General features: G+C 40.7%; 3 protein-coding genes and 2 long non-coding RNA genes across 11 annotated transcripts in view; 4 read left to right on the top strand and 1 right to left on the bottom strand.

Moving 5' to 3' along the window:
* Nucleotides 1–98, top strand: part of LOC115585654 (uncharacterized) — a 1,774-nt gene extending 1,676 nt beyond the window's left edge. The window contains exon 3 of the long non-coding RNA XR_003984737.1: nt 43–98. This is a non-coding gene — a long non-coding RNA (uncharacterized LOC115585654). The remainder of the gene's footprint in view (nt 1–42) is intronic.
* Nucleotides 99–15,908: 15,810 nt separating this feature from the next.
* On the bottom strand, nt 15,909–22,559 carry LOC115584628 (uncharacterized). Of its 3 annotated transcripts, none has more exons than XR_003984575.1 (5): nt 22,282–22,559; nt 21,048–21,116; nt 20,817–20,929; nt 20,469–20,698; nt 15,909–16,899 (listed from the first exon to the last, which is right to left on the bottom strand). It is a non-coding gene; the product is annotated as an uncharacterized LOC115584628 (long non-coding RNA). The 3 variants fall into 3 exon arrangements; XR_003984576.1 differs by having other exon boundaries at nt 20,607–20,698; XR_003984574.1 differs by lacking the exon at nt 15,909–16,899 and having other exon boundaries at nt 20,233–20,698.
* Nucleotides 22,560–37,864: 15,305 nt separating this feature from the next.
* On the top strand, nt 37,865–56,598 carry rbbp8l (retinoblastoma binding protein 8-like). Of its 5 annotated transcripts, none has more exons than XM_030421890.1 (14): nt 37,865–37,988; nt 39,918–40,011; nt 40,135–40,177; nt 41,389–41,484; nt 47,019–47,131; nt 47,356–47,431; nt 47,963–48,144; nt 48,242–48,285; nt 49,038–49,117; nt 52,284–52,992; nt 53,097–53,193; nt 53,286–53,350; nt 53,509–53,650; nt 55,359–56,598. In XM_030421890.1, the coding sequence occupies exons 2-14, from the start codon at nt 39,951–39,953 to the stop codon at nt 55,418–55,420; spliced, it is 1,770 nt and encodes a 589-aa protein (XP_030277750.1). In that variant the 5' UTR covers nt 37,865–37,988; nt 39,918–39,950; the 3' UTR covers nt 55,421–56,598. The 5 variants fall into 5 exon arrangements, with proteins under 5 accessions (XP_030277750.1, XP_030277747.1, XP_030277748.1 ...); XM_030421887.1 differs by having other exon boundaries at nt 53,094–53,193; XM_030421888.1 differs by having other exon boundaries at nt 47,960–48,144.
* A 20,826-nt stretch (nt 56,599–77,424) lies between these two features.
* hck (HCK proto-oncogene, Src family tyrosine kinase) lies at nt 77,425–106,664 on the top strand. Its single transcript, XM_030423747.1, is given in 14 exon segments — nt 77,425–77,622; nt 85,105–85,244; nt 88,016–88,049; nt 88,769–88,851; nt 88,853–88,863; nt 88,989–89,084; nt 89,679–89,782; nt 92,495–92,644; nt 93,155–93,307; nt 93,390–93,572; nt 94,637–94,713; nt 102,126–102,279; nt 102,638–102,769; nt 104,399–106,664. Coding segments are annotated over 13 exon segments (1,512 nt in total). The 5' UTR covers nt 77,425–77,622; nt 85,105–85,112; the 3' UTR covers nt 104,602–106,664.
* A 311-nt stretch (nt 106,665–106,975) lies between these two features.
* On the top strand, nt 106,976–138,832 carry tm9sf4 (transmembrane 9 superfamily protein member 4). The gene is made up of 18 exons (XM_030422907.1): nt 106,976–107,053; nt 116,629–116,733; nt 117,652–117,751; nt 117,935–118,091; nt 120,463–120,607; nt 120,888–121,011; nt 121,190–121,311; nt 122,700–122,811; nt 124,659–124,729; nt 124,915–125,047; nt 125,419–125,500; nt 128,649–128,724; nt 130,240–130,323; nt 130,729–130,904; nt 131,038–131,101; nt 131,309–131,428; nt 134,993–135,082; nt 135,823–138,832. The coding sequence occupies exons 1-18, from the start codon at nt 107,036–107,038 to the stop codon at nt 135,970–135,972; spliced, it is 1,929 nt and encodes a 642-aa protein (XP_030278767.1). The 5' UTR covers nt 106,976–107,035; the 3' UTR covers nt 135,973–138,832.
* Nucleotides 138,833–144,179: the final 5,347 nt, after the last annotated feature.

Here is a 144,179-nt window from a genome sequence, read left to right as displayed (position 1 = left end):
TGGTATGTGTTCTAATGCTACTGTTCTCTTCTCTCCACAAAGGCCTCAGCTACATGATCCAGAGACGTGAGCAAGAAAAGAGAGAAGACAAGACCGTCTTGTTTACCACACATTTATTTTATTATAAACATGTAAAAAAATACAAAATAAAACTTTGTACATACTGCAAATTTGAAAAATACTGTAAACTTTGAAAATAAATATAAAAATATATAATGTACATAAATAGTTTATATTTTTGGATGAAAGTGGAATCTTTGGCTAAGAAATGTTTTTTTTTTTTAGGTATTGTGGTCACAGGGACACAAAACAGGAGAAAATATCAGTCAGGCACCCTAAACGGAGCTTCTTTGTAACCTGTGTAGTTTGCAAAGGGGTCCGGGAAGTTTAACCAGATACGAAGAACACAGCAGCTCGGTATCGGCCTTCAGTTCCCTCTTCTCTGATGCCCATCCTGCCAGATCGTAAATCGCCGGTAGGAAGCAAACCGAAACTCTCGGTTATCGCTGCCCACATCTTGGCTGTCCTCGAGAGCAAAGATGTTGTTCCACGTCATCCTAACCAGACGCAGTGTACCCTCATCCAGGCAGTACATCTCCATGTGTGCCACTCCTTCCAGAGTCAATTCCAAATCCTGAAACAAAAAACACTGAGAACAATACTAATAAGAATAACTTCAGTAATCCTCAAAGTGATGTTTTGATTTTATTTGATGTTATTTTTATTCTGATTCAACTTAGTATAATACCAGTTATGACATAATGACATTTGTGTTTTCCTTGTATTTACTTTGTTATGGTGCAGTGCTATTTATACCATTTATATTGTCTTATAATGGAAATGATTTCACAAATGATCTCACTGGCACTGGCACATAACACGTGGCTTGAGATATTGAATCATACTATTGCTGTTACATGATAATGACTGCACACTAATGTCAGCTTGTTAGCAAGCTTTATCCAATGTTATAAATATTAGCTATGTTGGTAATTACCACAGTCAGAAATTAGCTGCAGCCACAAGCAAATGCTTATCAAACACCATAACATTGTTAGCAGTCACATTAGCTTCAATCACAAAGCAATGGTTATTGCTAGCTTGTTATTCACCGTGGCTGGTGAAATTTGAACTTTAGTAACCATTTGGCCAGTATAAGGTAAGCGTACTTTACATTACAACTGTCGTTTTGCTGAATTGATGCGCTAATGTTGTCAAAGAAACATACTAAAGCTGCACTAAGATAAACACTTAGTTTACTTACTTCGTCTCTTGACATCATGCTGTTCGCTGATGTAGGCTACCAAGGTAGTTCCGCGGAGGTATGCGAGGAAGTCTTGCAGTAAATGGTCGCGTGAACAGTGAGTAAACAAATAACCGTGTCACAGCATCAGCTGCACTGCTGTGAAGAGTTCATGCGCGCTCCCGCGCCGGCTTGGCTGATGGCTGCAGTTACCCAAACGGCCGTCGTGTCGCTATTGAGTCTTATTTCGTGATCCTCCCCTAAGTTCCTTTAAGCAATCATGTGTTTGCGCACCTAATGGCTGTGTTTACTGACTGACTCATAGATGTGGTAATTTGACAGTCAGTGCTTTGGAATCGCAAGGAAGTGACATCATGATATACTTCTGTGTTTAATGTATACGAGTGTGTTTAGTGTTTTGCAAATCACTATGTGTACCGTTTGCAAAAAGTGTGAGGCTGACATTGTGCTTATAGTGGTGCACATCTGGGCCATGTTTTGCTTCTTGAGTTTAAGGTTTTGATAATTTTGTAATACTTTTGATTTTAGTGTTCATGCGATCAGAAAAAACTGTAAAAGACATAAAAATAAATGTATGATACATTGTCTCTCAACGGGAAGGCAGCGATTACGATGGGGTCGTTTTCGAAAAAACTGTTGAAGCCATGTGGCTTGCAACCACCTAGGGATGTAGTGGTATGAAAATTTCACACCACGGTAATAGCGACCAAAATTATCACGGTTTTCGGTATCCCGCTGTGTTTTTAAAATGTCTTCAATATGTTGAAAAAACACTGATACATGATGTATTATATATTAGAATAACCTAAATCCAAAACCTTTACAAAACACTGCAAAATAAACGTATAAAAGACGTATTAAAGCTGTGCAACATTAATAATAATCACAGTAAAAATGTATTAAAATAAATGCAAAATAAACATTAGATATAGAAAAAAAAATTGTATCAAAAAAATTTCCCGAGTTAAACTTTTGCATACAGTAGCTTTAACCTGATTGTAGAGGTTGTCAGTCATCTCAGTCAGTTTGCATTCACTAAATCAGTCCAACCAGTACGTGTTTGCCACAAATCCCCCTCACTGCAGCTCTGCATCAATATTTGGGGAATTATTAGGTCGACCATAAAAAGTGAAATCTACTATTAGGTATAATACGATACGATATACTTTATTGTCCCGTTCAGGGAAATTTGTCTTGGACTCAACAGCTGCGCCATAAATGCCTTGACAGCCACAATGACAACAAACAATACATCATCAGCCATCCCACTTCGTTCAGTTATAAGTGAACTTCTTTCAGTTATACCACTATCTGTTCAGTTAACATTAGTGACAACAACAAATTAGACAGAGAAAACTCGACATACAGACAAGGTTAGCTTACCTTGCATTCACTGAACAGTTGAGGGTGATGGTTGCGTAAATTGGATGTGTTGCCGCCCCTCGCCACAACTTTCGTCTTGCAGCTCCTGCAGATAGGGCTGCCATCCTTGACCAGCTGTCCTTGAGCATCTTTCTATAAAAGCACGGAATCTCTGTCTGTCTGTGTGTGTGTGTTTCTGTTAGTCAAATATCTCTGCGGATCAGGATCACACTGACCTGAGACTTTCAACATGGCTGCTGCGTGGTTCAGTGGTGTGCATCTAAGCATTTGCTTGGACTGCAATGATACTGTGACTAAATTATTTCATAAATGCTTTTCAAATTCCACCGAGCATTGTCTACCGGAGCCACCACAGTCACGTGCGCACCAGAGCCAATCACTGCGCACCGTGGCCACGTGCGCACCAGAGCTAGCTAGCTGCTAGCCGCTAGCTACACGGCCCACATCCCGAGGCGACGGACCGGACGCATCGGCACGTCCAAAACCGGACTTAGGGTAAATAATGTCCGCCACGCTTTTTCGCGAACATTGCCGTCACGTTTGCTTTGTGTCTGGTGCAGGAAGAAACGGTAAAAACGAGCTTTTGTCACTAAAGTGTCCAAGCAGCAAGTTTGGTTGTTGAGGAACAGGAAGTTGTGGGAGGGACGGAGGCGGATGATTGACAGGCCGAACGACGGTCGGTGTATAGACAGCGATTTTAAGAGTTGAGAGATTTGTGACATTTAGCGTGTTTGGAGTGTGTAGTTAGTGTGTTATGTAGTGTTTGGTGTAGTGTGTTTAGTGTGTAGTAGAGTCGGTTTTTTGTTTAATGAGTCAGAACAATGAGAAGATGCTGAATGTGGAGCAGGCAGTGCAGCTCTTTATTCAGCTGGAAGGAGCTCAGGCAGACCTGAGCATTGCCTGCATTTAAATGTAAATAGCTACATATAACTTCGTAAATGTTTAAAATGTATGCACAAATTTAGCAAACAACAATTTATATTTGCATTACAAGTAAAAATGGTTTGTTAAACTTATTTGTGGTTTTCACAGTAAAAAAATCTAACTTTTTCTACTCGGATATAATGTTTTTTTTTTTGTGATTTTAGGTCCATTGTGTTAATACAGTATGTCAAAATGAAAAAATAACTGTACAGTCACACATGTGAGGTTGTGCTGAAAATAATAACACCAAGTAAATATTTTTTAAGGTGAAATATAATGGCAAACTCAAAAATAGTCAAAAACAGCCAATTATACCCTGGAATATCGGATTTCACAACAAACCTAAATATCCCTGACGTCCCACCTTCAAACACAGCCTCATTTGGCCATCCATGAAAAAGCTACTTAACCTCCCACTTTTTTATAGGAATACATTTTTCTTACGGGCACTGCACTAGTTCTTATAATACCAGAATATGCCCAGACTGCAGATTTGGTTCTCGCTACTATCACATCCTCTCTCCGCCATGTCTTCTTCACTACAAGCGCACGTTGCATGCTGCGCCTGCATACGGAGATTTGGATAAAGTATCTTGTGAGTTTTCCACACTGTGGTTATCAACAGCGGCGGTTACCATGGTAATTAAACTTTAAACAGTAACCTTCACCATCTGGAATTTTACCGTGGTTTAACGTGAAACTGGTAACCGTTGTATCCATACAACCACCATTGGCTGTATAACCCCCCAAAGCTGGCAAAAGGGGCAGCATCTGTGAAGAGTCGAATGTTATGTGGGTTAGACAGGGGGCTTTCGTAGGAGAAGGTGATGCCATTCCAGTCTACAAAAAGGTGTTTCCGGAGACATGTTTCAGCTTTTGAGGAGCTGTTGAGGGAGACTTTGACAACAGGGATCCAGTGACAGCAAAAGTCAGGAAAGTACGACCAACCTTGAAGTATTATGTGCATGGCAAAGTTCCTGACCTAGAAAGTTGTTGTTTGTGTAGCAGCGGTACACACAGTGGTAGTGGTGATCAGCTGATCAACATGGATCCACATGTGTGGCAGATGAAATTTGAAGAAGCAGTGAAGGTGTGACTGTGCATCTCCTGGTCGAGGCACTCCCAGTAGGTGTCCTGAGTAATTTGTTGAAGCCATGCTGCTGCATTCATTCCTTCCTCACACAGTTGCACCAACCCCCAAATTGCTGTCCATGGTCAGGCCAGCATCCGTCATCAGTGTGAATATATGTGTGAATGGCTGACTGAAAAACAATAAATTGTATCCCTGGATAAATGTGCTATATACATACAACTGTTAATATACACCTGTGTGTGTATGTGTATATGTGTGTGTGTGTTCAATAGTCAATGTCACTTTATACACTGACTATAAAGTTTGATAGATGTCACACACTGTCCCATTCTGTTTAGCATCTCTTCTCCTCCATCTTGCTGGGGTTTGAAATATTTATCCTACATTTCTGCTTGTTTGACGTTCCAGGTTTATTCATCACTCTGGGTGGCCTGGACCGCACTGCCAGCTCCTGCTTTCTGGCACAGCAATAAAGACGACACTACATTATACTTAGTCACACTAATATGAACAGCGTCATCAGTGCTTGTTCCAGTTCAGCAAGACAGTGGTGACATTTGTATTTTACTTGATCAAGTAAATAAACTGGGATGATATGTGAGTCTAAGAGATCCACTACCTTCACTCTACGAGTTTACCTACATAAATGTTAGTGTTTAATTGTGCTCCTAAATGCAGGCATACTGGCTTGCCTCGCCTTTCTTTTCTCTCCTCATTTCTGTTTCGCTCTCATTTATTTACTCTCTACTAGCAGCAATATCTTCAGTATGTTTTACATAGTTGACCAAAAACGATTTTTTTTCACACAATTAAATGAATAATATCAGGAGGTGGGCCACGCATAGAGAAAGTTTGTTAATTATGTAGCTGATCAGAACGAACATGCACTTAACAACCAACAATCAGGTGCACCTACAAGTTTGTACAAATCAACTGCATAAGTAGACCTACATTAAATAAAAGTCGCATCACATTTAGTGCCTTGACAGGAGGGCTGTAATGCCAGAGAGCACGACTGTGGCTCTCTGTCTGCAGAGCAAGTATGGCTGACAGTAGACGGAAGAGCAAGGGTAGATTGTCTGCTAGTTAAACAATCACAGATGGCATAGTTCTCTGAATGGTAAATTCATTTATCATACAATTACCATGGTTCTTTGAAACTGATTCAAAAATAAAAATATGAATTGCTCCAATGTATATAAATATATGTGGGTGGCCCACCAAAGTAAAATACATGTTTGGTACACTATGCAATACCAATTCTGTAAGTAATGCTCACTATATTAAGCAAAGGCATGGTGTGGAGGGGTGTGTAGCAAATCAGATTACTTTTCTTCAGTGAATTGTCTTTCTCCAAAATTAACCAATTTGTTTAAGTGGCCTATTCATCACCATATTTGAGCCACGTGACACATCATCTGCTTCCCACCACTGTTAAGTTTTGTTAATGTTTTGTCACATTTTACACAAATTTCTAAAAAAATAACATGATACATTTACAGTCATTTTCTACAATTCAATTTATGACAATTTCTTCATTCTGCCACATAGTTGTTACTTAGACAACCATCTTTTGTTTTGCTGAGTTCTTCTGGCAGAATACCTGGGGCATGAAGTATACCGAAGTACTTAAGTATGGCATACTGGTGAATGGCAAGCAGTGGCGCCGCCAACCGGAATCCTGTACGCACTGTGCGTATTTTTGAAGGGGAAAAAAATTTAAACAATTTGTATTCTGTGTAATTTCTCTCTCCCTCTGCTTAGCGGGAAAGTGGGGACTTGGGATCACTTTTTCATAGCCTACATCCCTCTCTGCACAGAGATGCATTTATTTATAGGAGCAGCAGAGGCTAGTGAGCACCATACATATGTCTTACAAATCCCGACCACGTTTGCAAAGTTTGGATGAAAACAAATGCTGCAGGTCTGCAGTGCACTGTCCAGGTGCTGAACCGGGGCTGGATTGGAAGGTTCGGCGGGCTAGATATTTAAATTATGCAAATCAGCGGGTGACACCAAACAACGTCTGCCCAAGTAAGTCAGAGCTTTTCTTTCTCTCACACAATGACCTGGAGAGACGCAGCCGCATCTGAGAGGACGATCGTCATAGCATGTGTTGCCCCTTCTCCACTACACAATACAGCTCGGCTCTACTCGACTCAGTTTAGGTGCTTTTCCATCACAACTGAGTTCTTCATAGTTCCTCCTCAGCGGGGGCGACGTCGTCATATCATGGCGGCTACAGTCGCGTCATATCGCGTCTGCACCTCGATTACGGACCACAGCGTGGTTTTCCACACAGCAGCCATTTAACTTGTATCAGAATAACCACAGTCTCACAGATCATGTGGGCGCTGCAATCTGTTATTTCACTGATACTGAAAACATTGGATTTTGTCTTAAAAAAGTATTTTTCCATATGTTGTATTTGCCGTTTCTGTGCGTACTTTGAAATTGAATCCTGGCAGCGCCACTGATGGCAAGCATATGACAGATATCCATACATACGGCTGTTCCTGTGCACCTTTCCCTTATACATGCCGGTTAACATGAAACTGAGCGTAGCTGCACATGCCCACCTTGTCTCCTCCCATTAGTGATGATGCAACTGACTATAAATACGCTGTCACATTTTGTCCAAATAACAATGGCTAATTGCGCCGGAATACAAACAAAAAAGAAGAACTTAACTGAGTGTGATATCGAGGTGCTTATCTCTGTGGTGGAGGCCAGAAAAAAACAATTTAGTAGTTTGTCCTCCGGAATCAGTGACAAGCGCAAAGTGACTGTACTGACTGGCCCAAGCCTTTTGGGGGCCCTAAGCAGAATTTGATGTGGGGCCCCCCCTCCCACCACCGCGGCAGGCACGTGCACACATAAGGCCCAAGGGGTGCTTGAGCCCCTGCCCTTTTTGCCTTGTATTATAAAGTGCCCTTTTTGTGTGTTTTTTTAACTTCAGCAACATTAGAAACAGGGTCCCAGTACATATTTCGAGGCATCAAACATTTGATATTATTGCCAGATTTGTCGGAATAGATAAACAAATCTCACCACCCGAGAAGCCTTCCTTGTTGTGGGGAAGCCCTGTGAGTCGATTACCGAGTGCAGTAGAGTTCCGCAGCTCAATGATGATCATTATTACGGGACTCTACTGCACTCGGTAATAGAGTTCTGAGCATTATTTGTGGCTTTTTGATGGCGGTTTTATATTTGGACCCATTTACTGCAATGTATTGTTGACGTGCGGTCGTTTCTGAGGATGCTAAAACTACGTTAGCTAGCGGTCTGCAAACGTTATCTCTCGACAGGGAGTCTAACACAGTTTCACGGTGTGTTAGACCATGGATTAAACTTACACCGGAATATCCCTTTTACATAATGTGGCAACACGAGGGTTATTACTACATTATACACCAAATACCAACAACGCCACCTTGGGTTAGAGCCCAAGTAGCCATACTAAAGGTCAATTATTATAAAGAAAAAGGAGAACCCCCCACGCAAACAGCAAAAAGTGACGTGTAAACAAAGAAAATCTTGAAAAGGGCTCACACAGCATACAGGGGTGAGGGGACCACCACCACCCAGGAGAACCACCACCACCACTGTTGGCCTTCAGAACTAAGGGGAGAGGAGAAACACGATTAAAAGGGCTCAAAATTAAAGAACAAGCAATCTTTTATAATGCTACCAACAAGTAGCATGATCAATGACCAATGATCAATTAATAAACTGAAAAGTGTTAAATTGGATTAATAAATCAACCAGACAAAAGAAACAAGAGTCTCTGGCCAGAGATATCAACTCAACAATTAATCAGTTTTAGCTCAAATTGATCAAATTAACAACAGAAATTCAACCCTTAGACAGAAAATAAATAAGTAAACAATTAAACCAAACCTTGTCAGATTGCATTTAAAACACAGACGTACACACAGACCTAGCAGTCTTAACGAGTGGCTGAGAGTTCTGGCAAACTCGTTGCATCGAGCACGAGTGACAGCCACACACACACACCCACAAAGCAGCACCACACGTAGCAGCAGGAAGCAGGCTGACCACAAGCAGCCGACCGGACCAGAACCAGGCCGTCGGAGCAGTAGCAGCAGAAGCAGCTGAACAGCGGCGAAGCAGCAGGACAGCGGCAGACAGCGGCGAAGCAGCGGTAGCGGCGGTCAAGTAGCCGTGATTTGATCAGCTGTGCTCGCACTTAGCATTTGCGTTAGCTTTAGCGTTACAGTTCCAGTTATAAGTCCGGGTGCATTGGCATCCCTTCCAAAGAGGGAGAGGGGTGAAGAAATCAAACGCAGCAGGGAAGACAGCCACCACCCAGCACACAACCAGCAGACTGTTAGAGGGAGAGGAGCGGAAGAGGAGTTTAGCACCTGGCTACAGCAATAAACGGCAGAAGCAAGTCATCACTCACCAATGCTCTGGTTGCAGGAGTAAACAGCCCCCGACCGATTGGCTCGACCACCGGATCTATTAGAACGACGGTTTTAATTAAATGAAACACGGACGAATATACACAAAACAGCGCGGCAATGTGCGCTTACCTGAGCTCAGATGCTAGCAGCACATACAACGACCCAGAAGTGGGCGGGCCGAAGAGGCAGGAAGCGAGAGGTCAGGAGGAGGGACACGGCCTACTTTTATCCCCTTGGTAAGCGCAGTGATTGGCTAATAAGCCAGAGGGGCCGTGGTGCAGCAAAACTAAGTTTAATAAGGCAGTGGTGTCTCATACCACTACAATCACTTCCTTGTGGGGGCTAACAAGTCGCCTTCCACTTGTTCAGCGTGCTTAAAGGTTGAATATGTAATATGCTTATTAAAATTATTTCAAAAATAATACATCCACGGGGCGTTTAGAGGGGCGCAGATTAAAAGTAATGCGTTTCCTTGTAAAATTATATTTAGTCAGAAATAAATAATTTAAGAAATTTTGACAGGTTTGACAATGACTTCCTGTTTACATCGTACCAGCCAAATAGCGGCCGGCATTGCGGGTTGCCAACATCGCAACCTCGGCAATGCTCAGCAAAGCTCGGCACAGCTAGGCTGACACTGGGTAAAATGGCGGAGTCTGCAAGCTCTTCAGAGCCCCGGCGAACGGTGTGTTATCTGTCCCAGCAGCTGAGTGACCAGAGAAGAGCAAAAACCAGAGTAAATATTGGTGAAGCATACGCTCGATGGACTCAGGTAAAGGATTTCCACGGCATCAAAACACACGTGGAAATGGTGAACTTTCTCGGTAAGCTAACTCGCTTGCTAACTTAGCTAACGTTACCTGTCGGTCAAACTCCTCTGCTATACTTATTTTCATTATATCACGTTGATCCTAGATATGAGAATACTGATCGTGACCCATCGACCTCCACACCCAGTAAATGGAGGAAAGGGAGGCGGCTCAATCCTCCTGCCCTGTCCAGTATTGCTGGTTCACTTTCACCATTGCGGTCAGTGGCTATAATAAAGAATATTCTAGCTAGCTATCTGTATTTACATAGCAACAAACCTGGCAACCCGACCGCTGGAATTACTTTTTTGTTGTCGCGACTACGATCTTGAGACACTAGATGGCGACATTCAACTCATATTCCATATTTCACCTTTAAATATGAGTTATATTCCAGAAAAGCGCCCATTTGTGCTTGTTAAGCTAACTGCTTGTTAATGAGAGTTAAGAATAATCTGACAGCTGTCTGTGTTGGCTGTTTATCTTGCCACAAATCTTAAACTTCTTCCAGATATTGAGTTTACTGTGACTTTGCTGTTGTAAACATTGCTGTCCTACTAACAGTCATAGTGGTCATTTCTTGGGTTTGTCACATTTTTAGATGTGTAGCCTGTATTTCTAGTTTGCACTTGCCCTCCAATAAATAGCCTTATAATAAACCAGTGTTTTATTGCTTTTTAAGAACCACAGCTGAATTGCATTTTTTCCTCAGTATTATGATAATGTGAATAAACTCATGTTGACAATAATTTGTTGACACAAATGAAATGGCAGTTACATATCACTCACAGCTACACAGGATACACAGTTAAGAGCTTAGCTTTCTATAAGTACTTTGTTTATTAATTTTACATTTAGAGTTGTCACGATACCAAAATGAGTAACCACGATACTATACCAGACAAAGTATCATGGTTCCAGGTATTATCGCGATACTGCAGCCTTTTTTTTATTATCTTTATTTTTATGAACTGCAATGTATTTGTACAAGTTATAAATACTTATTAATTACTTATAATGTTGTTTGGTGCATGATAAACACAATACTAGTGAAGCAGGAATTAGACTGAAACAAATATTGTCATGAATAACATTTATTAAAAACTTAAAATAAAATAATAAAAAAAGGTATGGTCTTGGCCATGGGTTGCTTCCCTTTTGGGTTGGATGGCTCTCTCTAAAATAAGGAGTGGGAAAGACATAACATGAATTAGCCTAATGGTCCTAATGTTTTTAGTTCATAACTGGGTCAACAAGAGCACATGAACAAAAGCATATAAGCAATAAAAAACAAGTAAATGAAGTTAGAATTTATATGGTTGAAATCATATAATCATTCAGTTTCCTTTGCACATTATTTATGTTTAACTAATATAAATAATCAACTTAGGATAACAAATCCACTGTCTTTTTAAAAAATCTATTTGACAATAATGCTTAATAACATAACAACATAATAAACCATAGAGGACAAAATACAATAAACAGGAACTGATTCCCTGTGAAAACTATATTTGTATGCATTTTCTAGGTGCTTTATACTTTGACATCCTTTAACTCTTCATTCCTCAGCCTGTACACGGAGCATATAGACTAATATTAGCCAATGAGAAAATAAACAGGGTATACTAACCTGGTATTCGACATATAAATCTGGGTGACGACCCTGCAGGTGTTTTATGAGGTTGGATGTGTTCCCTCCTTTGGCTCCTACAGCTTGGTGGCAGCGCCTGCACAGTGGACGGCCATCGTCTATTGCTTTACCATCTGTGCCTTGTTTAAAGCTAAAATAGTTCCAGATGTGACTTTTGGAGTTTGTTTTTTTGAACAATATTAGTGGTGCCACTGACGACGACGCAGGCACTCACCACTCGGGCCGGTGCTTCTACCATGGTGAGTGTGTTGTCTCGTGTTATTGACTTTAAGCCGTGCGCGCGTCTGGGCGAGAGAGAACTTTAGCTTGTTGTTTGTTTTTGAAGCGAATTTCTATCGAAGCGAAGCTGTCTTCATGGAGTTAAAGTTTTTTGCCGATGACAGACGCTGTTTTGGGGCAGAAAAGTGACAAAGACTTGGTAGGACAGGCTAGAGGACAGGTGCTTCTCCACATACAACTATGCTATTTTTGTTTAATGTAAGTTGCCAAAGACAGTTACAGTCACTACATTACTTTTGTTTGGTCATGTAATGTTGCTTTGTGTGACATTTCTCTTTATTTAGTTGAGTGAGGGACGTATGCTGTTATCAGACTGTCCAATCGACACACCCTCGATACGCTCAGCCAGCTCATCCATTCACACTGGTTCAGTTCACCAATACTGCCCCTCTGATACTACCTCCAGAGGTGGGTCTGCGCCGGAGCGAAATTTCACTCCTCGCGGCTTCCAAGAAATTCACACAGAGACAGAGGCGGAGAATTGGCGCAGGATCCCCGCATCCAAACGGCAGTGTGAATGGGGCTTCTGTTTATCACATCCAAACAGGCCTGCATTTAGCTAATGTTTGCTTGGCCAGGATTGGGTTTATCCATCTGCTGTTCCTGTGGAATAGGTACACCAATTTTGTTTGCCAGCATGCTACATGCCTGCACACCTTATGTAGAGTATACAGCAACACCAGTGCTGTCCAAGCAGCGCCAGTTACCTTCCAGCTGCCCTATAGTCTGTTCTACTACGGACTGAGTGCAAGCGTGGACATTGTACCGCCGCTCTTGCTCCATCTGAGGATTGGTGAGCCCGTTGAGGAGCCAAGTTTTAAGAGGATAACTATGGTCACCTAAGGGGTTATAATAATACCCAAATGATACTAAAAACTTACCATTAATACTGTACTTTATCTCTATCATGAATAAGATGAGATTTATTCTTGTGAACAGTCATTGTACACTGAACAAAAATATAAACGCAACACTTTGCTCCCCTTTTTTGCTCCCATTTTTCATGAGCTGAACTCAAAGATCTAAGATCCATTTCTCTCAAATATTGTTCACAAATCTGTCTAAATCTGTGTTAGTGAGCACTTCTCTTTTGCCAAGTTAATCCATCCCAGCTCACCTTAGGCTGGTCACAATAAAAGGCCACTCTGAAATGTGCAGTTTTGCTTTATTGGGGGGGTCTGGGGGGTCAGAAAACCAGTCAGTATCTGGTGTGAGCATCATTTGCCTCATATTTCCTTCACATTTGTCAGCTAATTAATTTCCTTTGATTCCTATATGTGCTGGTATCCATACAAGTATTATATTTAGTCCCATCATTTGAATTCTGTATAATGTCTGACTTGTTATTCTTCAAGCTGATTAATGAAGAACTGGAATCAGAGCATATTACTGCTCTCAGTCTCATCTCTTCAACCCATTGTAATGCTAACACAATTGCCATCATCTCTCCAGTATACACTGACAATCCATCACTGATTCCTTTGCAAATTTTAATGCTGAAATCTGGAACTATAAATGGAATACCAATTTTGTTAGCTGAGTTCTTTGAAGCATCTGTATAAATTTGAACACAACTATAATTATTATTTCTTATATATGTCTTTATTACTTGTGGGTGTAAAACAAATTCCTTATCTTTGTTCTTTTTGTCAAGCAATGTGAGATCTACATTAGGATCATGAAGTATCCATGGATGTATTACTGATTGGTACCATTGGACAAATATTTATTTCATTTACTTCTAGTTATTTTGCTTTCTGCTCAATTATCCATCCAACATTTTTTGCTTCTCTTCTCTCCTTTTCCCAACATTGTTTCAGTATATCTTGTGTTGGATGATCTTCATTATGTCCTTTTAAATTAACCCAGTAATTTAATGATAGCTATGTTGTCCTTAATATGTGGCATTTCTCCCATTTCCACTTGTTGTGCTGATGTTAGGGTTGTTCTAATAGCATCTGAGCATTGTCTTAAAGCCTGATATTGAATATTGTCTAACTCTTCAGAGATGTGTTTGCTGCAGATCCAAACGCTACACAACCATAATCTAATACTGATCTGATTAATCCTATATAAATCATTTTCAGTGATGTTCTCTCAGCTCCCCATTCACTTCCTACCAGACATCTCATCACATTTAAAACTTTCTTACACTTGTCATTTATTTTCTGAATATGTACATTCCATGTAATTCTTTCATCAAGCCACAAACCTAAAAAATTTGATTGTTTCACTCTCTCCGAAAAATCCAAAAATTGCCCCATCATCCGCAAACAGAGAAAATCCCATCCCAATTCCCAAACTCAGACAAACATCATTTATCATAATAAAAAATAACAAAGGACTCACTATACTCCCTTGAGGCAATCCATTTTCAATAACAAATTTCCCTGAACAACACTTTCCTATTTTAACTTGAATAGATCTTCCCAATAAAAAATCTTTGATCTATCTATACATTGGTCCTTTAATACCTAATTTACTTAGGTTAATTAATAATCCTTCTTTCCACATCATATCATAAGCCTTCCCCTTATCAAAAAAGATGGCTACTACACTTTCCCTATAAATCTTTGCTTTCCTTACTTCATGTTCTAAACATAGAGCAGGGTCCATGGTATTTCTACCTCATCTGAATCCACTCTGATATTTTGATATTTAACCTTTGTTTTCTATGTAATATGTTAATCTTTCATTTATCATTCTTTCCATTATTTTGCATACATGTTGTTTAATCAATATGCCTATAACTCCCTGGGTTTTTACAATCTTTTCCTGGCTTACGTATCGGAACTACAACAGCCTCTTTCCAAATTTGTGGTCATTTTCCCTTCCCCCAAACTTTATTATATAGCTCAAGTAAAATGTCTTTAGATGATTCACTAAGAGGATTTAACATAATGTAATATATCTAATCTTTTCCTGGTGATGACATCTTTTCTTAAGAGCACGATTCAGTTCTGCCTTTGTGAATGATACATTTATTATATATATATATATATCTATATATCTATATATATCTATATCTATATATATATATATATATATATATATATTTCTTTTTTTCTACAAACAAGCGCAGACAAATTCAATATAAAGTGGCCAGAATATGAGTTTAGATGAATAATCATATAACCTGTCATTATTCACTTAAATATGATCATAAATGTGTCAGTTTCCCTTCACTTCACAGTGTATAGTAGAGAGCCCCTTCAGTGCGTCGTTATCCAATCCATTCCACTTGTTCATACAGAGAACGCCCACATCACTGAAAATCCAGTCCACGCTTTCCCTGAGACCTTGCTTGCACTCGGTACCTGCAGTGTGTGTACCTTGAAGCACACAGAGCGACTAGAACAGCATGAGGAGAAGAACGTGAATGAAGAAGAATGGATATGAGAAAGTTTTTCAAGAAAGTAAGTATTCACCACTGCTGGTAGTAACAATTAGTTAGCTCCAGCCCCCAGCTAACAGCAGAAAGTCCCATGGAATTAATGAACCAAGTGCTCCCTGTTTGACAAATAAAAACCTAGCTTGCACACTATAGACAATCTCTGCGCACGTCTCACCTTTGTTGTTTCGTGGTCCAAAGTAACATTCCAGCTCTAAAAGAATGCTGCTTCTTAGCTAGCTAGTTAGTCTGAAATGCATTGTGAAGGCCCTGGTTGTTTATAGAGTTAAGTGTGCACTCTTTTTACCATATACTATCTTTGGGGTGACTTCCTTCCGGAGCATCAGCAGTGTTTCTCACTTTACGCATGGATGCACACCGTGAAACAGGAACTGAGCTCATTCACGCATGTTATCATGAGTGGATAATAATGATAATGATAATAATAACAATAATAATAATAATAATAATAATAATCACTCCACCACCCCTATAGACATGTACGAGTCAGGGCAGAGGAGCACAGGGAGTGAGAGGGGAGAGACCTCTACTGGAAAGGTGAGTCTAAAGGATTTCACAGTATAGAGTAATTTGTGATGAGGACAGGAGGTCAAGGTGCACCATATAAGACTTATTTTGTCAGGGCCGGTGAGGCCGGGAAGGATTGTGGACCCAGAAGCAGACTTGGGAGCAGAATGATAGTTAGGATATTTATTAACAGTTCAAAAAGCACAGGCAGTACAGGCCAGGCACAGGCCGCAGGGAAAAAATCTAATAAGTCAAAAAATGCTGGCAAAAGTACAGGAAGGGCTCAGGCGAAAATCCGGGGTCAGACTTGGTCAATAAACAGGCAGGCAGTGTTAGGCACAGCAGAGGTACAGTCAGGGTTGAGGCAAAATCCAGGAGTCAAAAACAGGCAGAGGTCAGTACACGGGCAGGGAGGGAGAACACAGTCAGCAGTACAAAGGGCTTGGCAAGACTCACGTGGTTGAACAGAAACAGGTTGGCAATGGATAGGCAGACGGAGCAAAGGCATCCAAGATCGTCAGGCAAGGTCTTAGTCAAAAAGCAGGCTTAGGTTAGAAAGTTGAAAAAATCCACAAAATAGCAACACTTGGGCAGGAAACTCCTGGAAACAGACACGATAATCTGGTGAAGACTGTCAGTCCGGGTGTGTTTTTAAAGCCAAGGCTGACGAGGAGAGTAGGATCAGGTGTGGAGCAGCGGGCAGCTCAGAAAACACAGCGTGGATCACACAGGTCAGCCAGGTCACAGACTATGAGGGCGGGTCCTAGGCCGGAGCGTGACAGTACCCTCCGTCCCACGAACGCCACCTGGCGTCCCAGCCAGGATCTCCGGATGCTGTCGGTTGAAATCAGTGATCAGGCTGCGGTCCATTATGATTATTATCCATCTCCTGGGCTGGAGAGAATGATCTTGAAAGGGCCTCTGAGTTAGCATTTCTGGATCCCGGAGAAAAAAGTTAAACCGTGAAAAAAAAGAGACCACCTGGCTTGCCTTGCATTGAGACGTCTGGCGGTCCGGAGGTATTCGAGATTCTTGTGGTCTGTCCACAAAAGAAAAGGAGGATTAGCCCCCTCCAGCCAATGCCTTCACTCCTCCAAGGCCAGCTTGACTGCCAGCAGCTCCCGATTACCGATGCCATAGTTCCTTTCTGCTGGGGAGAGACGGTGGGAAAAATAAGAACAAGGGTGCAGTTTATTATCAGCAGGTGATCTCTGTGACAAAACAGCCCCTACTCCTGCCTCTGAGGCATCAACCTCAACCACAAATTGGAGGGAAGGGTCGGGGATGGTAAGTATGGGGGCAGAGGTGAACCTGCGCTTGAGGTCGGCAAAGGCTCTTTCTGCTTCCTCATTCCACTGGAAACGGGTCTTGGTAGAGGTGAGTGCAGTGAGGGGCCCAGCCATGGAACTATAATCCCTAATAAACCACCTGTAAAAATTAACAAACCCCAGGAACTGTTGAAGACCATGTCTGGAAGAAGGGGTGGGCCAGTCCGCCACCGCCTTCACTCCTCCAGTAAATAGGACGGATCATAGATACGACTTGGCAACGGGAGATATTCTAGTCCGCTCAGCGATGAGCCAGAAAGCTAACGCTATGCTAGCAAGTTTCAAAGTTGATAACATTGCTCACGGTTGACAAACAGTAAATATAATTTAACAGTATATTGAACAACAACACTAGCTAGCTATCCAGTCATGTCATTGTCCCCGAATCAATATCAAGATTTTCACGAACAAATGATCGGCCGTGTGTAACGTTACTGTGGCCGCAGCCTGAAGTAGAGAGTTGAACAGCCAACGGGATGTGAGATTATTAATGTATCAGTAAATTTAGAGGGGAAGTGAAATTTCTGCAGCTTGTGTGTTACAGTCGCCACCCTGTGGTGTTCAGAGGATAAGACACTGAAGGACTGACGGACTGAACTCAGTGCTGGAAATAAAATATTCAGATTTTATATGCCAGCTAGCGCATTGATTTACAGTGGTGAACAGTCAATTTGACTGGAACTACTTAGTAGGTGTCCATATATCAGGGGTTAATGGACACCCTGCAGCCAATCAGAATCGAGTATTCCCCCACGCCATGGTGTGTGTGTATATATATATATATATATGTATATATATATATATATATATATATATATATATATATATATATATGTGTGTTTACATGTGTATATATGTATATATATATGTGTATATATGTGTATATATATGAGGGGCCGTACAAGACATAATTCATTCTGGCCCTCTCACACACACACATTCTCCTCTCACATACATACATTCTCCTTTCACACATACACATTCTCCTTTATGCACATACATTCTCCTTTCACATACTTATATTTCCACTCTCACACACACATACATTCTCCTTGCACATACATATATTTTCACTCTCGCACACATACATTCTCCTTTCACATGCTTATATTTTCACTCTCGCACACACCTACATTCTCCTTGCACATACATATATTTTCACTATCGCACACATACATTCTCCTTGCACATACATGTATTTTCACTCTCACACACACACATTCTCCTTTTACGCACATATATTCTCCTCTCACACATATATACATTCTCCTTTTATGCACATACATTCTCCTTTCACGTACATATATTTTCACTCTCACACACATACATTCTCCTTTCAAACATATACATTCTCCTTTCACATACTTATATTTCCACTCTCACACACACATACATTCTCCTTGCACATACATATATTTTCACTCTTGCACACATACATTCTCCTTTCACATACTTATATTTTCACTCTCGCACACACCTACATTCTCCTTGCACATACATATATTTTCACTCTCGCACACATACATTCTCCTTTTACGCACATATATTCTCCTCTCACACGTATATACATTCTCCTTTTATGCACATACATTCTCCTTTCACGTACATATATTTTCACTCTCACACACATACATTCTCCTTTCAAACATATATATTCTCCTTTCACATACACATATTTTCACTCTCGCACACACATACATTCTCCTTTCTCAGGGACACAGGAAGTCCCTCCTTAAACAGGAAGTCACTCTCAAACCAGGGAATACATGTGCTTGCTTAGCTTATATTAGCCAGACACAGCAAAACTATGCAATGATGTTATTCAAACTCATCCTATTTTCCCAGTATTTTTTTTATTTTGGGAGTAAGTAGCAATGAAAATGACATAATTGTATTTTAATAATGTCTTACAATGTGTGGAATGATTGCATGGAGAAGCTACAGATTCTTTTGTTCATGGGAAGCTGTATAGAGAACTTTGTGATCACACTCAAACCTTATCTGGATTTCTCTCAATCTCTCAAAGATTTGTGGAAGATTCAAGAAATAGAGAAGCAATCAATACTTCACAGTCCTTACATGGATTTCTTAACTTTCGGCTGACTGCTTTTGAAACCAGACAAAGAACCAGGTCTCGCTTGTGCTTCTCAGCCAATCAGCGCGGTAGATATTTGACGCAACCGTTACCATGGTAACCGTGGTCAAGAACCATAGTGTGAACAACTCGCAAGAGCTTCTCTCAAAGTCTCACTACACAGGCGCAAAGTTCAACATGCATTTGTGGTTTGTTGTGTATTGAAGTCATGAAGTCATGATGGAGGGAGACCAGTTGCTTCCTTTGGGACATATTTTGGCTACTATACGAATGCCGAGGGACAGTTTAGTCGAAGTCATTCATCACGACTTTGGCTACTCTTGCTGCATTCATTTCAGCTCTGTTGACCGGAGCAGTATCTACTGGTGGCAGACGACACAATGACAGGCAGAAAGCCTGTTGTTTTGATAAGGTTTTGCCTGTGATACTATTTTAATATAAAATAAATCTATATTTAAATATTCATCTTTGTGAAATTGCTTCAGGTTATCAATATATCAGTGTTTTTTCAATATTTTGAAGAAATTTTAAAAATCCCAGTGTATACCAATAACCGTGATCATTTTGGTCACTATTACCATGGTATGAAATGTTCATACCGTTACATCCCTATCTATAATCAACCAAAACTTGTACCTGTGAATAATCTCATTCATCCAGGTCAGTTGATTTGTTTATATGTACTTGACATATATACAAATAAATCCACAAGCCTTTGATTCAGTTTCCTTCAGAAAACCAAAATTGTGTGACAACATTCTACAAAAGGATGAAAAATTAAAGGAAAACCCGAACATTTTGACCTGGCATCCTGTAGAACCTGGCCGGGCCACTATGAAACTATTTTGATGAAAGTAATGCAGTTAAAATTTCAAGTGGTTTCAAACTCTGAAAACACCACATTAAGATTTAAGTGTTTAAGGATATCAACCCTGATTTATGCTTTAAAATGTGTGTCAGATGTGCAGATTGTTTGATACCCTTTTCAAAATACCATACCGAATATTCAATACAATATATTGTGATCTGGCAACACAATAATAAGTTTGATATGTGATGCTTACAGAGTCATTATTTATTAAAGGGTTAATGGCAAAACTCTTTCCAGACTTTCTTTTCTCTAATGCCACAGTGCCCTTAGTGTTGAATTCAAAGAAGACAAAAACTTTCATTAAAAACAAATCACTTAATTCAATGCCAATGAGGATAAATTAGGTATAGATAAAAGTAGAAAACACTTTTATGTAAACTGTCCAGATCACGTCCTGAAATCAAGTTTCCTTTATACTGAACTGTGTCAGCTGATAATGGAGCTCTCAGGTCACACAGGTCATCCTGATGCATCTTCTGTGGATACTGATACTTCCTGATGCTGCTTGCCATTGTCTTGACAGCTTTTGCTTGACTGAAGCAACACGCGCCCAACAATACCTTCCTCCTCTGATGGTTTGTCATACTGCAAGGAGAGTCTGGCTGGGTCCAGGAAAACCTCAAATACAGCATCATCAGGTCAATTTGATGATCTGTAAAATATGGCAGAACCACTGTGAATTATTTTGAGCACTGAAAGTATTATTCCTGTTTTATTTGAACACGGTCGTGTTCTCTGTTTCTTTGAATATTGTCAGTAGTTGCACCTACCATGCTTGTATGCAGAATGACAGGATTACGCTGTTGAAGGCCTCAGTAGTGATGGCTGAGCATCTCCACATCACTTAAGACTGTCCGAGAGACAGGACTGACTGCCACTGAGCCTGAAAATAATATTACAGAGAGAGTTCAAACACTGAATTAGACTGTGTTAGTTTAAGCGAATAAACAGGCAACTAATAAATATATAGAGAGAAATAAAGGGATATTTGAGTAACTCACAACATGTTTATCAACTCTGTCAAAGATGTGGTGGTGTCTGCAGGGTCGGTCTTGTAGTGGTATGTTGGCCTGTGTGCAGAGCAGTTACAGTTTACTCCAAAATCACCTCAAATATATGCAACAGCAGCAAACATTTTGCAAAAAAATGATTACAAATCATTGTTTGCCAGTATGAAGGAAATGATTGATTAAATAGAGCATTTGCATTAGACTATGATCTGTGTTGTGACTGACACTCTCCTAGTGATGCTCTGGGTTGTTTATAATGCAATTCAGGACAACATGACAGCAACAGGGGAGACTTGGAGCTGTTGACAGTAGGGACAAGCAGAAAAATACACAGACCCCCCCATAATAAAATGTTTAGTTGGATCTGGCCTCTGCAGGGGTTTTTTTTTTAAAACAAGGTCTATTTTGATAATTTTTTCTGCACCCAAGCACCTCATTTACATCAGAGTAGATGTCTTAATCATTGTTGCTGCTTATGTCCATCATCAGCCATCTGATCATGACTTACCGGCTCCCTTGTACTCAACTCACTCCCTATTGCCATGGTCAGATGGCTGATGGAGGACAGAGGCAAATTTATGTTTAGCTAATTATATTGCCCTTTATTTACAATTCATTCTGATGTGCTGGAGATAAACAGAACATGATCTGAAATGAATCTAATTTGAGGCAAATTTATCTTTCTTCATCTGTCCAGTGTTCGAACAAACAGAAGCACATGGCTAATTATTATGCAGAATGACATCATAGAAGTTGCGATATTTAGCTTTATCAATAATCCACTGTCAAATGCAATACTGATATTCTGAGGGTAGTGATGGTTTCATGTCCTGCATTCATCATAAAAGCGTGCCTCAGGAGTTATCACTGTTAGACTAACAGACTGATAAAATGTAAAACCTTTTGACTAATAGTGGGAGAGACACAACGAGGCTAACGGCTTAGCTGTCTGTGATGCCATGCACAGTTACTTACGTTAGCTGCTAAAGTTTTATAACTTATACACCTCTACTGCTCATGTCATGTTCACGTAACTTAAAAGTCATACAGACATTTTACACACCACCTCATCCTCCTTTAGCTGTCCCTTAGTAAGGTTTTAAATACTTCATAGGTCCAGCGATGCTAAATTAGCCAGGTTAGCCGCGGACAGCGCTGATGCCAGGCTCAAAAGTCTAACATATAAAATAAACAGTAAAGCACCATAAGAAAGGGCAAAACTTACAGCTTCCAAGTTTGAAGTGAGCATCAATCAATCCTTGATCTTCATTAAACCTTCTTTGTACTGCCACAGGAAAGCAGTCTGCAGTAGTTTTCACACACATGTCAGAGTTTTCCAGATGTAGGGTTATTTCCATTTAAAATGAAGTGAATCCACTCAGCTCCTCTGTCCTCTGAGGCGGTGGGCTATTCAGCCAACAACAGAGACCTTTCAGTGATTAGTTGTCAGCTTCTACACAAGGCTGGTGAGGCCATCACACGCCAGAGAAAAAATGGCATCCCTTCACAAAAGTAGTTTTCAGGGAGTCCCACCCAGTCCCAGCCGAACAGCCAATCACAGCACTTTTCCACTAAACTACTTCCTTTTCCACTAAACTACTTCCTTTTCCACTATACTCTCTCTTACACACACCTATATTCTCCTCTCACAACCATATATTCTTTTCTCACACACACACATTCTTCTCTCACACAAATATATTCTTATCTCACACCCATATATTCTTCTCTTACACACACAAATCCTCTTTTACATTCATATATTTTCTTCAGATATATATGGACACATATTTTCCTATACATGAAAAAGAAAAAAAATATATGTATGAAGGGAGACCGTATGTGTGTGAAAGGAGAATGTATGTGCGTTAAAGGAAAATATATGTGCGTGAAAGAAGAATGTATGTGCGTGAAAGGAGAATGTATGTGCGTGAAAGGAGAATGTATGTGCGTGAAAGGAGAATGTATGTGCATGAAAAGAGAATGTAGGTGTGTGCGAGAGTTAAAATATATGTATGTGAAATGAGAATATATGTGCGTAAAAGGAGAATGTATATGTGTGAAAGGAGAATGTATGTGCATGAAAGGAGAATGTAGGTGTGTGCGAGAGTGAAAATATATGTATGTGAAATGAGAATATATGTGCGTAAAAGGAGAATGTATATGTGTGAAAGGAGAATGTATGTATGTGAAAGGAGAATGTATGTATGTGAGAGGAGAATGTGTGTGTGTGAGAGGGCCAGAATAAATTATGTCTTGTACGGCCCCTCATATCTATATGTATATATATATATATATATATATATATATATATATATATATGTATATATATGTATATATATATATATATATATATATATATATATATATATACATATACATATACATATATACATATGAATATATATATATATATATTTATTAGGGCCGGGACTTTAACGCGTTAATTAACATTAATTAATTACACAAAAAATAACGCGTTAAAAAAATAGCGTTCATGCAGTGTTGGGCAGTAACGTCGCTACAAGTAGCGGCGTTACTAGTTTAACTACATTTCTCAGTAGCGTGGTGGTAGCGTCGCTACTTTCTGAATGAAATAGCTTTTCAGTAGCTTAGCTCTTTTATTGACCAAGTAGCGCGGTAGCGTCTACACAAGCTACATTTTTATGAACACCTCTGAAGTTCAGCGCAGCGGAGCTCTCTGTTGCGGTCTGAAATGAAAGGATAAGTCGGTGATGCCACCGCCACACATGGCCGTGTATGTGGAGCCGACAGAAGCACTTCCGTATGACGTGACACCACGGACTAATCCTTGCATACAACGTCTCTGCTGCACGGGAATACAGACAGGTTAGCTTCAGTGAGTTACGTTACTTGATGGAAAGATGGCAGAGGGTGAGGAGGACGGAGACGAGTTGATCCCGAGGGATGCAAAAGACAAACTTGAATAATAAACAAATACAGTAACAGAGAAACATTACTCTGAATTGTTACTTTTGTAATTTTTAACCAGCACAGGGTACAGCAAAAATGCAATTTCTACAAAACCAAAGTATGGTGATTAGTCAAAATGATTAGCTTAAAATGTATGTAGATATAGCTACTACTACAGAGTGGGCTTGATAAAAATACCACTTTTGAAACTGCCAGTTATATGAGACACTGGTTGATGGATACAGTACTTTATTAATCTCAAAGGGAAATCAAAGTGTTACAGCCACTTGACATAAATCAAAATCCAAAAACAATGAGGTAGGTAAAAGAAACAAATACAATTAAAGGCTGAATTATATACAATAAATAAATAGACTAACTCAAATATCAAATATAAATTATAAAGCTGAAACTAGAAGACAAGAGAACCTTAACGAAAACTACAACTATAATATACTATTTGCTGTTTAATTATGTTAATATGCTACAGTGTAGGACACTGTCCATTAGTGTAAGTCAGGTGGATATTGCTGTGGTAGCAAGGTGAATGACTGTCCATGGATGTTATAATTAAGTGTGCATTTATAGTTGAATAATAAAATATACAAAATAGTGAAAGCACAAATTATTGTTTAATAAACAATTGAACGTAACATTTTGCCTGCTTATCTGTCTGATTGATAATTTTATTGATCACCGAGATAGCTTTGACTTGGAATGAAGTTGTTCCAATATAAAAAAAAATAGCTTTGATGTAGTAAAGCTACTTTTGCCATTTTGCTGTAGCTTAGCTTGCTACATTTCTCTGGGGAGTAGCTTTGGTGTAGTGAAGCTTCATTTAATGTAGAGTAACTTGTAGTTTAGCTCACTACTTTTTTCGAGTAGCTTGCCCAACACTGCGTTCATGACTTCAGACAACAACAATGAACGAAGAAGCAGATGAGACCGCTCTGGTTGGCCCCGTGGGTGGGAAATTTTGTTTTAAAAAGCGGACGGATGGCAGCGTAGACAAGAGCACGGTTGTGTGCAAATTATGCAAGAAGGAGTTTGCGTATCACCGCAGCATATCAAGCCTCAGATATCACCTAAATGCTCAGCAACTATTTATTATGTTGTTGTTGCAACTGGCACTTTATGTTGAACTGTTTATTGTTTTGGCCAAGGTTATTTACAGAGAGTTGGACTGAAATTGATTTGTTTAGATCAACTGTTGGTAAAGTCTGTTATGGCCTCTGAAGATAGATGTTTTCTAATAGTCAGGGTTTCCAATGTTCTGAATGTACTTGAAAGTATTGTGTTTTACTTAAAAAACAAAGTGTTATAGTTTACAGAAGGTCTACCTACCTATAGGCTACCTGAATCTCTGAAATGTATTCCTAAATAAGCTATTACTACACTTTATGGCAAAAATTGCACTGGTCTGTTGGTCTTGAAAGTAAAAAACCCAAACAATGTTTTGTTGCTTAAGCTTCTGTATTCAGTCATTATTCAATGGTATACTAAAATCCATGTGAAAAAAATTGCTTCTCACTGTTCTCAGGTCAAATATTTATATGCGATTAAAATGCGATTAATTTCGATCAATTAATTACAAAGCCTCTGATTAATTCGATTAATTTTTTTAATCGAGTCCCGGCCCTAATATATATATATATATATATATATATGTATATATATATATATATATATATATATATATATATATATATATATATATATATATGTATATATATATATATATATATATATATATATATATATATATATATATATATATATATATATGTACATATATATATATATATATAAATATATATATATATATATATATATATATATGCCAAATTAGCCTGACCCAATTATTTTCAAGAGTATGTTAATATAGTAGTAATATTTTTTCTGGGCTTATGTGCACAAAATGTAATCTGTGTGACTTCAAAATATTAGGGAGCAAACAATTATTGTGTTGTGAGCGAAAGTCATGGCATTAGCCTCTATGTTGATCAGTTATTAATTCAACTCATTGTGTTTCAATGTATCTTGAAAGGTCAGGCAGAAGGAGATGAAAAAAGATGAAAAAGATCAACAGGCAAGGTCAAGTCAGAGAGAGCAGAGGGGATCCAGAGATGGATCAAGAGGCAGCGGAAGATCAAGTTATCACCGAGAGAGAAGGAGGAAGGAAGAAATGAATAATTTCTCAGTCTTTGTTAGCTGTTTGTGAAATTTTGTGCTCACGCATTACGTTCGCTCACACCTTGTGCATCTCTTGGGGGCTAAGCCTCCCCTGTCCTTAAAACCTAGTGACACCCCTGTTGGCAGCTATGAACTTTAACAAAATTCTGTGCCAACATCTCTGCTTTTTCCTCATCTGTCACTGCAGCAGTTTCATTTTCAATTAAGACTGGATACCTATATTTTCTTTTAAGTCCATTAATCATTCCCCATATTTGACCCATTTCTGTTTCTCTTCCTACTGAATAACAAAATTTCCTCCAGTAATCCTTCTTTGCATTTTTGCTTTCAACCTTTTAAATTGAATAAGATTCTAGAAATTATTCGTTCTTTTTACCATTTTAAATGCTTTATTCCGAGATTGTATTGCATTGTCACATTCCTTCATCCATGGTGCAATTTTCTTTTTACTTCTACCTCCCTTCCTTTGAATTGTTTGTTTTACTGCCCCTAGAATGGCTTCACAAACAGAACGATTTAATTCATTAACATCTTGACTAACGTCAACTTTTTTCCATTTCGTTATCACTAATCTGCTTCCCAGTCAGCACTACTGAAAACCCATCTATCTACTCCTCCAGTATCATACTCTTCCCATCTCAAGCCTACTTCAGTTATTATAGGATAATGGTCACTTCCCATTGTTGTTTCTTTTACAATTTCCTAAGTACAAATACCTTCCACTGTTTCTAATACTAAAGTAAGATCCGTGGCAGATTCTGTACCACTTCTAACATCAATTCTCATACCATTTCCATTGAGGCATACTAGGTTTTAATTTCAATTAGCTCTTCAATCACCTCTCCATTCCCATCATTATAGCTATCCCATAATGTACTATGAGCATTAAAATCTCCACAACAAATAATTTTCCCATCTTAATCGACAGCTAGTTCCGCCAGTAATTCCAATGAAAACTTCTTGCAAGGATTGTAAAAGTTAACTATTTTGATAAACAATCTTTTGTCCAAACTTTAATCACTATCGTTTCCCACTCTTTTCTTTTCTTTAATACTCTATATTGCATTTCCTGTGTTACAATTATTATACAGCCTCCTCCAATTCCCTCCACCCTATCTCTGCATATACTATCATAGTCTTTAATTACAAAATCTAATACTGTTTTTAGCCAAGTTTCTTGAATGCATATAATTTTTGGTTAATTTCTGAGACCTTTAATAAATCCTTTATATTCCTGACCATTTGCTATTAAACTCCTCGTGTTCCATTGAAGAATAATCATTAAGTCTAAGTCTTGTCCCCAAGAACCCCTGGTTTCCCGACTTTCCCAAGTCTTCTGTTGATTTGTTCTCAGGATAAATCTTTCATATCCAAGAATTGTTCAGCTCCTTTTACAATCATCTTAATTTTCTCTGTTTTGTGTTTAACTTAATCTGTACAGTTGATTATATAGGAAACAAACAAAATCAACTCATCCACATCCTGTTCTGTAGTCCTGTTAGCTTGCCCTCTTTGACCTCCTCCTGATCTTGAAATTTGATTGATTTTGTCTATTCCATTCCCTTTTGTCCTTGCACTGTCTTTACTGCTTCAGCATAACTTATGTTGTTCACTGTTTTCAGTCATTGAATTTCCACTGCTCTTTTCCTGACTTCACAACCCCCATATGTCACATCATGTTAGCCACCACAATTAAAACACTTAGCCTGCACATTATCTCCACAATCCTCAAATCTATTATCCTCTATGCATTTAGCACCCCTTTGCTTTCCTTTGCAAGCCTATAGAAAGCTATATGCCCATGCCTCTGGCATTTGTAACACCAAAGTGGAGGAGGAACATAAGGCCTGACTGGGAAAATCATACATCCTATCTTTATTTTATCCTGAAGTATTGAGTCCTGGAACTCAAGAAGGACTGACAAACTTTCTATTCTCTCACCGTCCACAGTTCTTAACCATCTCTTTAGTCTCCTCACCTCACCTCCCTGAATACTTCTTTTGATTTTTCCAAATCCTCATCACTGGGAATGCCTGTTATCACTCCTCAAGAAACTTTGTTCTTACCCAGAACTCTTCTTTCAGTAACTACCTTTTTGCAAATACTTTCAATATGCAAAGCTTTATTTCTCTGTTGTTAATTTTTGCATTTTACTAACAAGTTTCCATCTCGAAGAATCTTAGCCATTTCTACTTCTCTTTTCTAGTATTTTCAGCTCCCTAGACAGCACTATTGGACTTAGATTATTCTGCTCATCTTCCTTCCTGAACTTAATTATTGTGTAACCCTCTTTTCTTGCCTGGTAGCGTATTCCAGTCTCTTCTGGCTGTGGATAAATAGCGGGCTACACTTTTCGTTTTCAGTCTTCTTTTAATGATCACCAAAACGGCAGAACAGTACAATATCTCTGACCTCATATGTCGAGGTTCACAACACAACCACCTTCTACCTCGATCCGCATGGCTGACCACTCCATCACTCACGTACCTGTACCCACCAAAACAAAAGCATGAGGGAACCAATCAACCCAAACACTGTACATGAAAACACACAAATGAAAGTGCGACAAAATGACAATGAAATATATAATGTATAACAGTAACATATTAATAATGTATTTTTCAGTAACTTAAGTCATACAAATAATATACATAATAAACATATATAAAATATATTAACATATAAAAATGACCCAAAATATAGTGTACAGTAATTACAGTTACAATTGTTTTAAATTCCTTCCTTTTCACCTTCCTGCAACCATCTGGTTATCCTCCCTGAACTATTTCCCTCTAAACTTCTTTTATTACTGGATGGTAGATGCTCTTGCATCCATACCTCGCCTCATATTTGTTTTACCTCCTCACCCTCTTCCTCTAACAATCGGAGACCAAACATCAAAATCCATATCATCGTCTTCATCTACTACCTGTGTAGCCATCCCGATCCAGTCACAAACCAGTTTATGTCAATCACGCCTGAAACAGACTTGAGTTGGCTCACTTGCTAGCCATTTCCTACAGGAATCAGCAGTCGGATTGCTCTGTCCAACTCAAACTCAAATTCAAAATGGGTTTAAAGATACAGCCACCACTAGGTGGAGACATTGCGTGCCAGGAGTGGGCAGCACACAACCCGCCTGGTAAAATGCATTAAACCACTACACATTGTCTTTATAAAAGAGTAAGATGACCTCTGAGATAGGTCGCAAATACACTTTAGGAGTGCCCTGCTTGACTACCTTAACTTCTACCTTGCGCACTCTATTATCCTGGCTGGGTACAGTCTTAACAACAAGTCAAGTGGGCCACACTTCTTCTGACCTGTGGATCCTTCAACAGTACGACATCTCCCACCTGCAGATTACGTCTGTCAGAGGCCACTTTTTTCTGGGTTGGAGTGTTGATAGGTATTCCTGTCTCTACTTCCTCCAGAATTTGTCTGCAAGACCTTGAACCCTTTGCCAGTGCTTGTTGGAGAGGTCATTAACATCACAGTCGCCTACAGTAACAGACAGTGTATCGATCTTCTGTGTCAACAACATTGACGGAGTAAGAACTGCAGGTGCTTTGCGGTAAGTTGATATTGGAACCAATGGTCTTGAGTTCATAATAGCAGTGACCTCTGTCATCAGAGTGGTAAGCACTTGTGTAGGATTGGATGTATTGATTTTGAGAGGAAGGGCATCCAGAATGCGTTGTTCAATGCCAATCAGCAGATAGGAGTTTAATCTACCTCATAACTGTCCTGACTGTTTACATTTTGCACATGCAAAAATTATTGTTGCAGCTTTTTTCTTTATCACATGCTGCCTTTGTAAAATTGCTTTATTTCATACATTTTTGTTGTATATATTTATTTTTACATTGTTGGCATTCTGTGAACAGCAAATGAAGCATTTCTTTGTACAGAGAAAAATGTTTCTCTACTGTGCATATGACATTAAACATTTTGAATCTTGAATCTTTGAATGGTCGCCTGCTTAACTTATAAACATATTTATATAAAACCACCCAACATGCTTCAGCCTTTATGTAAAATTCCTTCAGTGAAGAGTAATTTATTACAACCACTGATTTAGTGAGGTAGGCAAAGGTTTTGGGTCATCATGAATTAAGAGGCCTTCAGAATCCTCACCAGACCCATGATGATACTCCTTCTGCTTCAAGGTTCAATTGGGCCCTCTTATGGATAAAAATAAGTATTACACTAAAGCACATTAAATTCAAGACCAATTTATTGCAACTTTTTCTTAAGTAGAAGAGGTTCAGAACGCCGTGTTTGAGTTTTAATGGTTGGGTGTGAACCTAGTTGCAAGTAAGAGGGACAGAACAGGCCTGGGTGGCAGGCAACCCAGAGGCTGGGTTGAACCATAATGTGAAGCATCTCAGAGTCCTAACCCCCTGAGAGTCCGGCAGTGAAAAGGGAAGCCTGCTGGGGGCTGGAGACCAGCAGAGCAGTCGTGCTATGTCTTTAGGTACTGGCGCGCACATTTTACCCTTTAAGTTATTCCAAAAAAAATGAAAGGATGTTTTGCTGCCTTCATCCTTACCAGCTAATGTCTATGAGCCATAAACTCCAGGAAAAGTTATTCACAAAGATTACAGGCATCTTTTAAAGTGGAATATTTTCTTGCTTGCAGGGCTGTAGCCAGGACTGAATAAATACTGAGGCCATGCGTAGGCCTACTAGAAGGACCAGCATTAAAAAGAAATTAGAAAACCTTGTTATTAAAAACATCTTTAGTAGCACTCTGACCCAGAAGAGACTGACTTGTCTTGCATACAAGACTATTTCATTGCCCTGATATGATCCTTCTGTGGAAGCTCACTCTGCCAGTTAAAGACAAAAAAGGAATGGTGCCAGATATGGCTATTGGTATGCTATTAAGGGTATGGTCATTTATAACAATAATTATGATAGTAATATATGTACTCTATATAGTGCTTTTCAAGTCATGCGGGTTCAAACATTCAACCGGATTATGCAGACCTGAGCCGTGCTACAGTGCTCTAGCAGCATGACAGCTATGCATTTTACTCACAACAATACTTGATGTCTTAATCGATAATCACACCTTAAATACAGCACAACATATTTAACCATTCTGTTTTCTTTTCTTTTGTTTTTTTTTGCTCTCTTGCATGATGGATGCTTCAGTGATAATTGGATCTTCAAACTATTAACATGCATATGATTTTCAACTGCATTATGCAAACTGTGATCATTTAATTTCCTCTCTTGGTGAAAAAAAAGAGGTGACAGAGGGGTGGCAGCGCTACTCCACAACTGATGGCCAGCCAACCAGGAACCAGGGGCTGGAGTCACTTGTTATGTGTCAAGTTTGGGGTTTAAAAGTCCCATATCATAAAAAACACGTTTTATCTGCTCTCAACATATATAAGCTGGTCCTCCCTGAGCCTGCCAACTCCCAGAATGAGGAAATCCAGTGATTCGTGCATGGTCTCTGCAGCCCACCAACTGGTAACAAGGCGCTCCTACAGGCTGTTCAGATCATGCTCCTTTCGTTACGTAACGAAAGGAGTCATTATCATAGGCCGGCCTCCTCTGCGCAGTGATAGGAGATATCAGAGAGGGGGGCGTTCATCCCCGAGGTGAAGTTCGGTGTGTCCAGCAGAGAGACAGCAGTGTTTCACAACGTTGTCGCTCGGAGCTAGACACGCAATTACTCTGTTGTTGGTTGTATAAATCAACATAAGTGCCTATATTCTGTCCCAGCTACAGAACAACAGAAGAGACAGTGGTTGTGTTTAATTTTTAAGGACAACGTGCCGGCTGCGGTTCGTGTTAGCTTGTATGTGTGTGCTAACCACTTCACATCGGACTGCTTCAATAACGAGGGTCAGTACAACGCTGTCTTTGCCTCGACACTGACCCTCATAAAAGGATCAGTCTCAACCATACGGGACCCAGCAACTGCACCCAAGCCACTGATAATTGTCGCCGCGGTTTGATAGAGTTGCCGACGAGTATGGTGAAGTCAGCTGGAAACTTGGTAACTAGTTAGCTCCACTTCGGTCCGCTATGCAATGGCGTTTGAAGCGAGTGTGATGTTAATAATATTACGATGGAGCTTGGTTGTCACAGTAGAAAGTCTGGAAACATGTGCAGACTGGAGACAGAGACGATGCGAACAGTGTCCAAGAGTTTGGAGACTGTGTTTGAGACAAACACAGCTTTCGCTAGCTGTTAGCCATTAGCTACATGGTAGTAACTGTAACAACACATACGAACAAACTAACATTATTCAGCCACACTAACCATTCTGAAACGTCCTGCTCCAGCCACAGAGTCTGTTCTTCTTCAGTAGCATCTCCTTCTGGGTCAAACTGGTTCGGTTGAACGAAAAAATCTCCGTGAGCCATAGTGTTACATCCACCGTATACATTAGCGCATGCTACCGTTAGCATAAGGGGCTTCCTCTCCCTGAGAGTGACGTAGCAGGTAAGGCTCCCCAAGTAGGCGTTGACAGACGGAGCTCATTAGCATTTAAAGGTGCGGCACAGAAACAGAGTGCTCTGAATACAGCTCAGCAGAGCAACTTTTAGACAGCTGGAATGCGGGACCACGGATGTGTTTGGGGCAATACATATCGAATACAGAGTTGTTGGACCTCTGACAGCTGTGTGAAATTGATGAAAAACAGTATAATATGGGACCTTTAAAGGGGAAGACTATGGAAAATGGAAGTTGGACCTAAACGCAGTTACTCTCAGGAGGCAAGGATATGGGAAAAACAAAAAGTGTGCTTTATTTAAAGCCGAAATCCACATAAAAAAAACCCAGGAGAACAAAAAAACCAAGGAGCAAGAAATTCCAAGAACCAGGGATCAAAGTAACAAAGAAACAGCAAGACAAAGTGGCAAAATAAAACAGTTCAAAGTACAAAGAAAAAAATCAAAGTTCAGATCAAACATCGGAAAACCAGAAATCTAAAGGTGTGGTAACGAGGGGAAGGAGCACATGAGAAAACATGAAGGGAACAATACAACAGACAGAAGGAGACAGAGGGGAGAACATAGGAGAAACTTAAAGGACACAGAGGGGCATGGAAAATCAAAACAAAGACACAACAAGACATGATACAAAGACATGGAAATCAAAATACAAGACACATAACCATAATCTGAACATAACCAAAGGACAAGAAACTACAGTCATGACATTATGGTTAAATAGACAGGGAGTGATGTACTAATGGTACAAAGGTGTGGAGCAAGGGAGTCGGGAAACAGACAAAGGGAGGAAGTAGAAAGTCAGTAAGGACTGCCCTTGCTTATTCAGCTCATTTTAATTTAAGCGATTTATTGAAGAATAGAAAACAAGGTCAAGGAGTTGTATTGTCACTTTGATTATACATGTAAGTAGGGGCCACTTAAACAATGTTTTACTAAAAAAAATAGTTATTCATGATATAAATCTTAACACACTGACATTTACATTAATATTACATACATTAAAGATATATTATCTCTAAATTTGTAAAAACGACTAGACTTTTGCATTGTTGTGTACTTACATTATCCCAAATGTTTCCAACAGTGTTCAAACCGGAGAAATTAACAAGTTTACTCGGGGTTACACTGATCATTTGTGCCTGAGTCACATCAGAGATTTTTCATCAGCAGTGGTGGTTTAATTGTCTGTTCACTACAAGTGAAGCGAGTTTAACCACAAGACCATTTGTGTTTATGCGTGTTACTCATGCAGTCTTTGGGCTCTATCTTGCACTCAGCGCACTTGACTTTGTACACTGGCGCTTTTGTAATTCCTATTTTGCATTCGGCGCACATTGGAATTTTCCCTCCACAGACGCACGTCCTTCAATTAGGGAATGACTTTGCGCTCCCGGGGGCGGTTAAGCGAAAAGAGGAGGCGTGTTCCGGCGCAAACGTTCATTGGTGCTATTTTGCCGTTTTAGAAAACACTTGCGCCACAGACCAGGAAAAACCTAGTCTAAAGTCAGTGGCGCTAATTCAGATGCTATTTTAAGGGCGCATGCTTGGCCATAATGTAGCGTTTGCTTAATGTGCATACACTTTGCTTCTCTCATCTACATGGAAGCAGTTCCTGTTTTTGCAAACCATACAAAAAAAAAGTTGAAAAGATTTAAACAGAAGAACTCATTCTTTTTCTCTCTGATATGCGACGCGCCCGCCGTAGCCGTGAGGGTCCGGGAGTGGCAATGCGCGACGTGCTCCTAGTGGAGCGGGTGGACGAAGATGGAGTTGGGGGAGGAGGAGGAAGGGGCACAACAGGAGCAGGTGGTGCGTTTGGAGACTTGAGGCGATGCACCTGAGAGGCAGCAGCAACATCGCCACCCGGTCAAGACGGGCATTAATACCTTGCCGCATCCCGGACAGTGCGGTCCGGTCTGACAATGATGCTGCCACGGCGTGTAGTGGGTCTGGATCCTCTGCACCTTGGTGTTTGCGCTGCTCCCTCATCAGCTGGCCGTTGCGCACTGCTCGGCCCGTGCACACTGCTCCCGAGGCCCGGTGCGATGTCCTGGTGATGCCCGCCGTAGAAACAATTGTGGCAATTTCCTCCCACGCCCGTTTAACCAAAGATTATTTGGATGGATTTCTCTTATCCCCATACAACGCCACTTCTCGGTCTTTTACTGCCCTTGACGAGAACGTTGGTCTCCTCGGCTGTGAACCGCTCCTGGCGTGCGCCTGGCAAATTCGCCATTATAATAGCAATGCGCCATGGAACAAGCGCGCCTGCTTTTAAAGGGAGTGTGAGATGACGCTCTGATTGGTTTATTGTACGTTACGCCCCAACCACACCTATGAATAATGTAGCTACTTCAGACCAACCCATTTTAGATTTGCGCTGGGCGCAAGAGTCATTAATCCCGCCGGCAAAATAGCAACAGCGCCTGAGATCCGCCCATGGCTATTCCTAGCTTTCTTGCTGGACCACTTCTACTACTACTACTACATTTCTATGAAAAATACTTTTTTTCAGGTCATGTGGCAAGGGGTACTTCACAATGTCACAGGCATACATGAATGGGCCCTTGGCAGATGTCAGCATCCACCCCTAGCTTTGGCAAGTCACAAGAAAGACTGCATTATATCTGATTCTGCAGCATATGAGGCACTCCCACAGATTATTAACAGAAGTATGGGTAAGTACTATAAAAAGTAAAACAATTTTATATATTTTTTTCTTAGCATAGGACAGAATCAACTATAGAGTCGTTTCAAAACCAAATTCTGATGTACAAGAGGTTTGCCTTCTCTCTTCCAGTGTATGAGGCAAGGATCCTCCCCACTGCACTGGGCTGTAATAACAATCCCCAGCCAGTGCATGTCAACCAGAATGGTGAAGTTCTGTACGTTGTAAGTATGAAAACATATTTTACCGTTTGGAGGAGCCACCACCGACATGGAAATGCTTTGATAAAATCTCTTTCTACATGAATTCAAAAAAACGGTTGGTAAAATGTTGCTGTTGGATAAGTTTGAACTTGTTGTCTTTCAGACAAAAGAGAGTGTATCACTAGAAGTCAAAACGTTACTATGTCCATGTTACGGACCCTCTAATAGAAAGACTCGCAGAGAGGGTAACATATTTAAAAGGATGTTCAAACATCAAAATGAATGGTTGAACCAAAGTTTTATTGAAATCAAAGGAGCAACAATTAAACTGCCTACCAAAAAAAGGTTGGAGATCCCAGCTAAAAGCAACAAAAAGGGGAAATCACTGAGCCAGCCACGCAGTGGGCCGTTGCACCCAGCTATCCTCTCTAAACTATCAAAAAGGGAAAGAAGTTAATCTTACCCAAACTGAACCAAAGAAAACCGAAACCTGGACGACAAGTGATCTCCAAACTAAACTAACAAACAAAACAAAACCCCACCACTGAAAACATGTGGGGGGAAAAAGGCAACAGGGAGACAAAAGGAAAAATATTCCCATTCTGATGTGAGCTGGGCAGTGGCTCCAGAGAGAGTAAGACTTCCACTCAATCCTCCTTAAATGCTGTCTGGTAATTGCAAAACACTGGACAGGTGTGTCTTCCTGAAAGATAAAACACAGACAAAAGGAAGAGAGGGCGCCAGAGAGCAACAACGGGAGAGAGACAGAGAGAGAACAAGCTGAGGGAGAGAGAAAACAACAAAGTAAAAGTTGCAAAGTACACAGCTACATCCTTTAGCTGCAGCGTATTATCTTGTGTAAAAACTTGAGCTCTGCAGGGGGATTCCAAAAAGTCTCAGTCCAGATGACCCATGGGTTATTGGACGTCTTTCTGAAGTTGTGCCCCCACCAGAAGCTGAACTGGTCAAGACATAAATACACAGAGGACAGGTTTGTCAACCACCTACCTACAGTCCTATCTGGTCTGTCACAAGAAGCCACAGCATTTGATTATGGTTCATGCAGAGATATAGATTTCAGGGCTACCAATCATGCCCTGTAATGGTTATTCTACTCCTTCTCTGTGGCCACTGTAATTTCATTTCATTGAATTTCATCCACCTGATTTTTTTTTTCTGCAAGTATGACACACATGCTTATATTTCATAGATGTCTGCTTATGTATATTCATGTAATGAATTTACCTACTGGTTCACTTGTCATTTGTGTAGTTTTTAATTCTTGCTGAGACAGAAAATGGGAGCAAGAGAATTCCTCAGAGAAATTTATACAGTACATATGCCATCTTGTAGAACTGTTGTGTCTTTAGAGTTGGAATCCTGAAATACAAACTGACTAGTGTGTAAAAAGTTTTACTGTAATACAGTCCCTATTTGATGTATGCTGATTGACAGTAACAGTAAAATAAACATTGTAAGTATATGTATATATATTTATATATTTAAATATATATATATATATTCATGTGCGGCATAGCTGAAGACTTTTATGGGACATCATTTAGTGGCAGTTTGGAAATGAAGTTGCTACAGTAAGGATTCTAGTTCAGGAATCAGGAAACAGCATTTTTCATATTAATCATGAATCATGTCTACTTTAGAGACAACATACATGCCATTGCCATTGTCTGTTGTTTTCCCTCTCATAACATACAAGTACCAGAGTCATCACAGTCATCGGGTTAACCGCACCTTGTTGGCACTTTATGGTTCATTTCACACCTATGGCTGCCTTTTCTGTATGTATCTACAAAGACAGCATTCAACATATGTTTTCTTTTTTGCAAATGTGAATTATGGTCATGGTATTTATACACTTTATTTGTGTGATCACAAGATCTGTGTCAAACATCCGCACAGTAGGTTAAAGTTGCAGACATAGTCTGTCATATTATATATTATGTTGTCATAATTTGAGGGTTGTGAATTATGCTACTATTGTAAATTAATTTATGGATAGGACTGAATCAGGTTTGAAAAAAAATCATAATTTCAAATGTGTGTCTAACTACTGATTTCAATGCACCATTGCAGGTTTCAGCATTGGACATGTCTGTTTCCCAATCAGTTTTGTACCTCTATCCCCACAGGGCTTTATAGGGCCGGTTAAGCCAGTTATGTGGGATTTCAGCAGAACTGGAATATCAAGGGAGAACTTGCCCAGGCCTCAGTGTTTGTGTTCCTCAAGGGGACAACTGCTCCAACCGGTTTTCTAGGGAGAGATGAGAGAGGGGAGGGTGCGGGGCGTTCTCAATCGCCTCATTCTCTTCTCTTTCTCTCCATTATCACGCTTACTCTTCCTCTGTCTTTGTATAATTCAGTCCATCTCTGAAGTCTGAGCAAGCAAAAACGGTGCCCAACAGTGAATGGCTTAAGGAGTTCTCGGCTGCATGAGGTGAGTTACCATTGATTAAGCTCTGAGTTATGGCCCGAGGGTCAGAGTAGAGCAACTGGCAGGTGGGTAGTGTAAGTGCAGGTATGTGCTGCCTGATTTTTTTGGGTCAGTTATCAAAGTTTTCTCACTCAATGTTAATATAGAGCCATTAACAATATAGCACAAAGTCTATATAGCTAAACATAAAGCTGCTTGTCAGTAATAACATACATTTAATCAAGCAAGCACAATGTGCAAATGTATTCATTGACTTGTGTGTATGTAGGGTGGAGCTCATACACAGCTGTAACAGATGAAGGGCATGAATATAAAAACATCATTAGTCAGTCAATGTTATTTACATTAAAGATACATTTCTGTAGTTTTCACAGTTAAAATATCTTTCGACCAAATAGTTTGCTCTGATGGTAGCAAAGCAGCTTTGGCATAGCTTTCAATGGCATTTCTTATATGTTGGCTACACCATTTGTTCACAACAGCATCAGCTGATATTGTGTGACAGCAGTGAAAGAGGTCTTACTACCAAAACTTCCTCTCATAGGTCGAGTCTGGTTTCAATTACAGCAACAGCAAACCTCAGCTGGGTGGTGTTTGAGAAAGGCACATTAAAGCTGCCACAGTGAGATAGGCAGCCGGATTATCATAAACACAGCCTGTATCTCTCTATAGGAGTGTGGCATTTGGGACTACATATTTTCAAATGCTTGTGTGTGTGTGTGTGTGTGTGTGTGTGTATATGTGTGCACACGCGTGTTTGTTTGTGTGTGTGTGTGAGAGAGAGAAAGAGAGAGACAGAGAGAAAGAGAGAGAGAATAATGATTTGAAGACAGCAGAGCAGACAAATGACGGTAGACAGGTTTTTTCCTGCTCTGCTGAGGTGATCTGAACAGCCACTTGCCTGACGTATCCTGACATGTCGAGAAAGCCTGATCCACTTTGATCAAAATGCAATAGTTTCAATGCATGTATCAGTGTACACACACAGGGATCATGTGTACATGCATGAGCATAAGATTCAATAAAACAGAAGAGCAGAAGTGACACATTAAGGATTTGAGTTTGCAGGGTCAAACAGGTGACAAAAAAGTAATCTGTTTGCATTCTGACTTTCAATCAAGAAAACATTGTTTGTTGCTTTTGTATTAACTGTTACACAGTTTTGAACTGACACAATGTGATTGAAATACATTTGTGAAGTGTTCAAGTCCATGAAACACAAACTGCAGATGGAAGTCTCAGACCTGGTGGGACCAGTCTAACAGGTTTCTATCATCCTTGATATAACAACAAAATTTGCTCCGACATTTGTGTAACAGGGACGGCTTATGGAAGTGCAGTGCCAGCAAAGTGCGTGACAATATGGTCCTCATACTACAACATCCAAGTCACTCTAACAGACTCATTATGTTCCCACTCCATTACTTGTTTTAAGTTTAAAGGGGCACAATGTAGTTTTGGAGAAGAAATTCAAACTCAGGATTTTATCATTTACAATATTAATGAAGGAATAATACAAACTCTGACATATTTCTCTTGTCCATAACTGAGTGAACGAGCTGTTCTCAGAGGAAAATAAGGTCCCAGGACACTGTTTGAGGGTGGAGGGTGGTAGGGCCTGCCAAACGTAAATAAAGTGAAACAGTATGAAATTGGGTTGTCCTTTAAGGTCAGTTTGTTTATTCAGTTTATTTGGGCATAAACAAACCTGTCAATAAAGATCTATCTCTTCTCATTAAAACTTCTTCTCTAAAACTACATGCATTTTGATATTTTGCACAAGTGTTGGATTTAGAGTATATAAAGGGTATGCATGGTCAAGTCTGGTCAAGTCTAATACATCTAAAGAGAAAAAAATCAATTAAAAACATTAATTCCAATTTAATTCTATCCATGAAAATATGGAAAACCTGTCTCTCTGTTGTTGTGCAGACTGACTCAAGGTCAAAGGAGAACACCATCGCAATGGAGTGTTTCAACAGCCTGCTCCTTAAGCTCAGGGAGGCCCATGAACGAGAAGTGGAGGGTAAGTGGATATCATGTGAGCGAGAGAGAGAGAGAGAGAGAATTTGGGATAAAGCTGTAATGCCAGGGGTATCTTGTAAAATCATCTTAACCAGGCTTGTTTTGGGGGGTTTTTGCCTTCCAGGTTGGCAGGTGAAGATCCAAGAGCTTTCCAACAAAAAGGGCTGGTGAGTAGTATTTTGACCTCCCAAAGGTCTCTAGATGATCATGTCAGCAGAGTTGACAACATGTTCGAGTTCAGCATACATTAGTTTAGCCCTTGTGGACCAGGTAGGTAGGCATGCTGGTCCTGCACGGATTAGATAAAATAAAAGAGTCTTTGAGTCAATTTCAAATGCTGTAGAAATTATTTCATGCCCCTTTATGACATTCCAACTGGTTCATTACCTGTTTAGCCCACTATGATGAAAAATCTTTGTCCCTGTGTCCTAATTTTCCGACCTCAATTTCATGCCATTCCAGATAACTCTGTTTTTTGAGCACAACAGGTGCAAACTACTTGTACTGATTTGAACCTGACTGATGTTTCTGTAGTTGACACTGATAATTGTACCTGACTGTTTAAACAGTACAGTTAATCAAGTAATCAATCAATCCATTAAATGGATATATTTATTTTTCCTGAGAATTTAGCTAGCAGTGAGGTAAAAGGTTATAAAACAACCGGACTCCAACAAAGTGATGCTTTGAACAAAATGCTTACATGATGGTTATGCTATTAGTTTTGCAGGTGCTGTATATGGTCATAAATGAAAGTGTTGGACAAATTAAATTATTGACCTATTCATGGTACCTGAGGAAAAGTTGGAGGAACTTATAATTAATTATATTATATTTATTCTATTCAGTAATATTTGTAGTTGTAGTTGCTTTTCATATTAAGGTTTAGCTTAATAAAGTAAATTACACAACAGTATACAAAGCAGTTAAACTTTGCTCAAAGTCAACCAAATACAATATTAAAGCACAGCTTACCTGCATATGCAATAATATAGTAATATAACAGGGACCTGTTTGCATAATAAATTCTTATTTATCATCTTATTTTTTATGAATTGTTAATACTTGTTCTATAAAAATTGTGTCCTTGATACTTACATGAATGATCTGATTACATCTTCCATCGCTGGAAAAGAGGTCATAGTGAAAGCTGAAATGTGACTGCAGTGACAGTTTTGCTTTGTTGAAAGGAAATACAAATATATGTGATTCTCCAGCCACACTGTCTGTATAATATCTTACTGATCATTCGAAGAAAGACTGAAAAGCCAGATGTTGTCATTACGTTTATTTGTGTGTGTGTGTGTGTGTGTGTGTGTGTGTGCGTGTGTGCGTGTGCCTGTGTGTGTGTTTGGCCCGTGTGTATGCATGTAAACAGTGATACAAAGCGAATGGAGGAACTGTTCACCAAAAACCAGCAGATGAAAGAGCAGCAGCGATTACTCACTGAGAATATCAAGACACTGGAAAACAGGTACAGATATTACAATCCAGATTTGTTTTGCCATTTGGATTACATCATGTGAATGTAGAATGTATACATGCGTTACTTTAGTTAACAGTATAGTAAAAGGGTCAAACCCACAACGAAAATGCCATTTGGTATCACCAACTTAGGCCCAAGGCAAGGAACGGTAAGACTTTAAAGACAATTTGCATCATAAAAGGCAATTACAGGCGATGGTAAATGAGGGTAACTTCACCAATTTTACACATTAAAGTGTGTTCACGGGTCTTGGGGAGTAATATTGCGTCGTGATGTCACTCAGTAGTATGTTGTGTTCCGAGTAAAGTAGCCACCAGGTTCTGGTTCTGCTGCATCAGTTTTGATCTTTTTTTCTTTTTTTTTCATTCAACACATGATAGGAAGAACATGTTTCAACATGCATCTTTTCATAACTAATCTGACTGTGTTATGAAATAACATCATTAATGATCATGGTCATAGTACATGCATCTGAAGAGTAAATATCAAAGAGCATATCCTATATATCCCAAGAAATTAAAAATTAGTGTAGCCAAACATTCTTTGTGGCTGGGAGAGAAAAAAAAGGGAAAATCCAGAACAAGTGCAACAGAACTCAAAATAAAAGAATAAATACTCACAATGAAGGAGGGAAAAAAAAGAATTAGCTTGTATTACAGGTGACCATTTGTCAACACACCTGTCTAATAACAAATGTAGTCTTGCTGTGGTATTCTCAATTATTAATTAAACATTTTTAACCCTATCCCTCATTTGAGTCATGTTGGGGGGCTGCGGCTTCAAAACAGAAAACTGATCTCCATTTTTTGTGATTAGAAGTAGAATTCTCAGTAATAAATGTAAGTCTCTGTCATATTCTCAGACAGTATAACCAGTATAAATAGTGCTGAATTCAGATCAAGTTAAATGTCCATAACCTGATTAATCTCCCTTTGGACATTCTTCCAGAAGTCCTGGAGCTTTGGGCAGTCCCAACATAAATGCACAAGGTCCCCTATTAGTCCCCATCCCCTCCAACATAGTTCAGATGTATTGCTGCACTTTGCAGTAGTAGAAGAACATGCTTTCTTTGTCAGGCTGTTGGTTAGTTTGTGTCCTGCTTTAAATGTTTCATCCGTTATTATTATATTGTTTCCAGCTCTCATTTTTCTTTCATAACCACATTTTTATCTATTGATTCATATTTGTAGTGCTTTATACATTTTTAATAACCCACCTTTATGTCCCTACCTCTTTAAAATCAGTTTGACTTGTTGATCAAATTCCTGTTTAAGGTGTTCAAATAATTTGCCCATTGAATACTTGTGCAATAAAGTAAATATTAGCCCTTTTTTAGAGCAGGTGATGACAAGTGGCTGGGTAGAGTGGTCTCACCAGGTTACTGGGATTAAGCTGGTAGCACTGGTAGACTGGAGAGGGTGACGGTGTGGAAGGCTGAGCAGGTGGTTGCTGGTGAAATCTGCACATAATGTAGAGACAAAAACAGTGTTAAATAAAGGCATCCAAAAATGAGCTCATGAGAAGTCAAAAACAGAGATCCATAACACGAGAGTAAGTCACAAAGAGAGTATAATGGGGAGTCACTGGTAGATGCATGAACAACCCGGCACCCTTTATGTTTTTATTGATGGTTCAGTACTGCTATACGAATAGAAGTGGACTCAGGCAATCTCCTTGTTCAACAACCATTAACTCTGATCGTTGATTTCGGGTTTTTAATTCATTATTTTAACCCAATCCATTAAAATTGTATAAAACCCAAAAACCAGTGCCAATGAATGGTATAGGAAGCTCCATTTTACCCAGTCAAATGCCTCTCTGGCATCTAAACTGAGCATCATGGTCGGCTGGGAATTATTTTTAGTGCGTGATATAAGATACAGTGTCCTCCTGATACTGTAAGCACCATGTATCTCAGGGTTTAAAAATGTTTGATCTGGTTTCATCAATTAGGTTTTACATTTCTGCATCCTACATGCCAATATGATTGAGTCATTACAGAGCAAGCTAATAGGTCTGTATCCTTCACATGAAGTTGGATCTTTACCCACCTTACAACAAAACAGAGATGATGGAGATAGAGCAGTGTTAAAGACTTTAGATAATACTGATGTGATATCTTCAGCAAATCATTTATAAAAACCCTCCCGGGAATCCATCTGGGGGTTTTACTATTTCTTAAAAGTATTCTTCTAAAGAATCTGAATCATTATAAATATATTATAATATTCTGCAAAGGTTCCCATTATCTCTGTTGGCTTACCTTGATTCATTTGGAGTAAGGATGTCTTCCATCCACCCATCCATTTTCATCTGCTTATCTGGGGCCAGGTCGCGGGGGCAGCTGCCTGAGCAGGGACACCCAGATTTCCCTCTACCCGGACACTGCCTCCAGCTTTTCTGGGAGGATCCCAAGGCGTTCCCAGGCCAGCTGAGTGACATAGTCACTCCAGCGTGGCCTGGGTCTTCCTGGATGTCTTCTTTTTAAAATTATCTTATCTTATCTTATGTTATTTATATTATATATATTTCTGTTTTAACCATCACATAATATCTTTGATAGATAAAACATAGAGCTCCTTCTTCTTTATATCTTAAAAGTTAATCTAATCTATGTCTAATTTTTATCATTTCAAGGAATGTGGACTTGTCTGATGTTCTTTTATGTTCTCACTCCATTTCTCTTAATTTAATCTCCAGCACTCTTTGTTCTCTAGCGGAGCTTCTTATATCCTGGATATTATTGCTATTATTTTCCTTCTTGTAACTGCTTTTTTCCCCTTCCTATAAAATTGATGGACAAAATTTGCCATTATCAGTTTAGTTGAAAGTATTTCTCTAAATGTTGTTTTAGTTCCTTTAGCACACTCTCATCTGATGGGTGGCCACATTCAGTCTCCCTCATTCCAAAAAAAGACTTGTTGCCCATAGATAAAGTAAGTGTGATTGGGGCGTTATCACTTCAGTTCAAACTTTGTGTATATGTTGTTGAAACACACAAAAAACCTGTCCTTCAATACGTGCTGTCTGTATTTGAGTAAAAAGTCAAATCGTTCCCTGTAGTGCTATTGTTTCTCCATGGACCAGTAAGACCTAACTCTCTAATAACATGATTTAATACTTGATACTTAAGGTTGCCTCCTATTCTACCCTTTTACTGTCTCTGTGGTCCAGCTGCCTTGCGTCCTCATCCTCTGAAATCTTCCATCTCATTCTCCTCAATGTAAATCCCCATGTCCTCCAGCGTAGGCGCAGCCTCCATAAGTGTGGCAACTGTCTTAGTCCCTGATTCCAGAAACACTTTCAGCTGTGCGAGATATGGGGACTTTTGCATTCTTCTCCTTTAGTTATTTAACTACGTAACTCAGCTGCTTCTTATTTTTTTGTATCTCGGTCAAATAGTCTTGATTAAAGTAGATGGTCGGTCCCTCATATGTAGTCCCTCAGCCTGTTTCCATGCTTGCTGTATAACATTCTTTCACCTCATGGTCTAGGAAGCTTACCATAATTGCTCAAAGGCAGGGCATCCTCTAATTTGGTTTGGCAATCAGTGAGCTCTTCCAATGTGGTTGTCCATGTCCTCTGGAATTTACAGTGAGGGATTAAATCAAACACAGTGGTGGTGGGTTTTTTTAGATTCCTCAGGATAGCTGTATATCCATATGTTGTATACCTCAACTTTAATTCCAAGTCCTCAAACTTTGCAGCTAACTTTGCCTCTTGGTGAGGTAGAAAGGTGACCGATCTTTACAGCTGCACTGTCACTGTCATATTACCAAGTCCTGTTTACAGTCGACAGGCATTGTTAGGTTTAACACTGAATAAAACAATCACAAACAGACACGGACTCAGAGTTTGTCTTTCTTTGCAAAGGGGAAGCACGGAGGTCAGCACTGTGAGTCTGACCATCAGCGTTCCAACGAGTTCTTCCCCATGCACATTTTTTATTGTCATACATTTGGGCGTGATCGCATAAGATTGGCTCTTACAAGATAACTAGTTGCAGAGTGTTGCTATGCAAGATTCAGGCACATATACATTTCTGTGGTTAATGAGGTGTAACGTAACGCTCCCACCTTCTTTGTTTCAGGCATGTTCTGTGCTTTGCATGACATACATACATAGACAGTTGTTATTCACACATAAACAGTATAGCTTCACCCTGTGGTTGAACAGCAAGACGCTGTTCCTCATAGTATTTGTCCACTCAGGTGACCTTGTAGCTTTGTGCTGACAGAGCAAGAATGTTGATTAAATACAAAAGCTATGCGAGAAACTGATAATATCTTGGTTACATTTTTCCAACATTTCCCTCCTGTTTATCAGTTTTGAACTAGCTTTTTTCAGACATTTACTACCTGTTATTCACAGTTTCAGTAAGGTCATCATTGTGCTTTGGTTCAAACAACACTTTCAGACATTCCAACTGAAGGATGAAACTGGCATCATCCCTAGTATCGCTCTCTTCACTGTGTCATGTTCGCATTGTCCTTCTTGCAAGGTTTCCACTTTCTCTCCATCTCATTTTTCGAAAGATCATTGTCGAGTTGTCTACTTTTAACTGGTCTAGTTCTAAGAGCTACGTTTTTGGCTTGTCTCCTCCAACATGGCACCACAGGATGGCGTTTGTTTTCAGACATATGGAGTGCAATGCTGGACCAATGGAACGCTTTTTCCAGTGCTTGCATTACCTAAAATGCAATTTGAGTGACATCAATGGAGTCCATTTACCAGATTACATGCAGTTTCCTCTGGAGCCACAAAAGGCTTTATACTACTTTTTTCACATATTTAGCAGTACTACCCAAGACCTGTAAACACACTTTAAAGTGATATTGGTGGAGTTACCTTTTGTCAAAGGTACAAATTAAGAAGAGTCATCAAGTCAGTAAACTGACTCAGCTTGTCTAGTGCAGTGGTTCTCAAACATTTTCAATGACGGATCCCTATCTGGCACAAATTAGACAGACCCAAATCGCATGAGAATTGTTTGATGTTTTATTACAGAAAGCTAATGAAACCCCTGAACAGAGTAGTTGTACATCACCAAATCACACTGGTGAAAATATGCTTCGCCTTTGTAGAGTTAGGGGAGTCTCTACTGCAGGGAAGTTGTTCTTCAAAGTTTCCCTCCCACATATCAGGCACTCTTGTGATGACTTTCAAAGTACCATTTTTGTGACCGCACAGAATGAGTCTGCGACAAACCAGTTAAGAATGCTTAATAATTAATCTATACCAGACCAAGTAACACTTGCTCAGCAAAACTCCTCTGGGTTCTGAATTGAAAATCACAAGATTCAATTTCAATTTGCAATTTGGGGATAAAAGCTTGAGTCTACTAAACTGAGCAATAGTGCAATTTATTAATTACAAATTCAACATTAATTTATAAAGAATCCTGTCATTTGTTCTCTCAAATGTTACTCAGTCTCCATGTCACAGACAGTTAAATGTGTTTCAAATGTGGTCTACTTACCAGGTATGTTTTTGATGTTCTGTGGTTTCTGCTGCTTGTGTAGGCTGAGGGCGGGGCTGTGTGACAGATGTACAGTAACTCAGGAGGTAGCCAAGAGAAGACAGCAGGAATTTGACACTTCGCAGATCCAGAGTCTCCAACACATTTCCCTACTGGGTATTCTGTTTATGTCTTTCCTTCTCATGAGTGATCGCATCAGCAACCTGTTTTTCATCCATCACTTGTCTCGTATATAAATATTTTTCATTGCCTTTCTGAAATTTGCCATTCACCTCCCTCAAAACTTCTTTTATCATTCTTTTCAATGTTGTTCCTATCCTTCCTTTCTTTCCAACTTTGTCATATAGAGCTCTGATTATGACTTGTGGTCTGTGTTGTAGTGGCAGAAATGAACAACCTGAAAAAAGAGAACAACACACTTAGAGATGAAATTGGACATTTAAGAGCGGCACTTGAGTGAGTATATGGTGTTCGATTAGAAAGTATTAGCATGAGTCCACTTATAGCAGAGGCTTTGAACACATTTAGTTTTTTCATTTTTATGGATCATTTTGTCATCACTCAAGCTGAAGCAGTGATCAATGCAGTGTTTATGATCATTTTACAATTAACAATTTTACATTTAGCAGATGCTTTTGTCCAAAACGACTTACATACATTCATACATACATTCATACACTGGTGGCTCCCATGCATGGTGCCAACCAGCACATTAGGAGCAGTTTTGGGATTAGTTTTGACATGCAGACCAGGGGAATCAAACCAGCGATCTTCCAATAACAAGAAGCTGGCTCTACCGCTGATCCACAGCAGCCCCTATTTTGATACCAAAATATAAATACCCTATATGTCAACATATTTTGCTTGACTGACCAATAGCATAACAATTACCATATAAAAGGGATCTCAGTGAAATATCCCAGGAGAAGATAGTGGTTCAACTGAATGCAATTTCTCACACTGTGTCTATGTGTATGTGTGTAGCAGAGGTCACAGCGACCACTCCTGCAACAGCAGCACCACCACAGAGGTCAAACCAAACAGCTCTCCTGACATTTCACCCCCCTCTGGACCTGTGGCTCTGCTCACCATGGCAGCTGGCAGGGCCGGCAACCAGCCAGCAGATGGTGATGTTGCAGTCAAAACTGAGGAAGACCAAGCAACTGAAGGTGAGGATGAAGAGGAGCTTGAAGTAAAAAAGTTTTGTTTGTTAATCAGCGTGCTGTCTATCTATGAGTTCATGTTTTCGTTTTTTTGATTAAACAGAAACTGACCACAGACAATGGAGAGGCATGATCAGAAGTCACATTGTAAGTTTCTAAATCAATGTCTAAAGATCCAGTGTGTAAGAGTTATCCATTGTCAGAAATAGAACATAATGTTCCTTATTATCATAGTGTATAATAACCTGAAATTAAGAATCACTGTGTTTTTGTTGCTTAGAATGAGCCTTTTTATATCTACAGCAGGAGAGGATCCTCTTCACTACCACTTTGTTTCTACAGTAGCCAGGAACGAACAAACCAAACACTGGTTCTAGGGAGCTGTTATTGGCCATGGTTGGGTAGGGTGAAATGAGGAAAGGTTATTTGGTTGCAATCCGCAAACACACTGCTGGATGTCACTTAATCCTAGACACTGGACCATTAAATGTGTAATGTTTTTTAACTTTAATGACATTTTAAAGTTAAAAACGGATTTGTGAATGGTTCGCATAATAAATAGGCCTACTGTGTAATTCACCAGTGTTTTATTTGGATGGCCATTATATGGGTGCAGTTGATGTTTAGAGGCCCTTACAACTAACTAAAGTAACTGGCAAGTTATTCAAGAAGTATTTTTGTGATATTTGTAGCAAGTATCGTATAAATGTAGTTATCTGTTGCTCTTGACTGTAGCTTTACTAGATACCTAGTGTATACATGTGAGAGTGGTATCAATCTTCTCATCTAAATCTGGGAAAGAAATATGTCAAACTATTATTTTGATTTATGTAATAATGTGATAGCTGCAAGTGTGTGTTTTTTTTTCATTTAATTGCTGCCCTTCTCCAAACTCACAGGACTCATACAAGCCTCTTTCTACTTTCACATCACCATCCTGGAAGACAGAACATAATGTATCCTGTATTGGAGAGAGGAGGTGAGACAGAGGGACTTAGTGCCAATGTACCAATATTTGAGAGTATGTACTGTAGGTAATGAGTGCATGAAACAGCTCAGTGATTGGGTGCGCAAAGATTTAAACAAATAATTGTTTTTGGAGGCAGCACTCAGCTCTGAACTAGGCTTGGGGAATATATACAGTATATATTGTTAAAGATGTAATTAGAGACTATATACAGTATGAGATGTTGGATATCGTTGTATCGTGATAAAGCATAAGTGTTGTCTATTACCGGTTTTAAAGACTGCACTACAGTTAAGTGATGTCATTTGAATTTACCAGACTTGTTATAAAACTTGTCTTTACCCACTTAGCCATATTATCCACATTCCTCATGATTATTGATCAACAATCTCATTGTGTTAGTATTTTGTTAAAGTATCAAAGTATTTGGTAAAAAATAATAGTACTTGATTTAATTTAGAAAGATGGTAATGAATTAGGTCCAGAATTTATGTATATATATATATATGTATATGTATATATATATATATATATATATATATATATATATATATATATAGATATATAGATATATATGATCATTTTGCGGGACACTCTCTCGTGGCGTACCCATTTGCTGATAACTCATTCCCGCATGTTTATCTCAGGTTCCTCGCTAGCCCTCTTCTTTCCTCCACCAGGCAGCCTGGCCCTTTTGCTGTCCTTGGACAGGCGCTGAACCTCAGTTTTATTTTTTTGCCAATCTCTCACTCTCTTGGGGTTGACAGAGAAACGTCTAGTGGCTGCTTCTCCAGAGTTTTCCTCTGCATGTTTTACAACAGAAAATTTGAATTTCAAGTCATACTTTTTATTTTTTTGCTGCACCGGAACCATGGAGATCATTAATGTGATATCGACTGACAGAAAGCAGCACAATACATGAAAAAAGCGAAGAAGAAAAATGTGCAGTGTCTTCTTCCTTGATTTTTTAAAAATAAATTAAATAGACTCGGCATTTATTTGGAACTGGCAGTTATTTATCAAAATATACACCCGTCCCCGACGTTTAAAGGGGACCCTGTGGTTAATTGAAACCTGGCTATATATATATATATATATATATATATATATATATATATACATATATATATATATATATATATATATATATATATATATATATATATATATATATATATATATACATATATATATATATATATATATATATATATATATATATACATATACATATATATATATATATATACATATATATACATATATATGAGCGGGAGGAGGGCGCTCTGCATCAACTGGGCACGACCAGCAAGTGGTACTTCCTGATAACCCAAACTAAGGAGCAGACTTAGGGTCATACCATGTGTGTGTTAATGGCGTTGGTCCTCTCCAGTCATATCCTCCTTGATTTGGCTGCTTCATAGACAGCGATACAAATAGATATTTTAATGTCTACGAACAATTGTGTGTCCTCATGCTGGCCCTCATTTATCAAACGTACGACCATTTCCACGCAAACTTCGGCATTTATCAATCTGAACGTGAGCGGGAGCTACGATCAAATCTCACGTCAGGTCTGAGATCGTGTACGCAAATTTGAGTCTGTGGATTTGCGGTGCAGCACAGCAAAATATGGCTGAGTCTGAAAATAACAAACCTCAGCTGTCATTAAGCATAAGCAGTCACATATTTAGATCAGATCAAAACGGGTTCTTAAAAGGAATAAAACAAAAACATTTTTTTTTAAAAGCCCACGTTCTTACTGAAAGGCTACCACTTTTTTGTAATATAAAATATGATAGGCTACGTGACAACTAATTAATGGAATACCTAATAACCCTGCTACAGAGCAGGAACGCAGACACAGTGCGCACACACGCACACGGGTCACAGTGGAGCTGCTTCGGGTTGCTGAAGGGCAGGTGGCTCTGGTCTGGGAGCAGCACCGGGGCCAGAGGGCACGCGCTCTGGGGAGGAGACCTGGCCGACATGATGCTGGTGCCTGGCTGTGAAGCATTTAAAAATACAACAAAAATGTATACCCATGAAACATGTGTAAGCCTAATTATGTGTAAGAAATGTGAACAGTCAGAGTTTGATAGATTTTACAATGCAGTAGTCTGGAGTCCGTTCCTCTGGCAACGCTGTTGACTGCCTCCGTTATTCTCTTCCATACAGCGTTTTTATGACCTCCTTTAATTCCATTTTTCAGACTGCCAAAAAGCAAATCTTTGTTTTGCTCCACCTCGGATGTCAGGATGCCGAGCTCCATCTCGAAAAAGTTTATTTTCTTGCCAGTGTTTCCTCTCTCCATGTTTGACCTCAGTGGGCGAGGCCTCCGAACCAGGAATATTTAAGGGCGTAACATGTTAATGACGATCGAATTCAGCCGCCTCATTTATCAAGACCCGCTCATTCGTACGCTGAGATTGGTCAGATACGAATGTTTCATAAATCACACGTGTGTCCCGTCGTACGACCAATTCTGCGCTCAGATCTGCGCCCGTTTTCACGCAAGATTGATAAATGAGGGCCACTGTGTGGTGTCCTACAGGGACCAGTCATTGGACTCATTCCCCTCTCATTGTACATACTTCATCTGGGTCATATATTCAACCGCTTTCAAGATGTGTTGTGTCACTGCTATGCTGATGACACACAGATCTACTTCTCTGCTGTACCCTATGACCTGAATCAAGCATCCTTCCTCCATGATTACTTGCCAACCATCTACTATTAATTTGCTGACAATATTGCAACCGTGTTGACAGTTTACTGTTCTGTTTCATTCAACTATCAAATTACCATAAATGACTTCAACCATTACGTTACTAACCTCTCACAGATCAATTTTTCTTACCAGCCACGACAGAATCAGCTGGTAATGTTTTCACTTTGTGCGACTCTCTACATGTGTTATTATGGCAAAATGACACCTATTGTAGGGGGAACTAACACAGAAGCAATTTTGAGTATTTGCCAGGTGAACATATACATATATAAATATTTGACATGTAAATAAAATAAAATCTTTACATTTAGTGTCTTTCCTTAAAGCAATATATTCACCAAAATCAGCCTCTTAATTTATTTTGATCAACTAAATGTGATCCATGCGGATGTCATTGTAGGAACACTTGAATATTTCGCTGACTGGCCTCTGTTTCTTCTATATTAGGGCTCAGAATGTCGAAGGAATGAACCAGCAATCCTCCATCCTGCCTCAAGCTCTGCTTCTGAAGAACTCTTCATTATTAACCAGCGGAGAACTGAACCCTAGCAGGCATGTGCTCCGCTCTCCTGTCCCCTCGCGTCCTCAACCAATCAAGACCAGCCCTGTTACTCTCCCATGGCCCTCTGCTCCTGGGACTGGCCTAGTGTTGCAACCTTCTCCTAAAACAGCCATGTCACGCCTCCCCAATCTTATCTCAACTGGGCAACATGGCAGCCTTCGAAGACAGGGTTTTGGGTCTTTCTGGCACAAGCAGAGTACCCCTAAGCCAAATGCCATAGAGCCAACTGTATTGTTTAGGTTGAGGAGTCTGTCAGAACATGAGGAGAGTCAAGCTAAGCACCAGGAGGAAAAGGAAATCCCACCGTCCAAGGCTGAGAGGGTCTCTGTGGAGGGGCTTAGTGAGGTGTGCGAGGGGCCTCTGGATTTATCAGATGGAGGAAAGTCAAAATCTGACCAATCACAAAGAGATTACTCGCCCATAGCATTACAAGGTGTAGAGAGAGTAAACAACAGCCCTAACGTGGATGTGAAGACAAATGCGTCTCTTCATGCACCAGTATCATCACCTCATCATGTTGTCGCTCCTTCATCCTCGTCTACACTGCCTGTCAAACAACAACAAGAAGAGCCTACCACTGACCATAAGCACAAGGTAATTTTAGGCCTATTAGCAACAAAATTTAAAGGCAAAGACATGGGCATGATGGTAAAGAAGGGACCACCAAGATTTATGGTATGATGGTTTTGTCACAGCAGGTAATCAAAGATGAGGAGCAGAGAGCGGAGGTGAATGGAAAAACAGACCAAAGCAATGGGAAGAAGGTGCCTGTCCTCACTATATCTTTACGTCCAGGTAGAGAACCTATTCATGTGTGTCTGTGTTGGCATTCAAATCTTTACTCTGCATGGGTGAATAATAAGAGTTCTATCATGTTTCTGTAAAAGTGATAATGCTAGAGACTCTGAATTCTGCCCTGGAAAAGCAAGAATCCTTATCCTCAAATGACAAGGTAAGGTGATTCAAGCCAGTTTGGCTGTTTTAGTATATATTTATTTATTTGATTTCATCATTTTCATATGAAAATATGCGTTGTTTCTAGTTTATTATCACTTGAAATATTAATGTCCTTCTCTTCTGAACTCATGTGCTTCCTCTCCGTCATAACAGTCATCCTCTCCAGCAGTTGAAACGGAAAGCAGCACAGAAGAGCAGGACGAGGAGAGTGTGTCCGGACAAGAAAGCAACCAGGGCCGCAAGAGGAAGAGATCATCTGTGGAGACAGAAACCGACAGAGACTCGGACACAGACAGTATGCATCACTTCACATTTCTATTCTTTTTTTCCTTTCTTTGTCTTTCTAGAGCTTCTTGATATCAAAGAACATTTGTTCCCCACACCCCTTACAACAAAGCCAGCTAAGATTGTGTTGCAGTATTCAAAGAGTATCAGCTAGAGCAAAGTGAAAAAACACATTCCCACATCTATCCTGCACTCTGTTTTTTTTTAATCGCCTTCAGATGAGTCTTGAGGCTGAGACTGTCCCTTAATACTTAATACTCCAACTTTGCCCCATCCAGCTTCAACAGACAATAGCCACATTGGCCATGGGCCAGCTAATGCTAAGTTCAACAGGTTAAGCTAAAAAATTAACAGTAACCTACAGCTATGTTAAAATGTACAGCTTTGTGGTCTGAACTCAGTAGCGATCCATCCTTGAGCTTGAATTTTAAACAGCCTATTTGTAATTTCCAGCCACCTTCCCTTAAATGAATGGGGGGCTGTATATATTTATTTACCTATATATATACCATTTCTCTGGGTTAGGCTGCTCTCCAGCAGGTTAGGATGTTTCATTTCTTTATTATCAACACAAAACGCTTTTTAGGTTTGCCATTTTTTACAATGCTACAAAATATCAGTTCAAAAAAATTACACTCTTTTTTTAGATGAAGGAATTTGATAAAAAATTATGGCAAAATACTTCAACAGTCAACCCTTAGATATAGTATACAAAAAATACAATAAAAATAAGAGGGATTACTATAACTAAATACTATAGCAAGTGTGTGTGTTTTACACTCACAAAGCTGTACAGTTTTGTGATCATGGGATGCGCAAAAGTTCACATTGTAGAGAGTATGAGTCATGGGATGATGGTCAAAGATGTCAGCTGATGTCATGTATAGAGTTAGACATCACTGGGGGGCCTTGTTGATGAGACCAGGCGCAGATGAGAAGAAAGGGCAAGTTGGTAATTCATCACTGGAGGTGGCTGGACTGGTATTCTAGTCCTAAAAAGACAGAAATGTGGCAGGGCAGGGCAATATCAGACACATGTTTAAAGTACTGCCAGTGTGCAGCCTACTCTGTTACTATTAAGTATATATATTAATATATTATGACTTAACGCCTGCTCTTGATGAGGTGTAAGAATTTTGACTAGTCTTGGTGAGAAGAATGCTAAAGCCCAGATAGAGTTATAGTATTTTTTTCCGACTTTATCATCAAGTTACATATATAAATGAAAAACTCAAGGCTCATTAGTAATACGGATGCCTCACATCAGCCAAAGCAATTTAAGGGGATAAGGGTTGTAACTTGAATGAACAGTATTTTAACCTAGCACACAACCGAACTCTCGAACATGGACATTTTTTTTTACCATCCATCCTTTATAGCCTGAATGTGGCATTTATACTTAGCTTACAGACATGAGAGATGTATCATTCCTGCCATCTAACTCTTGTCAAGAAAGCAAGTAAAAACTTTTCAAAGAATGTGAAAACTCTGTTTGAAAACTATTCCTTTCGATGGCTTAAAATCAATGCAATCAAATAGACCATGTTTTAGAAATTCCTTCCACTTAGCTAATCTCAGTCTAAATTATTGCCCCTCTATCAACTTCCTTCTATTCAGTCTTCATCAATACATGTATAAAAGTTGCCATCATAAAAGTCTTAATTTTTCCTGGTCACCACCACCAACATTTAGAACAATTTAATTTATTTTCTTCACAGACATCCAGCAGGAAAGGAAGATCAAGATCACGCTCAGAACTGAGGAGAAGAGTCCGAGCTAAATACCAGGATAACGCATTCATTTGGTGATCTCACTTAAAGCTGCATTAACTGGTTATTTGAGTGCTTGGGGATAGCACAATGAGCTGTAAACACAACTCTCATGTGTTAGCACTTGACAAAGGTGTTAAAAAACAAAGGCCAACCAATTAGCAAACAATGAAGCATCTTCACAAACAGCAGACACAGTACAAGATTAGCATTTGAAGTTGTGTTTGCATCCACTTGACAAACATAAATCCAATTTTCAATCTCATTATAGCTCTGTTTTGATCCTCACCAACTGCTTGGAAAAGTGGCTAACTTTGTCTGTCTACTGTTCGTTGATGGGTAGGTAGCATATAAACTTGGTTTACCTGAGCTTTTTTAATTAAAAACAGCTGCCTGCTGAATGTGATTTGCTACAATAAAGTTGTGCCCCCTTTAAAACAAAACAATGAGATGATAGATATTAAACCTGTACATAGAACTCAGGACAACTGTTCTTTCTGAAACAATAAAATTAGCCGATAAATATCCTTTTTCCTTATCTTAGACAATGAACCAAAGTAGCACCTTCTTATGTCTAAAACTGAATTCTTCCCTACCAATATTCATCGTACACTGTAAGAGTTTCATGTAACATACACTAGGCTATTCACTTATTTCGCCTTCCTGGCATTGCTGTCACTTCTATTTTTGTCACAGAGCAAACCCAAGCAACCCCCCCCGCCACACACACACACACACACACACACACACACACACACACACACACACACACACACACACACACCCCACCCCCTTCTTTCACCCTGTCTAAAGTGACTAACAAAGAAAAAATAGGAGAGAAAAACAAGTTCCTGTTCCTCTTTTTCACTTTCAGAATGCACCAATTTTGCAAGTATTAACTTTCCACTCAAAGCTGTGAAGGCTTGTGGTAAACTGGGTGGATGTAGGCAATAAGAATTCAGTGACAGAGTCATTTAAATGTGTTATACTTGTGTGATACAGCACTGTAAAGTCATTAAGTCCATTTCTTGTAATTATATGAAATATTCTTTGATGTAGATTTTTTCAGTTTCCATCATATTTCTCTTATGCCATTAGAATGCAATAAGCACAGTAGTGGGTAAAATGTTAGTGGCCAAAAAGCCTTTCCCTACCATTCACATCTCTCTGTTAATAAAATGTGATTGACTGTGCCACTAAATGTGTACTGTGTGTGATTCCTTTTACAGTATACTTATCTGTCAAGCTAATGTTTGAGTTGTTGTGTGATCTGAAAAGATATTTGTATTTTTTAGAGTGATGTAAGGCTACTACAGCTAGACTGTAGGAATGCACTTCTTCTGATGCTGAAATGCATCTCTTTTCCTCACAAACTTTATTTGTATATCACCTTCCATACAAGATTGCAATGAAGAAATGACATGCATAAGTAAAAATAGAAAAAAAATGAAAAAAGACAGTGTGAACATGAAAAAAAGAGACAGAATGCCATAACTTACGTTACCCTATTGTCCACCCACAGTTCAAATCATGGGAGCGATGTTGCAACTATCACCATAAGCTGCAGACTCTCGATAATGCTTGGTCTCTGCATCAATGCTGAATCTTCCATGTCCGCATCGTGATGCATCTTATAATCAATACATTTCTATACCAGTATTATTATGACTACAAGAAGTCATTGCTACATTATAAGATGAGTACTCATGAGCCAGACCACACCCATCATTGAACTCTGTCACTTTGATCTAAACTTTCATGACTGCATAAAAACGTATGTGGGCCAGGGGCATTAAGTGTGGGGGGCCACCCCCATAAACTAAATGAGATTAAGAGGTTTTGAACAAGTTGGTACGAGGGCAAGGCAAGTTTTTGTATGGAATATTCCACGGGTTCATTGGTAGCAGCTGCAGGGTTCGTACACATTTTTCAAGGTCAAATTCAAGCACTTTTCAAGCACTTTTAAGGGTCATTAACAAAATTTTCCAGCACCTTATCGCTGGGGTAAAATACATATCTACAGGAATATATATACTCATGATTATTTTTTTCACTTTTTATCAAAATTATGTACATTGTATTATGCTGTAAACATCTAAAATGATGTTTCATAATAGCAAAAACTTTAGAAATGTAAGGAGAACACAAAGTTTTATCCAAAAAAGGGAGGCCACTTTGCGTTCTCCAGGCACACTTGCAGAGAGACCTGAGAGCACCCTGTAATTTTCTTTTTTGACACAAACTTTTATAAGCTTTTCGCTTATTCCTCGAAGTTTATTAATACTGAACATGTCATCAGTCCAAATTGCATCAAATTCACCTTCTCCTCAGCCATCCCTCTCTATTGCAACCAGGCTGCATGTGTGATGATACACACACACTGATTTTATTTCTCCTTGTGATAAGAAAACTATCCAGTCTGATCCCAATGTTGCCAAGACACAGAGTTATAATGTCAAGCACTTTCAAGCACTTAAACTAAAATCCAAGCACTTTTCAGACCTTGAAAACACAACATTGACAACGTTCAAGGATTTCAAGCACCCGTACGAACCCTGCAGCTGATAGTATCATGATTGGGTATGAAAGAGGCATCCTCAAAAGGCTTGGCCATTCATGAGCAAGGATGTACAGTGCTACACCACTTTGTGAAAAGAACAATTGTATGAAAGATATTGCTACATGGGCTCAGGAACACTTTGTTAAAGTGTTTTCAGTAAACAGTTGATTTACAATTGTTGCATTCTGTTTATTGACGGTTTACACAGCATCCCAACTTTTTCGGAATCTGAGGTGTAGTTTCTACATGAAACAGCTTTTATATTTTGTATCATACATCTCTGACACACAGGGTGAATAATCCTCATTATGTGATGAGTGTTCTGGGAAAAACATTTGACATCGCGAATGGGACTTGGCAGGGCATTATACAAAACAGTTGTGGCTCAGAGGTAGAGCCAGCGTCTTGTTTTATTGTTCTGGTTGGTCATACTAAATTTGATTGTTTTTGTAATGTAATTGATTTATCTCCACCCACAGGAAGTGATGAAAAGTAATCCGTTAAGGTGCACGGCCCGCCTGCATAAACAGAGCTATTGAGGCTAATGTCTCCATTTAAGTGTATAGACATGTCATACATTATAAGAAAGCTTAAACTCTCATGATTCTATTCATGAAAACGATTTCAAGATAAAACCTCATTAGCATGGCCCTGTTGTGTCCCTTTAAAACACAGGAAGAAAAGTTCCATAAGAGTCCAAAGAAGTGGGGTGGGTGTGTCAGACATGGACTTTTAAAGAGGACTCAGAATGCAGAGTAGAGACAGTTAAGGCAGGCTTTTATTCTGAAATTCTTAAACCTCTCAGACAGACTGACATAATAACAGGCTGTTGAAAATACCTATCTATTCTAGACAAACGAAAAACTACTGAAGAATAAAAAACACACTCCAAACACGGAGGGAAAAAACCTTAAGGCTGAGAGCAAAAGACTAACAGAAAATCACTACACAGGAGGCAAGCAAATCGGTTATAAACTTAAACTGCGTTATGATGCTGAGCTGGGAAATTAACAACAAAAAGTAGCTCCAACGGAGGCAAGCAAAACGGCTATAAACTTAAACTGCAATACTGACTGGGTCAAGGCGAGGACTGCGGCGACTGGCTGGGGTGCACGGCTTAAACGAAACACTCTGGCACAAGACAAGGGGAGACGCAGACAATAAAACATATGAGGGTAATGGGGAACAGGTGGACATGATCAGGAATCAGGCAAGACAAATGTTGTGTCCCAATTCAGGGTCTGCACACTTCAAAGACCCGCCCTTTGCGGTCTCACCGAATGAGTCCTGCAGGCCGCGTCAACTTTTGTTAAATGGGACAGTCTACCCTTCACAGCATTTCCTGGTTGCGTCACCAGATGTTCCCGCCTCTACTCGTATGTCACTATTTATGCAACCCAGGTCCATGAAAGTGACAAGAAGAGTAAAATTGACTGTCAGATCTGTTTGAGCTCCAGGAATTCCTGATTTCCTTTTTAATCCTCCTGCTTGTGGAGGAATCTCTGGCTGAGAGGACCGGGAGAGGTAAACCTGTTAATGAACCCACAGTAATGTTATCAATATTATCATTATTAGCTAGCTAACAGTTTGGGGACATTAACATATAGATACATTACGTTAATGCTGACATATAAACTGCTGATCGCCACTTAGGGTTTTATTTAAATTTCAAAAGCATTGTTCCTATTTAAAATGTTTGGTAGATAGTTTTGTTTGTTGTAATGATTTATTATTATTATTATAATTATATTATGAAATGGCCTCTTTCTTAAAACATTCTTAATGACATTGCAGCTGTCGATGGAGTCAGAACTGCAGACCCAGTTGATGGAGGATGTGGTGGACAGAGGAGACTGGACCCCCAAACACTCTGAGTACCGACCCAGATGATGTCCTACTGACACCATCCAGCCCAGCAGCACTGCAGGGACTCCTGCTCAGCCTGTTACTGTACATCATCTCTAACTGTTTTAATATTGTTTTTAATAATAATTGTTTTTGTTAATAGTTAATAATAATCTGTAAATAGTTATTTATGCTGTAATTTTGTAAATAGTTGTAAATGTTAAGACCTTCATAATAAAATAAAACATTCAATCCCTTGTTGTCCCTGAAAAGTAGCACTTGATGCTGTTTACTGTCATAAATTATACTTAAGTTGTAAATACTGAATGGAATAGACAACGTGCAATATTTTTTTTCATGAATTATATAAAATGAACAATTATGAACAAATAATATAAAAAGAACTCATACATTAACTAAATAACAACAGCTATAATGTAAGGATTGTCCTCTGAGGCAGAGAAGAGCCTCTCCATCCTCTCTGCAGCCTTATGTCCTCCTTCATCCTCCTCCTCCTCTTCCTCCTCTCTGTTTGCTCCCTAAAACACAATGAAATGTAAAAGACGTTTTGTGTCATGTCAACAGACAAAAGGTTCTAATACAGCAATATATATATTTATATATATATATAATCATCATAAGGATAATCATAGCTCTTTATTCAAACGTTTAACTAGACTTTACAGTGTTACAGTCTGGAAATAAAGCAGGGATCACAGCCTGATCGAAATCTGTTCATCTTGGTCCATTTATGTAAAACGAGTGTCTAACATCTCCACAGTCACAATAAGATATAAGATACAAGTAAACCTCTGAACGTCTAACGTTTGAAAGTGAAGCTTTAAGTCTTTACTTCCAAAGGCATCAAGCTAAGCATTATCAACGTATTTTACCTTGAAGTTAAAATACCCGAGTATAGACCCAGTACTTACATTTAAATACGAGATCTGCGCCACTTGAGGTTATAATTTATTTCTTCTCTTCGAGTGCACAATGAATCTTGGGATATGTGAGACCACGAAGGGTAGTAGCGGTGCACACTTCAAAAACAGGTAAAAGGAGGGCGCATTTGTTGGGTGCATTATGAGAACACTTTTTGAATTGGGACACCCTTCACCATGGCGTAGTGACGTAATCCCACTTCAAATGCGCACTCGAAGTGTGCAGACCCTAAATTGGGACACAGCCAAACAGACTGGTGACACATGGGGAAGGGCAAGTGACCTGAAACAGAGAGTTACTTTTCAAAATAAAACAGGAAGTCACAAGACAAAAACCCAGAACGAGACAACCCTCACCACGGTGTGACAGGGTGGAGGTGACAAAATCTCAAGGTAACCAGAAGGCAGAGGCAAAGAGTGGAGCAAGTCCAAAGGTGACCAGAAGACAGGACTGAGGGGCAATGCAGGTCTGAATGGTAACTAGGAGGCAGGGATTTAGGGTACAGCAGGGCTGGGGGAGCGAACAGGAGGGGGGAACAAAGTGTGAAGCAGGTCAGGACGCCAGCGAGATGGCAGGGGTATTGGGTGTAGGCCCTAGGGTGGCCTGGCCAGAGGTTAGCGGAGGAGACAGAAGCCTTATGGAGGCTGGACAGTTGGCCGGCGGCAGAGGTAGACCTCCTCTGAAGGTCAGGTGAAGGCCAGCAACAGAATTCCCCCAGGAAGCCAGTGACATGGCTAGATATCCAGACCAGAGTCAGGCAGCTGGGGTGCAGCACCAGAGACCAGTGGCAAGAGAATGGAGCAAGGGACTGAAAACAGGGTGCCAGGGCTGAGGCATGACGCCTGTGGCAGCAGGACTTGAGGTGGGCAGCGGAGTCTCCGGGGCACTTGGCAGGCGGGGGTCAGGGCAGATGGGGCTCAACAACGGCACTGGGCAGCTGGGGCTTAAGTGCTAGGCAGCAGCGATGAGGAAGGGCTGGGCAGCTAGCTAGCTTGGGATCATCTCTAGCTCGAGGCTAGCAGGTCGGTTACAGGAAATCTGGGGCTGAGGCTTAGACTGAGAGCTGGGAACCTGGGGCAAAGGCCTTGGGGTGTTTAGGAAATACAGGTACAGAGCTTCTCAGCCAGGGCTTTTAGGCATTTTTTTTATGTGCCAATGACAGGCAGTGTCACGATCATATGGCTGCAGCATGTGTGTGCGTGTGGGTGTTGTGTTTTTGTGCTTGTGTGTGTTTTTTTTGTCTGCTTGCAGAGGTGCATTGGAGAGCTGGGCGGAGTTGCAGTCTCTGGAATAATCACACGCACCATCAGCAGATCAACAATCAGAGCCCGCTTAAAAACCTTGGTCATGCTGCCAGATGACTTCGTGAATCACACGTAGTATATGGCTCTGTCCCTGTGTTTCTTAGATAACTCTAGTGTTTCCTGTACTGCTACTACTTTCGCTCTATTTCCTGTGTCTTCCTTTGTACCCAACAACCCATCACTCCGCTCCAGTAAACCATTGCCCCAGCACCTCGGCAGCACTGCATCTGCCCTGCGCTTCTCCGAGCAACCCAACACTATGCGTCTCCCCAGCCTGGCTGCAGCGCTCCACCTGCCCTGTGCTCCGCCAAGTGGCTCGACCACACAGCGCTCCAGCTCCGCTACCAGCACACCGCCTGATCTGCGCCCCTTGGAGCAGATAACCACCACGCCACTCTCTAGCCGCTTCCAGCTCGCTTCCTCATCTGAGTGTTCATTGGTTTCAATAAAGAACCTTTACAACCTGCTCCAGCCTCGAGTCTGCTTTTGGGTCCTGCCGTATCACTGTTTTACTACTGAATTAAGCAGAGGTTGCAGAATTTAATCTGGATTACATGGACCACACGTAGACACGTCTTTCTGTTGCTGCGTGCAACTTTAATGTAAACAAACTTCCCCCGCCCTACCCATAATGCCTTTCCACATTCTTACAGGGTGTGTTACTCATGGATATGACATCCCTCCTTTTCTTAGAATTAAACTCTTCTTAGTTACAGAAAACATAACTCAGGATTATACTTTACATTATGCTTCACATTCCAGGAATTCTCATTTTAACTTCCTTCTGAGCGGCCAGAATTGTAACATAACTTATGAGAATATAGTAAGACAGTCTATTGGGTGTTCGCTTGACCCTTTGCGGCCTGGATGGCATGTCTGCCTTTTTCTGTGTGTCCACGTCATTTTTGGTTTGTGGACTCTGAGTGTCCGTAGTGTGTGTGTGTGTTCTTCTATCGCCTCGCTGATTCCTGTGTCATCCTCAGCTTCCTGTATTTCCCCCTTGTCTCAGAATGTCGCTTTATTCAGTCCCTTCCTTTCGTATTTCTTGACAAAAGTGGTGTTTCTTGCAAAGCATGCTCCTGTTGGCGATTCCACTAAGACCTTGTTTCCTGTCCTGCTGATGATCTTGTGTGGTGTTGCATTGAATGTGGTGGAAAATTTGTCAGTTTTGTCCTGTCTCAAGAGCACAGTGTCACCAACACTGACCTCTGATAGCTTTGCCTCTCTGCGGGTGTCTGCATACAGCTTGCTCTTTGCCTTTTGCTCTGTGTCACAATCACATACTTCTTGATCAGTGTGCATTTCAATCAGTTCAGGCAGCTTTCCTCTTACCTTTCGGTTGAAAAGCAACTCAGCAGGGCTTTTACCTGTTGTTGGATGGATGATGCTCCTGTAGACCGTCACATACTTTCTCAGTCCTTTTTTCCAATCAAGTCCATCTTATTGAACAATCCTGATCCTTTTCATAAGTGTAAACCTCTCCATTGGCCTGAGCGTATTTCGGTGTGTATTTGATGTGTGTGATGTCATTTTCCTCACAGAACAGAACTGAATTGTTCGGATCGGAACTGAGAACCATTGTCAGACTTGCACGTGACTGGCAATCTGTGTCTGCTGAAAACTGACTCCAGACTGTCTATGAGCTTCTCTGCTGTGGTGGTGGTCATGACATCGTAATCATAATACTGGCTGAAATAATCTACTACCACTAGAATGGAGTGATTGGACGGGAGAGGTCCCGGTAGGTCAACTGCAACGTCCAGCCAGGGTCCATCAGGTGGCGGTGTGGGTCTCAGTGGTTCAGGTGGGTCAGGTCTAGCAACTATCTGGCATCCGTGGCGGTCTTTGCAGTGTCTCTCGGCTGCTCTATCCATGCAAGGCCACCGCACTTTAGTCCTGAGAAAATCTTACATACTCATCAGCTCCATACCCATGTCCCGCCTGTTTCACCGTGTTTGGCAGGAGTCTTGATAGCAAGTCAGCAATATTGTTCTGCCCTCCTCCACATGTGTACTACTTTAAACTGGTACCGCTGCAGGCGAAGGACCAACCGCTCTATCTGTGCACATGGTTTGGAGCGGGGACCATATATCACCTCTAATGGTTTATCATCTGTGAATAGGTCAAACTGTTGCCCATACAGGTATGGATGTAGTCTCTCGCAGGCCCACACTAGACCTAGCGCCTCTCTCTCTGTCTGAGAGTATCTCTGTTCACAATCAGTTAGGCTACGGCTTACGTAGCACACAGGGACCTCAATTCCTTTCTGGTTTTGCGCTAGGATTGCGCCTAACTCCACAGGACTCGCATCTGCTGTTACCTGGGTTGATGCTTCTTTGTTGAAGTAAGCAAGTATGGTTGCTTTAGCGAGCTCTGCTTTAAGAGCACAGAATGCTTGCTTTTGCGCTGGCCCGAAGTTAAAAGGCGTGTCTTTTCTTGTCAGGTGCCTCAGTGGCTCTGATAGAGTTGCAAACTGCGGGATAAATCTGCTGCTGTATCCCATAAGCCCAAGGAAGCTACGCACCTCTGTGGCGGTCTCCGGCTCCCGTGCTTCTGCGTGCAACTTTAATGTAAACAAACTTCCCCCGCCCTACCCATAATGCCTTTCCACATTCTTACAGGGTGTGTTACTCATGGATATGACAGGTCCCACCAGAGTCTCAGTGTAACAGGCAGCCTCTTTCTGTTGAAATCATTAGACTAAGACTCTCTTTATTGTCATTCAAATTTCACCTTCCAGTGCAATCAGAACAAAATGTCATTGCAGATGGCCCAGCATAGTCCAGGATAAAAACAGCAACAGGTATTTACATAAAAATAAATAAAAAGTGTTAACATAAATACTATATAAAGTATACAGAAAGTTGCTGTAACTTAGGCATCCATTTCCAATGTGCCCAAATCATCACAGGTTTGATACATGCCAATATTCTGTTTCCTTCACAGCACAACGTAATGGTCACAGGAAGTTAACCTTTGTTTGTTCTTCATCATTTGATACACATTAACTTTTTTGTAGTGTGGTCTACCTTTGATATACTGTTTCATGATGGTTGAAGTTGTTGTTTGTTACCCCATAGTGGCTGGTTGATGCTGATTTTAAAAATACCATGGCAAGTAGCAGAAGGGAAGAGAATGCAGACTACAATGGTCAGTCAATGGCAGGCTTATATCTACAGTCTACGTCTGTTGAGTAAGACTATCAGATTAATGTCTTAAGTCTGAGCCCACCCTGCTACCAGCTACTATATATCTTCCATAGGTTCAGACAAAGACATCAGAAATGGCAAATGTTACAATTACTGAAAATTGGCCAAGTCTCTACATGTGGTGACATTTTCCTCATTTCACATTACTTTAAAAGAACAACAAAAACTTGAATGGCACTCAATAGAATAATCCAATATATGACTCAATAGTGTTTTATCAACCAGACCTAAATGTTTAACAATAATTTCACCAAGTCACCAGACCAAGATCTTCATCAGACTGTACTCACTCGTAGTTACCAGCCACCTAAATACAACTGTATTTTTACCAAGATCTATGCATTATTCCGTGAGAAATTGACTAAAATTATTTTTTAAATGTATTACAGAAAGAGAGAAAACATTCCTGGATCTGTCCCTTTATCAAGATCCACACAGAAAAGTGAATGGAGTCTATCTTGAATCATGTGTTTCAAGTCCATGGCTTACCTAAAGTTAAACTAATGGCCAGTTAGGCCAGTTTTCCTGGTTGGAGTATGTTCATAAGTCCCTGCCCCATGCATCTTCTGGTGTGTCACCCTTTCTTTCTTGTTTGCCAACCAACAGGGGCGTCACTAGGTTTTAAGGACAGGGGAGGCTTAGCCCCCAAGTGATGCGCAGGATGTGAGCGAACGTAACACGCGAGCAGAAAATTTCAGCTTACAAAGACTGAGAAATTATTTATTCCTTCCTTCCTCCTTCTCTCTCTGTGATAACTTGATCTTCTTCTGCCTCTTGATCCATCTCTGGATCCCCTCGCTCTCTCTGACTTGACCTTGCCTGTTGATCTTTTTCTCCCTCATCATCTCCTTCTGCCTGACCCTTCAAGATTCATTGAAACACAATGAGTTGAATTAATAACTGATCAACATAGAGGCTAATGCCATGACTTTCGCTCTCAACACAATAATCGGTTGCTCCCAAATATTTTGAAGTCGCACAGATTACATTTTAGGTACATAAGCCCTGAAAAATATTACTTAATTACTTGAATTAAAGTAATATTAAGATACTTTAAAGATACTTTAAGGTATATATATATATATTTATATATATATATATATATCTTATCTACATCTTGTCTTCTCCACTTTCTAATCATTACTCTCAGTAAAAGCTCAGTTAAATAAGTCTTATATGGTGCACCTTGACTGAAATGTTTCATATTTCATATTCATATTGAGTTCCATAAAATTCCAAGACTGTCTGCATCATAAATGACTCTATCCTGTGAAATCCTTTAGACTCACCTTTCCAGTAGAGGTCTCTCCCCTCTCACTACCTGTGCTCCTCTGTCCTCACTCCTACAGGTCAATAGGGGTTGTGGAGTGACTATTATTAGTGTATTATTATTATCATTATTATTATTATTATTATTACTACCCACTGATGATAATCATACGTGAATGAGCTCAGTTCCTGTTTCACGGTGTGCATCCATGCGTAAAGTGAGAAACACTGCTGATGCTCCGGAAGGAAGTCACCCCAAAGATAGTATATGGTAAAAAGAGTGCACACTTAACTCTATAAACAACCAGGGCCTTCACAATGCATTTCAGACTAACTAGCTAGCTAAGTAGCAGCATTCTTTTAGAGCTGGAATGTAACTTTGGACCACGAAACAACAAAGGTGAGACGTGCGCAGAGATTGTCTATAGTGTGCAAGCTAGGTTTTTATTTGTCAAACAGGGAGCACTTGGTTCATTAATTCCATGGGACTTTCTGCTGTTAGCTGGGGGCTGGAGCTAACTAATTGTTACTACCAGCAGTGATGAATACTTACTTTCTTGAAAAACTTTCTTATATCCATTCTTCTTCATTCACGTTCTTCTCCTCATGCTGTTCTAGTCGCTCTGTGTGCTTCAAGGTACACACACTGCAGGTACCGAGTGCAAGCAAGGTCTCAGGGAAAGCGTGGACTGGATTTTCAGTGATGTGGGCGTTCTCTGTATGAACAAGTGGAATGGATTGGATAACGACGCACTGAAGGGGCTCTCTACTATACACTGTGAAGTGAAGGGAAACTGACACATTTATGATCATATTTAAGTGAATAATGACAGGTTATATGATTATTCATCTAAACTCATATTCTGGCCACTTTATATTGAATTTGTCTGCACTTGTTTGTAGAAAAAAAGAAATATATATATATGTATATATACATATATATATATATATGTGGCCGCACGGGCAGTCACGGAAGCAAAAACTTGGATCTGGGAAGAGTTCGGGGAGGCCATGGAGGAGGACTACCGGTCGGCCTTGAAGAAATTCTGGCAAACCATCCGGCGCCTCAGGAGGGGGAAGCAGTCCTCCACCAACACTGTTTACAGTGGAGATGGGGAGCTGTTGACCTCGACTGGGGACATCGTCGGGCGGTGGAAGGAATACTTCGAGGATCTCCTCAATCCCACAGACACGCCTTCCATAGAGGAAGCAGAGGATTGGGACTCAGAGGGTGACCCATTCATCACCCAAGCCGAAGTCACTGAGGTAGTCCGGAAGCTCCTCAGTGGCAAAGCACTGGGGGTGGATGAGATCTGCCCTGAGTAACTCAAGTCTCTGGATGTTGTGGGGCTGTCTTGGCTGACACGTCTCTGCAGCATCGCGTGGCAGTCGGGGACAGTGCCTCTGGACTGGCAGACTGGGGTGGTGGTCCCCCTATTCAAAAAGAGGGACCGGAAGGTGTGTTCCAACTATCGGGGAATCACACTCCTTAGCCTCCCTGGGAAAGTCTATTCCAGGGTACTGGAGAGGAGAATTCAGCCGATAGTCGAACCTCGGATTCAGGAGGAACAATGCGGTTTTCGTCCTGGCCGTGGAACACTGGACCAGCTCTATACCCTCCGCAGGGTGCTCGAGGGTTCATGGGAGTTTGCCCAACCAGTCCACATGTGTTTTGTGGACTTGGAGAAGGCATTCGACCGTGTCCCCCGTGGCATTCTGTGGGAGGTGCTCCGGGAGTACGGGGTCGGAGGCCCTCTGTTAAGGGCTGTACGGTCCTTGTACAACCAGGGCAGGAGCTTGGTTCGCATTGCCGGCAGTAAGTCAGACCTGTTCCCGATGCATGTTGGACTCCGGCAGGGTTGCCCTTTGTCACCGGTTCTGTTCATTATTTTCATGGACAGAATTTCTAGGCGCAGCCACGGGCCGGAGGGGGTCTGGTTAGGGAGCCACTGGATTTCATCTCTGCTTTTCGCAGATGATGTGGTCTTGTTGGCTCCTTCGAGCCAGGACCTCCAGCATGTCCTGGGGCGGTTTGCAGCCGAGTGTGAAGCGGTTGGGATGAGAATTGGCACCTCCAAATCCGAGGCAATGGTTCTCGACCGGAAAAAGGTGGCTTGCTCCCTCCGGGTTGGGGGAGAGTTCCTGCCTCAAGTGGAGGAGTTTAAGTATCTTGGGGTCTTGTTCACGAGTGAGGCGAGGATCGGTGCAGCGGCCGCAGTAATGAGGTCGTTGTATCGGACTGTCGTGGTGAAGAGAGAGCTGAGTCGAAAGGCGAAGCTCACGATTTACCAGTCAATCTACGTTCCTTCCCTTACCTATGGCCATGAACTTTGGGTCATGACCGAAAGAATAAGATCCCAGATACAAGCGGCCGAAATGAGTTTCCTCCACAGGCTCTGTCACCCGGGAGGAGCTCGGAGTAGAGCCGCTGCTCCTCCACATCGAGAGGAGCCAGCTGAGGTGGCTCGGGCATCGGTTTCGGATGCCCCCGGGACGCCTCCCTCGGGAGGTGTTCCTGGCATGTCCCGCCGGGAGGAGACCCCGAGGAAGACCCAGGACACGCTGCTGTGACTATGTCACTCAGCTGGCCTGGGAACACCTTGGGATCCTCCCAGAAGAGCTGGAGGCAGTGTCCGGGGAGAGGGAAGTCTGGGTGTCCCTGCTCAGGCAGCTGCCCCCGCGACCCGGCCCCGGATAAGCGGACGAAAATGGATGGAAGGATGGATGGATATATATATTATTATATATTATTATTATTATTATTATTATTATTATCAAATCAAATTATTTAGGGGGGCTTAAGAATATTGAGCAGGAAGAGGAAATCACTGTCCCATTGGTACAGGTTCACTGGTGCTGCCTGCTCTGCCACCTTTCATATTTCACAACTGAAACCAGTTTCCACCAGTCCTCTGTTGGGACCTCATCCACATATTGCAGACAATAGAGAGGCCTGCAGGTAAAACCAGAAGCTGAACTACAGGGCCGTGCAGACATTTAGAACCAAGGAAATGTGCCATGACCCAAACATTCTGGTAAATTGAACACAGGCGCAATTTCCATCCAAAAATTCAAACTCCTGCTCTCCATTGGGCGAACATTGCCACAACCAAGGTTACCTCTGTTGATTGGCCATGATGTCACTGAAGTGCTGTGGAGCCCCGCTGCCTGACGCATTCCAAGGTAAAGCAGCACTGTGAAGGAGCTCCTGCTATGATTCAGCACTAAGTGTGTGTTTTTATTCCAAAACTTCTGATCTTGCTTTGACCAAGGCCACAGTTCCTCACTGAGACGAAACAGGGACTGCATTCTTTTTTTTAAAAAATGTGTTTGAATGTTCACTATTTTTATTTTTTATTTTATTCTTTTTATTCATGAAGGAATGCTGTACAACCCAGCTGTTCTTCATCACCTGCAAAAGGAAGAATAGGTGACAGAGCCATCATGGTCTGCTCCTTCAACCTAGTTGACCCCGCTGTTTTTCTCCACTGACGAGAGGACAGCCTACCATTACTCGCTGCTAGGATGCTGCAGCTGACCCCGCACTCGCATCCAAACGAGTTGGAGTTTCGAATTGGATGGGACACACACTAGTCACATTTAGCGACCCAAGGAAGAGGCTTTTGTTTGGGTAGAAACTAATAGTTAAAGCGTGTTGCTTATCATGCAAGTTTAAATGAAAGTACTGCTGAATCCTACCTGTTATGTAATGTACTGTTTGCTGTCTATTTGTGTTTGCCCTCTCTAGGAGCTAACTTGCGCTGATCCACTTATTTCATAGCCTGTGTGACCACAATACATCACATTCCTGTCCAGTCAAAGAAAAATAAACAACCTAAGTTCACATGCTGACTGTTGTGTTATTCTACTGTTGCTTTGTTGAGCGCCTGCTCACCTTCTCCCGTTTTTACTAACCTACAGGCACACATACACACACACATCGATCCACATTGACCAACACAGACATGTGATCTCATGAGCAATTTGTTGGAAACAAATTGGTAATGACCTCACTATAACATTCGATATATGTGTTCCGTTTTGAAACATTGTGTCACTGCTCCGCACGGCACCATCTTGTGGGTATTCAGAGGTGCACATGAGGTCAACAGTGCTGTACCCATTGTCTTTGTTCAAATCCCACGCATTTGCTCAATTGAATACCTTCGGCTGGACATACGCATGTCCACAATGTTAAATTCAAGGTAACATGATTCATCAAAACCCATGGTCCCCCATTTTATATTCACGCTTAAGCGTGTCGCCCCAAAATCACAGCACCATTTTTGTAGTCCGTTCAATGTGACTTCCTCAAATCAAGTCTGCCATTTTAGAAGTCCTTTCAAATGGGCTTTACCTATAACCACGTCAGCCATTTTGTACACACACACACACACACACACCACATATCTGTGCTTGCTTTTTTTGTTTTGTAGCATTGCTACTGTTTTCAAGTAAGTTGCTTTATGGATTAATAACAAGCTTTAATAAACACTATTGATTGTAACTAAGCAATTCTCTGTGATTATTATGCATGTCTAATATCATATTAACAGCTGGTTGAGACGGTCAGTGCTCGGATTTACGCCTTCTATTCCTCTAATTATTGATATTTCTTTAATATTAACAGTTCTTGGTAAACTCCAGGTCGTTGAGACTAAAAGCATATCATTTGATTATTGATCCCTGATTTCAAGGTGGTGCCTGGTGATTTTTAATGAATATTAATAACATACATCTCATTGGTTAACATTAATGATCAAATTAATCAAATAATATTCCCCATCGATTTCAACACCTCTGTCACCTCCTGCATCTGCACCCCCTACCTCTCAGGATGATGGAAGTGGAGGCGGCTGCTGGACATGCGCTGCTGTGGCCATGGCCCTCAATGTCACGTGGATTGACAGGAGAAGATTTTGGCTCAGCACAGACAGATCCTAGATCAGTTCCTCATTCCCTCCACTTCTGCCTCAAGTTTTCTCTCTTCTCTCCGTGTGTGTGTGTGTGTGTGTGTGTGTGTGTGTGTCAATCAGATTAACTGAATGGAGGTGTACTAGGCCAGGGCGGAACCACTCCAGCTGAATCTGATCCTGTTATCAAGACTCCTTCAAACCAGGTGCGTAATAAAGACTTTTACACCATATTTGAAATTGCAAATTCCAAAAATACTCCTGGGGGTCCCAAAATACATAATGGACTCAGATCATTTTACTACTGACAACAACCTGAAGACATGTTTTTGCGACTCATAGTAGGCAAACTTACAGACACAGTCTGACCACTGACAATGAAAACGACCTGTTCTTGACTTCTTAAACGAGAACTATGTGAATCAATGTATTACAGTATTCTGAATACAAGTCTCATTTTTCCCAGACAATTTTCCTGTTTTCAGCTAACACAACATTTTAAACAGAAACCCTTGGTAAGTGCTAATGGAACAGGCTATTAGAAACAATAAATCCATCATAATGTAAGCATGTGAGCGGTGAGCACTACATTCAAATGTCTCAATTCAAAATGTCTATCAATTCAACAAGCACTCAATTCAAAATGTCAAAATCAATACACATCAGTGCACACATCAGCCCAGCAGACAAGCCTAAAAATAAACCAAAAACTAAACATTTCCATTATGCATTATTATCAGCACAGCCGACCCAGGACATCAAATTTTCAAACAGCAGCAGAGTCTAAACAGGAGCAGACAAACAAAGCCAGTAAACTGACAGCGTCAATTCACGTTAGCCAAAAAATAATAGTAAATCAGGTTTCTTACCTTTAGCAAAACTCCTTCCTTGATTTTGTGCGAGCAAAGGTGTCGACTATATCCCCAAAGTCAATTTCTTTGACCATCTCTGATTCAATGGTCAGCAGGGAGAGTGTAGTCAGCCGCTTCTGTTTCATTGTCGTCCTGAGCTCAGAAACTTGTCTATGATGACATAGTAGGTTTCCACCTTGAATCGTTGGTTGCCATGCAGGCCGAGTAGGGCATCGTTTTCTCCTGACTCATCTGGAAAACATTTTTTGACCCTTTTGGTATGGAGGCAGAACGGTGACTTTAAAATTTGGCATCCAAAAAAAAATTGCCATTGAAAACAAAACCAGTACTGAAAAAGGAAACATTGTCATTGAAACATTTGTATTGAAAACAGTTGTATTGGCACTGAAACAAGTATTGGCACGGAAAAAAAGAAACTAGTTCAAATAATTCAAATCCGAAAATCTTAAAATTTTATTTTATTGGGATTTTTTTGTATTTTTCAATGACAATCTTCTTTCTTCATGTCACTTTTTTTTCAGTGACAGATTTTTTTTACAATGTCACTTTTTTTTCATTGTCACTGATTTTCAGTTTCAACTTTCTGTCACTGTTTTGGCGTCGAGAGGGAGGGGCCTGAGGGGAGGGGCAAGTAGAGCGTGGTTTGCATATCATTTGAGAAGGTAATGGCTGCAGCCTGCAGGAAGGCGGGGCTGTACGGTCCATCCACAATACACCATTTAAGGGCCCATGTGCCGAACGTCTCTGGGCAACACAGAGTCCAACTACCTTGCGGACTTTTCTTCAAGCTCTCTCCTGATGTGTCCAAGTCTCTGTGTATCTGGTTCTATCCGGTAGCGGTATGGTGGCACAGAGCTCGGGGAGCAGACCAGAGCGCTGCAGTCGGTGCTGCAGCCCCGGCTCGGAACAACACAACTGGGGCTTATGCTCGTTAGCTCCGTACTACTACCACACTCCATACGCATATAGAGACCGAAGCTAGGGAGCTCCGGGACAGAACCAGATACACAGAGACTTGGACACATCAGGAGAGAGCTTGAAGAAAAGTCTGCAAGGTAGTTGGACTCTGTGTTGCCCAGAGATGTTCAGCACATGGGCCCTTAAATGGTGTATTGTGGCTGGACCGTCCAGCCCCGCCTTCCTGCAGGCTGCTGCCATTACCTTCTCAAATGATATGCAAACCACACTCTACATGCCCCTCCCCTCAGGCCCCTCCCTCTCGACGCCAAAACAGTGACAGAAAGTTGAAACTGAAAATCAGTGACACTGAAAAAAAACTGACATTGTAAAAAAAATCTGTAGCTGAAAAAAAAGTGACATGAAGAAAAAATCTGAAGATTGTCATTGAAAAATACAGCTAGCTTTTTCAGCTACAGATTTTTTTTACAATGTCAGTTTTTTTTCAGTTGACGAAAAGTCTGCAAGGTAGTTGGACTCTGTGTTGCCCAGAGACGTTCGGCACATGGGCCCTTAAATGGTGTATTGTGGCTGGACCGTCCAGCCTCGCCTTCCCGCAGGCTGCAGCCATTACCTTCTCAAATGATATGCAAACCATGCTCTACTTGCCCCTCCCCTCAGGCCCCTCCCTCTCGACGCCAAAACAGTGACAGAAAGTTGAAACTGAAAATCAGTGACAATGAAAAAAAAGTGACATTGTAAAAAAAATCTGTCACTGAAAAAAAGTGACATGAAGAAAGAAGATTGTCAATGAAAAATACAAAAAAATCCCAATAAAATAAAATTTTAAGATTTTCGGATTTGAATTATTTGAACAAGTTTCTTTTTTTCCGTGCCAATACTTGTTTCAGTGCCAATACAACTGTTTTCAATACAAATGTTTCAATGACAATGTTTCCTTTTTCAGTACTGGTTTTGTTTTCAATGCCAATTTTTTTTTGGATGCCAAATATTAAAGTCACCGTTCTGGCTCCATACTTTTGTCTCCTCCTCATATAAGCGAGTAACTCCTTCAATATCTCGAGCGGCATTTTTGTACTTCTCAAACTGTTCCCTCTGCGATGCCACATAAGCATATGCAGAACCTCCAAAAGACATTCTGCGGTGTCCAAGGTTATGTCATGCTTTTGCAAAGTCTCAGTAGTGGTCTTGAACCTGGTTAGGATGCTATCCCACACATTTGCCATAATCACAGTCTCTAACTTATCAAGGTGAGTGCATCGGATCGATGGAAAATCTGCCCAAAGCCTCTCTGGCCTTGTAGTTTCATCTCAATGCCTTGGTCGAGTCCACTCTGCATGTCCTTCTGGTATTGGATAGGGGTTTAAGAGTCCTGATCACATCTGTGTTGCAAAATATTTTATCCCAGCGGTGTGTGGACTTAGCACAAAACACATAAAGAGACTGAAGCAAGTCAAAACTATGTCTTGCATCTGGGTAACTGTCCTCTATGCTCTTCACCCCCACAAGATTCAGTGAATGTGCAGCACAGGGCACATAATGAATCAGGGGATTTATTTTTTTTAGATGAGCCTGAATGAGTGAGTATTTTATGTTACTGGCGTTGTCATACCAACACAATCAGTGAGGCTTGCTCCCGTGTGACTACATATAGGCTCGAAACCAACAAATCACTCCACTATTTCGCCTTCATCACTGACACATGTGAAAATAAATGTCAGCTGGTCAGTATGCGACATGTCGGGCATCGAATCAACGCTAATTGATAGATATTGATATTGATTGATATTTTGCAAGCTGTAGTTCGGATGCAATCCTCCTCTTTACTTTCTTACCCATTAAACAAATGAGCTCATCACACACGGTAGACGACAGGTTGTGCCTCTTCCCTTATGACGTTAAGCAGAAGTTCGTCATCACCTCTAAATGCTAAACCTCTCTCCAATACTTTCCCACATCATCTCTCTTTTGCCATAGTAAGGTATCCACTGTGCACACATTCCCTGATCTCCTTGGAAAGGCTAGCATACTTCCACGTTGGCTTGCACTCTTTTCATGAACCAGAATTCGCTCAGGATGTTTCCAGTCAGAATAGCCAGATGGAAAAGCATTTAGCAAGGACAGCAATTTGCAGGCAAAGCAATAAACCATGCCTGTTGAAGGCAAGTAAATATGCCAATCTCTAGACACCACCTGTTTGTTTGGGAGGCAGCATTGTAAAAGATCACTTGAAAGAAATCGCTTTTTACCTCCAATACCAGCGTCCCGTGCAGATACTGGGTATTTAGGTGCCCAATTATGAAGAGCGGCGGAACCTTTAGCAATAGCTAGTTCTCTTTTTAGCTGTGTTAGATCTCCCCATAGTGCAGGATCAGTTGAGATGGTAAAATGATCCCCTGGCCTCGGCTGCACATCTGGCCTGGAGGTGACATCTCCAATGTCCTTACCCCCAAGTCTTCCTCGCTGCTGACATAAGTCATAAGTGACTTTGACCATATCTCCAATGTCCTCTTCCTCCTCCGAGTCGTCCTTGCTGCTATCTCCCCCATGGAGTGTACCCTCGTCCTGGTGGTCATCGCTGACGCCTAGCACTAAGGGCTGCAGCATCTCCCCTGCTAGCGGTACCGTCTCCACAGTTAGCTTCAGCCTCGTCAGCACTGCTCCTGCTGCTAGTGACTGCAATTCCTTTTCCTAATGTCCTCCTCACAAAAAAATGTCAATTCCTACAACATTTTGAATGGTAGCTATATGTCTTTGTTCCTTTGTCTTTTTTTATCTTTCTTTTCGCAGAACTGCTCAACTGATGTCTCTCCATATTGAAATTTTCTGTAGGCTAGTAAATGATACACTTACTCACTGCTTTGTGGACCAACTCAACTCTGACCGATTGGGGAGAAGGAGTGATAGGGGTCATGTAATTGTGATTTATTATCATTGCTGTTATTTTTGTGAAATTAATATTCATAAACGAGTAATGTATGGTCTTTCAACAATTACCAGTGAATAATATAACAATTTACGCAAAAGATTTTTTAATCTTGTATCATGAGGTGCCCCCCCCCCCCCACACTGGTTGTCAATGGTTAGTGCCCCTGGGCACTTGCCTGATCCAGTCTATGGATAGTCCGGCCTTGCTTTAAGCACCTAGCTTTTCCACATCCACTGTGCCAGACACTGAGCATCAGTCTAGCCTCATTTTTTAACTTCGACTTGCCGTTGCCTTTGCAGTCCACTTTTCCTGCTCTCCTCTCCCTGCAGTTCTGGTAGGTCCCTGCTAGTTCCCTCCTAGGTCCCTGTCTCCAGCCACCACCATTCTCCCTGGAATCCTTGCTCTACTCGCACAATCCTTGGACTCAGCTCTTAGCTTCTCAGCCCTGTTCTCCTCTCACCTGGACCCCTGGCTCAGTTCAGCTCCATTCACCATTCTACTCACTCTAGCTCAAACACACTCCCTTCAACCCTTGCAATAAACTATTTAATAGCATCAAAACGCCCAGCACTCTCTGTGACCAATACTTGGGTTCAGTAGTCTAGCCTTAACATTCAACATCAATCCTTTTCCTTGATCCCCCATGCTGGGAACTTTTTATCTTGTATTATCCTGATTATTGTTGTTGTCGACTTGCTGCTATGGCCCTGAGGGCTGAACTGCCCACGCCTGCCTGCCTCCACCCAGAGGATGCACTGAGCATGATAGCTGTCAAACTTGTATTTGAATACATGTAAGAGCTGTCGGGCACACCATGCAAATAGTCTCTAACATCTGCAATCCATCCATTTATCCACTCCTCCATCTCACATGATACCAGGAGAGACACACATTTGGCTTCATCATTAATTTTTGTTTTACGAACATGTAATGTATGTAAAAAAAAAAAAAAATTCAAATTCAGAGGTCTAATATAATTGTTCAATGGCAAAATTGTTTAGCTTTGACCTCATGTATTAAATAAATACATTGATGATAAAGGCTGTGTTCAGAACAGCGCAGTTATTAACTTTACCATCAACGCTTATATTGTATTCTGCGTTCTGACGCAGACGGCAGCTTTTATTATTTTTTTTCCATTACATCAAAGTATCAATGAAGAAGTAGCAACAGCCGGCCATTTGAGCTAGTGAAACCGAGATCGGTGCGAGCTTGTTCCTCTTTTCACCATCTAAGCCAGATGCGAACAGCTCAAACTTCCTCATCCACGTCCAGTACGCTGCGCTCTGTCGCCTCGTCCGCATCTTTAACCGGAACCAGAGAAAAAACAACGAGTGCAAAGGCATGGAACCAACTTAAAATAAATGAGGAATATTCTTTATACGCTCACTCGAATCTAGAAGATCACACACAACTGCTGAAGTAAGAGTCGAAGTGATTGGCTGAAGCGCGGTAAGTGTCCTCTTGATCTTGTGTGGAAATGGAGCGGCCAAACTGCACTTAAATATGACAGTCAGGTCTATATGTTCTCAAGTTACAGTTAATTTCTCTGACGAATTTAGGGAAGCGTGCTAAACTTGTGCTTTGACGATGGACAAATGTACAAATCCAGTTTTGTAACAAGGATGCTGTGAAAAGAGGATCTTCGAAGTTTTTGAGTTGTAAAACAAACAAACATAAACCCGCCACCACCTACAGCGTCACCACCCGCAAATAAAAGAAAAACATGATAATGTACTGATAATGTCGTACACAGCTTTTGAAAGCTTGCGTAGTTGCCTAACCCTGGTAATTTACTGCTTAATCATTTCTCTTATTCAACACTGTCTGTCCGTCCGTTCGTCTCTCTCTCTCTCTCTCTCTTATTCTCTCTCTCTCTGGTGTGTGTGCGAGCGCGTCAGTTATTTTTAGACTGTCCATCTAGACTAAACCAGTAACCAGAATGCAGACTAGTTTCTGTTTTGTTCTGTGTTCCTTTAGTGTTCGTGCATTGACTTCACATCATTGACAGCCCTGAAACCACTTGGTAAAGTAAATATCAGCGTGTTATGTTACAATGCAGAAATGCCGGTATGACATCAGCAATGTTAAATTTCCCATTTCTCACATTTATCCGCAGCCTCATCAGCATGTTTTTTCCCCAAATGTTGTAAATACAAAAATAAAGTATTGCAACCTTTATTTTTCAAATGATGCAACATTCATGCATGGTTGCAAGTGTTTTTTTCTATGGCTCTATGGCTTTCTATGGCTCTATTCTAATTTTTTGAATAAAACTTAACTTCCTTTTGTATAAGAATAATGCAGTTTATGATCCAATATTTACAATGAAATATGAACATACTTTAAGTTAATGAACTTGCCAAGGGTTACAACAACATTTTGTCAAATTTGCAAGGCTGCTCCCAGAGAAAGCTGTATGTAATCTGATAAATTGCCTCCAGTTTTAACTCAGTGGATAAGTTGCATTTTGGGTTATGTAGACTCAAAGTTTTAAAAAAGCAGTCAACTGGTCCAACTTTACACTCCCTTAACACTGTTGGACTCATTATAGACAGTTAAATACAAATAAACAAAACTGATACAGAGCCAGAGATATCATATTTTTTATTCTACACACTTAAAACCTGGCGCCTACATTACCCACAACACACCGTAGCCTCTCAGTGACATCACTGGATCACACTTTATCCGATTACATGCAGCTTCTTCTGGAGCCACATAAGGTTTTATACAAAACATTTTCTTCTTTCTTTCTTTCTTTCTTTCTTTCTTCCAAATTTACATCTAAGGAACAAAACCATCCCCCATAACACATATAAAGTATAGCTGTTGTGTGTTACTGTGGCAAACTAGTCAGTCAGTATACCAGTCAGTATGGCTTTCATGCTGCCTGTCTTATGGTCTTGCAGTTTTATGACTAAATGGATTGATGTTTGCAGTCACACTAATTTGCATTGCGTGATATCATTTGATTATCCTGAACTGGGTCTTTATTCAAATGCTAACCATGGAGTTACTGTATGATACATTGGTCAGTGTTCATAACAACACTGTATTTTGGTGTTATATTTTGAGTAATAATTTGGACCAGTCAAGATGTACTAGGAACATTTGGCCTAAACTCTTTAAGGTCATGCTAATATGTTAATTCTGTTCCGTATGCATATACTTATGTTAACTTCCTGCACTCTGTCACTTTGATCAAAAATAGAGACCTTGGCTGAGAGCTAGCATTACTATTCTAAACTCTTCTGAAAGATGCTGTGATGCTCTTCAATGTGGCTGCTTATTTTAGATATTACCACTGATCTTGAATAGTCTCTACCAATCAGATGAATGATTGATTTCCTGAGCAATAAAACACACCCTTGCTCAGTTCAACACACTTGGTTTTGTTGCTGCTACAGTTCAACTCTGTCTGACAGGATCAGTTGCTGGTGACTAATGTTCGCAAACTTTACTATTTTTGCTGACTATTTACTACTTTAAATGTTTCATAATATAAAGTTACATTTGCATTTTGGAACATGAAACAGCAAACTTAAATTGCTTATGCAAAGCATGATGGGTAAGGTTGGCCATCTTTGACTCCATTTGTCTCTGCACCATAGACATATATACATAGACTCCTCATTGAGCGCTGGACCGTATGTCAGCGTCGCCGTCATATTGGATGTGGCAGTTCTACAAGTCAATGGAGTGAACTTTATAAAGCTCCTTCGACAAACTGCTATAAGTTAATGTCTCTAGTAATAACCAGATCCTTACATGTAAATGTGACATTGGTCTACCATAATGTCAACTTGTTTCATTGAACTTTAAATAGATCAAAATCAGTTACGTGTAAACGTTGGTTCTTTTTATTACCACAGACGTCACATTTACATGTCAGGATGTGGTTATTATAGACACATATTCAATATTTAACTGTCATGTATCATCACAGTAACAGCGTTACATACGCTGGCAGCTGTAAACACTCATACAAACATTATAAAAAATCCATCCTGTGGTTTGGTGCCGACCTGTATACTGAACATATACGGAGTAGTTAACGTTTATAATCATCAGAGAACGTAACAGACGTTGTTTTTGGTTCCTCTCTGTTTCCTAAATAAGCCGTACGTGTGTGACTGTGTAAATGAGAGACATTAACTTATAGCACTTTGTAGAAGAGACTGACTCCATTGACTTGTATCAGTTCACGGGGCAGAGCTGCCACATCCAATATGGCGTTAACGTATCGCAGCAACAGGCCAACCCGCTCAGTGAGGCATCTATGTATATATGTCTATGATCTGTACTGTCTGACACATCACAGTCCAGTGGTGTCTTCACAGTAAAGTTGCTAAGTAGTTTTTTAAAAATATTGCTAGCAAGCAAAATAAAGCAAAATAAAAACACATTTATTAAAAATGTTTGTTGTAAAAACCTTGTACTGGAAAATGTTTGGACAAAATTTACAGGCCCAGTAACACTTTCAACGTCTGCATTTTTATTGGTCACAACACTTATTGATTCAGTTATCGTTGGCCAGTGGCAAATGGACTGCATTTAGTATTTAATTCAACCACTATTAAAAACACTTTACAACATAAGCTAGGAACCATTTTGACAAGGTTAAAATGTCATTTATACATCATCCGTGTTGGAAGTAACGCGCTACAGTATTATATTTATTTTAGCGGTAACAGACTGATATAACATTAAAGATATTTCGGTAATGTATTACTACAATCATGTCATGTAACGTGTTACAGTTTCTGTTACTAACCAAAGTGAGGCATTTATTGTTTTTTTAAGAATCCATCTACACCAACATGACCTTATTAATATAGGCTCTGTGTGTTTATTATAGCTGAGCCTTAGCTGAGTTCTTTGTTCTCTGTGTGACTGAAATGAGTTTCGGAGGCCTAACTCATGTCATGATGGGCTACAACACAGATAGGTCTGTTGTGTTTTATATAACTAAGCCTACAGTTAAACATATCTATTCTTATCTCATTATATGTCAGACTTTGATCCTATGTCTGCCTGCTCATCCCTGTGTCCAAGACCATTCCTTTATTTAAGAAGATCTAAGCTATTTAATTGTTTTATATACGTTGTTTGGGCATTTTGAAATAAGTCATATGTTACTATTATAATATTGTCAAGTAGTATATTACCTTAAAATGAAGGTAATTAGTGATATGTCAAATTGTGATCGAGATGGTGATGATACTGTGGTTGGCATCTTCATATTAAAAGTTTGACATCTGGGAAACACTGTCCTTCCACTTTGCTTGAGTGTGACAATGTTTAAATTTGTATAGGGGTTAAACACATTGTTGATATGAGCACCAAGCACCGATGTTAGTCCATTTCTCCTGGTCCTTCTGTAGTCCTGTGCTCTGTCGGCTCAGAACCAACACCATAGCCCGTCGAGTACAACAGATTGATCCAAGATGTTGTGAAAATACACCAAAACACCTGCTTTTTTCTCCAGTGATGATAACAGTATATCTGCCATAGTCAGTGAGTGTTTCAGCAATAAAACGTAGCATTAGTTAGAGGAGCTCCCAGCTGCTGCATTTTTATGCTACACCGTTGCCATAGCAATGGAACATAGGGGGCAATTTGCCATTCAGTACCTTACAAAATACTTCGACATGCAGACTGCAGGGCCCAGAGATCGACAACTGTACCAGCTGAAATAGATCAGAGATTGCAGCAAGTAACCGCTACAGGCCAAAAAATTGTTAGGCATACAATTCCCAATTAAAGTTAATTTTACAGATTAAACTAACTAGACATAATGTGTTAATTAGTCAGCTGGATTGGCTCTGGTGAGTGGATTGTGTTACTCCGTGTTTCCAGTCTACATGCTGAGCTAATCTAACCAGCTAATGCTCTGCAAGAATGCAGATAGGCTAAGTATATTTCCAAAAATGCAGAACTATTCTAGTATCTAAAATCCTTGTGTGAGTTCTTTTTTGTGTGCTGAACTTTATGCTTTAGTGAGACCTGCGAGGTAATGGGAAATCACGTCATTATTGTTTTGATCTGAACTTCTATAAGACATGGTTTCACTCCGTCCCTAATGAGATTGTTAGTTAAAGATACACTTTCCTGCACACAACTGAAATTCTATTGACCTACCAGAGAGTTTGTCTTTTGACTGGTGCTCAAACACAACAGCACTCGGAAATTTCACTCTTTGGTCTATCGCCAACAGCTTTTCTCACAAGCTGCCTGTACTCTTGTTGTTTAAAGTAGTTGAAAGTATTTGATTTGATTTGATTTGATATTTGATATTTATTTCCTCACAGCAGCACATGACTTAAATTATCAGTGCTGTGAAAGCATGACCCTTTTCTCTCAGAGATTTGTCTTTCATGTATCCATCAAGGGGGTAAAAATGCTGAAGTGACAAACTTTTTATTTCACAGACTGGGATGGATTTGGCCTAAAATGCCTGATTTCATGCAGTTTTTCTAAAAACTTTTATGTTTTACTGTTTTCAGGCATGTTGTTGCAACGAAATTGCGTGGGTCGTTGAAAATTGCATGACAGAGCAATGTCCGTCCTCACTAGTCATCACAAATCCAACCTTGTTACACTGTGATGGTGGACTGGAATCAACACATTGTTGTCATATTCAAACTAAAAGTTATGTCATCTGCAGAATTAGAGTGATGCTATACTCTTAATTCTACTGACACTTTTGTAAATGATCATTTAATCAACAGATATTCAAATGATCCTGTAATCTGCTGCTTGTACCAACATTTCAGTCTGCAGCTTTCATCCACCCTCAGCTTTTGGCCTTAGCTTGTTCTACAGTTGAGTCCGAATGGGTGTCACTTACACTGAAACTTAAATAAAAATGTCCAGTTTGTAGCGTAGCATGTAGTATAGCCAGCAGCAGAGGTAGATTTGAATTCTGGCTATTTGAAAGTATGAAAGCATTTGATTCGTAATGTTGCTGCTTTACTCACGGACTGAGATGAACCAATGATAGATGCGCTTTTTAAAATACAAACTAGGGCAATGTTGTATCAGCAGCCTCATGCTGGCCTCCATATTATATTACTAAAAATATGATAGGGAGCCATTTCTTTTCATTATTTTGAAGTAGAATTTAAAAAAAGAGTTTGAAATAGAACTAGAAAGTTCAAAGTGTCCAGAGACACCTGACCCTCCTCTGATTCACCATCTAAAGAGGAACAAGCTTTGGAACGGAGAGAAAAAAGGAAGTAAATATGTTAACACGACTAATCTCCAGAACACCGGAACTTCCTGTGTCTAAATGCTCAAATGAAACATTTTCCATTGCTTACCACTGTACATGAGTACAGTACAGTTTCATAATGATTGTGGTAAAGGCTGTTGATATTTATATATATATATATATTAGAAAACTGCAGAAACATTGCCGTTTTTGCCAGTGTTGGTGTTTCATGCCACTTTCTATTCCACCGGAGATATCCTGTTCTCTTATGTGGTAGCTTTTAAATCCATGGTGACATGTCACATCTAAAGTTATAGTAGATCTGCTGCACAGCTACAGGACCTCTACTGTTTGGAGCTCAGGATAAACATTACATCCTTCGTTCAGAAAGATATTCTGCTTCACTGAGCTGCTTGTCTGTGCCTGTCATGTCTTCCTCTCCATCTGTGTATGGAGGCCAGTGAGCGCTATGAAACATAGTCACTACTGTATCTACCCTCACAGTCTCCATTTTTGTTCTTTGTCCTGTTAAACTTTGTTACATATAACTGTATATACATTTGCATATTTTACATATTTTGTTTGGTACAGTAGATAGAAATACTTTGCATTATCCTGTCACGGAACACCTCAATAGCAGTGAAATAACTGAAAAAAAATATTATTGTCGCTGTTGTAAAAACTATGATAAAGAATAACAATGTAGAAACCACAGCATACAGCAGCCCCAACATCATGAGGTCCTGTCTCCACTACAGGGGAAGGCTGAGAAGACAAAGATGCCTTATAGTTTACACAGTCCGTCTGTCATCTAAATGGATGGAGTTAGGAGTTAGATGACAGACGGACTGTGTAAGGCACCTTTGTCTTCTCAGTCTTCCCCATAGTGGAGAAAATTGTACACCATGCCATATGCTATTTTCACGCCTTCTCCACCCAATATTAGAGAAATACATTTACAGTAACTGCCAGCTGTGAGAGCTGACGTCTCAGCTGTATGTTACAGGATTTAACAAGTGTCACAGCAAACAGTCACAAAAACATTAGAATTTGCCAACTCATCATATTCTGAATTTTCTAAACAAGCATGTGGATCTGGGCCATTTTAACTACATCATGGAATCACTGTCCGTCGAGATGAGAACATGAGAAATGTTCAGATATCATCAGAAGTTAGACAGCCTGTGATAGAAGATCAAGCACAAAGGACAGAACAACAGAGGCAGTAAAACTAGCCAATAGCAGTGAAGATTGGTAGCAGGATCAGCCACTGGAAGGGCTTGGTTCCCCATATTTTGACTTTATAACTGACTTCCGTTTAGGCCTGATAATAATAGCGGGGCTGGTCTTCTGTGTATTGGAGGCCTCTGTTGTGAGGCTTCTGCAGTTCAGCCTCTATTCAATCTCATAGGTGAAGTTTCTGTAAATTCTGTTTCTTGCAAACAACATTCAAGGGTCATTTGATACTGTAATCGTGAATTTATAAAGTCATTTGTAAATACAGTATGACAGACTCTAGTTCATGATCTGTGTTCTGGCTAGTGCTTTATGTGGATGTCCTGCTGTGCATCTAGTACTGTAGGTACATACAAATTTACTCTAGGGATATAGGAACTTGATCTGACTAATTACATAACATTTAACATTTCAAATGTGTTTTACTGCTGGTATCCACAGCCTTCATGTCTTACTGTTTTTCTTCTGTCGTCCCCTTGCAGAAGGCACAATGGGCTGTGTGGGCTCCAAGAAGGAACAGGACCCTCTCAGCAAAGGTTCTGGTAACGATGAGTTACAAAACCGTGCACAGACGGCCCACTATGTTAAAGACCCCACCGCAGGAAACTCTGGGAGCAAAGCTGTAAGCAGTTATATTGTCATAGATGAGAAAAGTTTTAAAATGAATGTGTGAGTGTGTGTGTGTGTATATATATATATTTATATGTATGTATATATATATCTATATATATATATAGATATATATATATGTTTGTATATGTATATATATGTATGTGTATATACATATTTTTTGATATACACACACATATGATATGTTTAATTAAGGATATTTACACATAAAAAACAAGGAAATTACCTTTAAATATGAACACTGTTACAAAACATATAATCAGGCTCAAAGCTGCAGAAGAGTGCTGTTATTAGTTGTGATATATTATTAGATTTAATGTGGAAAATAATGTATTAAACGATCAACCACTTATAAAACATTTTATTTATTTTTTCAATTATGTCAAAATACTGCTGCATATCAGGTGTTATAGTAACATTGTGGTAGTGCTTGACCAAGTCACAAGCCAGTCCTAGCTTATCACCAATACATCAGTTTTAGTGTTTGTGTTGACCAGCAGAACATATTGCTACCATGCAGCGATTCATATCAGGGTGTTCCCACGCAGCAGCATGAAAAGGTCTTCAAAGTAAAGTTGCTAAGTAGTTTGTGAAAGACATTGCCAGAAAGTTGATAAAAACACAATTTATTCATGGTTTTTGCTCATCTTATTTTACAAGATATCTGTCAATGAAAAAACTAATCTATGAAACTACACAATACTCACACATTTTATCTAACGTAACAAAGGTAATTACAATATCAAACTTGAATATAGCATTTTTTTAGCTTTAAAAAAAGCTTTGCAAAAGTGTTTTTTATGTGGAAATTTCTTTTATTTTTTCTGTAAAACCATGGACATTTTATGGTTATTCACAGTTACAGCATTGTCATGCCATTCTAATTAAGACATGTCATTTCACTGACTCTTTTTGTAATGTTGTGGATATTTTGAGGATTTCAAAAATACAAGGAAAATCTGTAAAAGAAACAGGAACAATTCAGTAAAATGAAGTATTTCATATGAAAAGCAACTACAGCAGGCAGATAAATGAACAACAAAGATGAACTGTGTCAAATGCAGAAAGATTGAAAGTATGACGAGGTAACACAGTTTTATTGATGACTATCACAAGTTTTCCTGTTCTCTTCAGAGAGGATAGATGTGCTCTAACATGAACTCTGAATGTGTTCCTGTTGCTTGCTATGATTTTGCATAATAGCCAGACATTTGATCAGTGCCATGGGAGCAGCGTAGCAGTGTGGCTACGTATAAGAGTGGTTCCACTGGCTACTTCCTGTTTGCTTTTTCTCATTTCTCCTCAATGAAGAAAGAGGAAGTGTCAGAAGCAGAGCCATAGCACTCAAGCAAGCGATGTATGACCAAAATTTGGGTTATTAAGCAACGCCTAAGACATTCAGATGTACTGTGTTATTTCGTAGATGTCTACATTTGCGGACCATATCTCTGGCTGTCTGATCTTTACACAGCTCACTATTTTACTTTGTAAAAAACAAACAGTTTTTGATAGAGAGAATACCCACTACAAATCCAGTAGTAGAACTGTAAAATATGAGACAATACTGTACTTTAAAGGTTATTTTGTACATACCATATCATTGTTAGAGGAAACAAAATGAATGTGTTATTGTTTACTGTAAAGTGTACTGTAAAGCAGAAATACAGACAGCTTTACCCCAGCATTTCCCTGTGCTATTACTCTTGGCATCGCTGTTACAAAGACAGCATTAGCAGCCTATTGCCCAAGGCAAAAACCAACTGTAAGAATCCCACCGTGAGCTGGAAACTCTGTTCCTATGAAGAGACCGTGTAAAACAGCTGTTTGTATTAATGAGTAGGCAGTTACTTACTGGTGTAGTACAACATTGCTGTTTGTTTTCTATAAGTGTTGGTGGTAAGAGAAAACACGTTAATGGGGGAACAGACTTTGATACAACATTTGCCGGTTGGTTCACTCCTGTTTAAGCTCGGTCTCTATCACTTTCCATCTTCCCCTTTACTGCCTACTCTGTCACCGGGGTTCTTTTTGTTCTGTAGTGTAGAGTCTCCACAGTTATTTCAGTTCTTTCACTGTTACCTGAGGGTAGAGACCGGGGAAATGATGCCTCTTCCTATTTTGTTTGGTATTAAACACACTCAGGTACCATAATTCATCCTTCTTTTTTCTAGGGAAAAAAAGTAGCAAAGTAAAAACAAGGTTTATAGGGAACCAATCTTTACTAAGATGGTTATTTCTCTATAGCCATTATACTGTGGAATCAGTATTTATTTCAAAATACAAAGTTAGTGCAAAAAAGTAGTAGCCGAAGAGTCAGAAATATGTATTTTTCAGAGAAAAACTTGTTTATTTCTGTTGTTATTTTCAGCTGTAACTATCATTTTATACAGTTACAGCTATGTATGTATAGAAATATAGTTCTGCTGTGATTATTTCATGTACTGTGTTGTGTGGCTTGCATCTTTGTTTAACCCAATCAACCCAACAGCAACATCTCACTGACTTGCTCCTGGTTTGGAGTTAAAAAAAAAAAAGTTATTGTAAATAAACTTTGTGACTGGCTTTACTTTATATGTTTATATGTTATATGTATATTGTTGTGTTTACAGGGTGTTGCACTACCAGTTAGTTGCCCAATAACTAATGCAGCTTCAACATTTATTTTTTTCAATTCAAAATAACAAAAAAAGAGGGAATGGTGGTCGAGGGAACTCTTCACTCAGCCTTATACCACTTTATGTCTCTCTGTCTTTCTGGTTACAGAGCAAAATGCCACCCAATGCTAACACTTCTGACGGTGAGTCACAATCCTTACTTACATGTAAACAAATACACTTGACTCTACATTTTACATTAAGCCATCATTCAACCTCTAATCTACCTAAGGTCTATTGTAGGTCAAAGCATTCACCTTGTACTATCAACAGCACCAGTATGCCAAAAAGACAGTCATTTTAAGCAGCGTCATCTAGGTCAGTGCTGGTTAAACACAAACGTGTGAAGCTCAACACGACATGTGAGAGAGAGGAAAGAGTGCTTTAGAACGATAGCCCCTCTCACCGCCTCACAACAGAGGCCTCCAATACACAGAAGACCAGCCCTGCTATTATTATCAGGCCTAAATGGAAGTCAGTTATAAAGTCAAAATATGGGGAACCAAGTGTTGGTAACGAGGTGGGCATGATTCAGACTCAAATAGAGTCCAGCATGTCTACTTGAAAACAACTTAGACTGATGCCCATGTGCACTTTCACACTCTCACACCCTTATGAGGAACTTCCTTTTCACAAACCAAGAAAAGCAGGCTTGGTTTCTGCTGCATTTCATGTTTTCAGTTTATCCAGTGGGGTTTTTTAGTGTTCTATGCCCACAATGATGTTTTCTCAGGCTGTAATTCCTTAGCATGTTATGATTCAGAAGGTAAACAGGCTCATAGCTGTCACATATTAAAGCAAAAGCCATATTTATTACACTGCATATAATTTTTCTTTTTTCTCTTTGGCCTTGCCGCTGTAGGAGAAAGTATTGCCATGGCACTGTACGACTATGAGGCCATTCATGAAGGAGATCTTGGCTTCAAGAAAGGAGATAAGCTCAGTAATCTTAGAGGAGTAAGTTGAGTAAAAACATTTCTCTTGGACATACAGTGCAAGAATGTGGTTAACCATGAAAATATTCACACCTATTTTGTGTCTTTGTCTTGTTGTCCTCTCACCCTCTCTCTCTTCCTCTATAGATCAGGAGAGTGGTGGAGAGCTATGTTAGTCAGTACAGGCCAGGAAGGTTACATTCCCAGTAACTATGTAGCCAAAGACACTCTGGAGGCAGAAGAGTAAGTGTATGCATATTGAAAATCATTTTTTATACATTATTGGTTTGCCTTAGTAGGACATGTACTGTTCTTAGCTGGCACTTACAGGGCGGGCACTCTGGATGCATGAGACATACTTCTCACATGTGTGTCAAGTGTGGCTGCTACATTGCATCATCTAGACATTCTGAGTTTCTGTCTATTTGTACCGCGACACATGTATGGCTCTTGGCTAAATTACATTATTCAACATTATTCGCCCAATATAGGGTAATTTATATTATTGACTAGAATACCAACATATAGAGCATATGATGTGAAGCCAAATTGCTTTCACTGACTTTACAAGAGCAGCATTTACGCAATTCGACACTGTAGGCGCATAAACAATGTGCATAAGGTACCAGGTCATAGGAACTCCTCTTTAAAGAAAAAAATGTGAAATTGTTGGTTATCTTATCAGTACTGAGCATGACAATCAGGTAATAATCAGCTGAAAGAAATACGTATCGTGCATCCCCAAAATAAAGCATACAATATGACTGGAAAATGACTGCTTGTACGCAAGGAGGTTAAAAGATTTCTATACTAACTGATCTGTGTCCTGTTGTTGAGGTGGTTCTTCAAGGGCGTGAGCAGGAAAGATGCAGAGAGGCAGCTGTTGGCCCCTGGGAACAGAGTGGGATCATATATGATCCGAGACAGTGAGACCACAAAAGGTGAGTTAACCCTTTTTCTTTAGAATTAATGGTCCCTTTTTATATCTGTATTTGTGATCCTCAAATGTATGGATGTGCAATAGTAAATTGTTGGACTGCCCCCTTCAAATTTAAGGTTCAATGAGATTTATTAAAGGTAATTTGTCAAGTTTGTACCTCCCTCATGCTTTGCAAATGTTACTTATAGTTATTTATAAACATATATAAAACATTTTAATTTATAATCCAGCCTTGAAGTAACAAAAGCGTGGACTCATTTCTCTGCATCTTTTTGACAAAGGATGTTCCTAACTTTTGCATGTTGTTCTTTCGGTAGAAGAAGCCAGCCCTTGAAATCAGTTTTGTCTAAAAGGACAAATCCTGATCAAAAATAACTCTCTGATTCCTTACAGTGGTGCTGGAGGCCAGAGTAATGTCATCCAGAGTAATTATATCATTACGTGATTAGATGTTTAGGGCCCAGCACAATAACTTCTGTTTTGTCTGAGCAAAGACGCAGAACATTCCAGGTAGTCCAGGTTTTTATCGCCTTGATACACGCCTGAAGTTTAGCTGACTGATTAGTGTCATCGGGCTGAATGGATAGGTATGACTGTGTATCATCTGCATAACTATGACCATTTATGGATTGTTTTCTAGTGATATTCCCTAAAGGGAGCATATATAAAGTGAATAGTGTTTGTCCGAGCACAGTGCCTTGTAGAACTACGTGACTAACTTTGGTGTGCAGTGAGGACTCATGTTAACTTAAAACTTGAGATCAGTCTGACAAATAGGACTTGAACCAGCTCACTGCAATTCCTTTAATACCAAGTAAATGTTCCAGTTTTTGTTATAAGGTGATTGGTCAAAAGTGTCAAGAACTGTGTCTGACAAGACTTGTAAAGAAAGAAGTCCTTTGTCAGATGGGATTTTGAGAGCATGTGTAACTTTAACCAGTGTGGTTTTGGTGCTATGATGCAGTTGAAAACCTGTTTTGAAATTCTCATATAAACTATTGTTATGTAGAAAGTCGCACAGCTGATTGGCAACTGTTTTCTCAAAAAAAAAAAAGAAAATAGAAAAAAAGGGAAGGTTAGATAGGGTCTATAGTTGGCTAAAACATCTGGATCAGCTGTTGGCTTTTTAAGAAGCGGTTTGATTACAGCTTCTTTAAAGGACTGTGGTACATATCCTGTTAATAGGGACAGACTGGAGTGCTAAATAAAGGTAGAACTTCTTTAAGGTGGTTTAGAAGAAGAAGATATATATCTGCTTTACAGCTGTTTCTGATGTTTCTGAGGTCACAAGGTGATGAACTTTGTGCTGAGTATTATGGGAACACAAGTGTTACGGTGGGGTTTTGTTTGGACCCAAAATGCAGAGGCCAGAGACTGGAAATCAGATAAAAGGTGTTTCTTTTTAAACAGAGCTTTTGAGGGTAGCTGACGAGGAGGGCAAGGAGGGTTTGTCTGGTGGTAAAGTGGCGGGATCTCAGGAGAGCCAGTGGAGCTGGAGGTTCTGCACACAAAGGGAAAAAACATGAGCATGAGACAAAGTCCATTTAGGGAAAAAAACACTTGAGCTTAAGCACAAGAAAAATCTCAACACAAGAAAAACTCTGGAATTACGCAAATACAATAGATAAGGCACTGATGTAGTCACCATCCAAGATGGAACAACCTGGCACCCGAGTAGAGAAGAGACCGGGATGATATAGCAGTTTGACGAGTTGATGATCAGCAGGCGCATTTCTCCACTGCTGCAGACAACACTTCCACAGCCACAGCCACAGACACATGTTCAGAGAAAGGGAGCAGGTGAGGGAGAAGCTAATATTTTAATATCTAAGCTAATATTTGAAGCTTTCTTTTTTTCTCTTTTCAGAGGGGCAATAGAGTCAAGTTTCATTTGTAGAGAGCCTGCAACCATATCAACAAGATGATCAATCCGTGAGGGGCTACGATTAGCACCTGAGTCGCCTTTTGTGCAGTGACATGACATTGAATAAAGCTGATGGAATGATTTCCTTAGATTTTGCTTCAGCACTGTCAGACATACATCTTGAATAGAAAAGTTTGCCTTGTGGTGTGTAGTCCAGTAAAAGGAATTCAAAAGGTATTAGATAATGGTCTGATAAAAGAGGATTCTATTAACTGTTAAATTCCAATGCCATATGCCATAACAAGGTCAAGGGTGTAATTAAAACTGGGAGTTGGTTCATGTACACACTGACTGAAGCCAATCAAATCTAATAATGAGATATATGCAGTGCCAAATCTATTATTATCAATGTCCACACAATATTAGAATTACCAATAATAATTACTTTATCTGTTTTAAGGACTAAACTTAATGAAGGGTGGGGTTTGGGTGGGTTGCTTCTCTAAAAGAAGAACAGAGGAGCATGTAGGACTGCAGCTCTGCCTCCTGGTCTCAACTCTGGGTTGTCATGGCTTTGGACGACTAACAAACTCGGTCAGGTTTCTGGATAAGAGAGCCTCTCCATCCAAAGTGGGATGAATACCGTCCCTCCTAATCAGACCATGGTTTCCCTAGAAAGACCACCAATCATCTACAAAATAACAGCCAGCAGTTAAATGTCGACATTTGGCCAAACATGTCATCACTGGTGATTGGCGGGAGTCCAGAGAAAACTGGATTGGCATCAGCATTAAAATAATTCCCTATGGGTCACACTGTAACTACTGCTTCCTTTCTCTTTTACAACAGGTAGCTACTCTCTGTCTGTCAGGGACAGCGATGTCCAGTCTGGTGACACAGTTAAACATTATAAGATCCGTACGCTAGACAATGGAGGATTCTACATCTCTCCCCGCAACACCTTCAGCACCCTGCAGGAGCTGGTCAGCCATTACAAGAGTGAGTACAATGCTGTCAGAATTCAGACTGTTTCCTGTCTGAACTTTGTCACTGAATTTATTTTATAAGGATGCAAAGCAAGCTCTGCTCTGCTGGGCAGATTTAACACAAGTGTGAAAGTGTGTAATTCCTAAAGAAATGGGTGTGATTGCTCTTTAATTGTAATCTGGGAGGCGCCCATTAGCTCAGTTTGTAGAGCGGACGTCTCATGTACAGAAGCTTTGTCCTCGCTGCAACGGCCCAGGGTTTACATCCTCGCCCTTGGCTGTGTGTCACCCGCCCTCTCTCTCACCATGTTTCCTGTCGTCTCTGAAGCTGTCCCATCAATAAAGCCACACAAAGGCCCCCCAAAAAATAAATATCATCTGCATCAGTATCAGGGTGAAGGTGTTTTCATTATATAGAAATGATTAGTTGAATTATATATTCTTCTTGGCAAATAATAGCAACTTATGGCCCTGGTTTTCATTGTAAAACAAAAAGTGTAAAATCCTTCCTTGTTTATTCCAGAGCAGGGAGATGGTCTCTGCCAAACCCTGACCAACCCATGCTTGAGCCCCAAACCTGAGAAGCCATGGGAGAAAGATGCCTGGGAAATCCCAAGATCATCACTAAAACTGGATAAGAGGCTTGGTGCTGGCCAATTTGGAGAAGTCTGGATGGGTGAGATTCTAGAATCCCGGTAGTGATGGGGATGGGAAGCTTGCAATGAAAATTTGAATGCTAACCCTTGTTTTGTTTTAAGCTACATACAATAAGCACACAAAGGTTGCAGTGAAGACCATGAAGCCTGGCAGCATGTCAGTTGAAGCCTTCATGGCTGAGGCCAACCTGATGAAGAGTCTACAGCATGACAAACTGGTCCGACTCCATGCGGTGGTCACCAAGGAGGAGCCTATCTATATCATCACGGAGTACATGGAGAAAGGTGTGTGTGTGTGTGTGTGTGTGTGTGTGTGTGTGTCTGTGTGTGTGTGTTCATGCGTGTACAGATGCAGTGCACACTCACTTTATCTTTTATTCCACATCCATTTTCATGTCTCTATTTTTTCACATGCACTTTAGCAATTAATATGTGTGAAGAAAGGTTTAAATCGAATCTTACTTAACTTAACATAATTTAACCTGAATTGAGAATTAATATAGCAAGACAGCCATAAAATGGATGATAACTCTAGTTGTGCTATATAATTTTCAGAATTTGTTTTCTAACTGTTCAACAGTGTTTTATGAGTGCAATGTTAGAACAGTGGACTGCTTTTAAAAAACAAGCACCCATATTAACCACAATGCATTTTAGCCACCAAGTGACATCACTGAGTGCAATTTATCAAATTACATGCAGCTTCCTCTGGAGTCACAACAGTCTTTAAACTGCTTCTTTCACATGAACAGTACTATAAAGACCTGTAAACACACTTAAATGTGGAAAATTGGTGAAGTTACACTTTACACACATCACTTATTTACCTTCACAGGTACTATAATTGATTCCAATCCAGAAACATTTTAACTCCATAGGGGGTAGTTTTGCAGTAGTCAGGATGGAATAAAAAAAAAGCCATATCATTAGATGTTATATAATCTACATAGTGAGTCAGCTGCAACAGAACATTACATGTTGCATTTGAGAGTGTGTGAAAGCCAAGCAGAGCAATCTTACACAGTGGGCTACAAGTATTGATAAACAGTTGAAATATGTATCAAAATTTAAAAAAAGATGTTCAAATAATTCACTGTTGTAACAATAGCTTCTCTATAATTAACAGTGTAAATTCAAATGAACACATATAGTGTGACTTGAGTACTTGGAGTTCTTCAGACAGTAAAAGTTGATAACCCTTGCAGAAAGGGATGAATGGGCATGAAATTCATTGACATCAAAAGGTCAAATCATAGTCAATACATGTTGGCAAAGAATAGTTGTATTTTTTCTAGCTTCAAGCTACAAGTAGCATGTATTTAATCATGTGTTTGAATGTATCTCTACAGGTAGTTTATTGGACTTCTTAAAGAGTGATGAGGGCAATCGTGTGCAGCTCCCCAAGCTCATTGACTTCTCTGCCCAGGTGAGATTCATTGGTCAAATTTAGCTCCATTCAATATTCCAACAAAGACAGGAGAAAATAAATAACTTCCCATCAGGTGAAAGCCTTTATTTTGTATTTTATATTTTTGTTTGTTTGTTTTTTCACTATAGGCCATGAAAATTGATTAGCTATTAGCTAGCTTCACTTAAGACCAGATTGATGTTGTGAGACTTTTAAAGTGTTGTAATACAGTGTGTGCATGTAGCATATTGTGCAGATGAGTTCAAGGTTTTAGGTTAATTAATTTATCATTTTACAACACCGGGTTTCAAAACAAAATTGAGCTCGAATTCCTTATGCTATATCATAGAAATATCATTTATGAAACACACTATTTTAAAGACTGCAGTGGGGAGGATGAATTGAGGAATCTCAGCCTAGCATATGAAGCTGCTCCATCCTCTGGTGGTACAGCAGTTGATACTTGTGTATCATTTGCCGGATGGCAGCAGGTTGAACAAACTGAGGCGTGTTGTTTTATGGAATCCCTCTGTGCTGACATCTTATTTCACATTTATCTCTGATGCTCAGTAGATAGGTACCAGCGATGTGTTGGCCAGTTTTAACTACGCACCTAGGAACTTTCCGGTTGTGCGGAGTGTTAATTTTCCAATCAGCTTCATGTGTGAGATTGTGTCGAATGCTGAGCTGAAGTCAAAAAACAGCATTCTGATGTAGCTGTTATTATTTTGAAGATGTGTAAAGACTGAGTGAAGGATATGGCAAACTAAGTGAATCTTTTGGTTCTGAAGCACTGAAAGAAAGTTAGTAATAACATTAGCTCGCTGATTAGCACATGTTTATAGTACACAGCTGGGTATGTTATCTGGACCAGCAGTCTGATTTATATACACTCTCAGCAGGATTTTTTCTCACATCCGCTGTGTTTACTGACAGTGGCCAGTAGGGCTGCCCGATAAATCGAATTTTCATCGTCATCCTGATATGAACATGTGTGATAAACACATCATGATGTATAAGTAAAATCAGATTGTTTACATGCACCTTGAGCAAGCCAACATTTAGCCTATCAGAGGGAGCCCTGGATACAAGAGCCAAGGGAGTGAGCCTAAATTCTGAATTTCTTCAGTGACACAGATATCGTGATGTATCATGGATGAAATTTCTTGCAATATGTCGATTATCGCAGAATCGCTGTAACGTGATATTATCGTTATCGAGGGCAAAATATTGTGATGGTATTGTATCGCGAGGTACCTGGTAATACCCAGCCCTACAATTAATTCAATGGTTGTATTGTCGTATTCACTCACAAGATGTCACCAAAATCACACTGTCCTTTTTAAAATCTTTCCAAAAATGATGTAAGTGTATCGAATCGTATCGAATCGTATCGTTGGCTGAATATCGTGATATATATCATATCATGAGCTGAATATCATGTATCGTATCGTGAGATTAGTGTATTGCTACAGCCCTACTACGGACCCGCCGCGTAAAAAAAAAAAAGTGAAAGGAAGACGTGAGAAAGTGTTGGAGAAAGTGTTTCGCCGAAAAAAAACAAAAAAAAACACCAACGGTAAGAAGAAATGGAAGCCGTCGGTGTTCCTACTCCCAAAATGGATTGGGACTTGACCAATTTACCGGATGGATGGCGGAGATTTCGACAACACGTCGAGCTCATGTTTACCGGACCACTCAAAGCAAAGTCAGAAGAGGAGGAGCTGTGGATCGGTGATAAAGGACGCGACATCAGCAACACTTGGACACTAACGGCTGACGAGGCGAAGACGTTAAAAACGTACTACGACAGATTCACGGAGTACCTCACCCCTAAATCAAACCCCATCTTTGCCAGGTACAAGTTTCATGAGAAGACACAAGGAAGCAGTGAGTCTTTTGAACATTTTGTGACTGAACTGAAGTTGCTTGTTAAGGACTGTGGCTACACAAACAGTGATGACATGGTCAGGGACCGTATAGTGTTCGCCACCAACTCACCTAGAGTGCGAGAGAAGTTGCATAGCAACGGACCGGAGCTGACGCTGGATAAAGCAATAGATATAGCGCGCTCCCATGAACTATCACAAGCACAGTTAAAGGCTATGGCAAATGAATGTCAAGTGCATGCAGTCCACCACAAGATAGTAAAGCCAGGCGCCAGGAGAGGTGCTAGTAACAAGCCAAATGACCACCAGAAGAATCAGGAGAAAGCCTGTAGTACGTGTGGAGGAAACCACAGCTACACAACAGAATGCCCTGCAAAAGGCAAGCAATGCATGAAGTGCAAGAAGTTCAACCACTATGCAAGAGTGTGTAAAACGAAGCCTCAGACTCAGAATAGAGTGAGATACAAGAACGTTCACACCGTTGAAGAGGTCGATGAGGACTATGATTCTGAGCTGTATGTGGACTCTATTACTGCAGAGGAAGAGGATGAGGAAAGTGCATATGCAGACATCGGACTGAGACCACAGAACCGACAGCATAAGTTCAAGCTGGATACTGGAGCTCGAGCCAGCATAATCCCTGCCACTGCCTTTGCCACACTCATGCCCAAAACACAGTTAAAAGCCCCAGATCATAGGTTAACAGGCTATGGGGGACACTCACTTGAAGTGAAAGGCTACTGCAACATAGAAGGGAGGTATAAAGAGAGGTCAACCATCCAGAAGTTCTATGTAGTGAACGGTAATGGCCCCCCTATCCTAGGCTTCAGAGCATGTAAAGCGCTAGGGCTAATTAAAGTAGTATATGCAGTCAGCAGTGAGAAAGAGAGAACCACTCAGTCAGACAAAATCTTAAGTGAGTATGCAGATGTTTTTAAAGGCATCGGCACATTCCCAGGTGAATGCAGTTTCACTATTGACCCAGAGGTAGCTTCTGTGGTCTGTCCACCACGCAGGGTACCATTTGCACTAAAAGATCGTCTAAAAACAGAGTTAGACAACATGGAGAGAGAAGGCATAATCTGTAAAGTAACTGAGCCTACACAGTGGGTTAATGCCTTAGTAGTGTGTGAGAAACCAAAGACAGGCAAGCTTAGAATATGCCTAGACCCAAGACCCTTAAATAAGGCAATAATGAGGCCACACTACCCCCTACCCACACTTGAGGATGTAACATCCAAGTTAGCAGGGGCGAAGTTTTTCAGCATCTTAGATGCAAGATCAGGCTATTGGGCTATTAAGTTAAGCGAGGAGTCGTCACTACTCACCACATTTAACACTACGTTTGGCAGATACCGCTTTCTCAGGTTACCCTTTGGCATTGTATCAGCCCAAGATGAGTTTCAGAGGAGAGTAGATGAGACATATTAAGGCCTTAGGGGCGTGGCTGGGATAGTTGATGACATCGTTGTTTTTGGAAAAACAAAGGAGGAGCACGACCGCAACCTCAGAGCAATGCTCAGCAGGACCAGAGAGCGAGGGATGAGGCTGAATCCTGAAAAGTGTTGCATCTGCGAGCCTGAAGTGAGCTACTTTGGACATAGGCTGACAGCAGACGGCCTAAGACCAGACCCACTTAAGGTGAAAGCGATCAGAGAGATGTAACCGCCGAAAAGTGAGGCAGAGTTGGATACTGTTCTTGGTATGGTGACTTACCTAGCTAGGTTTGCTCCCAATCTATCTGAGGTAACAGCACCCCTAAGACAGCTACTAAAGCAGGACACAGAATTCAAGTGGAACAACACACACGAGAGTGCATTCCAGCAGATGAATGAGATCATCACAGTGGAGCCAGGGCCGGTGAGAATAAGTGACACTGCAAGTAGATGCATCAAAAAATGGCCTGGGTGCAACCATCATGCAGGAAGGCAGGCCAGTTACATATGCATCAAAGCTGCTTAATAAGACTGAGCAGAATTACGCCCAAATAGTGAAGGAACAGTATGCAGTTTTAATTGGGTGGAGGAGGTTTCATGAGTACCTCTGTGGGCGAAATGTAACGGTGGAGTCAGACCACAAATCACTGGAGGCCATACTCCGAAAACCACTGGCCCTTGCACCACCACGTCTACAGCGCATGATGCTGGCACTGCAGAAATACAGCATCACTCTCATCCACAAGCCGGGCAAGGAAATCCCGGTGGCCGACACATTGTCCAGGAAGTCCATGGATGATGAGGACAGCTCACTATCTGAAGCTATGGAGACTCAGATACACACAGTGATCAGTGCAGCACCTGTAAGCGCAGACAGGATGAACGACATCAGAACAGCAACTACTCAAGACATCTGCCAAACACACCGCAGCGCCAACACAAAGGAGCCCATGCTCTCACATGAGATTCCAGAGAATCCATGGGAGACTGTAGGAACAGAACTATTCTCATGGAACTCAGAGAACTATATTGTGATCTGTTACTACCTCAGCAGGTACTTTGAGGTGGAACGCCTAACACACACCACCACCACTGCTGTCATTCACAGAATGAAAGCAGTATTTGCAAGGCATGGCATCCCAAAAAAAGTGATTAGTGACAACGGGCCATGCTGCCGCTCACAAGAGTTTAAACAGTTTGCAGACTCGTGGGGATTCCAGCATGTCACCTCAAGCCCACATTATCCGCAGAGCAATGGCCTTGCAGAAAAGACAGTTCAGACTGCAAAGCAGATCTTCACCAAGGCCAAGGAGGACAAGAGAGACCTGTACCTCAGCCTGCTGGAGTACAGAAACACTCCAGTTGATGGACTCAAATCACCAGCTCAAATTCTGATGAGTCGCAGGCTACGCTCCATCCTGCCCAACACAACTCAACAACTACGACCTCAGGTAACCCCCCAGGAGACTGTACGAGCAAGGAGAGAGAGCTGCCAACAGCGCCAAAAAGAGCACTACAGCAGATCTACACAACCCCTATCACCACTACATGCCGGGGCACCCATCCGTTTCCAGCAAGGAGATGGCACATGGAAACCAGCAACAGTCATTCAACCAGCTGAAACACTGCGTAGCTACCACATCAGAGCTGGTGATGGACAGACTTTCAGGCGCAACCAACGTCATCTGATCAGCAACCACACACCTGTCATACAGCAGCCAGAGATCAGTGAGGACGCAGTGGACGAGACACAGAAAATGACCAGCAACAACCTGTGTCTGTGAGTGAGCCAGATCACTCTGGGCCTTATCGTACCAGATATGGCCGTGTGATTAAGCCAAGGAAAGCCTTTGACTTATAAACTTTCTAAAAAAAAAAAAAATGTATGTAATGTTGCTGTAAACAATTTAATATTGCATTTTGAATGAAAATTAATTTGAATATGCTTTTAAATGAAAATGAATGAATTTTAACTTATGTTTTGAAAAAATGTTCTTGCAAGAATAAGGCACATTTATTTACAAATGTTCTATTGCCATGTTTAGAAAAAAATTACGTATATGTACTAAATCAACAGGAGAGTGTTAATTATTTTTAAAACTAAACTTATTTGAAAAAAAAAAATGTTTGCACTACGTAACACTTAAGACAGCAGCATACTGTGTTATTTCATGTTCTAGACGATCTGTCAAAGTATTTTTTCTGTTGAAGGGAGATGTAATATTCCATGATGTTCCATGTATGCTTTTATTCTGAAACTCCAGTACCGGAGTAGAATGTAACAAATATATGTCTATGGTTACTGTTGCCTAAGAGACAAGGAATAAAAAAGTAGCGGAGCTACAGACAGCTACAAAGTGGCAGTGAAGGTATCCGGTTTGTCGTACAGGATAGATTATGAACACATCGTGAGTAGTCTATCACAACAATGGCGATATGAAAAAATACAGGAATTTTCATCAGATGACCTGAATAGCACTTTATGTTATGCTGTACTGCTGCTATCTTGTGGACAATTAACCTGCACTGATCTTATCTCTTTTTGTCTACTGAGCTGTGTGGTACCAATGTAAATGGTCAAACTAATTAGTTGTGTTACCTCTCGTTATGGCAACAGTTGCAAGACACTGTCGACGCAGAACACGTGTTTGGTTAATATCATCCTGCTTTCAGCCGAAATAATTCCAAATAACTGATGTTGCTTTTCTTTTTGGCACCAAGTCTTTGTTTTCAGCGATTTTCTCTTGTTCGTTGCTCATTTTTCAATGTTGTTACCAGTGACTCACTCCATGTGCAGGGGCGTGGTCTGCTTCGGCACACTTAATAAGAACTAATGTGATTGGTGGATCGCTGTGCATGCAGAGTCTGTATGCACAGTGTGTGTCAGGTACCCTTGAAATTAGATGAGCCTCCTACATCGCAAGCTCTGCGATGTGACTATTGCACACATGTACATCGCGGTGGCGATGCTCAAACGATATATCGTGCAGCTCTAGTATATGACATATAGCTGCATATCACATAGACTGCAGTGCAGGGGAGGAGTAAAATAAGTGTCTTCCTTATGTCCAGTCTACTCCATAACTTAATAATATAACATATTTTAAGGCCACTGTCATTTGCAGTCTCCAGCAGTTGTCCACTCACCGTCTCCACAGCTCCACTTAAGCCACTGTATCAGCCAACTTGAAGACAGTTGTCAGTCTCCCGACATGTAGCTTCCTTTTTCTCGGCAGTCGTAGGCTCTTCTTCTGTCTCATCACTGGGCCTTCTCTTTTTTCCTTTGCAAAGTAGCTCTCGGAAGACATTTGTTTTCCACTCATTTTAGCTAGCTTGAGGGCTTATCGTGTGTGTGTGTGTGTGATCATCAACATAATGGAAATAAAATGACTTATTTATTCTTTGTCTGGGGCCCGGTACCAAATGACCGACGGACCGGTGGTTGGGGACCACTGGACTACAACATTGCTTTGAGCCCTCAGCAGACTGGAGAAGGGCCATAGAAATGCATGTCACATATACCAAACCATCCCCCTGAAAAATCCTGAGCTCCATCATTACTGTCAACAAATCCTCATTTCAGAAGCTCAAAGTTTAATTCTGCTGTCCTGTCAAGTTTATAAATACAACAGCTCTTGTCACTGTTACCCTAATTTCTTAATCTTATTTCATAATCCATATTGGTGGTACAGCTTGGCATGTGTAGAGCTGCTGAGACAGTGACCAACTTCTTTTATAAAAGCTGCTAGATTTGAAATATTAATTATTATTTAATTATTATTTATTTATGATAGAGTTTTGCTTCCTCTCTAATAGAATGAAGAAAGAGGGTAGGAAGTGGGAAGACAGTTAGATCTGCCTGTTTCAATTAAATCCCAGAACAGATGTTACCATGTGAAATTATTCAGTTAGAGTTATCAGTTAGAGAGATTGCTCTCTAGTGCTGACACAAAGGAACTAAAGAAAGAGACTACAGATATTAGTATATCTTCACAGACAAAATCGCAAGCATCCTGTTAAGGGCTGTTTTCTAACATTTCTTTGCCAGTGAGGCACTATTGGTAACAAAGTTTTAACTCTTTTACCCTGACTTATTTTTCTCTAGACTGCAGAGGGCATGGCCTACATTGAGCAGAGGAACTACATCCACAGAGACCTGAGAGCTGCCAACATCCTTGTCAATAAGGCTTTAGTTTGCAAAATTGCTGACTTTGGCCTTGCTCGTATCATTGAAGATAACGAGTACACAGCCAGGGAAGGTACGACACAGTATTCACTGTCACATGTTATATAGCAAGGTGTCATCGGCAGAACTAATGAACAAACGTGCAAAGTGATTTCCAGAACTGATGAAATGAGAGAAGTCATGGTTTCATCAGTTTTTAGGGGGAATTCCTTTAATGTCAGCAAGATGTCTGATTACAAAATGAGTGACTAAAATAGTCGAGACTTTAGATGACAGTGACTTGCTGTATGGCTAACTGAATGAGAGTCAGAGAGGACGTGTTACGAGCAGGGAAATTCTCAGAAGTGTCATTAGAAGCCAACTAATGTCTCAGTAACAATGTTAACATTAGTTCAAATTTTGACTGTTTTTCAATATTCCACAAAAAACAGGAGCCAAATTCCCTATCAAATGGACAGCCCCTGAGGCCATCAACTATGGATCTTTCACCATTAAGTCTGATGTCTGGTCCTTTGGTATCTTGCTGACTGAGATTATCAGTTACGGACGCACACCATACCCTGGTAAGTGTATCACTACTTTCAACTTTGATGTGTTTGGGGCAAGGACCTTGCAAAGGTTTTTCCATTTCTACATCTGAATATACGCATATAAAGATATATATGATTGATATTGATACAGACTGATATATATACATTTCTTCACATGATAATGAAGAAGATACAAATGTATTGTAGTGTTTGTGTCGACTTTTTTTCCAAGTTCAAAGTATTTAAAGGAACAGTTTCCCCAAAAATGAAAATTCAGTCATTAGCTCCTCACCACCAAGCCAATAGAATGTCAGGTAAAGTTTCATAGTCCAGAAAAAAATTTCTTGAACTTCACAGCAAAACAGCATTGCAGCATTCTCCTAAACAACTCAAGTGGCTGGGGACTTGTTTTTGAAAATAAAAAACATCACCATAAACATAAACATTAATAACAGCATTAACACATGCATATATGATATGATATTTGCCTACTCCATACTTTGAGAAATCAGGAAGCAATGCAGCAGTAATGTTCTGGATGGCAGCAGAAACCAACCTCCTTGAGCAAAAATTGATAAAGAAAAGGGTCTTTGGCATGGCAAGTTCAGCATCAAAGTCCTGCCAGATGGTTCTCTTGACAAGAATGTTATTTACATTGACTGTCGATGTGAACTGAGTTACTACCAGAGTGCGTCAAGTCTCAAATACCACTTGCTGGCCGAGCACACAGCTGATGCAGAGAGTTAATCGCGAGTTAACTATGGACAATCATGTGATTAACATGATCCAGTATTTTAATTGATTGACAGTCTGTGTATACACACACACCCACACACACACTGTATTTTGCATTTGCACGTACTCTGCATCTGAAGTGGGTGCACAAGCTTCAAGCGTTTAGAGTGTAAATAACATCTTTTCAAATTAAGTCTGTATATACACACAGAAGTAGATAAGCTGGTACATGAATGTTATGACAAACTGAGGATTTTTCCTAGTAAAGAAACAACTTCATGTTTTGCAATTAATGACAAATTTACAAGAAGGCACGAATGATTTCGAAGTTTAAGATACTCCTCACTCAATAACTCTTAAAGGGGCATGATTTAAGAAAGGAGTCTGGGGATTTTACGGTTATTAGCTCAATGGCGACATCTGCCGCTAACAATGGCAGGTAAGAGCGAATAATTTACATTACAATGAACAGAATGGAAATGAGACAGTGTAATCTATTCTGCCTGTTGTGGATTCTTCCCCTTCTTCTTCTTGTCTCACAGAGCACATCAGTTGATTTGGTGGTCTTTCAATGTAGCCTAGGACAAGTGTGTTCTCTCTGCTGAAAGAATGTGGTCACATGTGCCCAGACCATCTCTGAATGTGGTCTGAGTGATCAGATCTCGCATGCCCCCTCAAAGTGTCTTTGGGACATTGACACCTGTACTCAGAGCTGTCTATTTGCGATCAGATCAGTGAGGACAGATGATCACACAAGGTCTGAGCAGCCTATGAGAGACCAGGCAGAGGGAGGGCTGATGATGTGAATGCATTCTTTGTCTTGCAAACAGCAGAGCCAACGTTTTATTGTCCATTAAATATTTTTTATTCATGTTTAAGAGGTTGTGGCTTGGTAGCCTTTTTATCATCATGTTCTCTTGTTTTTAGGGATGACCAATCCAGAAGTCATCCGCTCCCTGGAGAAAGGCTATCGGATGCAGCGTCTAGACAGCTGTCCAACGGAACTATATGAAATCATGCTAGAGTGCTGGAAGAACAAGCCTGAGGACCGCCCCACCTTTGATTACCTGCAGAGTGTCCTAGAGGATTTCTACACAGCCACAGAGAGCCAATATCAGCAGCAGCCATGAGACTTTTACATTCCATCACTGTACATTCATACTTAAATGCTAGTCCACTTTCGACTGGCAGCAATGCCAGAGTCTGTATCATTTTCTCTCTGTCTCTATTTCTCATTCACACACAAATTATAGTTCAAGGGACTGTACAAAATTAATCGGGGAGTTGAAACATTTCAAAATAATAAAACCCACGCGACTAATTAAGAAAAGCTGTTTTGAAGGCCTGGTTATACTGTAAGCTAACCACAGCTGCATCAGCTGTACACAATATTTATCTTCCCAAAACTATGGCTACCAAAATTGGACAGAAATAACATTCAATTATTCCTTTTTAAAAAGCACATCGTTTGGATCACTCAAATGATTTCATATTTTTGTGCATTATGTCTATAAGAGGCATAATTTATTACTTTTATAGATCCATTTTGTTGATCAAAAAGATGTTTTCTAAAAGATATACACACCTACACATAATGATATGAGAGAATCAAATAAGGTCCTACGCCATATGACTTCATTTTAAGACAGTAGAGCGCTCACTGGTGCTAGAGTGAGAACTAAGAACGCACTGTCTCTCGAAAATCAAATGAATAATTCATAATAAATATGTCATTTGATGCCCTAATTTTTATACAGTTTAGTCTTCAAGTTGACAATGGTAGCAAGCTATGTAGGCTAACTGTAGCTTACATGGCTTTTGCTATTTGCTGTGTAAGTATTCCCAAGTGGGGCTTTTTAGATGTTGTCAAACTGCAAATCACTCTGCAGCGGAGTTGGATTGTGAACTCTCTGCTGCTATCATGACCATGTGGTTGTTGTGGAATTTTTTGCTGGTTTTCAGCTTGATCCACAACTCGTTTTTGATCACTTTTGACCAGTGAAAGTGACGCTGTCCATCATGCTGTGTATTCAGTATAGATTGTGGTGTAGTGGCTTTTTATCCCTTTTGAACTGTGTTTGAATTTAGAATATTATTTGACAGCCCTTCACAAAGCTGACCAGAAATCTTTATTTTTACTTTATAGTGTACTCATTTGGTTTCCTACATATTGCAAGAATTTCGTGCATCTCTGTATTGTGAGATAAAGCCTCTTCAGTCCCTTAAATCATTTCAAAACACATTTTTCGTTCTGAGTTCTACATAACATGTACAGCATGTAGGATGCCATTGTGTACGGTACAAGTAACACAAGCATGACTGTTTAACATTTGACTGGATCACACACAAATATTATTAGATACATAGCCATATCCACAGACAATTGCAGGCCACCTGTAAGCAGTCACATTTAAAAGGCTGGATGTAGTTGTTATGCTCCAGCACAGTTGGATATCACTGTGTTGACAACAGAAAACAGCAAACAAAGGGGTAAGTGTCCACTTCCCTCCTGTTAAATGCAGTGTTTCACATTGTGAAAGCAGAATGGGTTCTGTGGACTTTGCAGTGGCTGATTATGCGCAAGTCCTCTATTTTTTTTAAATTGATAATTTTCCACTATGCTGTGGCTTATTTAAGCATTATTTCCTTATTGTGCCTTTTGCAATTGTTTCTTTTTCAGTCATTTAAATATGCCATATGCTATGTATTTATAGTAAACTGATGTATACAAAAATGTTGTGTCTTTATATGAAGCAATATTATCGAATAATGCTAAGTGATCCTTTGGCCAATCGAAATGTTGGTTCGTATTTGGGAAGTAAATGAAACAGTGGATACAGATTTTCACATCATTTGTCCTTTTTTCTGTGTGAAAAAAATTTAGTGGTTCAAATAATTATTCTCTGAACATCTGTTTAACCTAAATGGGATGATCATCTCCAAAGTAAAAGCATTTTCTATAGTTTTTTTAGAGAAGGATTAATGAATGCTATTTTCTCTGATACTGTTTGAATAATGTGTTTATCGGAAATTGTAATTATTTCAAAGCAGATCTTCTCAGGTGAAGATTTCATCATTTTGTGATTTGGTGTAATCCCTTCACATTGAACTGTGAGCAACAATATCTCAGATACCTTTTCTATGTAATGCTTAGAGTGGTGAAAATGTTCTAATAAACTGTTTTTGAATCAAGTATCTAATCAGAGGTGTATTTATTTAACAGCAAACAATAGTGATACATTATTTTTTACCCATTGAGATGTATTGTTTTTTTAGTTGCCATTACTTTTATTACAGTTAAGGCAACACAATTAATGATTTAAATCAAATCATGTATGATAGTTTAACAATTAATTCACAGTATTTCAAGGGATGATGGGAAAATGCTTTAATAAACTAAAAACTACTCTGTTGTTTAGACTTTATTGGTAGTCACTTCAGTCAACACTGGAGGTCAGAAATCACACATCAACATGTTACCATTAAGGGTGTGTCAAATAAACACACGAGAAGAAAAAAAAGATCACAGTACTTCCGTAACGTCACTTATGACACGTATTCAAAATGGCGGCCGCGGCTATGGTAAGTGGAAAAGCGAACTCTTTTTCTACAAACTACACATCGCTCATAGTTCTGTTCTCAGATTAATTCGGACAGAACGCTATGATTGAGGCAGATGTCTACCTTAGTCGATAAACAACATTTTAACATGAACACGATACGGATTCACTGGTCCTCGCTATTGATTGAATGTCGATGTTAAGGTTTTGCTAACTGATGCTGTAATGTTACTAGCTAACAACTATCGATACCTAGCTTGACTTGCCAGTGAGCGGTGGCATAAAACATATTTTTTCATTTGTTCTGGTTCATTAAATTATGCCGATAGTATATATATAGTAATATACTCGGTTGTTAGACTGTCATTTGTTGTACAGCCAAGAGAATTCCGTGGTCTGAACTTTGACTTAACGCTAATATTAGCCTTTAGCAGCTCTGTCCCGCACCGTCGGTGTGATGTTGTTGTCTGTGTTGTTAGTGCCTAAAGATGTCAAGATGACAGCAGCAGATCAGCTAGACAAGACTAAAATAAAGTGAACAAAAGCTGTCTAGGTTATTCAGCTGCGCTGATGCAGTTTGACAACTTGTTTTAGTCAGCAGCACGCTTGCTAACTTCCTCACTGCCATGACATTTTTCTCATGCATGGACTTACTCGTGTATTTTTCAGTGTTGAAGCATACAATTTTATAATTGGGCTTTCAGACATTGGAATAGGAAATGACAAAGATAATGCCAGATTGAAACATTGGCTTAAAGATAAAATAATAAGCATAAGTATTCTGGCCACCCCACACCAACCCATTCAAGATAGAAATTAGGAGAGGACCCCTAGCAGGAAAAGCCTTGACTCTTAGGATAGGCACGTCTGTGTCAGCTGTCACGACACTGCAGTTTTCTCCCCACCATTCATCTTCCCATAACTGTTTAAACTTTGTCAAGTATGCGTGAGTGCTGTGAGCATAGCAATTTTGATGCAGATCCAGGCAGCTGGTGCTTAGCCAGTGGAACAGGTCGCCCAGGTAGTAATACCCAACCCCTGCAGTCCGCATGTCAAATAGGGTTTGTGCTGGTTTGGGTTTACTAGGCACTTCAGCCCAGCGCAGCAGAGATTTGCATTTCCAATCCATAGGGCTGCCTCCTCGTGTGTCTTTTAATGCTTTCAGACTTTCCAACAACCTGATATAAACCCGTGTCTCTGGCTCAGCTCGTCTGTAATGTAAACTCAATACACACACTCAAAAGCAATAGCAAGGACTTCACGATACGATACGCATCACGATACGTTGGTCATGATAAGGTTCCAGCATGATACATTGTGATATAATTGCAATATTCCACAAACAGAGCTGAAATACAAGTTGCATCGTTAGACATTAATACCACACAAGCCTTCAGCGAGTATTTAGATTTGTTTTAAAGCTCCACTATATAAATTTCGCTGCTCTGTATACAACATAGTTACATTTAAAACAATCAGTTCTATTCCTACTTGGAGCGTTTTCTTTTTTCCAATATTTTAATATTTTTTATAAGTAATTACTAGGTAAAGTTAAATGAATTATAAGAATACAGATAAAGAACTGATAAGGAGAATCGGTTAGAGTAGTAACATCAATAAAATCCTCATTCTATGGCCCCGTCCAGACGACAACACTCTTTCGCGAAAACGCACATGTATTGCATCGTTTTGGCCGACCGTCCATACGGATCCTGAAAACGCACTTTTTTGAAAACGGGTCTCAGGGTGGAGAAATCTGAAAATGCAGCCCTCCTGTTCTCATGTGGACGGCGAATCCGCATACTTTCCGAAACGATGACGCCATCGCCCCACCCCGCGACGTCTGTTGAGCCTTTCTTGCAACTTACTCTCCTTGTAGTTGAGTGTGAGTCTCAGCAGCAGTTCGACTTCATTAACGGTCCACGCGAACGATTCTGGTTTCCTTGCACTCGCCACTTTCATCTTCTTCTTGTTGTGTTCGGTTTCTCCGTTTACTGTCTGTTTGTTTACAGCGCGCAAGCTCTATGTGCATGCTCCGTGTCTTCTTCTCCGTTTTTGGTGAATGTCAAGCACCACCTATAGGCCTGGAATATGAACTACAGCGTTTCGGTCGTTTTCAGTGGATCCGTGTGGACGCAGATATTCTTGAAACGATGCCGAGGAAGACGGAGAAAAAAAAGATCATTTTCGCCCGTCTGGAGGGCCCCTAAGTGCTATATTGTTATTTCAGTTTTAACTGGCTTCATGTTGTTTGTTATGGCTAGGTGAGTCCAGGTTAAGCTGTCTGGGGAGGGAACTCAGGACAGCATTGTAGGTGGGTGATAAGTAGTATCGTAGGCCACCTCTTCTGTTCAAAGATGGTCTTTCCGGTTTGACGTAGATGGATTCTTTTATTACTCTTTCTATCCATATGGCTTCTTAAATCCTAATGATACCCATCTCTTGGAAGGAAGGGCTTGGAAAAGTTGCCACAGATGTGCCATGGGATTTCAAAATAAAGGTTTTTGATTGAAGATGATGAAAATAATCAATATTATCACTTTCCATTAGGACTGAGAAGTATGACCTTACTTTTTTTGGTTGTATTTAAATACATGATATATTTATATTTTGAAATGTCTTCAAAAGCCCTTCATAAATGCTAGTACTCTGAAACAAAATATCATGAGATTCCTTGAACAAATGCCTCGGCAATGGCATGCTGCAACAACATTGTAGGGACGATTATTGTTACTTTCACAAAATACTAACACAATGAGATTTTTTTAAAATAATCATCAATAATGTGGATATTAAGGTTTTGCAATGTCTGCCAAATCTGCATATGAAGATATCTACCACGATATCCTAACCCTGAAACATTGTGATGGACAGCAGTACATTTAAATGTGCACTATTTATAGACTATATTCAAAATGCAATGAAAATACAAAAACACAGCGTGTTTTCTTCATTGAGATGTTTATTACAAGATGAACAACTCTTGTGGCAGTTGAACCAGATCTGTTCAATGGTTACACTTGAAGATAAGATACCTCTTGGCAAGCCTGGGGAACCTTATTCCATTCACTTTCCACCGGTCTGTAGGGGTGCAATCCAGGGGTGGGGGGGCCTCCCTCAGAAAGTTCTGAAGTTCTGCTTCGATGCCAGACTAGCATTAAGTGGTATAGTGCTCCCCAAGGAGTTGTGTCATAGCAGAGACCTGCTGGGACTGAGAGACCACGACTCCAGTGTTTGCGCTCCCCTCGTCCGTGTCAGGCAACACAGGTTCCTCGACTCCCCCAGCCTGTGGGATAGCTGCCCTACCGGTCTCCACTGCCTCTCCCAGTTCAACCAGTTTTGCATAAGCAGCCATTTTCTGTGTTGAGGTAAGAAAGCCCAGGTGATTGTGACGAGGGTCCAGCATTGATGAAATCATGGGGGCGGATGACACAAACTCACCAGACTGAACCTGTAAATAGAATCAATAAGAAAAAAAATGTAAATATATGTAAATAGGCAACACAATGCAGATAAGAGGCAAGTATGCATGTAATTAGGCCTACTCCAGTTGGCTATTTAAAATTGAAATCATTTAAACTAAGATAAAAAAGTTTAGCTTACATTCATTCGCTTGATGACGGAGGACCACACTTCTGCTTTGAATTCGATGAGTCTGGGCCCGTCTTCTTCACTGCGCATGAGGTGGGTATTGATGAGGCCGAAGGTAATGGGATAAGTGTTCAAGATGGAGACATCTTTCTCTGCAGCCATAACCGTGGTGGCCCATTTAAGGAACGGAAATCCAGTTCACTCTGGTGGCACTGTTGGCAGCAACAATATTGGCCGTGTTGTCATGAACGCATGCAATAACTTGGTCTCCAAGTCCCCGTTGCTCTACAGCTTAATTAATTTTCTCAGCAAAGTGATCAGCTGTATGCCTGCCTGGTAGGCTTCCTGTGAGCAGGACCACTGAGTTCATTTGCCAGTCATTACTGATGTAGTGGCAGGTGATGGTGATAGCTGTTAAAGCAGTCCAGCAGCCTGTTGTAAGAGCAACTCTTCAGTTGTGCTCAATTCTTTTAGCAGCTCTTGCTTCCATTCTTCGTAGTGAGTTTCTATCAGTCTGGTGATGGTCCGTCATGAAGGAATGTGATATGCTGGTTCCAATAAGTTTATCAGTTTTCAAAAACTTAACCCTCAACAATACTTAAGGGCAGCATATCCATCTCAATGAACTTGCAGATCCCTTGGTTAATTGTCTCTGCTCGTTGTGCATCGCAGCTCCTCCATGTCCATGCTAACACCGAGCTGATACTAGGTTGAGACTGAGAGAAGGGTGCACCGCCACTAACCAGGATCGGATGCTTGTTGAAGTGGTACATCATTTGTGTCGTGGATGAGTTGTACTTATACACAGCTTTGCAATGTTGGCAGTGAACAAAGTCATTTTTTGAATCGAAATGGTCCCACGCCACACCTCTTCATGATTACTTTTGATATACACAGAGACTCGCAGGTAACTGAGAAGGCCTGTGGCATTTTTTTTCAAATATTGCCCCTTTTGGTAAAATGTTTAATTGCTGCCACATAGCGAAATTCATTGCATTCCTCAAGACTCAGACTACGCAACAGAACCTGCATTAGTTTCATCGATGAAAACTTAACATCATCGACGAAATTCTTAATGATCAATTAATCGATTGTCAATGAATCATGCCCATCCCTAGTCAATATCATCCTTCTTGTAGCCGAAATAATTCCAAATAACTGACGTTGCTTTTGTTTTTTGGCACCAAATTTTCGTTTTCAGCGATTTTCTCTCATTCCTTGCTCATTTTTCAATGTTGTTACCAGCGACTCACTCCATGTGCAGGGGCGTGGTCTGCTTCAGCACACTGAATAAGAACTAACTTGATTGGTGAATCGCTGTGCATGCAGAGTTTGCTTGAGTGTGTGTAAGGTATGCCTGAAATTAGATGAGTTCATTTGCCTCCTACATGGCAGGCCCCGCGATGTGACTATTGCACATTTATTTTATTTTCAACTTTTTTGTAGCTTTTTTGCATTTCACCATGAGGTCCGGACAGTTATCCGGTATGACATTTTCTGACCATTGTGTCTAATAACTCTTAAACTTTGTAAAACCCTAAATACATGTTCCTATCATTAGATAAACAGAGATTAATAGATTATATTAATGTGTCTTTTATCAACATTTTTTGTATTTTTACTCCTTAAATGTGCTTTGGACATCAAAATTGCACATCACGTCATTGGGCCCTATACAAGTAGTTATGTCTCGTTGTATTAGTTTGTCCTCCTGTTATTGACATAATGCGCAAATATAGATACTCAAATAATTCGAACCTATGTGGTTTTTTTAAGAGCAAATATTCGAATGTTATTTTGGAGCAGTTTTGACTAAGGATGTCCCGATCCGATCCCGGGATCGGGGCCGATCAGGGCATTTTTCCACTGATCGGAATCGGCAATTTTGAACATGGACCCAAGCCCGATTTTTTTTATTTATTTATTTTTTTACGTCAGAGCACAATTTGTGGCAGAATGCAGACGTGCGTGTAGCATTACTCTGGCAAATCTGTGGATAAAATGTCTGCAGTGTGGAAATAACTTAAATTAGAAAGTGAACGCAGTCCAACGGCGACATGTAACATCTGCAATACGGCCGTTTCGCGGAGCTGCATTTAATGCTACTCAGTTGATACGGCATATAAAACAAACACTCAAAGAATACAACGCAGTGTTTCCTCTACATTCATTTAGGAGTGGCAGCCCGAGAGAGATGAGAGTAGAGGAAAAAAACCTAAAGGGAAGCACAGGCTATCAGGCTGGGACCCTAAATTAAATTAAATTCAAATTAAATTAAAAAATATATATATTTTAGCCATTTATACCAGCCATTCAATGAAAAGGAGGATTATGCTGGGCATAAAAGTAAAATCTGCAGTCAAGTGTCATTTGTTTACGTCGCCACGGCTCCCCGGAGAGCCCGCCCCCGCTGCTGAAAAAAATCCTAGAGGAAACACTGCAACGTGTTCACTCGAGAGTATAGGCAAGGACACCAAAGCAGCAAACAGTCGCGGATACTTTCAAAAGTTAAGAGAAATATCCTCAGCGACATGTCCACAAATACTACAGAGAGGGTCATCAAATTAATCGCTCTCGATAACCAGCTCATCTCCGTGGTAGAAGATCAGGGTTTTCTTCGTCACCTAGAGTTTTTGAATCCTCGGTATGCCCTACCATCTCAGCATTACATTTACTCCACTTTCGAGTTACAACGTGCCGGTATGCGCACTAGTTTACTGGGTCTCATACAGAAGAGCATGTAAAACAGGCAATTGAGGAGATGCTGAACGCGTGTGAAATAGACAAGCAACATGTCCACGTCATTTTGTGTGACAACGTAAAGAATATGTAAAAAGCAGTGGATGATATCGAGGTACCAAGCGTGAGCTGCGTCTCACACACTTCAGCTGGCTGTACACGAGGGTCTGCTGTCACAGTGCAGCGTCACAGATTTACCTGCTAACACAAGGAAGGTGGAGGCCAATGTTGTAATAGCATATGCAGAATAAGAAAGAGTCGTATGAAAGTATGACTTTGTTTCAAGAAAATAAAAAAAAAACAGCTTGGATGCAGGTACTTTTTTTCTTAATGCAGCTGTATTATCTGGGAAAATATTAGTTAAGGCTCAGTATCGGATCGGGACTCGGTATCGGCAGATACTAAATATTAAAGGACTCGGATCGGGATCGGGGTAAAAAAAACCTGATCAGGACATCCCTAGTTATGACAGCCCTATTTGGTGGGGAGTCTTTTAAATTCACGATGTTACGATGGTCAGGGATTAGTAGTTGATGAGTAGATGATGGTGTCGTTCAGCTGTTTTTTTTTTTTCTCCATATCTGTTATCTGGTCAGCCAGGTGTTTTTACGCCTCCGTTACACAGGCTTGTGTTGAGATGTAAACTCGACCAGAACAAATTAGGAGAACTCGAGAATAAAAAGGTTTACAATTTATGAAAAGAGTCTCTAAGTGAAGGCCGCACGACTACTTCAACACTATGATATGGAGCGGGTGCGGCCTCCCCTGGTCTTCCTAGAGAGCTCCATGATGCGGTCAGCAGAAAAGCTGGAATCCTGATAGCTGTAGGGAGCTGTCCAGGATGTGTTCAATGAGCCAGGTTTTAGGAGAGTGTATCTGTGAAAGTCCAAGTTATCTGAGTTGAGGAGCAGCAGTCCATCTTATTTGCCAGGGAGCGGACTTTCCCCAGGTATATTGACATGAGCGCAGTACGTAATCCCCCGCTGCTTCAGCTTAACAAGTGCTCCTGCTCATTTCCCGTCCAGTGAATCTCATAGAGAGCTGATGCACCTTCAACAAGAATCTCTGTAATTCTTTCTGGGTCAATGAAAATGGGTGAAAAATTCCAACAGAGGACTGTCAGATGTTTAAAAGGTCCTCTCTAGTGAATGTGATCAGAGAGGGGTCGCAGGAAACTGAACAAATGAAAAAAATCAACAAAAGTACTAGAGAGCAAGGTAATGAGGCAGCCATCTGTGGCCCCATCTTGCAAGATTGGGATCTTGAGCTGCAGCTAATAGACGCTTCACAGACATGGAGAAAAAACCCACTCTGCTAAAATGTCAGTAACCACAATTTGCACAATCAGTCAGAAAGTGAAGATCAGTTGAAAATAAAACATTTTTTCAAAGTAATTGTAAGAAGTCTAGTGGCATTATTAAGTACTCATATACTTATTTGGTATCGGCAAGTACCCAAATTGAAGTACTTGTATGTGGTCAAAAAGAAAGTGGTATTGGTTCACCCCACCCAAGAGAAACAACATGTTTGTTGGTGAGGTTTAAATAGTGTCCAAAATTAAGTTTTTGAGTCACCAGCCAAGGGACTGCAGGGCTCCAGGGTGCGACTGCTTTGGAAGATAATGTGCCCAAATTATTTTTGTAATAAAACATAGGCTATTAAATACCGCTAATATTTCTCCAAAACTGCACCAGGTTACAGGACCCTCTCTCACTCTTACTCAAAATCTTAAAATATAGTGCTCTGTTACTGGACAGAGCATATCTTACTATCCAACAGTTATTTTATTCAGTGGTCTGTTAGTGAAATGGTCTAAATGAATTTAAGCTCCCCCTGATAAGTGTCTGTGCTGTGTATGTTGATTGTTGATTGTCCGCCCTCAGCTGGAGAATAAAGTTACATTGCGACATTGCTCCCATGCGTTGAATTGAAGGCAGACATTGGGCTAACATTACTTATGTAGAAGGTATGTTGGAGGGAGGCAGAGATTTGCAAGTGATACTGGGAAGTACAAACTGGACGAGACCCCTGATGAGTGTGACTTCTGCCCCACAATGATTACTAATCATGTTGGTGTGCAGCAGAGTCAATAAATGCCAATAAATCTTAGCGGCCATTTGAAAACAATATTATTGTATATTACAACAAACGTGTAAGGCACTGCAGATGGATAGAAGGTTTGTTTTTGTAATGCGTATGTATTGCAAATATTAAGCTTTTCATCTGTAGACTTCTGTAGTCTGATTATTGGAAGGACTTTCTGATTAAAAGGCAAATTTAAAGGGATAGTTCGTGTTTTTTGAAGTGGGGTCATACTGGGCCTCGCGCTGTATTCCGACGCTCGCAGATCAGCTGTTGCCCAGTTACGCTAGTGCGTAGGGATACGGGGGTTCTGCGGTTGAGAAAATGAAAGCGCGGTCAAAAGAAAGCGCGGTCTGACGGTGATGTAAAGCGGTATGAATTTTACCTATACAACGTACACTTGAACTGATGTAAAATGTTTTAGGTGAGTCTTGTTTTAGGTGGTTAATTTAGCTTTTTCGCTGGATCCCGTTCACTGCAGTACAAAGCTGAGCGTCTGGGCTGGAGCAGCTCTCTACTTCTCCAAACTGAGGCTGCGCTGATCGCTGATTATGGTAGGGAACAGATTGACTATAGATATGTTCTTTATATGACCCCACTTCAAAAAACCCGAACTATCCCTTTAAATGATGAAAAAGTAGCCAGGTGCAGTAATATAGATCAGGATGCCATACACTGAGATGCATCGAGACTTGTTTTTGCATTTGAATTGTGGACAGCTGAATCGTAATCGAATCGTGAGGCTAGTGAATCTGACACTGATCCAGCTAGCTGTGGTCATGGCTGGTCATGCCTAAAACCAGCCTTTTCAGGTCTCTGGCTGGTCGATTTGTGTATCTTTATTTCCTACTGCTGCTGGGTGTTTGGAAGTAGGGGTCAAATACCACCCTCATTCTATGCCCCTGACCCACATTCATTTTGATGTCATGAAACATTGCAGGTCTATAGTTAAAATCTAAATTAAGTTCGAAGAAGGATTTGGTCTGACCTATCAGTACTCAATTATCTTGTATCATGCAGTAAGGACTACTGAATATGTATAATTTAGATGGGAATGTCAACATGTTGACAGGCTTCATGGCTGGATCCCGTCACAAGACGCTCCGTAGTTATTTCTCAAATTTCATTATATACACTTCATGTAGTGTTTGTGAGATAAAGTATTTGTTGATGTTTGTGTTGCAGGGGACGTGGTGGGCCTTGCTGCTGTTACTGCCTCTGGTCCGGCCCTTCTATGTTCCTGGAGTTGCTCCCCGGGACTTCCATGATGGTGACATAGTAGATATTAAGGTATAATAAGGTTTTTCAATAGTTAGCCCCATTGCCTTACACCATTAATGTCCTGGACTAGAATTCACAAACATTCCGAGTATTTTCTTAGAAAGCTTCTAACTTAGCCTATAGAAAAGTCCTGCAAGGAGTCCTAGTGTGAGAGTGATAACCTAAAGGGAACTTCTGAGAGAAACTCTGAACAAGGAAGAGACAGTAACTCTTATCTGAGTGAGGACCTGAGGTTGACCCTGTTGCGATGACACATAGTGTAGAAAGCTTTGACTGATCAAAACAAGAAATACAAATGCATTTGAGTAAAGTACAAAAGTACTTACTGAAGAAGTTACTTGAGTAGTGATAAACTTGAAGAATAGAAAAGAGGGGGTCCAGCAGTTTGAGACCCCAGCTTTACAAGGGTCGAGTCTTAATTTTAAGGGAAAATTCATAGAAAATGTCATAATTTGAATTTTCTTGGAATTCCATCACTTGGAGCAGCTCTTACTACATGAATGCTTTATGAATATGGCACCTGGGGCCATTACTATATCTCCAGTAGGTTGTTCAGCATGATAATTCTACTTAATTTGCCGCCTTATTTTTTGCATCTGATCACAAACTACTTTAATCTGCTCACCTTGTGTTACCCTTCAGGTCTATTTCACATCTGGTGTCTTTATTGCTTGCACACCAGCCTTCCCCTCCCCATGTCTCTCTATTTCTCTGTGTCTGCTCTGCTCTGTTGTTAATGACGGAGCCTATTGAAACAATCAAATCTCCATCATATTTCAGAGTATCTTAGTACTTGGTATGTCTCGTCCCCCTTTTGCTTTAATGATAGCATGCACTTAAGGTGGCATGGATCCCCAAAGTTGTATATATGTTTTGCATATCACAAGATCTGTAGCTCAGTCAGTTAGTAGATCATTTGTTTTTCAGGCAGTGAAGCTGACCAGCTCCCGTACACAGCTTCCCTATGAATACTACTCCCTGCCTTTCTGTAAGCCAGAATCTGTTTTCTACAAGGGAGAGAACCTAGGTAAGCTGCGGACATGTTTGAAATGTATTCTGGAAAATTCTCTGAATTTTTCACTTAATTTTACTTCATCCTTTTCAGGAAAAGCAATATTAACCTACATGCTATTTACAGAGAATGTACATTTTATTTTTCTGTGATTTCTTTTTTATGTATATTCAGATTTTTAATGATTATTTTTCTTAGGTGAAGTGTTACGTGGGGACCGTATTGTGAATACCCGCTACAATGTTGAGATGAACAAGAACAAGAAATGTGAGATGGTTTGCAACAAGAAAAAACTCAGCATAGAAGAAAGCAAGCTGTTTGCTGAGCGAATCCAGGAGGAGTATTACGTTCACCTGTGAGCATTCCTACGTTGCTGTTAATACCAGAAGAAACTGTTAAATATGATTACTATGCTTTGTTTAATTCAGACCTAGGGTGAATAGGGGTGCTGAAGCAATGGATAGTATGTGAAAAAAAATGTGCTCTTTCAACATTAAAGCATGTACACATTTTCATAGACACATCCAAAGTAAAAGTATCAACCGCAAAATGAGAATATTATAGGACCTTTAAGCAATACATTTTGTTCAATAACTCCAGACAAAGTATAATACTTTACTGTTATATTTATTATCATAGAAGTAGCAGTACAAGGAGGAATACTTGTGGTAAAATAGAAGTGTTCTTAAAAAAGCAGAATGGCTAGAAAGCTGCACATTTTGATTGCTGAATGGTTTCTCTAGCTGAACGTATGCTGAAGCAGTAGCAGAATGAAAGTTGAATGCAGAACAGCTGAAAAGCTGTAGGCTCAATGGGCTTAGGAGAGGAGAAGGAAGAAGAGAGAGGCAAGATGAAGTTGACTTAAGTCAAAGTGTGTGTGTGTGTCCGTGTGTGTATGTGTGTGTGTTGTGTGAGATGGATAGAGGGAGAGGGAAAGAGAAAGAAAGAGAAGGACAGATGAAGAAACATTTGAAATGTAATTTGTAACAGATCAAAGTTTGACTTTAACAGTTGAACTCACTAGAAAGATTTTAACATCAGTCCACCAATGAGAACAGAGGAACAACTTGATTGGAGGATCAGTTTAAAGGAGAACTTCGGTCGATTTAAACATGCAGCTTCATTGCTCAAGCTACCCTTGAATTGCCAGTACCGTGAACGGAGATTTAGCATTGACAGCTAACAACATGGGGGCGGAACTTTACACTGTGTTTTAAGCATCTTAACATGCTCCACATCTCACACCAAAAGTTATGCAACATCAGCAGACACCTTAGCACACAGCACTGTAGCGTGTATGACTGAAACTGAATAAAAAAGTAGTTAAAACAGTGTGTTTGTGCAAGGAGCTACTTACCTGTTTGTTGACATCCGTGTGTTCCGGTAGCTAGACCAAACTAGTATATCCACCGAGTGTGCACTTAACAGACTTAACAGGCTATTGTAAGGCTCATGGCTCATGACAGGCTGTAACATGGACATGTACATTATGAACATAAACACGAAAATGCTGGAATACGAAAAAGCTGCATGTTTAAATCGACCGAAGTTCTCCTTTAAGGCTGGACATTTGCTGTGTCGTAGAGAGAGAAATGTTGAGAAAATCAAAAAAGTTCCACTTAAAGACAACAGATAAACCCATGCTTGTGTTTGTACTTCTACTGCTATTGTGATATTTTAGATAGATATAGATTTTAAGTGAGAGGACAAGTAGACGATTCCCATTCATGTCTTTTTTAATTTCTGTAGAGTGAAAAAGTAGGGAGCTAGAAACAAATCTGGTACCTCCAAATCTCCTCCAGAAATTTAGGCAAAAAATTTACATTGTGGCTTATGGCTGGAGTGCTTGTCACTCTAGTGCTTCTACAGACAAAAGTGCAAGTCCTCCATCTGAAATAACACCGTCAGCTGAAAGTCAACTAGATTTCCTATATTTTTAACCAGGAACGGTTTGATAGTTGAACAGTTTCTGTAGTTCAAAATTTGTAGGAGGGTACAGCTTTTGAAAAACGTACAGAAGAAAGAATAATGATTTTAGAAAGATATATGAAAAAACAGAAGACCAATAGTGTGAATGCTGCTTCATAAAAGAACCTTGGCAAGTGTATGTGCAATTGAACCCTCAGCAATGCAGCCTCCTTGCATTTAAACAAAATAGAGTAAAGTACACATGAGGTAACGGGACACCATTTCACATTTTATTGAATGGCATTTATATCCCTGGAAATGTAACTCAATCCTCCAGTCACAGCTGTTTCTGGTATCAACTGGGGGTAAGAATGCTATAAGATGACAACTGTTAACGTTGCCTGATACCTCATCTGTTGTTTTCCCTCCTCTATTTAGTTAATAATGCAAGGAGGCCACTAACCTCCAATGTTGACCAGAGCGCAGCATTAGGGTCCATTGATTTGCCACAACTTTACAAGTTGGGATTCTGACTTCTAGTGGCGTTTCAGTTGTACTTTTTCTAGTAGTAGATCAGATTTATTTCTGCTTTGAGTATTCTGGAACAATAAGTAAATGATAATATAAATAAGTCTAAATTGATTTGTAAAAAAAAAGGCTCAAAGCAGTCCTTCATTCATATATTGTAGCATAATGTAGTTGTAGATTTTATTTTTTTCAGTCATATCTCTTCATTAACGTTGTTCTTTAGCAGTTTGATATGTGTCTGTTCAATATGCAAACTGCAACTAACTGAACACCTTCCCTTGCCTTTTTAGTATTGCAGACAACCTGCCAGTTGCGACCAGGTTAGAGTTTTACCCTAACAGAGAGGCTGGAGGGGATGAGGAGCCGAAGAAAGACATGGTGAAAGATATCCAGTTTGAACATGGCTACAGACTGGGCTTTGTCGACAGTAACAAGGTGATCTTTATGTTGCCAGGTCACTGTCACTCAAATCTGATCAAACTACACAAGTGATGTAATGGATCATACTTGATACATAATCTTTGGGGATCACCACCCACAGTGTATGAATCTTGGATTAAATTCAAAATGTAATCATTGTGGTGTGAAATAATGTTTTACTGCTCTGTTACTTTTAAACAGTATGATTACCTAAATGTTGATGAGAGTTACAGTGATAGCTGTTCAATCTGCTTGTATTTTCAGTATCTTACTTCTTGTCTTTTCCCCTGAACAGTTTTATCTGCACAACCACCTGTCCTTCATTCTGTACTTCCACAAAGAAAAGCTGGAGCAGGGGGAAGTTCACAATTACAGGGTGGTGAGATTTGAGGTCATACCCCAAAGTGTAAAAGTAGATGGTAGGTGTCAACACAATCTTTCTGAATTGCTTAAGGTAGCATAATGTGTCTGATTTATGGTGATTAAAAGTATTCGAACAGAACTAAGACATTCATATGTTGCCTCCAAAGTAACCAGTTATGTAAACATTGTTTTTCCTAATTTCTTATAATACTCTTTGTAATTATTTATTTTTAGATCTGAAGGCTATGGAAAATGAGAGGACTTGCACATTGCCTGAGGCAAGTGGTTCTGCTCCCCAGGAGATTGACCCAGCCAAGGAGAATGAGGTCCTCTTCACCTACTCTGTCCACTGGGAGGTCAGTGACTGCTGCATGGGCTCTCAGTGACTTGAAACATCTTGTAATATGGAGTCAAACCACTGTGTAACTGAACAAATTGTAACCTAAAACCTAAAAAAAAGTTGCTGTATTTAACCAAGGATTAGTTTGAATTCAAAATGATTCTGGTAAATTAGTTGTTATCCATGTTATAATCTTGGGACAAACTCTGTCTCTCTGCGGCCCAACCTAGCATCATCAAAGCACCAAGAAAAAGAAGTATAACTAAGTATAGCTGAACTGTACATGTCAGAAAGAGAATGAAAATTAATCCACAGCAGGAGAGATTAACCTGACTGTGTTGTGAAAAATAAGGAGGAAGGGGTTACCTTTATGTTCTGTGGTGTCTGCCAGAGGCAACCCCACTTTGTCTGACAAGAAGTGTCAGTAAGCTACTAACAACTAACAGCTGTGTATATAGCTTAATAAATAATAGGATAATATTAGCTAAATTAAAAGAACTTCTTAGCACATACGATACGATACGCTATACTTTATTGTCCCGTTCAGGGAAATTTGTCTTGGACTCAACAGCTGCGCCATAAATACCTTGACAGCCACAATGACAACAAAAGATAGATCATCAGCCATACCATCACTGACAAATACATAACAGTATTGCACATATCCCATAACATAACACATACATACACTATACATAAGTAATACATGCTAAAAGATCACCATAATAAATAATCAAAACACTCTAAAAATTATGGCACAAATATCGGCCTCAAGCAGCATTATTTAGGAATTCAGGAATTTAGGAAGCACAGAAGGATAGTACAGTACAGCCAAGGATTTTGACGAGTCCCATCGATTTAAGAGTTTTCACATTACAATTAAGTCAGAATTCCGTGACATAAACTGGGAAAGTTCTGAATTGTGGGTACGGAATGACCCAAAACTATGTTATTGTTATTTTCTATCAGGAAAACTGACTGTCATACCTGTGCAAATGCAAGCTAAAAATGTTGTCCAAAGGAAAAGTGCCTCAGTAAGTTAATGTTGGTTCCTGGTTTTCCCCCCATAGTTTAACTTGTATTTGAATCCTGGAGTAAATGCAGCATGGAATCATCATAGTGTGAAATAAAGTTTCACCACCCTGTTACTTTCAAACAGTATAATTATCTAAATTTTAATGAGAGTTGCAGTGAAACAGATGACAGATGCGTGCTGACAACTGCTGAATATGCTTGTATTTTCCTTTGGTTAATTCTTGCCTTTTTTCCCTAACAGTTTTACAAGGTTACATGATAAAATTCAGGCATTTAACTTCGCAGTTTTATTTCTGTAGGATATGAGGTTAAACAAAGCTAAATCAGTGTTGAGGAAGGCCTGCTGAGCATCTTGTCTCCTCTGTGCAGGAGAGTGAGGTGAAGTGGGCGTCTCGATGGGACACATACCTGACCATGAGTGATGTCCAGATTCACTGGTTCTCCATTGTCAACTCTGTAGTGGTCGTCTTTTTCCTGTCTGGTACGTCTAATTGTTGACATATCAAGTTCAGCTCAGCTGTCATCTCTTACATGTGTCCATATCAACCCAGTAATGTGCTGTATGTTAAGCCCATGACAGAAATCACATGGAGCAAATGCATATGTTATGTATAAAATGAGCACTATGTAAAATTGTAATATAGCAGGGTTAGAGACTAACTTTGTCCCGTCGTCCCGGGGAGGAAATTAAATGTGTTTGGGATGAAAAGAGTTACTCAGACTTTCCACAGTAAACACACTAAGCTCTCAAGCTGTTGCTTCCCTTACCCAGGCCTGCTACTGCTCCTCTCAGGGTCACTTCTCCTCCAGAGCTAGTCCTTGCTGGGCATCCGCTCTCCCTAGCCCAGAGACATAGCCGTGACAGCCAGAGAGGTTGGTGTGTTTACTGGGGAAAATACAATTCACATCCACTGTATCAGCAATGCTGCTGGCTGTTACGAACAAATTGAAATAAAAACACAGAGACAATGAGAACATAAAGACTCTAAGCTTGGCTCATACCTCTTTCACACTGCCGTTTGCATGCGGGGATCCTGCGCCAATTCTCCGCACCCTCCTCTGTGTGAAAGTTTCAGATGCTGAGAAGGTGAAAATTTCTCTCCGGCGCTGATCCGCCTCTGGAGGTAGTATCAGGGCCGCATTATTGGTGAGCCGTTCCAGTGTGAACGGATAATCCGGAGGCGCGGAGCGAGGGCGTGTCGGTCTGACAGTCTGATAACTACACAGGTCCTTCACTCAACTAAATACAGAGAAATGCCCCACACAGCAACGTTACAGGACCGAACAAAAGTAACGTATTAACCGTATCTGTCTTTGGCAACTTATATGAAGAAAACAAATACCACAGCTGTACATGGAGAAGCGTCTCTCCTCCTGTCCGTCCTCCTGTCTGTCCTCCCGACTCTCCCTCACATTTCTGCTCAAAAAACAGCGTCTGTCACCGGCAAAAAACTTTAACTCACAGAGTGTTAGTGATGAAAATAAATCACCGCGACCGCCAGCCCTCCTGACCGAGACTTCAGGGAACTTTCCCCCAGAAAACAGCCTCCGTCCCCGCGAGTGACAGAGTCAGACAGCGACCTGTTTACTGATGGTGATTATGTATAATTATGTAATTTAGGCGAAAAAATGAACTCCGTCACTTTCCAGGATGTTTGGTGGGTCAGGATCTCAATCACTACACATTATAACAGCATCCATATGATTATAAACTGTCCGCGGGTTTGTATTAACGGGAACACCTGGGGAACACCTGGGGAAACACCGACGTCATCAACATGATGTGTACCGTCACGCCTCTTTAGGAGCCGCAGCGCCGGCTTTCTGTGTGAATTACACACGTGAAGGCGGAGAGGCTTCGCTCTTTGAGAATCACCATCGGCGGAGATTTGGCGAACCACCGCTCCGGAGAAAATGCGGAGAGGCTGTGTAAAAAGGGCTACTGTTAGCTCATATGCCGCTTTTCCACCGGCACTTTTACCTGCACTAAGTCAAACCGTGCTGTGCCGATTTGCTTTTCCATCACCAGTTTCATTATGCTGAGTGGAACCAAGCTCATCAGAAGGGCCAAGTCCCGAAAGTCCAGAGAAACATGCTATTGCTTATTAACTAAAAGCTATAGATGATAATAACAAAGTAAAGAAAAAGCACTTTAATTTACTTTACTTTCACATTAAGACATTTGAAAAAGAATTATGGGACAGTGGGGAGGGGGGAAAGCTAGTCTGGAGCTCTGCAACATTTTTGCCTTTTGCTTTCTTCACACTTTTCTGGACTTTTTTAAAGACTTGTGAATGTGGTTCAAATCTGTATATTTTTCTCTCTCAGGTATTTTGAGTATGATCATTATCAGGACCTTGAGGAAGGACATTGCTAATTACAACAGAGAGGATGACATAGTAAGAAAATACACACTGGACAAAACACCTGACAGTTTGCTTACTTCTAGCAAGTCTTGATAGACTGTATAAAGCAATTTGACTTGATTTCAAAGTAAACTTCATTAAGTGTTACTGAAATTAGCATTGGGTTCATGTTTATTTTATTCCAAAAACTTCACAAAATGTTTCTACTACCTTATCAGGAGGATACCATGGAGGAGTCAGGATGGAAGAATGTCCATGGTGATGTCTTCAGGCCGCCTCAGTATCCCATGATCCTCAGCTCTCTGCTGGGCTCAGGGATCCAGCTGTTTTGCATGGTCCTTATTGTCATCTGTGAGTTTATTTTTAGCTTTTTTAGTTTTTTCAAACATCAGTTATTTTTATCCGAAACTGTGCCAAAGTAATGTTCTGATGGTGACAGGACTCTCAATCACATTATCTCTCAAATATAAAGCAGCAGAGATGAGCCTGTGTAAAAACAAATGTGAAAGTATCTGCAGCATGTGACATGAACAACAGCTAGATGTGCTTTTGAAGGAGTATAAGGCTGTAAACAGTAACATGATGGCATTAATGTTTGTTTTTGATGGCAAAATCAAGGTTATAGTTTTTTGTTAATCTCTTTTGGCCATATGTAAGCTGGACTCTTAACATGATGATGATGGTGTGTGTGTGTGTGTGTGTGTGTGTGTGTGTGTGTGTAGTTGTTGCCATGTTGGGTATGTTGTCTCCATCCAGTAGAGGAGCCTTGATGACCACTGCTTGCTTCCTCTTCATGTTCATGGGGTAAGAGCAATAATCATCTCTTTGATATCCTCTTTGAAGGGGAATTCTGGTATTTATAATCTGTGCCCCATATTTAGATGTTTTGGGGTGTAAACATTTTTTACTTGAAGCACATTCTGTCAAAATGTACATGTTGTGCAATATGGCGCCCCCCACATTTTCTGATTGCGACACCACTGTTATCAGTACAAATCCCAGGTCTGTAACAATTTTCATACCCAGTGGCGACAAATGTTGTCATAACAATGTCATGTCTTGAAAACTTGTATGTTGAAGTAAACATGTAACACTATGATCCTACCCTATCACTGAAGTTACAAAGTGCAGAAACAAATGATTGGGGGGTGGAGTGGCTGTGATAGAGACACCATTCATCCTATCACAAGGCACTGTACCATAAAAAGCTGTTATTTTAAGGTAAAAAAGATACATAATGTTGCTTTTACCAAAGGTTTTACAATTGGTCAAGTAGAACACCTCAGATAGCAGCAGCAGCATGGCTGCAATGGCTGCAACATAATCCTTTGGATCAACTCTGACTGTCAACTAAAAGTGCTTGTTTTTGTCACCGACAGGCTGATGTCAATTAAAGTGTCTGATGCATCATGGAAATGGTTCCCTACAGAGATTAGCCTTTTTGTTAAATAAGATCCTTTTTGTAATCAGAAAAACAAGTCTATATCCCAGAGATGTGTCACCCTGAAATCTCACAAGGTGAGTTAGTCAGTAGTCAGCAGTGATGGGAATAACGGTGTTACTAACAGCGTTATTTTTTTCAGTAATGGGTAATCTAACTAATTACTATTTCCATTGTTATAATGCCGTTACCGACTATTAAATGTGGCGCGTTATAAACTGAAGCTACTCATTGAAGCTGTTGTCATCTGACTTGGCTCTCAGTCACAGGAACTGTAAAGCTGTTTTTTTTTTCCTTTGGTGAGGGAGGAGGGAGGGGAGACTGCCACATAAGTGATGATGATAATAGGCTAAGGTAGAGTAAGAGTTTGTAAGCCAATCAGAGGCAGTGTTCAGTTTACACACAAACCACACATGCACACAGCAGCCTCACACACACAAACTAGCAGAGGTGAGCTGCAGCAATGGCGAGTCCGGAGGGAAAGTTGGCGTTTTCAAAGTGGAAGTACAGACCCTACTTCAATCTCCTTGAGGTAAAAGGCAAGAACGTACATGTGAAGTGTCCATTATGTCCCAGAGTGAAGTGTTTGTCCACATCCGCTGAAAGCAACTCTGATCTAATGAAGCATCTCTCAACGGCACACGCTTCTACAACACTAGTGGCCAAAAACACTGTTGTTGACAGTGTTGATGAGGCCAGGTGTGGCTAATGTGAACTCCACTAACAAAGAAGGACACGGAGCTGTCCAAGCAGCTACAGCTGGAATTTTCTGCTCCAGCTTCACAAAAACTTGTGACACAGTGTGAACTGAAGGTTTTGTGTCGGTACCTGTCTATGCAGTTCTACTCTATGCAACTGGCTTGTGAAACCCGCTTTGAAAAAAATCCAAATTCTTAGACATATTTAAACTAAGGCTGTCAAACAATAATTTCTTTTTAATCGCGATTAGTCGCATTTTGTCCATAGTTAACTCGCGATTAATCGCAATTTTTTTAGCACATTTTTTTCTGTTCTAAATGTACCTTAATGCATTTTTTTCATGTTCTTAATACTTTTAACAACATAAGAAAGGATTAGGGTTAGGCAAATATTGCTGCTTTATGAAAATGTTTATTCAACACTTCAAATCATGCAGGAAAATAAAAGGCTCAAAAAATATCCCGTGCAGATAACTTTTGTCCTATCGACCGAACCAGCTGGCAGTGAAAGTGAATTTGCCGTTCATAAGTCCTTTCTCCATTTCTTTTCGCTTTCGCTTTTCAGTCCACCGTGTTTTTCCCGAACCGCCAACCTTGCTTCTTCTTCTTCTGATTTCCTTTCTTATTCTTCTGCCACCCTCTGGATCAAGACTACAGGTGCCATCGACGGCCGTAAATCATACAATGCACGTTTCTTTTTTTTTTAATACTGAGCGTTAATCGCGCGTTAAAAAAATTATCGGCGTTAAGAGGATGTTGTGTTAACGCGTTAACGCAGCCCTAATTTAAATTTTAAAAAAAAGAAAAAGTAAAGCAATAGTTTTCCTCTTTTATAGTGGAGTAATTCAGTTACTAACTCAGTTACTTTTTGGGAGAGGTAACTAGAAACTATAGCTAATTAATTTTTAAAAGTAATGTGCCCAACACTGGTATTCAGCCATGACTTTGGAAATAGATTCATGCTGGCAGTACTGTGAGTAAATTTCAAACCTATCTCTCCAAGTCTGACTCACCTCTGCACAGTTGTCATTTTGCAACAACTCACATCTCACGGGATTTCAAAATGAGATTTCTACTTGAACAAGACTTGTTTTACTGGTTACAAAAATGGATCTTATTGTTTAACATAAAGTTCTATTTTTTCCGTAATGTCACTCGTCAATCAATATGATAAAAACAAGCACTTTTAACGGACTTTGATTGTCAAATTGCCCCAAAATATCTTCTGTAGCATGATGGAAGTGTACAGGCATTACCCTCTTTTAATTTACATGGTTTCCTGATGGCAAAAAATAACTATTGTGAGGGTTTCTACCACATTTTGCTGTTATTTTTGGTCGTCCTAGCTTCTGCTTCTTCATACATACAGACGCATGCATGCACAGAGTGAACATAAGCAGCGCAGAGAGGACATTTAGGAGATGGTAAGATGGAGTGAAAGTAACATTTTACGCAAGTAAAAACTAGAAAAGCCATATTTCCACCTGCTTTGTCCGCTGTTGTTTCAAGTGAATCACAGCGGCAGATATTATTGAGTGTATGCTGTTGTACACTTTTCTGTTGATGCCAGCAAGACAAACTGTATTTGACGTCTGTCTCTTATTGATCTCAGGATATTTAATTTCCTTCATTATAGAGTTATATAATATTTTACTGACTTTTAATTTTTCTCACCTCGGGTAACCTTCCCTTTTTTAACCATACATTTGTTTTCAGTCCTCATTCTTCATTCCAGAGATTTCAAGAATTAAGAAATAACTTGTTCATTTCTCTGATTTCACACTGCTTTTCTCTGTGGATGTTTCTCCTCCAGTGTATTTGGTGGCTACTTTGCTGGTAGACTGTACCGCACACTGAAGGGCCATCGATGGAAGAAAGGAGCTTTTTGTGTAAGACAATCTGTTAAAACTTCAGTGTTAAAAGAATCTCCTCTCATTACTCCTTTGATGAGCTCGGCTTGATCTAAACATAAAGACCCGGGGGAACACTCTAAAATCAGCCACACAAAGTGATGATGCGTTATCAATATCCGGTGGTGGTGCATCAATAAGGAAGGAGTTTGGGATGCGATCTATTCAAGGATGTTTTATTACTGTACGCCGTGTTGGAGGCGGAGCCCCGTTAATTAATATGAAAGCTGCTCAGTGGTGTTTTGAAGCCAAAAAAGCTTGAGTCCCCAGGTATGAAAATACCTGGATAGCCAACTGAGCCATCTAACTTATTGTTTAGTGCTTGGCGAACTTGGGAATAAAATAATTTAATCATGGGCTCTATTATGACATTATGAATTATGACAGTAAAAGTGGATCTAGTGTTGTCTTCTCTCCTGTTACAACTGTTTAACCTCATAGTGAATGCCCCCATTTTAAGGTTCTTTTTCCAAAACGACATACCGAAATTAAAAGCATGACAGCTTCCACATAGTGTGAGACTCAGGGATGTGCCTGGTATCATTGGAAAGATAACACCCTCAAGTTTTTTCAAGAAGTGTGATTCTGTGACATACTGACACAGAGTCACAGAGATTGGAACACAGGTTTTGGTTTCCGTCCAATTCAAATGTCAATAAACTCACTAAGATATAAGGGTTCAGGTATGTCTATGGACACAGCAGAAAGACTAAACAATTGATTTTTCACAATTTTTTTTCTAAAGGCATGTCTGTGCATTTTGCTTGGGTCCTTTTTTTCCAAGAGTGCCTACTGAGATTCAAAGGCTTATAACTTGAGAACCCCTTTACCTAGAAACATAATCTTGGTCTCAAATGAAAGCTAAGACCCTGCAGGGTTTCTTGCTGGTTCGACACTTGTAGCTAGTTTTGGGTAAAATGACGTGGATAATCCCATTCTATGGACTCTTGGCGAACTATGAAAAAAAAATTGTGGCATTACGTTGTAGCTGTGGAAAAAGGGAAGACTCCGAAGGTATGTGGGCATTCTTGCTTCTTGCGGTAGAGGGCTCTTTCTAATGTTGTGTCATGGTGAGTTTAGAAGGCTATTACATGGTCTGGAAATAACTTTTTTTAGCTTAAAATAATCACGACAGTCTCAGCTTTCCAACAGTGAGTATATACTGTTAAGATCTGATGCTTAAAACTATAAGCAAAAAAACTATTAGTTTTTACGAAGGGTGTTCGTTTAGTGAAGGGTGTTCCTTTGTTGGAACGGTGTTCCTTAAGGGGTTAAGGTGCATTCATGATGTACAACCTAACACTTGAGATAAAAATCACAGACTGGTTGCCTTGCATGCGGGAAGTGGGAATGGGGTCAGTAGGTGATTTTTAGCTGGTGTACCCGTGTTTAAAAACACCTGTGTAGACCCTAATTTTGGAAGAAAAAGCGGTATTACATTGGTGTTGAAGTGACAGGAAGGCTTATGTTTTGTTTGTTTTTTCTCCACTGTAGACCGCAACTTTGTATCCTGCAGTGGTTTTTGGAATCTGCTTCATCCTCAATTGTTTCATCTGGGGCGAACACTCCTCTGGGGCAGTGAGTATCACAACTCAGATGCACATAATCTAAAATGATGTAAAATGTATATGCATTCAGCATACATTCATAACGTATACAGAAACGGCATGCGAGAATGCCAGTTACTTTACTGTAATAGTGATATTATGGGTTTGTTAAAAAAAAAAAGTAGGCTACTTTTGAAACAAAGTAAGAAAATTATTAGACCTGCAAAATTCTAGGTGCATTGGTAGCAAGGACAATGGTTATTCACATTGACCAAAACAGTTGCACCCTGGAGCTCTGCCTGCTGAATTACTCTCCAGTTGTGTGCAGTCAGAAAGTAATGTTTTAATTTTAGGTTATCTGTGCAATCATATCGATTTTTTTTTTATCTCTTGACAATTGTTTCTGTGTTCGTGCTTACTTCATTCATCGCCTCAGGTTCCCTTCACCACAATGATGGCACTGCTATGTATGTGGTTCGGTATCTCCATGCCATTGGTGTACCTGGGCTATTACTTTGGATTCCGCAAACAGCCATACGATAACCCAGTACGCACCAATCAGATCCCTCGTCAGGTTCCAGAGCAGCGCTGGTACATGAACAAGTTTGTTGGGTGAGTGTTAATCAGATCCAGCAATCTGCTCTGTGCCAGCTACTGGGATTGTTGATGGCTACAGTGTAGCATTTGAACTTTAGAGTTAATGCTGGCTGTCTTTATTACTTATAGAATGTTTTCTTTCCACCAGAATCCTGATGGCTGGAATCCTACCATTTGGTGCCATGTTCATCGAACTCTTCTTCATTTTCAGTGTAAGCCCAACTGCTCTGCTCTGAATGCATCGTGATCGATGCAAATCCAGATCAACTCTTCTTCACCAGTTTGTAACTCAGTACAGATAGAATACCTTAAAATTGTTCATCGGTTACATTTAAAGAGAAATCATTGATGTGAATTCAGTGGTTTGGTCCTCTTATGCACAGTAATGTCAACATCACTGTGTGTTTCACCACCTTTAGGCCATCTGGGAGAATCAGTTCTATTACCTCTTCGGCTTCCTGTTTCTGGTCTTCATTATCTTGGTGGTCTCCTGCTCCCAGATCAGTATTGTCATGGTTTATTTCCAGCTCTGTGCAGAGGTGAGTTCATTTAATAGTGCAGACTACAATTGACCATTTTCTTTTGTTTGCATGGCAGACCTAATTTCCCCCTGGAGATTAATAAATGCATAAATCTATATATTTATGTATGTGTGTATGTAGGTATGGAGCTAGGTCTCAGTAGCACAGCTAACCAGTGATGAGAAGCTACGATTAGTTATTAAAATAAATACTATTTGTATAGCACCTTTCTTAACAAGTTGCTGTAAACAAGTGCTCAGTAGGAAATAAAAGCACAAAAGGCAGATAGAATATGAAGAAAATAAAGAAAAAAATTATAAATAAAAGCAGATATTAACATTTCTAAACACTTGTACCATGATAATGGTTTTAATAGATAGAATAGATTTTAAAGAGGTGAGACACTTGGCATGTCTGAGTTGAGGAGGCAGAAAGTTCCATAGTTTTGGGGCTCTAATAGCGAAAACCCGATCCCTCTTCGTCACTAACTATGCCCTGGGACTAACCAGCAGGGCGTCTTCTGCCGATCTCAGTGGTCTAGAAGGTCAGTTAATCCAAAATGTATGTAGGGATGAGGCTATGCAGGGGGTGATGTAATCATACCTCTTTGTACCAGTAGTAAGTCGAGCAGCAGTGTTTTGCACCTGACTGATCCCTGAGTGCAGTGCATTGCAATAATCAAGCTGAGAATAAATGCAAGTGTTTTACAGCCAATTGCCTAATTTTTTGGATTATCTTAAACTGGAAAAAACAACATTCAACAACATTTTTGACTAGCATCAAATGTTACTCCAAGGTTCGTAGCAGCTTGTCATTATAGCCTGTGTTATTTGAAAACCTGGCAGTATAAACACCAACATAGCTGATGGAATGGAGAGCAGTAGCTAGCCCTATTTACACTGCTCTTTGACTGCGGGGTTCCTGCGCCAGTTCTCCACATCCTCAGATGAAAGTTTCACATGTAACGAGGGGTGAAATTTCCCTGTGCCTCTGATTTATTAGAGGTAGGGCTGCACGATATTGGAAAAAACTGACATTGCGATTTATTTTTTGTGATATGAAAAAATATAGGAATTTTCATCAGATGACCTGAATAGCACTTTATGTTATGTTGCACTGCTGCTATCTTGTGGACAATTAACCTGCACTGATCTTACCTCTTTTTGTTGTACTGAGCTGTGTGGTACAGATGTAAATGGTCAAACAAATTAGCTGCGTTACCTCTTGTTGTGGTAACAGATGCAAGACACTGTCCACACAGAATATGTTTGGTCAATATCATCCTTCTTGTAGCTGAAATAATTCCAGATAACTGATGTTGCTTTTCTTTTTGGCACCAAGTCTTCATTTTCAGCGATTTTCTCCTTGCTCATTTTTCAATTTTGTTACCAGCGACTCACTCCATGTGCAGGGGCGTGGTCTGCTTTGGCACACTGAATAATTAATTAATTAATTTAATATATTTAATTTGTAAAGCACTTTACATTTAGATAAATCTCAAAGTGCTAAATAATAAGAACTAATGTGATTGGTGGATCTGCATGCACAGTGTGTTTCAGGTACCCTTGAAATTAGATGAGTTAATTTGCCTCCTACATCGCAGGCTCTGCGATGTGACTATTGCGCACACGTACATCGCGATGACAATGCTCAAACGATATATCGTGCAGCTCTAATCAGAGGCGCAGCAGAGGCAAACCGGCCTACACGTGAATGGAAAAGCCGGAGGCGTGGAGCAAGGATGTGTCAGTCTGATGGTGTTCACAGTGTGAGAACTACACAAATCATTCACTCCACAAAATAAAGAGAAATGTCCACAAAGCAACGTAACAGGACCAGACAACAGTAACGTAGTAACTGGTGGTGTCTTAGTTAACTTATGAGGAAAAAAATACCACGGTTATCTGTGGAGAAGTGTTTGTGACCCCCACTGTCCTGCCAACTGTTGGTCACATTTCTGTCTGAAAAACAGTGTCTGTCCCTGACAAATAACTTTAACTCACCGAGTGTTAGTTTACTTCCCTATTGTGTTTTTGTACTGTATCTCACAAAAGATACTCACATTTCTGCAAATATTTTACTATATCTTTTCATGGGACAACACTGACAAAAAGACACTTTATTACAATGTAAAGTGGTGAGTCTACAGCTTGTGTAACAGTGTACATTTACTGTCCCCTCAAAATAACTCAACACACAGTCATTAATGTCTGAACCGCTGGCAATAAAAGTGAGTACGCCCCTAAGTGAAAATGTCCAAAGTGTCAATATTTTGTGTGGCCACCATTATTTTCCAGCACTGCTTAATCCTCTTGGGCATGGAGTTCACCAGAGCTTCACAGGTTGCCATTGGTATCCTCTTCCACTCCTTCATGACGACATCATGGAGCTGGTGGATGTTAGAGACCTTGCACTCCTCCACTTTTCATTTGAGGACGCCCCACAGATGCTCAATGGGGTTCAGGTCTGGAGACATGCCTTGCCAGTCCATCACCTTTACCCTCAGCTTCTTTAGCAAGGCAGTGGTCATCTTGGAGGTGTGTTTGGGGTCGTTATCATGTTGGAATTCTGCCCTGCGGCCCAGTTTCCAAATGGAGGGGATGATGCTCTGCTTCAGTGTGTCACAGTACATGTTGGCATTCATGGTTCCCTCAATGAACTGTAGCTCCCCAGTACTGGCAGATTTCATGCAGCTCCAGACCATGACACTCCCACCACCATGCTTGACTGTAGGCAAGACACACTTGTCTTTGTACTCCTCACCTGGTTGCCGCCACACACGCTTGACTCTATCTGAACCAAATAAGTTTGTCTTTGGTCACAATCTTGATCAAAACACATTATAACATCAGACTGCTTTGTTCTGTGTGAAAAAACATTGCCGGAGAACTGGCCATCCGCCGCTGCGGCGATAATGCAGAGTCTCTGTGTGAAAAGGGCTACTGTACTGTACTCTGTTGCCAAAACAGGGGTTTTAGTCAGTCACTGGAGGCTATTTATGGCCCTTTGAGAAAGTCACTATTTGGAAACTTCTGCCATGGTAGTTTATATCCATTCAAATCAATAGCATTTATGAGTAGCCCAAATTATTATGAAAATGACACTGTGCGGTGTGTCATGTCAAGCTAACACACCTAGTCACTTGACTGAAGGCATGTAAATGAATTGAATGAAAACAGAGGAAAAGGCTGAAGTTTCAAAGGGTTCCAAAGCTAACTACCAAGATGTGTGTAAACTGAAGGAGAATATAAACCTGCCAAAATCCAAAACTGGCAGCCCAAAATGTCATTACTACTTAAAATATAAAGCTAGCAAGAATGTAAAGGATTTACTGATATGAAATAAAGGCAACCGTTACTATTAATGAGCAGTTGCAGCGTGAATGAAATGCTGTTGTGTTACATAAAAGGTTCTGTTCTAAATATTAAATGGTGTCTCTTCCAGTATGCTGATGTTGGAAACAAATGTTGTTGCCACATCATCCAGCAGTACACAGCATGTTACCTGTACCTGAACTTTGTCTGCACTATCTGTACAGCCAACTCATGTGCTGTGTTTTTCTCTGTTTCTCCTCAACATCAGGACTACCGATGGTGGTGGAGAACTTTCCTGGTTTCAGGAGGCTCAGCGTTCTACGTCCTCATTTATGCCGTCTTCTACTTTGTCAACAAGGTAAAAGCCCACATGCTGTTTCACACATTTAACATGTAGGGGAAACTCTTCTTTTCATTGTAGTTCTTTTTAAAATGGACATACTATTGTAACAATCATTGGAATGATTATACACATGACATTTTTGTCTACTGATGATAATTATAACAACTTCATCAACATAATTTCGAGTTAGGCCTAAGACTTCAAATGTTTTACATGCATTATAAGTGGGGGGCGCTCAGTTTTGAAAGATAATGTTTAGAATTATAGAGTGGGTTGTCCACTAATGCCTGGGTTGGCTATTAGATCCCCAGCCCCTCCTGTCCACACTCAGCCCTACAGTAGGTTGCTTCTAATGGGTAGTAACTCCCAGTTGGGTGGCTGTGGCTCGTCCACTGATCAGTTGTGCAACAGCTCAGGAAGCTCTTTTTGAAATACAAAAAATGTAAATGATCAGCTTTCTTATCACAGTTGGCCATAAGAAGCTAAGAAGGTTACCACTGGTTATTGGTATTGGCTGAAATAAAAATCCAAATCGTGCATCCCTGGATTAGTTCACCCAACAAAAATGAAATTCAGTGATTATCTCCTCCCCCCATGCTGATAGAAAGTCAGGTGAAGTTTTGTAGTCCCCAAACATTTTTGAAGCGGAGAAGATGATGAACTGTTTAAACTGAAATAAACAAATGTTAAAAAATGTTTAAAAAAACCTGATTAGCTTAGTGAAAATGATTTCTTTTCTCTTCATTTCTCTACAGCTGGACATTGTGGAGTTCATCCCTTCCCTCTTGTACTTTGGCTATACAACCCTGATGGTCCTGTCATTCTGGCTGCTAACTGGCACGATTGGCTTTTATGCAGCCTACATGTTCATCAGGAAAATCTACGCTGCAGTTAAGATCGACTGAGTCATCACTGACGCTGCTGTTCCTGTAGTTTTTTTTTTATTTGGTCACATTCTGTTTTTTTTAATGTATATATTTTTTACTCTTCATGTCCAACAAGCACTGACTTGTGTGCCGAGGGAACTGAGAGGGGTGCTTTTTACGGCGCAAAAGCCCCACCCACTGGCCTCATAAGGAAGAACAGCAAGGTGGCAGAGCTAAACCAGCTGTTTCTCTCTTTCCCTCTCCCTCCTCGCTTCTACCCCCATCCTCCTTCCAGGACAGAAACCCAGAGGGAATTCTCCTCTGATGAGACAGTCAATGTCCTCAGCTGTTTCATCTTGCACACAAAACGGTGGGCCAAATCTTATCAAATGATGGTTTCTGCACAATTTTCATTTTGTCTTTTCATTTGTGTTAGGAGTCTAACTTATCCAGGTTTTTATTTTTTTTCACAAGATTGATCTCTGATTTAATTACTTTCAGTCATCTTCTGGGAAGCTGTTTTCATCTGATTTACAAATTCTATCTTTACGCTTTACATATTCTGTTTTAAAATGTCACTTTGGTTTCATTTTGGAGACTTTGTAGATCAGGGAAGGATTGGGGAGTCTTAATTGTGGTTATGGTGTTATCTTTGTTGTGTTGAACTGATATGAATGGAAAATATGCTGGGAAGTTCTACATTGTAACACAAGAAAGGATAAATTAAACATTCTATTATTTTTTACTCCAGTGTCCATGTCCTGGTGTTAACCACAACTTTAATCAACATGTGAGCTTCTCCTTCCAAAATGTGTCTCTTATTAATGTCCAGATATTTGTCTTATTTGCTCTAAATGATACAGAACAGGTCTGACTAGACAATGAACTTGATGCCCCAGTGCACTGAAGCTACTGCGGGTAGATAAAAGGAAAAGCTACACTTAAGACAGAAGTAACAAAGAGGTGTAACCTTTTATTATCGTATACCTACAATATAAACAGATGTGGTTGAGGCTTTTCCATGCCGTCAGTGTAGCCTTAGCAGTGGTGAACGCCTGCTGAACTATGCAGTAATGGAAGGAGAGGGCAAAGTTGCTGTGTTTGAAGGTTAGTTCAAAGGACTATTTTGGGTGAGAAATGATGCCTCATTTCTTTAAGTCTGATTCTGATGTATGATACATTTTATGTATAATATGAAAAAAAGTTTTTTTTTCAAAGCCAGCAAGATCTCCTCTGTGTTTCTTCCAGTCATGGTAGATATCATCTTGACAGTGCTCGGGTGTCATGGGAGGCAGAGCATTTAACTGTAATCCACAGTGTTAGATCTGTACAGTCAGTGTTTTACAGATACCCATACATATGACAGCTAGGTTTTTTTTTTTCACTTTTATTCAAATGATATGCAGTATTTTGGGAAACAAAAATATGGTGTTTCTTGAGATTTTTCAGCTCAAAACAAAAAATGCATTTTGAACATGGGTGGTACCTCATTCAATTGTTTTGTTTTAAAGCAACTCAGGCTAAAGGTTTCCCACAGAAAACCAAGTTGTTCAACTAAAGCTAAACTTAACAATATATTTAAATCAAAATTCATCACGATTATGACATTAAAGCAATAGTTTGACATTTATTGAAATACACTTTATTTGCTTTCTTGCAAACAGTTAGATGTTAGGATTGATACCACTCCCATTACCTGCTGTTTAATATGAAGCTACATCCAGCAAGTTAACATAATCTAGCCAGGCTGCCAGCTGGTTTTCACTGTTTGCCGCCTTCATGCTTAGCTCATCTAACCAGCTGCTGGACGTACCTTCATATTTAGCATCTCTATGACTCGAGGAGAAGGAAAATAAGCATCTTTACCAATATGACAAACCATTGCTTTGAAAAAAATAAATCGGCGAATCAGTATCGCTTCATTATGTATGTGTTGGAATATTCTTACGACTGAATTCCAACAAGCAACACAGCTGCAATGATCACAAGCTCCTTCTAAACAAATACTCAAAGATGCAAGGAAACTGAACCCAGACGGCGCTGTACTTTGAGCGAATATTTATTGGAGTTGCATTTAACTCATTTTATTGAGTAACTGAGGTGCTTCACCTGGTCGGTTTTAGTGATTGCTGTTTTTGCACAGAAGTATAAAGGTGATTTTTCAGTCTGGGGTTGTACAGAGGAGAGACAGGCGCCTAGATCAACCCTGATTCTCCAGGGGCAAAGCATTTGAATGAATGAATGAATGAGTCATCCTCATGTGCCCTCTCTTTCCTTCATTATAACCAGTTAAGCCAACACTTGTTAAGCTATAAATTAGCTGCTTGAAGAGAATGAGACGAGCCAAATTACAGGTTACCCTCCCCTTGCTACAGGACATGACTGCTCAGTAAAGCCCAGTAGGTTGCCTCAATTTAAATGAGTGTAGTTATGGATTGACCATTACTCTTTCAGTTATTTCCATTCCATCAATCTTTGAAACACCACCTACACTTAAATGTACCACCCTCTGCCCTCTGTATCATGTCAAAGAGTTACTGAGCTCTGACACGTGGCTGCTGTCTTTTGTAAAGACGGACAGTAACGCCTCCTGCTGCTGAAGTGCACATGGCAGGGGAGATTTTTTACAGTTAGAGGCCTGAGTTCTGAGTGTGTGTGTCTAGGATCCAGGGGTTTACAATGTAAATACTAGAAAGTGGCTTTGTATTTGTTTCGTTTTGCTGTTTGTGGCGCTCTCTGTAATGATCTTGTCATCGTTTTAGCCAAAAGCATGATGCTCAGATGACTGTCAAAGGAACGTGAATCTGTTACTTTTCTGTGTTTCTTTTACAGAATGTCCAATTACAAAATGTACAATGACAAAACAATAAAGTGATGACATGTTGAATATGTAAATCAATTCCCAGTGTGTTTTGAAAAGTATTCTTAAGAGGGGGGACTTCACACATTTTTACACATGCAGGTCAGTTTCAGGTTGAAGTACCTCTTGTCTCACACTGTAACCAATTATCTGGTGACAAAACTGTGCAGGTATTTATGTTCACAGAGAATTATTCTTACTTTGGTGACCCCTTGACTTCTCCTGTGGTACCATCATGAGGTTAACATTTGTGGTAATTCCACTTTTAACATCCATCCATCCATCCATTTTCATCCGCTTATCCGGGGCCGGGTCGCGGGGGCAGCTGCCTGAGCAGGGACACCCAGACCTCCCTCTCCCCGGATACTGCCTCCAGCTCTTCCGGGAGGACCCCAAGGCGTTCCCAGGCCAGCTGGGCGACATAGTCACACCAGCGTGTCCTGGGTCTTCCTCGGGGTCTCCTCCCGGAGGGACATGCCAGGAACACCTCCCGAGGGAGGCGTCCCGGGGGCATCCGAAACAGATGCCCGAGCCACCTCAGCTGGCTCCTCTCGATGTGGAGGAGCAGCGGCTCTACTCTGAGCTCCTCCCGGGTGACAGAGCTCTTCACCCTATCTCTAAGGGAGCGCCCTGCCACCCTGCGGAGGAAACTCATTTCGGCCGCTTGTATCCGGGATCTTATTCTTTCGGTCATGACCCAAAGTTCATGGCCATAGGTGAGGGTCGGAACGTAGATTGACTGGTAAATCGAGAGCTTCGCCTTTCGGCTCAGCTCTCTCTTCACCACGACGGACCGATACAAAGACCGCATTACTGCGGCCGCTGCACCGATCCGTCTGTCAATCTCACGCTCCATCCTTCCCTCACTCGTGAACAAGACCCCAAGATACTTAAACTCCTCCACTTGAGGCAGGAACTCTCCTCCCACCTGGAGGGAGCAAGCCACCTTTTTCCGGTCGAGAACCATGGCCTCGGATTTGGAGGTGCTGATTCTCATCCCAGCCGCTTCGCACTCGGCTGCAAACCGCCCCAGGACATGCTGGAGGTCCCGGCTCGAAGGAGCCAACAAGACCACATCATCCGCGAAAAGCAGAGATGAGATCCATTGGCTCCCGAACCAGATCCCCTCCGGCCCGTGGCTGCGCCTAGAAATTCTGTCCATAAAAGTAATGAACAGAACCGGTGACAAAGGGCAGCCCTGCCGGAGTCCAACATGTACTGGGAACAGGTCTGACTTACTGCCGGCAATGCGAACCAAGCTCCTGCTCCGGCAGTACAGGGACCGTACGGCCCTTAACAGAGGGCCCCCGACCCCGTACTCCCGGAGCACCCCCCACAGTATGCCACGAGGGACACGGTCGAATGCCTTCTCCAAGTCCACAAAACACATGTGGACTGGTTGGGCAAACTCCCATGAACCCTCGAGCACCCTGCGGAGGGTATAGAGCTGGTCCAGTGTTCCACGGCCAGGACGGAAACCGCATTGTTCCTCCTGGATCCGAGGTTCGACTATCGGCCGAATTCTCCTCTCCAGTACCCTGGAATAGACTTTCCCGGGGAGGCTGAGGAGTGTGATCCCCCGATAGTTGGAACACACCCTCCGGTCCCCCTTTTTAAATAGGGGGACCACCACCCCGGTCTGCCAGTCCAGAGGCACTGTCCCCGACTGCCACGCGATGCTGCAGAGACGTGTCAGCCAAGACAGCCCCACAACATCCAGAGACTTGAGGTACTCAGGGCGGATCTCATCCACCCCCGGTGCTTTGCCACTGAGGAGCTTACGGACTACCTCAGTGACTTCGGCTTGGGTGATGGATGGGTCAACCTCTGAGTCCCCAGCCTCTGCTTCCTCTATGGAAGGCGTGTCAGCGGGATTGAGGAGATCCTCGAAGTATTCCTTCCACCGCCCGACGATGTCCCCAGTCGAGGTCAACAGCTCCCCACCTCCACTGTAAACAGTGTTGGTGGAGGACTGCTTCCCCCTCCTGAGGCGCCGGATGGTTTGCCAGAATTTCTTCGAGGCCGACCGGTAGTCCTCCTCCATGGCCTCCCCGAACTCTTCCCAGACCCGAGTTTTTGCTTCCGAGACTGCCCGTGCTGCCGCACGCTTGGCCTGCCGGTACCCGTCAGCTGCCTCAGGAGTCCCCCGGGCCAGCCAGGCCCGGTAGGACTCCTTCTTCAGCTTGACAGCAACCCTTACTTCCGGGGTCCACCACCGGGTTCGGGGATTGCCGCCGCGACAGGCACCGGAGACCTTACGGCCACAGCTCCGGACAGCCGCGTCAACAATGGAGGTGGAGAACATGGTCCATTCGGACTCAATGTCCCCAGCCTCCCTCGGGATCTGGTCAAAGCTCTCCCGGAGGTGGGAGTTAAAGATCTCCCTGGCAGAGGGTTCTGCCAGACGTTCCCAGCAGACCCTCACGATACGTTTGGGTCTGCCAGGTCTGTCCAGCTTCCTCCCCCGCCAGCGGATCCAACTCACCACCAGGTGGTGATCAGTTGACAGCTCAGCCCCTCTCTTCACCCGAGTGTCCAAGACATACGGCTGGAGGTCAGATGACACGACCACAAAGTCGATCATTGATCTCCGGCCTAGGGTGTCCTGGTGCCACGTGCACATATGGACACCCTTATGCTTGAACATGGTGTTTGTTATGGACAAACTGTGACTAGCACAGAAGTCCAGTAACAAAGCACCACTCGGGTTCAGATCGGGGAGGCCGTTCCTCCCAATCACACCCCTCCAGGTAACACTGTCATCGCCCACGTGGGCGTTGAAGTCCCCCAGGAGAACGACGGAGTCCCCGGTTGGAGCACTCTCCAGTACCCCTCCCAGGGACTCCAAGAAGGCCGGGTACTCTGCACCGCTGTTCGGCCCATAAGCCGAGACAACGGTGAGAGCCCTATCCCCGACCCGAAGGCGCAGGGAAACGACCCTCTCGTTCACCGGGGAGAACTCCAACACATGGCGGCTGAGCTGGGGGGCTATAAGCAAGCCCACACCAGCTCGCCGCCTCTCGCCGCGGGCAACTCCAGAGTAGAAGAGAGTCCAGCCTCTCTCAAGGAGTTGGGTTCCAGAGCCCAGACTGTGCGTGGAGGTGAGCCCGACTATTTCTAGCCGGTACCGCTCAACCTCCCGCACCAGCTCAGGCTCTTTCCCCCCCAGTGAGGTGACATTCCATGTCCCCATGGCTAGAGTCACCATCCGGGGATTGGGCCGCCGGGGCCCCCGCCCACGACCGCCACCCATATCCCTCTGCACCGGCCCCGTCTGAACCCTCCCGCGAGTGGTGAGCCCACGGGAGGGCGGGCCCACGTTGCTCGTTCGGGCTGCGCCCGGCCGGGTCCCGTGGGCAGAGACCCGGCCACCAGGCGCTCGCCTGCGAGCCACAACCCCAGGCCTGGCTCCAGGGTGGGGCCCCGGTGACGCCGATCCGGGCGACGTGCACGTCCTTGGTCTTGTTTTATTCATCAGGGGCGAGTGAACCGATCTTAGTCTGACCCGTCACCTAGGACCTGTTTGCCTTGGGAGACCCTACCAGGGGCATTAAGCCCCGGACAACATAGCTCCTAGGATCATTCGGGTGCTCAAACCCCTCCACCACGATAAGGTGCCGGTTCAAGGAGGAGCACTTTTAACATGATTTATTGAAGCCAAAAAAATAACACATTAAAAATAATAATTAATAAATCTTTTAACATGATTTATTAATTATTATTTTTAATGTGTTATTTTTTGGCTTCAGGCGCCCCTCTCAATTATAGATATTGAGATAGTTTTTCATTATGAAAGTTTCTGTTAATATACATTGTGGTATATAATAATAATTGGATTGAAATCACAGTCTCATCCTTTTTGATACAGTGCATGGCTCATTGGCTAATTTTCTCATTTCCTATTTTTGACTTGAACTTATCAACAGAACAAATATCCATGTTTCCAATTCAGTAACATTTTTTCACTCATAGTCTACAAAAAGCCTTTTCTGAAATAGAATGTCATGTGTCATTCTTCTTGCTAAGGAACCCTTTATCTAGAGTTAATAAATCCCTTACCATTCAGTATTACTAACAATAGTTAGCTGTAGGCTGTGTCCCGTCCACAATAAATGCAAGGCAACAGTAGTCTGCCTATGCAGAGTGGCCTCCTCCTCAAAACTTCCTCAGCTTCAACAGTCATCGCACATCCTCTGTTAATAGTCTACATCATAACCAGTAATCTGTCACCAGTAGCCAAATGTGGCTTAATGAATAATCAGAGCTATACAGCACATTGAGGACCCTGCTTCACACATACTATGGGTACTTTTCATTTCGCATGAATTTGATTTTGCCTTGGTGGTGATGCGCAGATCACAGGTCTATATCCATGGACACTGCAGGAAATCTGTGGATTTGGGTCCAGGTCATGAAACTAAACATTGTGATTAATTTCAGATGGGCTGCTGGTGGGTGAAATAATACATGTTAAAATGAGGAAAACATTACATGACCTGCACCATAAGAAACAATACAAGTGCAGCTCTATGTTAACAGAGCTGTGCGCAATTACGCAGCACATCAGTTTAACTTTATTGACTATTTTAATTATAGATAATAGCTTTGTTTGCATAATTTCACAATCCTCTACAGCTGACTGACAGCTGCTCCAGCTGTGATCCCCTGCAGCGTCACATGAAGCGACATCTGTTTCTGATGATGGCTTCAGCTGATGGAAAGGACATGGTAGCAGATCTAGTGGATGCAAGGAAAGGAGGCAAGTGAGGGAATCATGGAAACAATTTAGGGGACATGAAATGCTCCCTAAAAACCCAATGTGTTTAAAGCTACTTATAAGTCCATGGTTTAAAGCAAAAAGCCTAAGTAAACTGTGAATAAATGGGTTCTTCATCACCACAAATTTGACCTGTTATAGAGTTACTGGTGTTTCTGTTTTTTTTTTGTTTTGTTTTTTTAACACTAACTCTCCAAATGTTTCTAGAAAATTAGAGTTACTCCTGTGGTAAAAGATGTTTCTTGCACCATGAGTGAGCGGTTGGTGCATCTTCAACCTTTCTCCCCCACAATACTAAGTCAGTTACACCCAATCTCTCTCACGCAGTAACTTTTTCTCTTACACCACCAACCTCTCCCCTTCTTTGGCTCAATCTCTCTCGCAATTTTCACTTAGCTTTTATTTCCAGTTTCACCCCCCGTAAGAGAGCCAGAGCAGACCATGGTTTCTGTTAACATGAAAACACCAATTTGCAATATCACTCCAGCTAGTGTGTTTAGGTGAGCTGTGGGTGGTGGTATTGATGGTAACTCATATTCCATCCATCCATCCATCTTCTTCCGCGTTATCCGGGGCCGGGTCGCGGGGGCAGCTGCCTGAGCATGGACA

Source organism: Sparus aurata, chromosome 7 (genome assembly GCF_900880675.1).
Source record: "Sparus aurata chromosome 7, fSpaAur1.1, whole genome shotgun sequence".
In the NCBI taxonomy this organism is placed as follows: Eukaryota; Metazoa; Chordata; class Actinopteri; order Spariformes; family Sparidae; genus Sparus; species Sparus aurata.
Note: the sequence above shows the minus strand (reverse complement) of the source record. Positions and strands in the feature narration are given on the sequence as shown.

Excerpts from the sequence above, each read along its gene's own strand:
- rbbp8l (XM_030421886.1), top strand. The coding sequence starts at position 39,951 with ATGGAGTGTTTCAACAGCCTGCTCCTTAAGCTCAGGGAGGCCCATGAA. Across the intron at positions 48,286-49,037 it reads GCATGATCAGAAGTCACATT|GACTCATACAAGCCTCTTTC; the intron begins GTAAGTTTCTAA and ends CCAAACTCACAG. Across the intron at positions 53,651-55,358 it reads CAGAGACTCGGACACAGACA|ACATCCAGCAGGAAAGGAAG; the intron begins GTATGCATCACT and ends TTTTCTTCACAG.
- tm9sf4 (XM_030422907.1), top strand. Across the intron at positions 121,012-121,189 it reads CCAAAGTGTAAAAGTAGATG|ATCTGAAGGCTATGGAAAAT; the intron begins GTAGGTGTCAAC and ends ATTTATTTTTAG. Across the intron at positions 130,324-130,728 it reads GCGAACACTCCTCTGGGGCA|GTTCCCTTCACCACAATGAT; the intron begins GTGAGTATCACA and ends TCATCGCCTCAG.